The 144,179-nt window shown below is 42.3% G+C and overlaps 4 protein-coding genes across 4 annotated transcripts; 1 reads left to right on the top strand and 3 right to left on the bottom strand.

The window, feature by feature from the left end:
• Window positions 1-24,589: 24,589 nt before the first annotated feature.
• Window positions 24,590-50,953, bottom strand: CIP2A (cellular inhibitor of PP2A). Its single transcript, XM_054384500.1, is given in 21 exon segments — window positions 24,590-24,760; window positions 26,395-26,534; window positions 27,066-27,148; window positions 28,856-28,969; window positions 31,074-31,270; window positions 32,184-32,294; window positions 32,378-32,452; window positions 34,270-34,462; window positions 34,555-34,673; window positions 36,707-36,806; window positions 37,543-37,684; window positions 38,540-38,699; window positions 39,182-39,409; window positions 41,209-41,284; window positions 41,970-42,115; window positions 42,247-42,369; window positions 43,237-43,333; window positions 44,059-44,153; window positions 45,942-46,054; window positions 47,337-47,509; window positions 50,886-50,953. Coding segments are annotated over 21 exon segments (2,724 nt in total).
• Window positions 50,954-52,203: 1,250 nt separating this feature from the next.
• SH2D1B (SH2 domain containing 1B) lies at window positions 52,204-63,913 on the bottom strand. Its single transcript, XM_054389884.1, has 4 exons — window positions 63,780-63,913; window positions 56,407-56,470; window positions 53,621-53,789; window positions 52,204-52,241 (listed from the first exon to the last, which is right to left on the bottom strand). The coding sequence occupies exons 1-4, from the start codon at window positions 63,911-63,913 to the stop codon at window positions 52,204-52,206; spliced, it is 405 nt and encodes a 134-aa protein (XP_054245859.1).
• Window positions 63,914-90,028: 26,115 nt separating this feature from the next.
• LOC128973779 (T-cell receptor-associated transmembrane adapter 1) lies at window positions 90,029-100,744 on the top strand. The gene is made up of 5 exons (XM_054390211.1): window positions 90,029-90,131; window positions 94,058-94,094; window positions 95,539-95,600; window positions 98,459-98,517; window positions 100,478-100,744. Exons 1-5 carry the CDS (start codon window positions 90,029-90,031, stop codon window positions 100,742-100,744), a joined length of 528 nt encoding a protein of 175 aa, XP_054246186.1.
• An 8,674-nt stretch (window positions 100,745-109,418) lies between these two features.
• On the bottom strand, window positions 109,419-127,514 carry LOC128970147 (uncharacterized). The gene is given in 10 exon segments (XM_054385255.1): window positions 109,419-109,475; window positions 109,477-110,594; window positions 111,720-111,780; window positions 113,737-113,829; window positions 116,515-116,576; window positions 118,089-118,118; window positions 119,600-119,639; window positions 123,395-123,459; window positions 126,260-126,326; window positions 127,443-127,514. Coding segments are annotated over 10 exon segments (1,665 nt in total).
• Between the last annotated feature and the right edge of the window lie 16,665 nt (window positions 127,515-144,179).

Below are 144,179 nucleotides of genomic sequence, written 5' to 3'. Positions count from 1 at the left end.
ATGCAATCGCTGTGCTCAAGCAACCTGAAAATCACATTTCCATTTCAATAGGCAGCACTGCCCTAAAAACCTCCCAGGCCTTCAGACACAACAGATTCCAGCTCCCAGTGCCAACCTCCTGCAAACAAATGTGCCTTTCTTTGCCTTTTTGTACGTTTCAGCCTTAAGGATGCAGAGATTGCCCCTCAGGTATGGCCAGAGTTGGGTGCAGCCCTTACTGAGCATCTGGTTTTGCTGCCATGGAGGTTTATCTTTCAGAGGAGGTGAGAAGGAAAAAAAAGGAAATATTTTTAGACACAAGGGATTCTTCAGCTTTTTGCTTCTGTAACTCATAATTCAACTTTCTATCAAGGATTCTTTTCTATCTTGTGTTTATCTTACGCCAACTGCAAACTAGACTACAAGAGGGAATGGCCACAGGCTGCACCAGGGGAGGTTTAGGCTGCACATTAGGAAGCTTTTTTTCACTGAAAGGGTTGTCAGGCATTGGAACAGGCTGCCTGGGAGGGTGGTGGAGTCACCATTCCTGGAGGGGTTCAAAACCTGTATAGATGTGGTGTTTGGGGATACGGCTTAGTGGTGGACTTCATAGAGTAGGGTCAATGGTTGGACTGAATGATCTTGAAGGTCTTTTCCAAACCAAATGATTCTGTGATTTAATGATTGTAAAAAATGCAGTAACAGTTTAACTGGGAAAATAATTGCCATGGAATGGGGGGAATCTATTAATATTGCAAATATTAACAGGGTCAAAGAAACAGAATCGTTTGGATTGGAAGGGACTTTAAAGATCATCTAGTTCCAACCCCCCTGACATGAGCAGGGACACCTCCCACTAGACCAGGTTCCTCAGGGCCTCATCCAACCTGGCCTTGAACACCTCCAGGAGGAGGCATCCACCACCTCACTGGCCAGCCTGTTCCAGGGTCTCAGCACCCTCGATGCAAATAATTTCTTCCTCATTTGTAGTCTAAATCTTCCTTCTTGCAGCTCAGAGCTGTTCTCCCTCATCCTATCACTACAAGACCTTGTAAAAAGTGCCTCCCCAACTTTCCTGTAGGCCCCCTGATAGGATTGTCACTACCCTAAACAGTAAGAAGGCACTGCAAGAACCAGACTGCACCAGCTTTCAGCATTTCCATCACATATTTCTTTCCAAGCTGAGCTTGTCACCTCTGCCAGAAAATTCAGTCAGCAGAGCTCTTTGTAAAAATAAGGCCAGTTTGGGAAGAAAATCTATTTCCAGAGGTATTACTTTGTGCCATGAGCTCAAAAAAGCACGTCTGTGCTTCTCACACAGCCTAATGACTTGGTGCTTCTTATCAGACAAATTTAAACACCTCCAAAAATGGAAATGACATCCTTCTCTCCAGCAGCAACCTTCTGGAGGGACTGGCTGCTGTGTGCTTTTGAAAATCCATCTATATGCACACATACATTTCTGTGTCTCTGTGTGTATCTAAACATATAGATAGAAATATTTATAGATGTGAACACAAGTTTATTTTCTAACCTCTCCCCTCCCAGCTCTGAAGTTTCAAGCTTACAGCTCAATGCTAGATAAAAGGAACATCTCCCTTGGAGACTTGCTGAACTGATCCTGCCAATTGGTGCTGTACTGCAGCCAAATCCTGGTACATTCCACCAGCCCTGAACTCCCCCCCTTTCACTGCACCAGGTTCCTGCTACACAGGCTCATAGAATCACAGAATGCATCAAGTTATAAGGGACCCTCAAAGGTCATTTTGTCCACCCTGCCCTGCAGTCAGCAGGGACATCTTGAATTAGATCACGCTGCTCAGGGCCATATCAAGTTTGACCTTGAATGTCTCCAGCAATGTCTCCATAGAATCATATAATTCTTTTGGTTGGAAAAGACCTTTAAGATCATTGAGTCCAACCTTCAACCTAACACCACCATGACCATTAAACCATGTCCCAGAGTGCCATGTCCACATGGTTTTTGAACACCTCCGGGGATGTTGACTCCACTACCTCCCTTGGCAGCCTGTGCAGTATTTCACCACCCTCACTGTGAAGAATGTTCTCCAGCCAGAGACAGAGGCTGATGATGGAGCTGAAACCCTGCCATCAGCAGAACCCCCCAAGCGCTTTAGGCTCAGTGTCCTCCCTGCACAGGGCATATCTGTTCTGCTGGATGAGCATATCCTGCCTGACCCTAGAGTAGCTGCTGAAAAGGCAGAGCAGGGTGAGATTGGGAAAGGGTGAACTGCAGCACACTGGAGTTATAGGAGAGCAGGTCAGGGAGAAAAGGCCATGCTGGACCACTCAGAGAAACCATGGAACCCTTTGCAGAAGGGATGTGCTACATATCTAAACCAAAATCCACTGAAAAGACCATCACTAAGATTGGCTGGACATTGCCTTTGTGGAGGAGGCACCTCCTTTGCCTCAAAGAGTGAGCAGCAGCTGAAATGTCCAGTGAAGCTACAGGCATTTCAAATCACACTGACTCCTCAGCAGCAGATAAATCTCTTAGAACAGAACTGACTTTCATAAAATCATAGACTCATTAAGGTTGGAAAAGACCTCTAGAACATCATCAAGTCCAACCTTCTACCCAACACCTCCAAGACCACTAGACCATGTTCCAAAGTGCCACTTCTATTCAGTTTTTTAACACCTTCAGAGTTCTATTTTGTAAATGAAATACACATTTTGTCTTTAGAGGGAAAAAAAAGTATGAAGGAGATGAGGAAAAAATAAATAAATCAAGTTCTATGATTGAGGCAATGCCCAATTCTGTACCAAACCCATTTAAAGCCCAATTCTGTCCCATGCCCATGCAACGCAGACAGGTCTCACTGATGTGATCACAATGTACACATAAAGTTCAAAGAATTAAATTACCCAACTACTCCCTTATCCAGAAAGGACACATGTTTTAGTGAGCATTAAAAAACCAGGTAGGAATTAGTGCTTTTCAACAGCTTCCGGAAAGGAGGTAGCAAAAGGACTACTGCATTAGGAAGAAGTTCTTTACTATGAGGGTGGTGGGACTCTAGAACAGGTTACCCAGGGATGTGGTGCAGGCCTTATCCCTGGAGACATTCAAGGTCAGGCTTGATGGGGCTCTGAGCAGCCTGGGGGTGTCCCTGCCCAACCAGCAGGGTTGGACAGGATGACCTCTAGAGGTCCCTTCAAATCCAGTGCAGACTGTGGACGCAAACTTCCACTCTTCCTATTCCCCACACCACAGCCTGTTAGCAGGCACAACGTGTGACATGTCACACGAGGCTCTGCTGAGCTGAGCTCCAGACCTTTGCCACTACATCACTGATAGAGTCATCACATGGAAAACAGGGCTGTCCAAGCCTCTTCACAACAGCCAAGCTCTGGGAGTCAGCAATGCCCACGTTATTCCAGCTACCTCCATTAAGTGTCTCCCAGGCCATTATCAGAACTAGAAGTGCTAAGGTTTTAGCAAAGGAAAGATATTTTGCACAATGCCCTTTTACTGGTCAAGCTTCATGTCTGACTTTTGCTGTCCATCTCAGCAGCAAGCGGCTGGGTGAAGAGAGCAGATGTTGTGCAAGGACATGGCAAAGGACCTCAGCCAGTCATGAAGGCTGCCCATGAGAGTGTGCATTCAAAGACCAATCCAAGTGACAATCACTCAACCATGCCTTAACATATTCACATAATTTAATTTTCCTTAGTGTCACCTCCTTTCTCTACCTACCCTCACCTATGGAAAAGATGGTCCAGGATCTGGCTCATCTGGAGTCACTGCACCTGGAAGTGCTCAAGAAACGTGTGGACATGGCACTTTGAGACATGATTTTATGGCTGTAGAGGTTTTAGGCTATGTCTTTAAAGTTTTTCAGAGATCTTGAACAGAAAGTGGTAAAATGTAAATAAATCACTCTTGGGTGTAAAAAGGGAAATAATGATAGTTCTAAACAATCCCATTGGGAAGATAATGGACTTAAGCTGGTAACGTAAACAGTATTTCTCTTCACTTCCTCGGGCTGTGAGATACTAACTTTATGCTTCTGCTGGCTCCTGCTTGACTTGGCTGAATAGTTTTAGCTAAGTTCTAACGTCTCTCTGCTCTTTCTCTTGCCCCTTTTGTACAGGGGAGTAAGGGGGAGGCAGGGAGGGAGAAGCTGTTGCAGCTCCCCTGGTCTTTGATGAGGGAAGTCCTGTTACCCATAATAACCTGTCCTGGCTTAAGGCTGGACAGACCCTCTATTGCCCTGAGAGGGACAAAAGAATCATGCTCACATAAACTTTGGATTGGAGAGTGATGGAAAGTTTAAATGGAAAAGCAATTGGTGTTTTACAGAAAGCTACAAAGCATAGTGGCAAAGATATCCCAAAGCGTACAGAGTCCCTTACACCACACCCAAAGGCCTCCCAGCACTTCCCCACCTGAGGGAGGTGTTGTCTTAGGTTGGACTCGATAATCTTAGAGGTCTTTTCCAACCCAAACAATTCTGCAATCCCACGCCATTCTCTTTTTGGATTTGGAGGAAGTGCATGGCAGAAGGATAGCATCAGGAGAACTCACCACTTGTAGTTCTGCATTTACAAAACAAAATAAAACCACTTGTGGGCAAATAAGAATAATTAGCTGGTATTGCTTTAAAAGTATTCCTCCTTTATTCATTGTTGTCCTCAAAGAGACCTCCTTCCTCCCTCAAAATAAACCCTGGTTGAAATCACAGGGTGGCCACTTCACCTTGGATGTTTTTACAACCTGACCAAACACTGACCCCTAATTCACTGTTCTCAAGATTCAGCACTTGTCGTGTCTATCAACGTTTCTTTAGAGATCTGAAATAGCAAAATAGGAAGCCTGTACTTACTAAGAAAGTATCTTCCTAGCCATAAAATAATAAAATACAAACACAACATAAGAAAATAAAAGAAAAATAAAAGATAATAAGAGATTCTTAAATAAAAGGTGAAAGCCCCTGATCATGCTGGTAATTCTGCATGAATCGATAGGAAAAGATCATAAAAACCGCAAATACATGCAACAACACAATTTCTGATGACCCTGTCTAAATCCAGTCTAAGTGTTTATTTTCTTCCAAACTTGGAGAAAAACAGATATTAAGGACAGAATTACTGTTAGGAATATTCTACCATTAGCCTCCAACCAAGCATCACTGATCCAGGAAATTAAGAGATGAGATAAAAAGAAACCAAAATAAGTTGAAATAAAAAATGTGCAGTTTGAAAGTCTTGATATTGCTGCATACCAAAGACAGGTTGTGACCAAGGGATATGAAGGTCTGTGTCCCTACAAACTCTTTTAAAGCAGATTCCACCTTTCTGAATCTATGGAAGGAGCAATCACTAGTGGCCATTCATTTTATCAGGCTGCTTTTCTTCACTCCCTTTCAGAAAGTTCCCATTTCCATCTGACTATGTGAGACTGAATGAGGAGCACCAGCTGGGGCTCTTGCAGAAGATCTCTGGCCTTCTGGAGGAGCAGAGTGCCAAGCAGGAGAGCACTATTTTAAAGGCAAAGCTGCTGGAGAAGCACAAGACAACCAGTGGGTACCAGTCCTCTGAAGAGGCTGGCACCTCTTTTGGGTGGCTGGAGCCTCACAAAGCAGTCTGTGTTCCACTCACACCTTTGGCTTTTAAGATTTTTTTTGAAAGGGAGAAGACATACAAAGAAATGGTGCTGGGCCATCCCATTTCAACTACACTATCACCTAGAAAGGTTGGACAGGATGACCCTTGGGGTCCCCTCCAACCTGGCATTCTATGATTCTGTGGTGTGGAGATCCTACTTTCTGGGTCCTACCAGCACCACATTTCTGGTGTTCTCTGTGTTTCTCCCTCATACCCACCAGCAGGTTTCAGTGGTGTGGGGCACATCTCAAGCAGAAACATGCAAGCCACTCAACCATTAAGCCATTTAACCTTTAAAGACTAAAGCTAAGTGACACAGCTAATCCACCAGTGAAGATCTGTGTGTGTGCCATTTCCCCCACCAGTGGCATTCCAGCTGCTGCAGAAGGCTGATAGTAAGTTACATTATCTCTCAAATCACAGTGGCCCTATTTAAGAAGTTTTTAGCCTGGCTATATCACACCACCACAGCACATTAGAGGTTGGAAGGGACCTCCAGAGATCACCGGGTCCAACCCTCCTGCCAAAGCAGGGTCACCTAGGGTAGTGCTGTGTTGCATATGTAACATTAAATACATCCATTTCTAATAACTTGGCTTCATTATTAGCTGATTTCTTCATATACATGCAGGCAGAATATTTCAATTATTTTTAATTATCTAGAAAAGTTCCAAGTGCCTGTTTTATTCCATTAAGATAATTCAGAACTCAGTAAAACCCACAAGTACATAATTCTTTAAGTGACAGTTAATTAACTTGAACCCAGGCTAAATAAAGATTTGCAGCTTGCAACAAGCTAAGCCCATTTTCGAAAGGCAAGCCTTTAAATCTACAGCAAATATATTGTTTTTCCCATCCAGATTAAAGATTCAGCCCCTGCTTTAGGAACAAAAACCTTTTAAGCCTTATCAGTGAGATCACAACTGAGAGCAGGTAGTAGGAGTGCTCCATTTCTTTGGGTTCTGAGATATGAACCATCTCTCAAGAATACCCAAGCCCACTGCTCCTACTTGGCATGAAAGCCTGAGTATTGGAGAGAGGAAGAAGAGCTTCAGCCACAGCCTTTGGTTGGGTTAATCGCCATCATCTGCTGTGATGCGAGAGATGGGACGTGGCCTGATGCAAGCCAAGTGTCGATTTATTGTACAAAGCTTTTTCTTTATATAGGTTAACATAGTATCAGAAGGCAGCTTGTAATTGGTCATTAGTATGTCCATACTACAGTTGTAAATTCATGACTGGCTACAGAGAGAAAGTATCACACAAACGCATGTATTTTTTCCAAGGCTTAAGCATACGTCAGGCAAGAGATAAAGGGATTCCATAATTCTGTCTTAAGTTTTGCTTTGTTCTTGTTATCAGGTCCCTGCATAACTCCCTTAGGTCACAGTGGTCTCTAGGGAGCCGACCTGTCTGTGTTTTCCTTCTAGCTGCGCTCTGTTCCCAGGGTTTGCCACCCATCAAGGTTAAAGCATCTCTTTCTATCAGTAAGACAGTGTCTGGGGTTCTGGTCCCTAAATCAATTCCTTCAATCATCTGCCATACTTATCATATAATGGTTTGGGTTGGAAGGGACCTTGAAGATCATCTAGTTCAAATCCCCATGCCATGGGCAGGGACTATCTCCCATTAGACCAGCTTTCTCAGGTGGCCTTGAACACCTTCAGGGAGGGAGCATCCACAACCTCCCTGGGCAACCTGTTCCAGTGTCAAGAATTTCTTCCTAATATCCAGTCTAAATCTTCCCTCTTCCAGCTTCAATCCATTGCCCCTTGTCCTATCACTACAAGCCCTTGTAAAAAGTCCCTCCCCAGCTTTCTTGTTTGTGCAGCACTGCATCAAGAAGGAAACCAAAGCAGAGCTCTGACAGCCTTTCTGCCACAAAATAAGGGAATTGGGTTTGCTAGGTACTCCACAGAAACACCACCTTCAGTGGACAACTTCAAAAAGGAAAGATGAAAGATTTTATTTTGAATTTGTAACCAAAGAAAATCAGGCTGTGGTTGCCCTACAGATCTCTTCTCACCCATATTTACTTTTGTGCTCACTGATCAAGTCCAGTAATATCTGACAGAGGGGAAGTGGCTCTAGTGACAGTCCTATAAGTCAGTAGATAGCTAGAAGCTGAACTCTGAAGCCAACATGAGCAGAAGTTGTTTTTGTCCTGTTTTGTGCACCAGAGCCTGGGCCAGCCAGCACCTCCATAACTTCCAAGCCAGCACCTTGACATTGTTTCCATCTAGTGGAACAACCTCCCCAGGAACATGGTAGAGCCCCCACCATGGAGAGGTTTAGGATGCAATTTGACAAGGTGATAGACAACCTCATCCGTGCTCCCTTTCCCATGAAGGAAGGTTCTCTTAAAGATGGGCTGTACTATGGTACAAGGAACAGTGGGTAAAAAGCTGGAACACAAAAAGTTCCACCCCAGCATGAGGAGAAACTTCTTTGTTGTGAGGGTGCTGGAGCAGAGGAACAGGCTGCCCAGAGAGGTTGCAGAGATTCCTTCTCTTGAGACTTTCAAGACCAATCTGGATGCATTCCTGTGTGACCTGGCCTAGAAGGAAGGGGGGTTGGACTGGATGATCTCTGGAGATTCCTTCCAACCCCTAGTTTTCTGTGATTGTATGATCACAAGGGGCACAGAGGTGAGGAAGCTGAGGTCACTGGCATAGAGCAATACAAGGACTTGAGGGCAGCAAAGGGCTTGATTTCACAGTGCCTAAGTTTTTCTGCTTCCACTACATGCTGCTTTAAGTGCTTGAAAGACACCAGGTCCTTGAGAGGAATGAAGAAAGTTGCATTTTCAGCCCTGCACCTTCACACAGCTACTAGCAGTGAGCTCCCTTCCCACACAAAGTTAATGTATACAGTGATTGTTGGATTGGTTTCTCCCTCTAGAATGAGCAATGCACATAGCCATAGTAACCAGCTCCTGCCACTCAGCCTTCCTTCTCTTCTGCAGCCAATTCACACCCAGAGCTGTGGAGAGGAGCTTACACTTCTCCTGGTTGGAAGAGCAGGTGAGGGCCATACAGGTCCACAGCTCATCCACACGCTACAGAGATGACATAAGAGTGACCTTGGCTATTGTTTGGTGAGTGGCGACCCAGCATGTCACATGTAGCTGTTACCCACTTATCGACCCACTTGAGGCTATCTAAACAAGCCAATACTCTCTGTGCTCAACAGGGTTATTAAAAATGCAACAGCAATGTGCAGCAACATTTCCCAGCAAACAAGCTTCCCAGTCAAGGTACTCATGTCATTAAGGGGGTAAAAAACGATTTTCATGGTGTTTATACAGCAAAATAGCTTGAGGAGGGTAGATTTAGACTGGGTATAAGGAAAAAATTCTTGACAGTGAGGGTGGTGAGACACTGGAACAGGTTGCCCAGGAAGGTCATGGGTCCCCCCTCTCTGAGGTCACAGAATCATTTAGGTTGGAAAAGATCTTCAAGAGCATTCAGTCCAACCATTAACCTTGCACTGCCAAAACAGAAAGTTTCCCCAAACTGTTACAATTCCTGTCAACTGGAGCTGTTCTTCTCCTTTAATATTTGCTAAGACATTAATGTAGTGCTGGAAAGATTTTTTTTTTTCCTTTTCTCTTATTTGTAGATTCTAAAATGTGTATGGAAAAGCCACATTAAAATTTCTTCTTTGAAAACATAATTGGCTACAAAGCATTTGAGCTAAAAATGACTCATTATGTAATTTTGATCAGGTTGGATGAGGCCTTGAGCAACCTGGTCTAGTGGCAGATATCCCAGCCCATGGCAGGGCAGTTGGAAATAGATGATCTTTAAGGTCCTTTCCAAAACATTCTGTGATTCTACAAAAACAGGTTTGTGGCTAGCACTCACATTAACACTCTGCCTGCCTAAAGGATCTTGGACCCGATGACATCGAGCTTTTCATGTTCTAAAGGCTCTGGCATGCTTGTGTCTTTAACACAAGATAACAAAATCCCATTTCACTTTAGATCAGCCTCTGGAAGTGTTGCAACCCAAGTGCTGATCTCAAGCCCCAGATCTGATCTAAACTTTATCCCTTTTGAAATGGGTAAAAATAAACACATTCTACCTCACCCGTTTTGGAGAGGAAAACATTGCAAAGGAGGAAGGCACAGGCGTGCAGCAAAGAACTGAGCCAAGCAGCAAAGATTACTTCAAATAGGACATGCAGCAAGCATTGCTGTAGTTGTTCAGTTCTTCATAGTAAATAGTGGTGCTTATAAACAAAAGTTAATGATCCAGATCAGAGAATTATGGATATAATCTCCCAGCTGGAAAAGACCTGAAGATCGTTGAGTCCAATCACAACCTAACATCTGCCTGTAACACAACTGTTAGACCAAGTCCTAGAATCACAGAATTGTTTTGGATGGAAGATCATCAAGTCCAACTGTCAACCTAACACCACCATGGCCATTAATCCATGTCCTGAATCACAGAATCATAAAATGGTAGTGTTGGAAGGGTTCTCTGAAGTGCCATATCCACATGGTTTTTTAACACCTCCAGGGATGGTGACTCCACCACTTCCATCCACCTGCTCCTTGTCCTTAAGCACCTCATCCAAGCATCTTTTAAGATGGTACTTTAAGCCACAGACCTGTTCTTGGAAGGAGAAAAATTCTACCTCCTTCCCCAGAAAGGGATTATGGTGACCTTTGCACAGAAGAGCATCTCCAAGCTACTGTGATATCCTTAATTAGCTGTCACCCAGTACCCTAGCGAATAAAAGGGAGGTTGGCCATGTGCAACAACTGCGGAAACCAACTTATTTTAGACACAAGAAACAGAGGTTTGCCCTAAATTGCTGATTTGACCTTAAGTTTACCTTGGGTCATGCACAACTGCAGAAGATACCAAAGCCCAGCTGGCATCAGTAGCCCATGAATTCCTCATCTTATCCCCAGGTTCTGAGGCACAGAATCATAGAAACATTTTGGTTAGAGAAGACCTCCAAGACAATCGAGTCCAACCTTCAACCTAAGACCATCATGGCCATTAAACCATGTCCCAAAGTGTCACAACCACATACTTCTTGAACACCTCCAGGGATGGTGAGTCCTCCATCTCCCTGGGCAGCCTGTTCCAATGCATGAACACTCTTGCAGGAAAGAAATTTCTCTTAATATCCAACCTAAACCTTCCTTGGTGCAATTTCAGGCATCCTTGTAACTATCCAACACAAAAAATTACAGTTTGTGTCAGTGACATGGTTGGTGGTCGTTTAATATTTCAGTTCAGCAGAGCTCTCCTCCAAGCACACATCCTTCCTAGATTGCCTAAGACTGACAATATCTAATGAGTCTGGGAGAAGTCCAGGAAAATGTTATCACCAAACAACAGATAGAGATTAATGCCAGGCTTTAACTATCTGATTTAAAGTTTTTACCATACTTCAGCACTGGAGTGAATAAAAAATACTTCCCAAAGATTAGTGCCATTTCTCCTGTCTCTCTTCTAATCACTTGCTAGCTTAAGTTCTGAGAAACAGAATCACAGAATCAACCAGGTTGGAAATTACCTCAGAGATCATCAAGTCCTATTACCTAATACCTAGCACCTCATGACAACTAAACCATGGCTCCAAGTGCCACATACAATATGGTTTTGAACACCTCCAGGGATGGTGACTCCACCACCTCCCTGGGCAGCACATTCCACTGGCCAATTACTCTTTCTATGAAGAACTTTATCCTCACTCCAACCCGAACTTCCCCTGGCACAGCTTGGGACTGTGTCCTCTTCTTCTGTTGCTGGTTGCCTGGAAGAAGAGACCAACCCCTACCTGGCTACAACCTCCTTTCAGGTAGTTGTAGACAGCAATAAGATCTCCCTTGAGCCTCCTCTTCTCCAGGCTAAACAGTCCCAGCTCCTTCAACCTCTCCTCATAGGGTTTGTGCTCCAGGCTTCTCCCCAGCCTCGTTGTCCTTCTCTGGACACGTTCAAGTATCTCAATATCCTTCTTAAACTGAGGAGCCCAGAACTGGACACAGTACTCGAGGTGTGGTCTAAGAAGTGCTGAGTACAGGGCAGAATGACTTCCCTGCTCCTGCTGGCCACACTATTTCTGATACAGGCCAGGATGCCATTGGCTTTCTTGGCCACCTGGGCACACTGCTGGCTCATGTTCAGTTTACTGTCAACCAGTACCCCCAGGTCCCTTTCCACCTGGCTGCTCTCCAGCCACTCTGACCCCAGCCTGCATGGGGTTGTTGTGGCCAAAGTGCAGAACCTGGCACTTGGATTTGTTGAATGCCATCCTGTTGGACTCTGCCCATCTGTCCAGCCTGTCAAGGTCCCCCTGCAGAGCCCTCCTACCCTCCAACAGATTGACACCTCTTCGCAACCTGGTGTCGTCTGCAAACTTACTAATGGTGGACTCAATCCCCTCATCCAGATCATCAATAAAGATATTGAACAGGATGGGGCCCAGCACTGATCCCTGGGGGACACCACTAGTGACAGGCTGCCAGCTGGATGTGGCACCATTCACCACCACTCTCTGGGCCTGGCCCTCCAGCCAGTTCCTAACCCAGCGCAGAGTGCTGCTGTCCAAGCCACAGGCTGCCAGCTTGGCCAGGAGTTTGCTGTGGGGGACAGTGTCAAAGGCCTTGCTGAAGTCCAGGCAGACTACATCCACAGCCTGCCCCACATCCACCAGGCGGTCACCTGGTCATAAAAGGGGGAGGTGATTCACAGATCACATTGGAAAGAACTCTCAAAAGTCATGTTGTCCACTTCCCCTGCAATCAGCAGGGACATCTCCAACTAGATCAGGCTACCCAGGGCCACATCAAGCCTGACCTTTAATGTCTCCAGGGATGGAACCTCAACCACATCTTTGAGCAACCTGTTCCAGTATTTCACTGCCCTCAATTGTGAAGAGCTTCCTCCTAATGTCTAACCTAAATGTAACCTGCTCCAGTTTCAAACCACTGCCCCTCATCCTATCACTACAAGCCCCTCTAACCAGTTCCTCCTGCCTTCCTGTACATTCCCTACAGGTGTAGATGTAGGGGACACTTCAGTTTCTGTAATGCAAGCCATCTTGTGCTTCTCTGCTTGGGCAAAACCCAGTGCCCTGGCTGTCCATGGCTAGACTGTAAGAGCTTTTGAAATTGCAATTTGGAACAATATGCCCAGGAAGGTGGTAGAGTAACTGTCCCTGAAGGCGTTCAAGAAATGTGTGGCCATGGCACTCTGGGACAGGGTTTACTGGCCTCGGTGGTCTTAGGTTGATGGATGGACTTGATGATCTTTAAGGTCTCTTCTAACCAAAACAATTCTCTGATTCCATGAAAAGGCTTTGCACCCTCTAGCAATCCTCCTTGTGTGAAGGTTTGGTAAGGTAATCAAACTGCATCTGCAGTTGATGTCTAGCTTGAATCTTTTCTTCTCACCCACTTATGAATAAACATGCCAGCTCCTCATCAGGCCTTGAGGAGTTAGATTTATAATGAACAAGGCTTGGGAGCAGGAGGGGAAGGAAAAATGTCATTTTGAGTACTCCAGTCTTCAGAAATAGAACTAAAATTTGGGGCTGTGTGACCTCGCTGCGGCACCTGCCTGCGTAAGCACTCTGCTGCCAGGGCTCTGATGTGATGCTATTTTTCCCTTGGGGGCTCTGCCCCCTTCTGTATGAGATGGGCCTGCGTGGGGAGGAAGGCAAAGTCAGGTGGTGAAGGAGACACTGCTGTCTGCATTTGTTGCAGAAGCTGCCTTCTGTATGAGTCAGAAGTGGAGAAAGATGATTTTAAGATTCATGTGATCCCTTACTGCATTAATAATGCCAGAAGGCTTCACCACAAAATACCTGCGTGATGGCAAGCAAGCCACTGACACCAACTTTTAGACATGCAACCACCACCACAACTGGTTCTGTGCAACTAGGATGAACCCCTCTGAATTCACAGAATCACAGAATGGTAGGGGTTGGAAGGGACCCCTGGAGAGCGAGTCCAACACCTCTGCCAAAGCAGGATCACCTAGAGCAAGTCACAAAAGAACATGTCCAGATGGGTGTTGAAAGTCTCCAGAGACAAACTCTACCACATCTTTGGGCAGCCTGCCCCAGGGTTCCATCACAGAATCATAGGATTGTTAGGGTCAGAAGGGACCTCAAGGATCATCTAGTTCCAACCCCCCTGCCATGGGCAGGGACACCTCACACTAGATCAGGTTGCCCAGACCCCATCCAGCCTGGCCTTAAAAACCTCCAGGGATGGGGCTTCTACCAACTCCCTGGGCAACCTGTTCCGGTGTCTCACCACCCTCATGGTGAAGAACATCACCCTCAAAGTAAAGAAGTTCCTTTAGATGGATCTTCCGATGTTCAAAGGTTTATGCCCATTACCTCTTGTCCCATCACTAGGAACAACCAAGAAGATAAATTTGCATGTGAAAAGGCTGAGTAGAAGCACATCAAAGTATTGCATGCCAAGGCTGCAGCCAAACTCACCAAGAACCATTCCTTGGAGCTACAGAAAGTATATCATATAATCATAGAATGATTTAGGTTGGAAATGACCCTAAGGATCATCAAGATCCAACCCCCCTGTCATGACCAGAGACACCTCCCACTGGACCAGGTGGCTCAAGGGCCCATCCAACCTGGCCTTGAACTCCTCCAGGGAGGGGGGCATCTCCAGCTTCTCTGGGCAATTCTCCATGCACACAGTAAAGAAGTGTTATGTACTAAGGAGTGGAGGCTTTCAACTTTTGATTTCCAACTTTTCACAAATTAGTAGTTTACCCCAGTGGGAATCTCAGTTCTGTTTTTAACATGGAAGTAATTGTAGGCAGATAGAATCACAGAATCATAGAACTGGAAGAGACCTCTAAGATCATTGAGTCCAACCATCATTGTAACACCACCATGGCCATTAAACCATGTCCCAAAGTGCCATGTCCACATGTTTCTTGAACACCTCCAGGGATGGTGACTCCACCACCTCCCTGGGCAGCCTGTTCCAATGCCTGACCACTTTTGCACCAAAGCAATTTTTCCTAATCTCCAACCTAAACCTCCTCTGGCACAATTTCAGGTCATTTCCTCTAATTCTATCACCTGATACCAGGGAGAAGAGACCAGTCCCCACCTGGATCCAACCTCCTTTCAGGGAGTTGCAGAGAGTAATGAGGTCTCCCCTGAGCCTCCTTTTCCCCATGCTGAACAACCCCAGGTCTCTCAGCTGCTCCTCACCAGATCTGTTCTCCAGACCCTTCACCAGCTTTATTGCCCTTCTTTGGACACAATCCAGCACCTCAATGTCCTTGTTGGAGCGAGGGGCCCAAAACAGAACCTAGTATTGGAGATATGGCCAGGCTATACCGATGAACAGAAAATATCTAATGTGTAATAGCTAAATATGGGCAAAAGTTCCTCACAGGTACCCAAGTGCTCAAGCAGAGGCTAGAAGCAGTCCATGTATCAGCAGTTAAAGCTGCAGCCACGTTCTGCTGAGGGATTGAGAGGCAGGAGCAACCTCTACTCTGGCACTCCACAGAGCAGCCAGTTAACCTCTCCAAGGGAGAAATGTCACCTTGGAGGGTAGCATGCATCAGCAGTCAGCTCAAAGGTTGCATTCTCTAAGCACACCATGCCTAAAAATACCCAGCACTTCAGCCACAGACATTAAACAGGTGAAGGGGTGACAGCAGCCTCACATGGATGCTGGTCCTCAGCGTGTTTAACACTCCCTCCCCCAACAAAAACAACTTCTGCTCTTGCCAGTGAAAGGCACAGAGGCACTTACTTAATCACTGAAGAACAAAAGCCAACAGTATAAAACCTTGAAGCACATTCTTGGTGTTGAGGCAAATCATTTTTGAGAGGATTTAATGTACCCTCAGCCGGTTTGCTGCTGATACCAAACTGGGAGGATTGGCTAATACATGAGAGGCTGTGATACCCTTCAGTGAGACTGGAGAGCTGGACAAAGGGGAACCTCATGAAGTTCAATAAGGACAAGTGCAGAGTCTGGCATATGGGGAGGAAGAACAGCAGGCAGCAGTCCAAGCTAGGGGTCATCCTGCTGGAAAGCAGCTCCATGAAGAAATACCTTGGAGTCCTGGTGGCCAGGAAGTTATCCATGGGACAGCAGTGTGCCCTTGTGGCCAAGAGAGACAGGGGATTTACTGAAGAGAGTCCAATGGAGGTCAGAAGGACCATGAAGAGACTTGAGCATCTCTCCTATGAAGAAAGGCTGAGAGACCTGGGGCTGTTGAGTCTTGAGAAGGCTGAGAGGAAATCTCATAATATATCTATACATATCTGAGGAACAGATGACAAGAAGGGGACAGTCTCTTTCCAGTGGTGTCCTGTGATAGGTACAAGCTGGAACAAGTGGAAGTTCCACCTCAACATGAGGAGAAATTTCTTTGCTATGAGAGTACTGGAGCAGTGGAGCAGGCTGCCCAAAGAGGTTGTGGAGTCTCCTTCTCTAGGTAATTTCTAAACCCACCTGGACATGTTCCTTTGTGATCCGCCCTAGGTGATCCTGCTTTGGAAGGGGGCTGGACTTGATCTCCAGAGGTCCCTTCCAACCCCTCCCATTGTTTGATTAAACTGACACTGAAAGGAACACAATAGCTCCTCCAGATTTCCTGCTGCCTTAGAAAGCCATAGAGAAGTTATATTCAGGATGTGGTGAATCAATACAAGTAAGAAAATTACAGGCTTCTTTTCAAACTCAGATTAACTTCTAATTGTTAGGTATGTGATAAAAATAAACCCAAGATTAAAGAGAGAAGCCATTAAGGCACTTGATATGCCACACGAGCAGAAATGGCCCCCACCTTCCAACTAAGATTAAAAACAATACATGGTAACTGAGCACCACTGGATTCCCACCCCCACCCTGAGGCTTGACAGAAGCCTCTGGATTTTTAAATGACAACAGCTTTAGATTTCCTTCAGGGTTTACATGGTTTTCTGGCTGTGTGGTGAAACGACTGAAATGCAAACCTTGGGTATCAAGATAAGCAAATAATACACCCAGAGAGATGATTCTGAAGAAGAATTGAGCCAAGCCAACAGCTGCTTTACTTACAAAATTAGTTTTTAATAACTTAATACAGTGCAAAACCCTAAACTGTATTGTTAGCTCAGTTGCTCTGAAGAAAAAGTAAACTAATACAATATTTGCTCTCATGGAAAGGGTAAATCCAGGGCTGCCATCCCTGCTATGGGGGAGATCCCAGCAGTATGAGGTGCTTGTTCTTCAGGCATGTTTTCCAACCCTTTTAAAGATCCCACTCACCCAGAGGGTAAAGATCCATTTGGGCCAGAAGGTAAAGGTCCCCAGAGCAATAGGATTCTACAGAATTTAGTCAGTTGGTATTAAGCGACAACCCACAGACTGAGCTTAGAACAGAGTCAACTACATGAAAAGAAAACTGCAGTCTGTTACTATACCACAGCAACTTAGCCAAGAAAATCTGTCATTTATCTACTCCTATCAATTTCTTCAAGATCTGATGATGCAGATCTCCCTTTCCTTGCACTCCCCCCTTAGAGCATTTGGGGCCAGAAAAAAAACAATTGCACTAGCTGTCTCCTTAAGCTTCTCACCTTGCAATGAGGAACATGCAAGCCACCTTCATCACACTTCTCAAACACACAAGGGCTCATTAATCAAGAGAATCATTCATGTTGGAAAATACTTCTAAGATCATTGAGTCCAACCATCACCCAAGTACTATGACTAATGATGCAGAGCTTTAGAAGGAAAAGATGTTTTGGAGCACTGCAAGCAAGCAGTGCTTTCCAAGTCCATCTAAGCAACAAGAGTGGCAATGCCCATTCCTGAGTAATCTGTGTTGTTTTGATTTTGTCTCTAAGGGGCCCAGAGGTTTGTATCTCTCACACACACCCTCTGTTTAGGACTAGGGTTGTGTACTGAAAAAGATACTTCAGATCATTCCCAAACATGCTTCAGGATCCTTTGTACCTTCCTCCTTCCTGCTGCCATACACTAGAAATTTTTCATTACCTGCTTTCCTCACAGTTGCACCAACGATCACCTATCAGCCCAACAGCTTTGGGTTCAGTTTTACCACTATGATACAACCATGTGGAACATTTCCTACTGCCACTAAGACTTCTTGCCTAGACTGGGCCAAATTTTGCAAGGCAAATTTTCAAGCTAGGCCAGAGCCTGCATGGGAGTATTAAAGTTCTGTGAGAGGTAACCTCAGATTTCTTACATCCCAGGCAGGTGCCTTACCCTCAACACCATTTTTGTCTGGTTCCTCACTCAACACTGAATACATACAGCTGGTGAAGGGTCTAGAGAACAGGCCCTGTGAGGAGTGGCTGAGGGAACTGGGGTTGTTCAGCGTGGAGAAAGGAAGGCTGAGGGAAGAGCTCGTTGCTCTCTACAATTCCCTGAAATGAGGTCAGAGCCAGGTGGGGATCTCCTCCTGAGGAAGAAGTGGTAGGACAAGAGGAAACAGCCTCAAGTTGTCCTAAGAAAGGTTTAGGCTGGACATGAGGAACAATTTCTTCCCCTAAAGGGCTGTCAAGCTCTGGAGCAGGCTGCCCAGGGCAGTGGTGGGGTCCTCACACCTGGAAGACTTTAAAAGCTGTATAGATGTGGTGCTAAGGGACATGGTTTAATGGTGACCTGGCAGTGCTGAGTTAATGGTTGGACTTGATGATCTTAATGATTTTGTGATTCCTCAGAGGGTTTAACAGACTGCAATAATGAGAATTTCAGGCCCAGCAGAGTGAAACAGAAACTGCACATAAAAATGCCAATGACAGTCTTCTTATTTCTGTTCTAAAATGGATGTTCTGTTTGATAAGCTGCTTCATTTCCCCAGCAGCAACCAGAACAACACTGACTGCCACTCAGGAGGTGGAGAAGCACTTTACCCTGGCTGTCAGGCATGGCCCAGGATACTTGCATCAACTACTACATTACTGCTAGGATATTTACATCAAAGCTACACAGTTGTTTAGTATTTAGTAGTTATCCCTCATTTTTGTGCTCCTAGGAAAGCAGCCCATTGAGATTTCACAGAATCACAGAATTGTTTTGTCTGGAAAAGACCTCTAAGATCATTGACTCCAATTCATTGACCTAACTCCACCATGGTCATTACACCATGTGCCATGTCCACACATTTCTTGAATGCCCTCAGGGAGAGTGACTCCACCACCTCCTTGGGAAGCCTGTTCTAAAGCCTGACCACTCCTGCAGCAAAGGAATTTTTCCTAATCTCTAACCTAAACCTTCTCTGGCACAATTTCAGGTCATTTCTTCCTGTTCTAGCACCTGATACTAGGGAGAAGGGACTTATCCCCACCTCACTCCAACCTCTTTTCAGGGAGTTGTAGAGAGCAATGAGGTCTTTCATGAGGCTGCTCTTCTCTGGACTAAACAACCTCAGTTCCCTCAGCTGCTCCTCACCAGACCTGTTCTCCAGACCCTTCACCAGCTTTGTTGCCCTTCTCTGGATAGGCTCCAGCAATTCAATGTCCTTGTTGGAGTGAGGGGCCCAAAACTGAAGCCAGTATTGGAGGTGTGGCCTCACCAGTGCCCAGTACAGGGGCATGACCATTTCCCTACTCCTGCTGGCCACACCATTCCTGATCCAGGCCAGGATGGGCACGCACACTGGCTCATGTTCAGCTGCTGTCAATCAGCACTCTCATGTCCTTTTCTGCTGGGTACTTTCCAGTCACTCTGCCCCCTAGCCTGGTGTGTGCATGGGGTTGTTGTGGCCCAAGTGTAAGACCCAGCACTTGGCGTTGTTAAACCTCATATGACTGACCTCAGCTCATAGATCCCACCTGGCCAGGATCTAGGCTGGAGAGCTAGAGAGAAATGAATGTGAGGGCTGGAGAGAGAGGAAAATCTCACCAGGGACAGAATGCTAGCAGACTGGTCCCAATGTCATCATGCTGCAGAAGGGAAGCTTTTGAGAGAGTTGGGAAGGAAGTCTGCTTCAGACAGTGAACAAATCTGAAGATCTCAGAAGTAACCAGATGGGAATGGATGGAGGAGTTTAAATATAAACCAGCTTTGCAAGGTTGAAAGCATATTTTTTTTCTGTGTGAAATAAGTAATTGCCTAAAAATATTTGATCTCTGGTGGCTAACAATAAAGAAAAAGGAGTAGAGAACCTCTCCCTTCTATCTTCACAAGAACACTTCAACCAAATCTATAAAGCTGAGTGGCACAACTTCAGTGGATTTTGTCCCATTTTTGACCTAGACTTATTCCAGAAGGGTGTATTGGAAGAGAATTCATGGCCAACTAGACACATACCTCTGAACCAAGAAAGCTGTGAGCATACATAAGACAACTTCCTGACCAACATCGGCACTCCTGTATGTGCAGTATGGTTTTAAGACTTCTTTACTCAGTATTTTCATGTACACCATCATTAAACAAATTTGGGCTCTCTCTTTTCAACTATACTATTATCTAGAATCCCAGAACAGTAGGGGTTGGCAGGGACCTCTGTAGATCATCCAGTCTGACCTGCCAGCCAAGGCAGATTCACCCAGAGAAGATCACAGAGGAGAACATCCATGTGGGTTTGGAAAGTCTCTAGAGATGGAGACTCCACCACACCTCTGGGCAGCCTGTTCCAGGGCTCCAGCACCCTTAAATTATAGAAGTTCATCTTCTTGTTGAGATAGAGCTTCTGTTCAAGTTTGTGCCTGTTACCCCTTGTCCTGTCACTGGGCACCACTAAGAAGAGTCTGGTCCCATCTCCTGACACCCACCCTTTAATGATCAGCATTGATGAGATCTCCCCTTCAGTCTGCTCTTCTCCAGACTAAAGAGCTTCCATACTCTCATTCTTTCCTCATGATAGAGATGTTCCTATTCCATCAGCATCTTTGTAGCCCTTTTCTGTACCCTCTCCAGCAAATCTGTCCTTCTTGAATTGGGGAACCCAGAAATGGACACAACATTCCTGATGTGGTCTTAACAAGGCAGAGTAGAGGGGCAGGAGAACCTCCCTTGAGCTGCTGGACACACTCTTCTTCATGAACCCCAGGATGCTGTTTGCCTTCTTGGCCATAAGGGCACATTGCTGGCTCACCGTCATCCTGTTGTCCACCAGGGACTCCCAGGTCCTTTTTCCCAGAGCTGCTCTCCAAAAGATCTATCCCCAACCTGTACTGATACACAGGGCTGTTACTCCTCAGACAGAATATTGGGGAAAGGTTGGACCAGATGATCCTCAAGGTCCCTTCCAAGCTGGCATTCTACGATTCAATGAAATCTTACTACTCAGAACGAGTGCTAAATACTTGCTGAACACCCTATCCAAGATCAGATCAGCTTTTCACTATATTGATGGTTTTAAACAAGTTTGCTCAGCAACACTTACATTTGAGATGAGTTCCTGAGATGAGCAAGTCACGCTTCCAGTTTGTAAAGCTCAGCAGTCCTACCAATTGTGCAGACCACTCACTTCATCCTTCAGAACATTCCAGCCAAAGTTTCACCAGCCTGGAAGGAAAAAGGCTTTTTTTGCCTACATGAAGTTGCATGTGTTAGCACAAATACCACTTCATGGATATTTTCTCCATGCTATTAAAAAAAAATAAAAATTCTGTCTTATTTGCAACAGGGTTAAGTGTAGGGGGAGGACAGTGACAGTGAGAGGAATTAGTTCAAGAAACGCTTCATGGTCCAAGGATGATCAACTACACATAATGCAAGAGTCAGAGTTCAATCCCACAGCCTGTCGTACCCCAAAGGTAGGAAAGGCTCCATTGCTAGACCCAAAGAGCAGATAAGAAAAGCTCCATAATTTCAATACCAGACTGGGATTCCACCAGGGAAAAGCACATGTTAAGCATTGTCACTTGGAATCAGTGGTGAAGGAGAGATGGAGAAGTAGGGGGAAATGAAAGCCTAAAATAAACCACTAGCAGGGGAGTAGAAAAAGATCTAAGAATGCAGAAGGCAGAGACCAAAGAGAAAGGTAAGATGAACACAACATACAATAGATGATGAATTGAGGAGCACCAATTCCAAACTGTTTACTATCTCCTTAGTCCCAGGAAGAAGACCAAAAATCAAAGAACCACAGGACCCTTTTCACTTGGAAAAGGCCACTGAGATCATCCAAGTCCAACCTTTTAACCTAAACCCACCATGGCCATTAAACCAGGTTAATGAGCAAGAGCACAGAAAACACACTAAAGAAAAACACAATTTTCCCAGCAGGATTGAAATAATGTACAAAGCTCTACAGAACCACATGCTGGATGGAGAACTTCCTCCAGAATACATAGAATAAAAGGCAGCTTCTTCCAGGTACTAAGTGCCTGATAGAGAAGCGAGATTGCTCTGAACCAAGACAGGTCACAAACCTCTGCACTTGTAAATCAGGCAATTGACAACCTGACAGAACACAGATAATTAAAAATCGACTCTGATGCTGAGCTATTTGTTGTGCTGGTACCAGCTCCTCTCTGCATTACATGAGGGAGCCTGTGGGGAAAGAGAGAAGTCCAATAGCATATTGGATATAGCATGTAACAAAAATACAGCTGCACAGGGAACCTTCTTACAGAGCCATTTTGAACGCTGATAATATCAAGAAGTTCAGAAGCAAGCCCCAGAAGACAGTCAGCTATTTCTGTGCTTAACTGTAAAAATCTACAGGTTTTTACTACACTGAGAAGGGTTGTACTTTTGGGAGCAAAATTTTAATAGACATCAATTTGTTTGCTATCTCCACTAGCCATTATTCATTACCAGCTGGAAAAGCACATCCAGGAAAGGCTGACGGTTGGACCAGATGATCTTGAAGGTCTCTTGCAGCCAAAGATATTCTGTGATTCTGTGAAAGATCCCAGCCTCATGTGTTCATGCATTTATTTACAAGCCAGAGTTCAGCAACACTTGGCTTAGGACAGCAGATTGAAGCAGCACATTTTTCCAGGGAAATAAAACCAATCAATATTTGTACACCCTGCTTATTACTGTGGATTCTATCATGTAAACTCCAAAGATACATTTACCATTCTATGGGGACATGAACCTCAGTGCTGCACAACCCTCCTCTGGTGAGCAACTTGACATTTTTGCCCTCCCATGCCACCATTTGAAAGCAAAGTTAGACCAGAATTTATCACTTCAATTAATAGCACACCTAGACATTTTTGACCTGAATTTCTTTACATGAACAGCTTCTGGAAGAAACCACCCTATTTACTTCCCTTTTCTCCATGGCCAAGAGACTTCAACAGAAATTACTAAAACTCTACACCAACAGAAATTTACTTTGACACTCAAATTTCTTAACTCAGAGTGAACTAAAAATTTATAGCTGATGGAACTTTCTTTTGCACAACTAACCCCCCCTCCTACTTCAGCAATTCTGATAATCTTTTTTTCTGATTTTTCTAAGAAAATACAGCATTTTATACCAAAAGGCAACCAAACTGCATGCATAGTTCACAAACGTGGCAGTCACTCCTACCATTTACCTCACTAAGACATAAAACAGAAAACGAAGCAATTATTTCTTAACCTCAATTTTTTTTACTTTTTTTTACCTTTTTTTTTTTTAACTTCACTAATACATAAAACACAGAAAATGGAGCAATTATTTTTTTTTTTTATTATTCCCCAGGTCTTCAGAGACCGAAACAATGTCCCTACAGGTTAAAATAGATACAATTCATCTGATGTGGTAGAATTGCCACAGAATGTACAAGGCTGTACTGAGTTGAACAGATTCAGTAGGACATCTAGTAGTACACAACTGAAAAAAAAAAAAAGAATTTCAGATATTTAAAAATCTAGATGTGAAAAAAAGGCCATAATGCTTAAGAAAAGAAAATATATACTACATCACCCAAAATTCTGGTACTTTTACTAAAATACAGTAAAGAAATAGTTCTGGTTTACCAAAAGACAGCAATGAAATAGTTCTGCCAACTACTAAAAGACATTATTCATGTCATGTGTAAACTAAAAAGAAGTGTTCTGCCATTCAAAAAATCATCAAATTCTGGTATTAGTTTTTCATATGAAAGTGTATTTTTTAAAAATTCAAAATTACCTAAATAGCTGTAGTCTGAACAACATGAAGTCTTGCTGGTGTGGAGCAGAAAACGACAATGCTGACAATAATTAGCATGCACCAGGCATGTGTTGTAGAATTAGGAAATTATTATCTAGTATTAAAAAAAATATTATTTAATATTTAAGAAATATTTGTATACATTTATGTCTTTCATTTTAGCATGATGCTACTTGCTGAAAAGTCATTTAGATCTGGTGTTCTGCATACTCAAATTGGTATCTTCTGTTAATGCCTCCATGTATTTACTGCATGAAGCACTTGCAGCAATACACTGAGAAATACACCTTTCAGTGTAGCATGCTCTAACCAATACAATTAATTTTATTTTTGTTTGTAACTTAGTGACCAGGAAGCCACACTGAAGAAATAATAGTGGTCATCAGAAGAGTCAAAGTTAACAAATTAAATTAGTGATTAAGCTATGAAGCACACTGCTTGACAGACAGACAATAGAAGAATATTAAAAGTTGATAGTGACTCCTATTTTGCTTATTTTTCCCTATATATATTTATACACACTTGGGAAGGCTAGTCACCAGCAACAGTTGCATTCAGCTCCTAATATAGATGATAATAGTTCTACCAAAGCCATCAGAAGACTTATTTGCAATATAGTATCTCATTTTTTCCAGAACAAATCTTCCACAATTACTGCTTTTTCTTCATGGTTGAAAGGCTACTTACATACCAGATTTTTATTTGCTATACAGTAGCTCAGTGTTTTCAGAACAAATCTTCCACAGTTATTACTTTTTCTCAATTGATAGTTAGGCTACTGTAATTTTAGATTTTTTTTCCCAAGTCAGATAGCTTGCTAGCTTCAGGTTTAAAAATTTTTACATATATTCATACATATATGCATAAATGACTGAAGTCTTCACAACACAGCCTTATAAAGTGAGGTTCACTGCTTCTGCACTTAACTTGCCACCACTTAGACTGTGAATCATTGCAATCATATTGGAATGTTTGTTCAGTTCTTCCTTCTGGAGTTTTACAAGTGCTTCTTTCTCTTCCAAGCGCCCTTCCAACTGGGATTTTTGAACTTCCAGAGACGATGCCTGCAGAAACAAACAAAATGTACTAATACCTTCCACTATCAACTGAGAAACATAGACAACATGTTGTGAGCTGAGTGGCCTGGTGGTGAATTTAATTAAAAAGCAGTTTTAAACTTCCAAGTCTGTTTCTCAGCTTTAATAATGGCCATGGTGGTGTAAGGTTGAAGGTTGGACTCAATGATCTTAAGGGTCTCCTCCAATCAAAACAATTCTATGATTCCATGATTCTGTACACTCAGTGTGTCAAATTTCTTTACAGCTACTGCCACACTTGAGAATGTTAGAAACCATGGGAAAGCACCAACCTCCACCTTATTATTCTCTTGAATCAGCAGCAGAAGAGTTCACTGTTAAGTGACCCACATTTCATTTCAAGCCTCACACCAGTAAATATTTACCAAGGACAAAAGGAGTATTTGCTTTATCCTGGATAATGCTGCCTGGTGAGGTTAAGATTTGCTTCCAGGAAATGAAAATACAGCTAATGCATTTGCCAGACTGCACATTTTGCATTTGCTGATCAGTTTAAATGAAATGAAAATGAATTAAAATTAACGTCTGCCTTGTGAATTTTACCTACAGGCAAGAATATATAGGCTGCACTGAAGCTTTACAGACATAGTTTTGGTTTTTAAACATTATCCTGGTAACTTGTCATAGCCAAACTGGTCTCTGTTTCTCAGAAATAAAAAAAAATGTTTTCTTTTCATAGAAATAGAAATGCTTTATTTTCAGAGAAAACCAAAACCAGATGCATTTCGGTGTATGCGTATGCAGCCTAATTCATTGTGTGAGAGGAGAGAAAGTAAACCAATCCACATTTTGAAGTAGTCAAGGCTACTGAAGAGGAACTGGTTACATTCATTAATATTGTACTACAGTTGGTTTGTTTGTGGGTTTTTTGTTTGGTTGTTTTTTTTGTGTGCATGTGTTGTTTTTGTTGTTTATGTCTTTTTTAGTTTTTTGTTTGATTGTCTTTTGTGGGTTTTTGGTTGGCTGGGTTTTTGTTGCCTTCTTTTGGTGTGTGTTTGTTATTTCCCTTCCAAACATTATATACTCACACCATGCCTCGTATAACTTCATTAGAACCTGACTCTGGCCTCTTTTCTCTTAAGTTCACACTCCCCAACTAAACTACTCCCCAAAGCTGAATTTGTTCTTGTACACTCTCCCCTATGAAAGGAGACTGAGAGGGGATCTGATTAATGTGTATAAATATCTGAGGGGTGGGTGTCAAGTGGAGGTGGCCAGGCTCTTTTCAGTGGTTCACAGTGATAAGACAAGGAACAATGGGTTCAAACTAGAACATAGAAGATTTCACCTTGACATGAGGAGAAACTTCTTTACAGTGAGGGTGACAGAGCACTGGAACAGGCTGCCCAGGGGGGTTGTGGAGTCTCCTTCCCTGGGGACTTTCAAAACCCACCTGGATGCATTCCTGTGTGGACTACCCTAAGTGATCCTGCTCTGGCAGGGGGGTTGGACCTGATGATCTCTTGATACACTGTGATACCCAACATGTATAGACAGTTTTTCATCTGCTTTACCACTGAAATATTGATTTCCCAACTCCATCAAGTTACAAAGATCTCTAAAATTCCAGTCTCTAAATGCAGGTGCAAAGAATTCCTTACCTTGATACTCAGTTCCTTCCTTGCTTGCTCTGTTTTACTCAATTCCTTCCTAAGGAGATCTATAGCTTGTTCCATATCTGTTTGTTCCTTCTGATGAGTTCTCAGTTTTTCTTCCAGAGCTTTTATTTTCTGTTGCAGAGCTTAAGAAAGCAAATACATTAAAAGATGGGTTGCCAAACTTAGAAAAGAAATGCTGCATTGCCTAGGAAACCAGTAATTGTTATTTTTAAGCTTTAACATGGCTGCTAATAATTGAATTACTGAGTAGTGCCACCTACTGTTAACTTTTAGTGATTACTTCCAGTCATTTGCAGAACTACTGAAGCATGGTCTTGTAATTTGCAGCTGCTACAGAAAACAGTTCTGCCTTTTTTTTTTTTTTTTACAGAATTATTACATCCTTTTAGAGACATGCTGTAAAAAGATCCTGAAGTGAGATATGATGCCATGCAGAGAGTCAGTGAAGTCCACACAGGCTGGGAAATCAAGTTTTTATGGATCAGTTTTCAAAACCAAAATTCTGCATTTGTTTCATTCAAATGTTAAATCACACCTCCCTGACTAAGCTTAAGATTTACAAGTGACTTAGCAAGCTACAATTGCTTGTTCAGTGCCCAAAACAACATCTAGTTAGTTCTCTAGGTCCAGTGACTCTCAGGCTACTGACTTACTTGTTATTTTGCCATCTCTCTCCTGTAGCTGCTGCTGTAATTCTTTTCTGAGATCTTCCATTTCTACCAACTGTGCAGCAGTCCTAAAATTGCAGAGAAAGAAAAGTGAGATAATGCCACCACTTCTCTGTCTTCAGAAGCTAGCATTATTTTTGTATAATTTCCAATTTCTATCAAGAGCATCATAAAACTTAAGAATTTGCAGGGTGTGAGCACAGATAGAATTTATTTCCTGTTTCCCCCCTACTTTATTTCCTTCCCCCCCCTTTTATTTCTGTTAGGAGGATGGGACCAGTCATTTTTCAGTGGTGCCCAGTAACAGGACAAGGGGTAACAGGTACATAAGAACATAAGAAGTTCCATCTAAACATGAGGAGGAACTTCTTTCATTTAAGGGTGGTGGAGCACTGGAACAAGCTGCCCAGAGAGGTGGTAGAGTCCCTCTGGAGAATTTCCACACCCACCTGGACCTGTTCCTGTGTGATCTTCTCTAGGTGACCCTGTCTTGGCAGGAGGGTTGGACTTGATCTCTGTAGGTCCCCACAAACCTCTACCATTCTATGATTTTGTGAATTGCCTTTATAAAGTGGAGTTTTCACAAGAAATCTCCCCAATTACAGTGAGCTGCACATTGTACCAGTGAAAGCAAGTGTCCAAATTTAATCAACAGCAAAATAATGTTATTAGTATGAAAATTTTTCCAGTTGAACCAGAACTCAAGGCAGTGATTTAGACTGCTCTGATTACTCACAAGGCAAGAGCCTGGAAGGATCATGTAAACTTTGCAAGTAAAACCAAGAATAGCATTATATTTCTAAACAATACAAAGCCTATTTGCTATCTTCTACAAAATTAAGTGTTAAATAAGGTTATTCAAAGAGGAACTCTATTCCTTTAGATTCATTGCTGAAAGACCTCTACATTATGGCATCAAAAAAGGGAAAAAAATATAATTAGTCCACAAGAAGAGCTAAATAATGCTAGCTTTTGGGTTGAGAAATGATGTTTTATACAACACACACAACACTAAACAACACTATTTCTAACATAATTGTTAAATGCTTTAGCTTAGTAGGGTTGAGTAGCTTTTTAAAAAAATATTATTATTATAGTTTTGTTTGTGTGTTTGTTTTGGGGCTTTGGTTTGGTTTTCTTTTTCTTTTCTCCTCCTGACCTGATAATATTACAGAGAAACCTTGTAGGCTAAAAAGGAATATGTGAAAATCTCCAGATGATAACGGCATTTAAAAATTCAACACCAACCAAAAGATACCAAATTCTGTGCTAGTGAGAAGGGAATGCCTGGGCAGAAATATTTTCCAACTTTATGTATTTACCCGAAAACAAAATTCCAAACCCCAATTATTCTCTTATAGATTTACTACAGAGTCCTTTATCTGAAGCATCAAGAACAGAATCTTATTGAAATGACGAGTACCTTAGTTCAGGGTAAATAAACTGTTCAAATCAAAATGCAAAGAACTTAGAGAAGCTTCAAGGCATACAAGTTTACTTCAGAAAACTGGATTATTTTCATTGTGCTTTTTTAATTCCTGTTGTCACCCTCAACCAATACAGGAACAAACAAAACAAACCGAAGTCACTACTACAGATTTTCACCTAACATACATACATAAAGCAACCCTGAAGCATCTTTTACTTCCTTTAACTCCAATTCTCAAATGTTACTTAATATACAATCGAGAAACTGAGACTGAAGTGCTGTTCAGTTTTACTGTTTATCTTTAATTTGTTTTAAAAAGAAAAAAACCCAACTAAATGGAACTCACCTGTCATTCTGCTGCTTGAGTGATTCATTTAGTTTCTTCATTGCTTCCATTTGTTTGCTTAGGGAATTGCATGAAATCTGTAGATCTTTATATTGTTTTTCAGTTGTTTCATACCTACAAATGAATTACGAGGTTATGGTTGAAGAGTGTAAGTGCTTTTGAAGAGCTTTTACTTTAATAGTTTCTCAAATAAGAATACTTATCATCTGTGCAATCATCCCAATCAAGCTAAAAGCAGTGTTTAGGGGTGGGGGGAGTGAGGCTTGGATGAGGATTTTTTGTTGGTAGTTTGTTGTTTGTTTGGGTGTTGCTTCTAAAGTGAACATACTTGGAGGAATTAAAAAAAAAAAAAGCCAAGTTTCACTGCCAGCTTTGGTTAGAGAGCTAAAGCTTTATTTAAGATAAAGGGTATTAAGATGAGCTTAATACTGGGTCTAGTTAGCAATAAAAATGCCTCTCTCAATTTTTCTTTTTTTTACAAAGGCTTGTAGTGATATGATGAGGGGAATGGCTTTAAGCTGGAAGAGGGGAGATTTAGACTGGAGATTAGTAAAATGGGTGGTGAGGCACTGGAACAGGTTGCCCAGGGAGGTTGTGGATGCCCCCTCCCTGGAGGTGTCCGAGGCCAGGCTGGATGAGGCCTTGAGCAACTTGGTCTAGTGGGAGGTGTCCTTGTCCATGGCACAAGGGTTGGAACTATAAAATATTTAAGGTTCCTTCCAGCCCAAACTATTCTATGATATCCTTAATTATCGACGCTCAGAAAGAAACTGTCTTCCAGTAGAGAACTCATAGAAACTGATAAAAATTATAAATGCCTCGAGAAATTTGACACACAACTGTTACAAATTAGCAATCTGCAGTCAGCTTTTAAGGGATCTTTGGAGTCAATCTATGACCTCCAGTTGTCTCATGATACTAAAACCTGTACTGTAAACCATAATGGCCATGGTGGTGTTTGGTTGATGGTTGGACTTGATCTTAGAGGTCTTTTCCACCCAAAACAATTCTATGATTCTGTGATACTGGAGGACAGTGCAGTGTGCATTTCATGCAAGTTTATGGGCAGATCTCATGCTCTAAGCAAACATTTTCCTGCCAAAAGGAGAATTCTCTGCCCTGATGTCAGTTATGTGATTGTTTTTAAGGAACAGCATATTTAAATTGTGTGGATTGTTCAGAAAACAATTTATTTTTTTCTTTGCCTTGTTTTTTCTCCTTATGAACACATTTTAAGGATCAGAAAGCTATTTTATTCTCACTGTGGAGAAATTACAACTGTTACATATCAGACTGAGGCTGTTTTATTTCACCAAAGTTAGTCGATTACATGTTCACAGACTGTATGGCTGCATGCAAGTACAAGGGAATAAGCACTTCCACAATGATCATATGAGATCAAGATGCTTCATAATGGACAAAAGTTTTTAAAATTTTTTTTCTCCCCAACAACTCCCTTAGCAGCAATATGCCTTCAAAATTGTCTAATATGCCTCATCGCATTAAGCAAAAAAGTTGCTCTCAATTTTATCAGCTTCTTTGCCCTGCTGACACCTAGTGATGAGACCAGCTCACCCAAGTTGAAAAGCTAAAGCTCTTTTAACCCTTCATTATTCCAAAGCACACCCTATATTCATAAATGCTTACTACCTTTTTGTACTTTGTGTCCCCTTTAGCTTAAGATCCTAAAAGAAATAATGTTTATAAATAATTCAGCATACAGAAGGTGACTCCTTCCTCTCTACCTCACTTTTACCCAATTTCAGTCAAATTTCACAGTATCACAGTACACAAGTGATCAAAGATGCAAAATCCTACCTTAGGCAGAGATGCTATTATTGGCTGCTTCCCCAGACTATTTATAGCATGTCATCAAGACATCATATAAGATCAAAACAGCTGAGAGTATGATTCAACACTAATAAAAACTAAGTATTGTTAATTCTGTTTCTTAAAGCAAAATGCCTACTTTTATACTAAGTTCATGCTATTTACTGAACTGGACTCTCCAACACCTACAACTTTGTTTCTCACTCCATTTAACATCTTTTTTTAAAAATAACTTACATTAACCTCATTGATAAGCATATAGAAGAAAAAAAAAATCATTGTTTCAAGTGAAAATTCCATTAAGTAGCACAAAATGTTGCCCTTCTAATGTGCTTAAAGGGCTTCAACACTTTGAACAGAAAGCATTGCTTAGAGATTTTACACTTACCTCTGAAGAAGATCAACAGAGGATTTTTTCAGTATTTCATGTTCTTCAGCAACTGTTTGTAATTTCCTGTTGTGTTGAAAGAGCTGTTCAATATCAGTCTGTGCCCTTTCAGATTCCACCTGCTGAGCTTTCAGCAAATCATTAAGTTCTTCATTTTTCCGTTCTGCATCCTTCAGCATTGCAGCAAGAGTTCTTGCCTTTGAGTGGAAAGACACCCCCACAAAAAACAAAACAAAACAAAACCCATTACCATTACAAGCAATTCTGTTTCATCAGTCGCTCAGTAATAGATGTATTAAAAAGCCATCAGCTACATTAAGAAAAGCATTTCTCTTACCTAATATTAGCTACAAATTAATTTGTTCACTAAATTCCTTGATCTCCCTTTATAGGCAGTGAAAGAGGAAGAGAAAAATGTAATTATACATTTTAATACTGATTTAATAATCTGCAGCCTATAACCTTTAAAAACCAGAAACAATTCTGAGTTTTCAATGCACACTTCAAATATATACCTCAAGGAAGCAAGATGTATTTGAAAGTTCATTTTTGACAAGTGATTAAAAGGAACAAACAGGAAATAGTTCTCCATGTATCAGCAAATTTTAGCTACAATTATACTAAGCAGGATTATTAATTTTCAGTATTACTACCACTAAATTAACACTAATGGGTAACAAGCCATAATCAGTACAGTAGCTTAGCTTTGTTGACATAGGTTGTCCAGAGGTGTTCAAGGACAGGTTGCATGAAGCCTTGAGCAACTAAGTCTAGTTGAGAGGTGTCTCTATCCATGGCAGAGGGGGTTGGTGTAGATAGGTAAGGTCCCTTCCAACCTAAGCCATTCTACGATTCTACAACTTCCTCTAAGGGAAAAGATTGAACTAGATGATCTTTAAGGTCCCTTCCAACCCAAACTATTCTATGAATCTATGAAAGAAAACTGTTCCAATGAATAGTTCAGAGGAAAACAAGATGTTTAGGATGGAAAGTGAGACTGCCCTAACTTGCAAGCAGCTGATTGCAAGATAAGCAGTGTAGTTTCCACTGACCATCTCAGATAAGCTACCCAGACAAACAGAGTTTCAGAAGGAAGCTCCTGCTACTTACCTCAGACTCAGCTTGGGCTCTCTGACACCGATACTGAGCCATCAACCTATCAGCCTGAGCCAGAGCCAAAGCCTTTGCTTCCAAAAGGTCTTGCAGCTTGGTTTCTTTAGACTGTGCATAAGAACAACATTATTCATCAACACTTTCTGAATGCACAGACTGCAATGTACCCATACACACCAGGTTGTACTTACTGCTAATGCTGACAGCTTCTGCTCGTAGACATCCATTATGTCAGATATCCTCATGCCAGGGACAGGCTCCTTCATCTGTGGAAAGGTTTTCCATTTACTGCTACTGTAATTTGTATTTACTAGACAGATAAAGTGCTCAAAGAACTCAGTAGTGTTGTGGACTCCACCTGTCCTCCAGCTTTTTGAGTTCTTATTTCTGAATCTGAGACTGCTCAAATCCATCTACCTGACTCTTGTGGAAAGTCTATGAATAATGGAAGTATGTAGGCTGAAGAGGATTCATCTGCAGAAGACTATCAGTCAATCAGCACTCTAAAATGGTTCACCTTTTGGTCTAATCTCTCAGTTCCCTCATAGGAAACCTAAGACAATTTGCCTTAATATCAACAAGACAGAATACAAATAGTTAAACGTCCGTGTCCATACTCCAACCTCAATCTACCCTACTACAAACAACACAGCTATCAGAAAAGGCCTAGGAAACATCTTCTGGAATGATACTATCCAGAACAGAACTTCTTACCTTAACTATTGACTTACTAGAGGAAATTTACCATGTATGGCACAACAAGTCCTATGTGTTTACTAAAATATATGCCTGAGTCAAGTGAGAATGCAGCTTTGTGATTTCAGGACATTTTTTTCTTAGGCAACACCAGTTTGAAGCAGCTGTTCCTGTATCCATCATATTCCTGAAGCATATTCCTGATGCAAGCTATCCCAGCTGTTTACACAATGAACATCTACTCAAAAGCTACCACCTCTGCACCATTTGGAATGATTCTGTAAGGTTTTTTTCCCATATTAACAATAGTCCCCACATAGCTCCAGTTCTCAGCTCATTTTTCTGTCCCTAAAGTAGGGAACAAGTAATTTTTTCCTGCTTGCAAATGGGTCACCTCTGTCCTTTTATTACTACTGTAAAAGAATGCTTCCATAAGTTCCCTTCACTGCTTACACAGTGATACTGTTAAAGTGTGGTCTCGGTTATGCTTTTACACACATTTGAGCTTCTCACAACTTACAGAACACACAGAGAGATGAAGTATTGAATATTTTAAATGAATGGGTATATTGATCTTTTAAATGGAAGTTCTACTAATTGAAAGGTCTAAGAAAAGATTCACTCAATTTCTCTCCTCAAAACATCAAAGCAGCTTTACAATATGTCATGTTACTGAAAGCTGGTGCACTGGTGCTACTAGGCACCTGCTGCTGCTAGATTAATTAACTACATTAATTCCTACAGCAATGCACCTACAGACCTGACAAGGATGGTCAATGGGAGCATCTTGTGGCAGAGGATGAAGCAAGCCAGTGCAGACTCTCTTGACATTTTTCAGTATTAATCTAGGAGCTGACTGGAACTGGTAGCTAGCCCAGTTTCACCATTTACAAGAGAAAGGAGGGTTGCAAAGCTAGAGCTGAAGGCAATGCCACTGATCACAGAATCACAAGATGCCAGGTTGGAACAGACCCCAGGGACCATCTGGTCCAACCTTTCTAAGTGATAGCGTAGTTGAAATGAGATGGCCCAGCACCCTATCAAGATGAGGCTTCAAACTGATCTAACAGATACCAAGCTCTGATCAGGCAGAGGTGCAGGAGAACCTCCCTTGACCTGCTGGGCAACTTCTTCTTAATATACTACAGGATACCATTGGCCTTCCTGGCCACAAGGTCACACTGCTATCCCATGGATAACTTGTTGTCCACCAGGGCTCCAAGGTCCTTCTCCACTGACCTGCTCTCCAGCCAGCCTACCTCTAATCTGTATTGCTGCACAGTGCATGTTGGTACATGTGCTGTAGCCTGATGCTTGCATTTTAATTTCTGCTTCACAGTAAAAAAGAGTGTCAAGTATTTAACAAAGGTATATAAATTCTACTAACCTCTAGTCCAGAACGAAGTTTTTGTATTAATTCCTGAATATTTGAACTTGTGGATTCATCACCTGAAGGACAGGACGAAAAACATCTCACTGAGGTCATGTTGGTCACTGGTGACTGCAATTGGATTCTTTTGGATGTGTGCTCTGTCTCCTGCTGCCTGTAAGCATTGCTTGCTGCAATACTTTCTCCAAGCCTATAGAAACCAAAAGGTTACTGATGAAACAACCTTCTACAAACACCACCAAAATGTCAAATGCTACCAGACTCTCACAAAAATAAACTCACACTATGGCAGGAAAATCTGGTAAGGGTGCAGCCTCAAACAGTATTCTAAGTCCCACTTGGACTTGCTCTCTATGGTCTGATGTTAAAGCAAATGTCAAAGATGTAATCAAGCGTTGATCCTGAAAGAAAAGTTGACGTGGTCAAACTGAAATAAAAAAAGTGAAAAAAACCCCACCCCAAAACCATACAGACATCATAGTGTCAAGGCCCATGAGCACAGAAACTCACAGACTGCATCTGGTTGGAAGGGACCCTCAAAGGTCATCTTGACCAACCCCCCTATAGTCACCAGGGACACTTCCAACTAGATCAGGATACCCAGGGCCACACCAGATTGGACCTTGAATATCTCCAGAGATGGGGCCTCAACCACATCCTGGGCAACCTGTTCCAGTACTTCACCACTCTCACTGTGAAGAACTTTCTCCTACTGTCCAACCTAAATCTACCCTGCTCCAGTTTCAAACCACTTTTCCTCATCCTATCACTACATGCCCTTTGAAATAGTCCCTCCCCAGTCTTCCTGTAGGGTCCTCTTCAGATACTGAAATGTAGCTCTTGGGTCTCCCCACAGCTTTCTCTTCTCCAGGCTGGAAAGTCCCAACTCCCTCAGCCTGTCCCCACAGTAGAGGTGCTGCAGCCCTCTGATTATCTTTGTGGCCTCATCTGGACCTGGACCAGGACCAGCACATCCATGTCTCTCTTGTCAAAGGTCCCATAGCAGGACACAGCACTCCAGGTGAGGTCTCACCAGAACAGAACAGAGGAGCAGAATCACCTCTTGTGATCTGCTGGCCACACTGCTTTTGATGCAGCCCAGGATGCCATTGGCCTTCTGGGCTGCATGTGCACATTGCTGGCTCACGTCCAGCTTCTCACCCACCAGTACCCTAAGTCAAAGCTTTTCTGCAGGGCTGCTCTCAATCTCATCACGCCTCAGCCCGAATTGTATCAAGGATTGCCCTGACCAAGGTGCAAGACCTTGCACTTTGACTTACTGAACCTCATGAGGTGCTTCTCAGCCTACCCCCTCCAGTCTGTCCAGGTCCCATCCCATCCTTCAGTCTTATCAACTGCCTGCACGCAGCTTGGTATCATCAGCAAATTTACTGAGAGTGCACTCAATCTCACTTTCTATAGCTTTGATGAAGATATTTAACAGCACTGGTCCAAATACAGACCCTTCAAGGACACTACTTGTCACCAGTCTCCATCTGGACAGGGCCATTGGCAATAACTCTTTGGATTAGATCATCCAACAAATTCCTTATCCAGTGGACAGTCCACCTATGAAATCCATCTCTCTCTAGTTTAGAGAGAAGGATGCTTTGGGGCATTGTGCCAAAGGCTTTACAAAAGTCCAGACAGATGACATCTGTTGGTCTTCCCCTGTCCACTGATGTTTCACAACACAAGCTACCTTCTTAAAACTGTCCTTTTAATTTCTGGGCCTGAAGTCAGTGAAAGAAAAGCGATTTTAAAAAAAGTTTACATCTTGGAGCATTTAGAAATGTGTTTTTCCACTAAATCCAACACAGCAGGTATAGGGATTACTTAATTCCTTCATGTTTTCGAGTGCTTGATAGCCATCATAAATGGTTACAAGCTTAAGCTTTACAAGGATTTTCTAAGGACTGCAAAACTCTCATTGATCCACATTAAATCACATAATTCTCATTCTTGAAAGAAAACCCTCCAAAAGAGCACAAACTGTTTGACTGTCTGGATTACTTTTCCTACTATAAAGTAAATTAAGGTACCATCTGACCAATAGTTACAAGAAAATGTTTTGACTATGCAAAGTCACAAATGTGATGTATTAATGTATTTATTTAATGTCTCTATTTAATAGTAACCATTCCCACAAATAATTATTTAGTTCTGATAATTTTGTAGTTTGCTAAATTCAAGCTGCAGTTCTAACTCAGTCTTAGAAGGATAATTCTTACCAGGCAACTGAAGTATTGTCCTTATTTGAGGAAGATTTAACAATGAAGCAACCTTTAGGAATGAAGCACCCTTTAACCCAGGAATGAAGTGCCTAGGGGACTCTATTTTACTAGGAGTTTTAACACTCAGAACTGAAGCTGCTGTACTGCAGTGACACTTTTCTTTCACAGATACATTTCATAAGACATTTTAGAAATCATACCTGTAAAATTTTGTAGAAGCTGACCTCCATACCAGGTACATCTTGCTTCAGTCTGCTCATAAGGTCAAGTGTTTTCAAAATAATATCAGCAGCAAGTTTGCTTTTAAGCACACAGGTAGAAAAGCAAAGTGGAAAAAAAAAAAAGAGATAAGAGAAAAAAAGTGTGATAAATAGCAGCACTGATAAATAAAATTTTAAAAATAAATTTACAAAGAAATTAAATGTCTAGCAAGGCAACAATGGCAACACCAAGATCACTCAGTTCCTTGGACATGCTGCTGAGCTTCTCCAACATGCCAAAAATAACAACAGTGAAGATTGCTAAAAAAAAAAAAAAAAAATCATTTTCAAGATGAAAGTAAGGAGGATTTAATTCTAGGTCAAATTATATTTGACTGGTTTTTGGCCATATAACTCAAAGTTATATCAACATTGAGGTTGATGACACTGAGCTGGAATGCAATAATTCCTTCCTACACTAATGTGTGGCATTTTTGAACTTTGTCTGCTTAAAATCAAAATGAAAAGTTAAGTGCCATGAGCAGTTCTGGTAAGCTTCAGTTTGGATGAACTTGAACTACTGAATGAGGTTTAAGGTCACTGTTCCACCTAAGCTGATCTCCAGCTTATGCTGAAAATATTTATGCTTGGTTTTTCTTATGGCCCTAACTAGCAATGTTACTTTGTTGCCACAAAAATACTAAATTTGATTCAAAGCATTGATTTACACACATTTAAATGGTAATTTCAGCTCCAATCCACTTTCCATTGAAGCACTCTCACAACTTTCAGACAAGCCTTACTAAAGTAGATTCTGGAGAAATTTGTATGCTCACCACATTTTAGAGTCAGCTACTTTTGTCCCCAAACCAGTATCGATCCCACTATAGGTAAACTGGTGTTCTATTAGAGATGTGCACTGGCTGGCAGTCAATACCTTTGAGGTATGCATTTTCAGTGTGTCATCACTACAGAGGAGTAGACAGAGTTAAGAATAAATACAACTGTGATTAGGGTTTGGCACCAAAAGTCAACATTTTCTAATAATAAAGGACATAAACAGTGTATCAAAGCACAAGAACCTCCAAAAACGCTTTTAAACCCTAACTGGACAAACCACTTAGTGAAAGGTGCCCCTGTCAATGCCAGGAGAGTTGGAACTAGATGATCTTCAAGGCCCCTTCCAACCCAAACCTTTCTATGAATCTACGTTTAACTCACAAGTCAAGTCAGCTTCGAGTTCAAACACTTACTGGAAACACCAAGGGGACACCACAGTAAGTGGCAAAAGAAAGATGATGAACAAAGGCAGTGAACAATCAGTCCTTAATGCAAAACCTAACAGAACTGAGATTAGATGCAAGACTACATTCTGCAGTCATGCCCTCTTTACTTCATGACACTGAGGACTTCAAGAGGAGTGTAAAATGATCAATTTTCCTTGTTTCACTAATCTAAATTTGTATCATATTTGGCTAGAAGCTGCACTTGAGTTAGCTAGTTGAAAATACTGTTCTGATCAAGATGGCCACCCAAACTCCCCTTGTAATTTCAAAAGAAAGACATTAATCTCCTTTTTTGATCTGCAAAGTGCTTCTATGTTTTTATATAGCTACCACATTTTGTCCTGCACCACTGCAGTTACAAAATAATTTCACAGCAATTACAAAGCTACTTAAGATCTTTTGAGATGGCAGTCTTAAGTAAAATTAGGGCAGTCCTTGTCATTAAAAGCCATTAAAGTGACCCAAGATAGACATTTTTTTTGGATCATAGAGTAGATCATGGTGGAGGAATAATAAACTAGCACCTATAAGCGCATAAAAAGGATATTTGTCAGGACATTAATAGCCTTGACCATTCTTTCACATTTTTTCTTCACTAATAGCTCATCCGCAGTCTGTTCTGGCATCTGAAGATGATCAAGAAGAACAGGCAACAAAAGATCCACTAAGTGTTTGGCTGAGGTGCTGTTCCCACTGTTATTCACATCCTGTAACAAAGATATTTTGTGTCAATATTTAAAACTACAGAAAAAGGAAGTCAAGCCTACGCTACCTCTTCTTTCACTGGCCTGTCTTCCAGCTTCCCTTGCTTCTTTCTATTTCACGTTTAAGACTACTAATCCTAAACAGTATCATATTGGAGAAGGAAGTTTAACAAAGAGCACAGTAGTAGAATAAACTTCCTCACTTCTACAAGTCCTAGAAAGCAGTTCTTTGATAGCTTTTTGTGACTTCAGGAACTGCCGTATCTTCCACTTAACTTTCAGCTCAGACATTTCTAAAATACAACACTTTCTAAAAGAAAAGTTGTTTTACAAAGTCTCGGATTCCAGAATAGGAAGAATTTAATTTCACTTATATTTTTACATGGTGTTTTTTAAGTAAAATGCTAATAATTGTTTTAAAAAAAATTCAATTAAACATATAGCTGCTAAGAAGCTCTTTAAAACTCAACTACCAGCGTTGGTACCTCCAAAATCTCTTTCAACACTTGCAATGCTAGAACTGAACAGTCTGCTGAGCCTTCCAATGGTTGGTTTGACAAGTGCACCAATGCAACAGATGGTTCAAAAGTCTTGGAGCGAGTCACAAATCTGGCATTTCCAGAGACTGGCAAGCCAGCTGGTTCCAGTATTGCCTGCCGCAGGGTATGACGCAGTTCCACCACCGAACAGAAGGCAAGCAGCAGCTCCAGGATCTGTGTGAAGGGAAGGAGAGTTCAAAAGCTTTTAAATCAACTACTTGCACAGAAATTTCAACACTCATAGCAGTATCTAAAGTTCCATGTAACTCCCTTTAGGACTTCAGAAATTTCTGAAGAATAGTTTTCCTTCCTTAAAGCCAAGACAGTAGCAGAAACAACTCCATCAGACTGGCAAATCTTGACAGGATTCAGCGTATTGCTTTCCCTTCTTTTAAATGCACAACTGTTGGCTGGTGATCTAATAAGCAGCAGAAATGCTTATACACTCAGGATGAATAAATCATAGAATTAGTTTGAAAAGAATTCCAAGATCATTGAGTCCACCATCATGGCAATTAACCATGTCCCAAAGTGCCATGACCACACATTTCTTGAACACCTCCAGGGACTCCACCACCTCCCTGGGCACGCTGTTCCAATACCTGACCTCTCTTTCAGTAAAGAAATTTTTTCTAATATCCAACCTAAACTTTCCCTGGCACAATTTTAGGCCATTCCCTTTCGGTCTGATAATAGAGAAAAGAGACTGACTTCCACCTCAGTACAACCTCCTTTCAGGACAGAAAATCTTGACAAATGAAAAGAAATGCACACATGCATACTTAAAGAGAGGAACACATTCTGGAAAGCTTATAGATTTATCTTTCTAAAGAAAATCAATAAACAACAAAAAAACAAATGTACAAAAGGGACATGAATGGGCCCACAAAAAAGCTGGGAAGGGACTTTTTACAAGGGCTTGTAGTGATAGCACAAGGAGCAATGGGTTTGAGCTAGAAGAGAGAAGACTTATTTGATAAAGAAAAAAGTCTTTACAGGGAAGATGGTGAGACACTGGAACAGGTTGCTCAGGGAGGTTGTGGATGCCCCCTCCCTGGAGGTGTTCAAGGCCAGGTTGCATGGAGTATTGAGCAACCTGGTCTAGTGGGAGGTGTCCCTGCCCATGGCAGGGGAGTTGGAACTGAATGATCTTTACAACACAAACCATTTTACAAATCTACGGAAAACACTAGCATTTACTATGGTGTGTAACATATTCATTAAAAAAAAGTTTAAGATATGTTTCACAAATACATGTAGCCTAAATAACTTTCACATTTCATATTTTGGTGTTTAGCAACAGAGAGCCAATATTTCATCTACAGAATCATAGAACAGCTTAGGGTTGGAAGGGACCTTAGACATCATCTACTCCAACCCCCCCACTGTCATAGGCAAGGACAACTTCCACTAGGCCAGATTACTCAAGGTCCCATCCAACCTTGCCTTGAACACCTGCAGCGCAGGGGCATCCATGACCTCCCTGGGCAACCTGTTCCAGTGTCTTACCACATTCGTACTGAAGAAGGTCTTCCCAAGAGGGAAAGATAAATGCAATGGTTAACTGCTTAATCAAACGTGCCATCAATTTGTTCAATGTGGAAGAACTTATTCCTATACCAGTTCGAAGTCTGAGTAGCATTTAATTCAACTTTTAGCCAGAGATTGCATTTTTGGTAAATCCCCAAATTTCTTTTTAGGCAAAGAACAAAAGATGTTTGCTTTGGCTTGTTGCCTGATAGCAGAAACACGATCTGGTAGAAAAAACCCACAACATTACAACTTAAAAAAACCCAACCAAACAAAAATCTATAAAATACAAACTTGGTGAAAACTATAGGTCACTTAAGGGTTCTAAAGTCAATGTATTTCATTACCAACCCTTGGACACAAGGCACCCACTCATGACTACACAAGCAGAACTAGATTAGGATTTGTACACTCTACTTCTACAGCAAAAAAGTAGAAAATACCTTAAATGATGAATCAGGATCCCTTCCATGAAGAAGATCTAATACTTGACCAAGGCATGAGGTAAAGTGCTCATACCTGCAGCACAGACAGGAGAAGAAAATACAAATACATTTAAAGAAAAAAAAAAAGAAAATTTCACACAGACTCTAATAGGAAGTGAAAAATGCAAATGTCCTATTCTTCTTCTTACTCCAAACACTTCAAGTACAGTGACAGTTATGATAATGTAATTTCTATTTTAAAGCAACTAAACATCAAAAAATTCTCAGGATGAAAGCAAATTCCTTAAAATAAGCCTAAAATAAGATTTCGAGCTATTTTTACTGCTAGATTTAGATGGAAATTCACCAACTAAATTTGGCTAGCTGTATGTGCAGAACTACTAGCTAAACAATCCACAGACACTCTCCAGTAAAATTGTACTACTTAACCCATACTATTACACTTTGAGATAAAATAGGCCTGTAAAAGGCAAGGCAGCTACTCATCAAGTTGTCTGACTACCAATACTGCTCAAAGAATTACTGAATACACTATTCAATATTCCATAAGTTACACTAAAGAAGCAGATTCAGACCCACACTTGTGTGAAACACAACTAGCTTCAGGTACAGCAGTTATAATGAACTACCAACATTTAAAAAACACCTAGAGAATTTTTTTCCAGTGTTTGGTTCAGAATACAAAGAGCATACAGCAAAGAAACTGAACAAGAGCTTGTAGAAAAATTATCCTATACTTCTGGAAAGTGAAGTCATACCTGGTAAGGTAATCTGCAACTTTGGGGTTCTTCAGAAGATCCATGAGTAGATCAACAGAGTATTTTCTTGTGAGAGTGCCATCTCCATTTACAACAATATTGAATATTAGCTGAAATGTCTGATGAATATTTCGAGCATGAAAGAGCTGAAAAGAAGAAGAAAATTATATATGGGCACACACTTACCTTTTGCTGACGAAATCTGGCTGAAATTAAAGTTTTATTTGGCCAGCGTGACTGGCCAACACATCCACTGTAACTTCAAAGTATCACTCACTTTTTCTCCTACTTCTTCATTTAAAGTAAGGCTTGATAATACTGAAAGTGCAAACACAACCACAGTCAGGCTACTATGGGCCAGGAAGCTTATTAAGGTACGATATAAGCTCTTCACGTTATTCTAGAGTAAAAAGGAGAAACAGACATCATAAATTTTACTTTGTTCTATAAAACACTGAGACTGTGCATACTTACAAGCCACACAAATAGCAGCACAAAAATATTAGCATGATAACAGTTCTCTAGGAAACCTAGTTTAGTGTTCTGCTGCACAATGTTAATGATGACCTTTGAGGGTCCCTTCCAACCCGATACAATCTGTGAATCTCTGACTAAATTCTCTGTTGAACTTGTATGAGGAAAATTTAAAAACAAAATCCAAAATACACAAGCCAAGGAAAAAGTTATTTTGCTGAAGTATCTAATAGAAAATAACCACTGAAAATTGACTCCTATCCCTTTCTCTGCTCAGTGATCACATCTGACAATAGCTCCTCCTTTCTTCCCCACCCCCTCTTCAAAAGTAAACATCACAACACTCACTGCCGTGTAAACAAATTTCTATTTCTGAATGAAGAAAGAAGTTGTGTTTATACTGATTTACAAAGAGAAAGGAACTGAGTATCTGTTAATGCATCCAGTGTCCACAGATAATGGATTCAAAAGTCCTTCATCTAACAACAATTAGAATGCTTAAATTTTGACTTCACCTTCCACATGCAGAGAACAGTTGCATAAACTGAATGCATAATACAAGCTACTGCAACAACACAGCAATGTAGGGAAGGAAAGACAACGCTCAGCTGCCTGTTCTAGCAGGTGTTTTCTTCAACAGGAGAAAACCAAGCACCAGCTCTGCAGAACAAGCAGGTCAGGGTTGTTATTGTCACAAAGGAAATGCCTATGAAATACTAAGGTAAATCCCCAGAGTCAAAAATCTTTTTTCCCCTCAAGCCAGAGAATCAGACCACAAAACCAAAACTCTTACCAAAGATTTTATTTGAGTTTGGATTGATAAATTGTGACGACAGAGATTTGCCAGGAGTCCTAAGCATGGTATCATTAACTCATCTTCAGTGGTTTGACTTAAAAAGAAAATGTCAGAAGTTTAAACAAAGATATTTTTATTAAAGCACGCAGAAAGGTTAGGGTGAGGAATAGTGTGGTTGGGGGACTTTGTGGTGATTTTATTGTTAGATTTTGTTTTGTGTGTGCTGGGTATTTTTGGGTTTTGGTAGGGGTTTTTTTTTGTTGGTTTGGTTATTTTGTTTTGCTTGGAGGGTGCTGTGGTTTTGTTGTTGTATGTTGGTTTGTGTTTTTTGTTTGTTTTTAATTAGACACTATTCTGCGAAGCAAAGCAAAATTCACATTGCAATACAGACAGTGTGGGCACTTTTTAAGAAAGTATATTTGAGGGGAAAAAAAAAAGTATCAGATATCAGTGGTCATTTATTACAGGTCATTTTAATAGTCATTAGACCTCTTCCAAGGACACTTAAACAAAATTCAGATTAATCTAACAACTCTGCTCCCAATGACAGATATGAATTTTCTCATGGCTTTTCTCTGTTAGCTGCCTGCTCCAAGGGGTGTGGAGGTGCGCTACAGAGGCAGTTAATATTCAGTCACCCAAAGTCCCACAATCACTGCATTTAATCATCTGTAACAACATGGTTTCCAAAGAAAATTCTGTTAACTTCAGAGCAAAAATGTCACAGCTCAGTCTGGATAAAGGGTTAACGCAATATGTTAATGGCCTTCAGAAAGTTTAGAAACTTAGGTATTTCCCAAAAGAAGAGTACACACTTACACGTGATGCATTAGGAATGAAATTAACTCATCAATGTTGGCACCAGCAGAAAAGACTGGCACATTGTAGGTTAGCTTCTGCAGCAACTGAATGCTCTGAGGAAATAAAACGTTAGTCACATTATGTCTTTCCTATAGCATCTCACTGAAGAATGCTACAAGTTACGAAAGCTGAAAGGACAAATAAGACACCACAACTGAATTAATTTTCAGACTATAACAACATAATTATACAAGCTGCTGCAAACACATTGAGTATTGTCCTACCACACCAATACGCCTATTAAAAGCCCAGGCAGATGGATTTTATTTTGATAGAAAAGTTACCTCTTTAGCTCATCCAATTCTTTGCTTCCTCAGCAAGTTCTCATTTCTATCAGAGAAAGGGGCTTTGTCCTACTGAAAGACCTAGAAGTTTCACCAAAATCCAAAAAGTGCATTGCAGCCTCCAGCAGAAATTTTGGTTATAGGAAAACAGATTTGCTGTGAATACTGCAAACAAATCTAGTGATAGCAAGTCCTTTCATTGTTTCAGCACATGACATAACTGAGTTGATGTGAAGTTAATATACTTTAACATGAAAGAAAAAATCACAGTTCAGGATATCAGCTGAACCAAAATCTCACCATGTAAATATCTCATATAAAATCTTAAAGTTCTTACAATCAGATTTATCTGGTGACTACAAAAATTTCTCCCATTGATTGTCATCTTCTGGTACTCCAGCTGCTTTAAGAAATATGCAGACCATAAGAGAAGTGGTCTTCACTGGATGTTTGACTACTTTTCCATAGATCAAGAGCAAAAGAACTACTAGGAAATCCATTTTCTGGTTTCCCTTTCCAGAAAGGAGACATTACCACAAGTAGCCAGAAAGTACTTGGCTGAAAGCTTAAAGCACTCATGAGAAAAATCTGTGCATGTTTAAAAAACAAAGAAAACTTCACTCTTAAATGCCCAGAAAGGCCAGGTTAAAATGGGTGGTCACACTGGGAGAAGCTATGTGGCCACTTAAAAAAGTAAAGAGTTTTTCTTAAATCATTAATCTGCACTTGGCTCCTGAAAATAAGCTTCCATCAGCACAGCCCTCTTGCATTCACTGGCAGATAGCACCAACCAGAGGGAAGGAGCCATACATGTCCTGCAGGCCTTCCATGAAAACTGGCAGCCACAGCTTTCCTTTCACTCCTCCACAATTAGTTGTCAAAGTACTGATTAGAAGAAAAATCTCCAGCCTTTTGTTAAGAACATTAAGAGAAATAACTAAAGTTATAAATAACAAAGTACTCCAAGTTTAAAATAACCTCCTAAGCTCTCAAGTAGTGATTTCCTGAAATTATTTTAAACCCATGTTTTCTGTTTGATTGTTGGCTTTGTTTATTGTTTTATGGTTTTAATTAATTTGACTTAATTAATTGTGGGTTTGTTTTAATTACAGCAGGTGAGAAGCACAAGGAAGAATAAAGAGAAACTACAAAACTCTCTGTAGTAAAAAAATCTTGTCACATCAGGCTTATAAACAAAAAAAATACACAGCTAAGATCAACTCACCTCAACACATTATTTCAAATAGAGCTTTTAAATTTATTACTTGCACACAGTCTAATGAACGCTATGTAACAGTAGCCAAATATTATTAAGCATTAATACTAGATATTAGAAAGAAATAACTCCTTTACAGTAAGGGTGGTGAGACACTGGAAAAGGTTGCCCAGGGAGGTCAGGGATGCCTTCTCCCTGAAGGTGTTCAAGACCAGGTTGGATGAGGCCTTGAACACCCTGGTCCAGTGGAAGGTGTCCCTGCCCATGGCAGAGGGGTTGGAACTAGATGATCTTGAAAGTCCCTTCCAACCCAAACCATTCTATGAATCAGTTTTTGTTACCTGCAATAAGACTGGGTCACTAAGATTAGTAGAACTTCGATGAACCACTCCTGCCAACACACTGGTCAGATTGTAGGTATCCTGAAGAGCTTCTCTAGTCTCACTGTCTAAAGCTTGAAATTAAGAATTATTAATTTAGAAAAAAAGTATCTAATAGCAGTCTAAGCAGAAGCCAAAGTTTTTCCTTTATATTTCAAACATAACTACAAATAAGTTGCATCTCTACCTTACTTCTCAACTTATAGTTAATTCAAACACAAATATATTTCCTTAACATACTTGGACTCTGAAGGACTACTTCCTACCTACAAAGTTGTAATTCTTTTTGAGATCTTGACACCTGCATTTAAAAGGTTTTAAAGTTTAAATTCCATGATCTCAGTTTCCTGCTTCATGCTATGGTGGCCAAGTAAACTAGAACTGATAACTTGATAGAGTTACTTAGTAGTAATTAAATCTAAAAAGCCAGTTCTGCTCAGGTAGGCCAGGAAAAGATAGAGCAAACAAGGATGACAGCTGAAGCAACAGAACAGTTGGAGAAAGTATAATTCTTAATTTTCTCCAGAATCAGTAGCCTGGAAAAAATAGTTTAAAAAATCTGCAACAAATACAATTTTACAGTGAAAAACGTAAGAAAGCTTAGAAAGATGTAAGACTCCAAGAATCAGAGAAGATTAAAAAGGAATCAGAGAAGATTAAAAAGGAATCATCATAAAGGATTCAAATCTTGAGTAACTTCTCGTACATGATAAAAAATTAAGCAGTGAAGGGAGAATTTATTTGCTACACATGTAGGTTATGGTGAGCACAGAGACAATGAATCCCACTTCTGTGAAATGGAAAAAAAAACAAACAAAAACCACCAACACCATCTCAAGAAACAAGTAAGAGGCAGTAGATTCTCTTTCATAATCGGAGAGCTTTATGTGCATAGCCCAGGCCATTGGAGAGCCCAAATTGCCAGCCAGCAAACACTCCAGTGGGAAGGTTGCAGACTGTTGATGTAACGTGGTTTCTCCCTGTCTTTGCATCTTTGCATCCTCTAGGTGTGTTTCTTCACTTCAAATAAGTCTTTTCAAGCTCAAAAAAAAAATATCAAAGACAAGAGGGTAACTCTTTACCCTGTCCAGTCAGGAAACAAATTTTGACAAGCATGGACATTGCCATTTCACAGTGATGACTTAAAATGTTAGATTGCCATGAGAAACAGGTTTGATCTGGCCTTGTACCTACAGACAGATGGCTTGGCTGACAGCAGTACTACAATGAAAATCACTTTGTCTTTCACAATATTATGCCATTTCCAAGAAGTTCATCATTCATGCCACAGAATCAGCACCTGTCATGTCTTCCCTTTCCCAGACCAAAGAGAAAAAGTTCAGATGCAAACCTTACCTAGCTGTGACAGTAAAGTAATGACAGACAGGGTCAGAGATGGGTTTATATTAGCATCTTCAAGGAGTTCCACTAGGCAGCTGAGACATTCACTTGGTAGAATCTGGTTTGAAGCAAATAGTCGTGTAAGCTTCAGTCCAGAGATAACCTGGAGATGAAGGGAGAAAGCCAACCTTAATTACTCAACTGCAATGAACTATTTTACACAAGAAGTCAAAGCACAGAGTAATATTAAATAGATTTTGCTCTATTTGACCAACTGTGAACATAAGCGACACTCTGTACCAGGACGTTTCTATTCAAAATAGATTAAAAAAAGAAATAAAAATTTTGAGAAAACCTGGCTTTCATTTCTGTGGATGTGTTCCCTTTATTCTTGGAAAGTAGCAAGTTTACATTGTAATAAATTATAGAATTGTTTGGGTTGGAAAAGGCCTCTAACATCACCGAGTCCATCTATAGACCTAACACCACCATAGCTATTAAACCATGTCCTGAAGTGCCAAGCCCACATGCTGCTTCTAACATGCTGAATTTTCTTCTCTTTGCTTTCTGACAGCATTCATACTAACAGCATTCTTTTTAATCTCATACCTGTAGAAGAGCAATACTTTGTATTCCTTCACACATTGAACAGTATGAATAAAAGGTTACTCTTCCTCCATATGTTTCAGCATAGATAAAATAGAAGGTTTACTTATTTTGAAGGAATAATCAGATTATTCCAAACATTCAGTAATCAGCCTACTTTCTGAAGGTGTGGACTAGAAGTTGATGCAGCCCTGGGCAGCCTGCTCTAGTTGGAGATGTCCATGCTGACTGCAGTGGGGTTAGACAAGATGACTTTTCAGGGTCCCTTCCAACCTGATGAAATTTATGAATCTGTGAACCTAAAGGTTTCACTCTGCAGAAAGCATAAGCAGTAACAGGTAGTGCTCCTCTGGAAGTACCCTGTGGTTTAAACAAAAACATGAAACCCTAATTCAGGGAAGTTTAGGTAAGATGTTGAAAATTATAAACCTGCACATCACTACAGGTAGACAGGAGTTACACTCACATAAAAAAAAAATAAGATAATATTGGGTTTAAATATTCCCTGCATACCTTACAGTGGATGCAGAGAAAAAAGCTGAGCTGAATGCTATTACATTAACGGTTTAGCAATTAATAAAACTGTATTTGAAAAAGCTACTTACAGATGAAGCAATTCAGTCAATCTCCCAACATACCAAGCATGCCCACCACAAGGTGTACACAGGGTTTTATCTGGAGGTCAGGGAAATGAACAGACCTGCTCCTTAGCTTTAAAGACCTTTGAAATACTGAAACAGGGAGGTGGTGGAGGCTCCATCCCTGGAGACAATCAGCGTCAAGCTTGATGAGTCTCTGACCAACTTCATCTAGCTGCAGATATCCCTACTGACTGCATGGGTGTTGGACAAGATCATAGAATCGAGGTTGGAAGAGACCTCGAAGATCATCGAGCCCAACCTGTCACCCTTAACCTCATGACTATCTAAACCATGGCACCAAGTGCCACGTCCAATCCCCTCTTGAACACCTCCAGGGATGGTGACTCCACCACCTCCCTGGGCAGCACATTCCAATGGCCAACCACTTTCTCTGTGAAGAACTTTCTCCTCACCTCCAGCCTAAACCTCCCCTGGCGCAGCTTGAGACTATAATGAGAATAATCTCAAAGATGATCTTTGAGGATCCCTTTCACCCAAACCATTCTATGATTCCATCTTGCAGAAACTGACAGACTGCAAATACAAGTTCAGACACACTCCAGATAGCAGTTCATCATTCAAAATTTATTTTAAGCTATGAAAATAAATTATCCTTGTGGGCCAGAATTTAGGGGATATGGAATTAAAAACAAACAAGCAGAAAAACCCAGAACACCTAAAAAGTCCCTTATAAGGCACATTACATGTTTAGCCTGTGTATGTATGCTACATGATGTCATGTGTTGTTGCGGGACTACCACAGTGGCTTTTTGTATAATAACTAGGGAGGCGTGCGCTAGGCGAGTAGTAAAGTTTCCGATTAAAGAGGGGAACAGCAAATAGCCCTGGGAGAGATATTGCTTAGGAACAGAACCCCTGATGTGCCGGGGTGTTGGAGTTTTATTCTGGGAGGCCGAGTAACCGCGGGACCCTCACCCTTTGAGGCCCTTAACCCAGGTATCCCTCCTGAACGATCCGTCATCGGACCGGACGAAGTAGTTTCCCCCCCCACGTCTTCCGTCCCCCCCCACCCCGCTGAAGAAGTGGGGCGGAAAAGGGTAGAGGCGCCCGCCGGGGGCCCCCACCTGGTCCCGGTCCACCTCCCCCAGGGGCCCCAGGCCGGGGCCGCCGCCAAAAGGCCAGCAAACGGGGGGGGGAAGGCGCGGCGCCTAGGGTCCTCCCGGCGGCCCTCCCCCGGAAAAAAAAAACATAATTAGGGTGCCCGTCGCGCCCCCACTGAGAGAACCCGGTTTTATAGAGTTCCCGTTAAGACATAGGACTGTGGTGCCTGAATGAAAGAAGGTTGCCATTCCGGTGATGCCTCATAAGGCCCGTAAAAACGGTCCCATCAACAGAACACCTTTCCCCATTCCCTCTAGCCCCCCCGGGCCCGCACCGCCCCCCCGCCCTATTCCCAACCCCCCAACGACCCCCCCGGGGGGTGGGGTGTTCCCACCCCCCTAAGGAATTGAAACGCGGCGGGCCACCGGCTTCTCCACACCCTCCAGGCCGTTGCCCCCGCCGCAGGAGCGGCCCGCAATTGGTAGGTGTCTTGGGCTGCCCGGATACTGCTGCCGTGGCCTTTGCCAGGGAAGCAGAGACTTCATGCACCCCAAGGCATCCATAGCGGCTCAGCTGTCTCTTAGATGCACGAACGAGAAACTCCATTCGTATTTCCCGCTGCCGCCGCCATTTTGACGACAGTTTCCAGTGCCGGGCAGCGCCGCGAGGCACGACGGGAGGCGCGGCCGCCACCATCTTCCTTTCAGGGGGTGGGAGCGGGGAGGAGTCGTGGCGGGTGGGTGCCGGCCGGCGGCAGCGGCGACAGAGGGGAAGGTATTCTGCTGCTGTACCACTGGAGGGAGACGTTCACGTGGGGGCTGACCGGCAGAGGTCACGGTGCGTGTAGAAAGTTACGGAACGAGACGGAGTTGGGCTGTGCTGAGTCTTCCAGACCCCCACATTACAAAATCCCAGAATGCCAAGTTGGAAAGGGCCCCAAGGATCAGCTGGTCCAACCTTTCTAGGTGATTGTGTAGTTGAAGTGAGATGGTCCAGCACCCTGTCAAGCTGAGTCTTCAAACGGACCCAATGTAGGGGAATGCACTGCTTGCCTTGGGAGATGATTCCAACGTTGAGCTATTCTCATGGAGAAACATTTTCTTCTGGAGTCCAATCAGAATCCCCCCAGCAGTAACTTGTTCATATTGCCCCTTGTCTTTTCCATGGGACTCCTAAAAAGGCAGTCACTATCCCCCTAGTAGCACCCCTTGATGTAATAAGGTCTCCCTTAAGCCCTCTCTTCTCCAGGCTAAACCAAGTTCTCTCAGCCTTTTCTCATGTGGCTGCCAGGAGCAGGGACTTCATGCACCCTGAGGCATTCATGGTGCCTCAGCTACCCTCTCAGATGGGCACATGGGAGGCAGTATCAAGACTGGAGCTGCCACAGGTTCCCACCTGAGCCCACTCCCTGACTTTGCCTTGCTGCAGCCCTTTTTGTCCACAGCAACCTTGCCTGTCTTTCTGGGCAGGGGCAGAGCCCAGCCTTTAGCTAGATGCCCCTTCTGCCTTGGATCCCTGCCCTCTCCAAGTTGTCTCTCCACTTACACTGTTTTTCAGGGACAATTACTTTCTTTTTAATTCATGATATTTGGACAGATCTAGCTGGATATGTCCCTGCTCACTGCAAAGGGGTTGGATAAGATAACCTTCAAGGGTCACTTCCAGTCCAATGCAGTCAGGGAATCTGTGATTCTGTGATGTATTGATGGCAATACCAGAGCTAATAAATAATCTTACTTTTTGTCTCCTTCATGCTAGAAGTACCAGTTGAGCCTGGCACCAAAACCTATTAGCACTGTTAAATTCATCATGAAGTCCAAAGTGTTGAAAAATCCAAAAGCCTATTAACAAATAGTGGTTGAAAGAATTGTAACAGACAGACGCATAGCTAGTATTACCCATTAAAATACATAATTTGAGAAACATCTTAAACTCAGCCATCAAAACTGTCTTCCTCAAGATCACAAATGGGGTTGTAGTTGGTAATAGCAACCAGAAAAATCAGAACATAGCTTCCAGTTTTGACTTTGGCTGCTAGTTGCAGGCCACCTTCATAACAAAGTTGTATGTTGAATATTAAAATTTCAGAATAAAGTGTATTCTTATATTAAAAAAGAAAACAAATAAGCCTCATACATGTTATAATACAGAGCTAATGTAGCAAATGAAATCTAGGAAGCGTTCTCATATGGATGTGTTCATACACATGTGCATGTAGAACTTGCACTCCTCTTGCAATCTACCAGAACCATTCATCAATATTTAAATTATTCCAAACCATTTTCATGTTGTCAGTTAGTTAATTATGGCATGGATTTAACACAGCCTTTTTGGTTTAGGTTCTACAGGATAACACTGATATTCCATGACACAGCTGAAATACTATCCACTTATCTAACAAGGTGTCAAGGACTGTGCACAAAATAACAAGAGTTTAGAGGTTTAACAGAACTTAGATATTTTTAAGCAGTCTGTAAAAGGAGGAGACTAATGACAGAGGTACAGATCCACAGTGGAGAATGCCCAGCTGGCAGCTCTTCCCAGCTGATCTGTTGTAGCAGGTTGCAGATCCTTCAGGGTAGGACAGAGACATAGTCACTGTCATCAATTTCTGTAAAGAAATCAATAAAAAAAAAAGAGAGGTCATTAGAAATGGCTCCCCTGGAAGCCCGCAGTAAGCAGGAGGGCCTGTGACTGTTTTGCTGGACAGGTAACTCAGTGAGGTTTCTCACTATTCTCTCTGTATGGTGCTGTTAGGTTGGTGGTTGGACTCAATGATCTTAGAGGTCTTTTCCAACTGAAACGATTCTATGATTCTATGCTGATTGTACCCTCATATCTGGGTCTTGTGAGCATAAATTAGCAAAAGGTCAACCAGAGACTGAACTTTCTGGTTCCAAAACTGTGATCCTGAGCACAAATCTATATGCTTCTTATTTTCAAAATACTAACTTAAGAAATTAGTCACGTTTGGGGATTTTGCTTGATTTTTGGTTGGTTGGGGGTTTTGTTTGTTTGTTTTGTTTGGATGGCTTTTGGTTGTTTTGTTTGTTCTTTTTTCTTTGTTTTTGTTTTTGATTTTTTTTTTTCTCTAGCATAGAATCATAGAATTACAGAATGGTTTGGGTGGGAAGGAACCTTGAAGATCTTTTAGTTCCATCTGCCATGGAGAGGGACACCTTTCACTAGACCAGCTTGCTCAAGGCCCCATCCATTCTGGCCTTTAGCACCTCCAGAAAGGGGTCATCCACGACCTCACTGGGCAACCTGTTCTAGTGTCTTACAACCCTCGCTGTAAAGAATTTCTTCCTAAAGAAAAACAGTTGCATTTTGGTATAAAAATAGCTTTCAATCTGGACAAAGAAGATAAAGGACAGCCTCAACTCCTTGTACACTGGAGGGTTCTGCAAGCTTGGAAGAAGAATCATACTGGGTAAAACTGCTCTTCAGGCTTCCCTAGCCTAAAAGCATCAACATCCATGAAGGAGTGAGCTGTGGACAACATTCTTTGCCTTCTGAATCTCTCAAAATTTTAATTTGTTAATATGTGGTGGATGAGAGTATGCAACCTGTGGGCTGGGGATAACTATTTTTCAATAAACATGAGAGAGAAGGAAGTTGAACTTCTATCTGTGCAAGCAGGTCTCAGAGGGCACATAGCAGATTGCATTGGGTTGGAAGAGATCCTCAGAGGTCATCTTGTCCAACTCCCTGCAGTCAGAAGGGACACCCTCCAACTAGATCAGACTACCCAGGGCCACATCAAGTCTGACCTTGAATGTCTCCAGGGATGGGACCTCAACCATGTCCCTGGGCAACCTATAACAGTATTTCACCACCTTCATGGTGAAGAATCTCCTCCACAAACCCATCAATGAAGTTACTAAAAAAAAAAACCACCAAAACAAACAAACAAAAAAACCCCAACCAAACAAAAACTAACAAAAAAACTCCCAAACCAAAACAAACTTAATGAGGTAGATTTCTCACCATCATAAATGGTGTCCTTTCCTGACTTGAGCCTCTGGCTTCTTTGTGAGTCCTTTGGTTTCTTTACTGGGTAGCGGAGGTTTATCACTAGTCCTTGACCTGGCTTTTCAAAACTGTATATGAGGTCCTTTAATGTTTTGAAGATCTTCTGTGGAACACCTTCAGAAGTCTGCAAGGAAAGGAAAATAAAGTTTATTTGCAACTGCCCTTTGCATACAGTTCCCTTAAAGAAAGTAATCATAGAACCATAGTATTGTCTTGGTTGGAAAAGATCTCTAAGATAATTGAATCCAACCTTCAGCCTAACACCACCATGGCCATTAAACCATCTGCCCAGGTGCCATGTCCACACGTTCCTTGAACAGAATATTGTACTATCCTTAAAACACTAGGGAATCCTCTTGGGTGGCATGGCTATGGCAGTAAGTGGCACCTCCCACACCCTCTTTTTGTTTTGAAAACCAAACATCAAGTTTAAAACTCTGGCTCAGCTGTGTGCTGCAGCAACCCACTAGAGCAGTGTCAAAGAGGGATAGCATCACAGGCTCCCTCTTGACCTTAGAGCACAAGTTTAGGAGTAACACGTTGACTTCTCCCTTAGAGTGTTGCATTTAAACAATTATGTGATGACCAGAAGCCAAACATCTTATAAATTATCAGCATTGCCAAGTACAGGACGTGCAGAGGCAGCGGACTCTCTGAGGAGCCCTCCGAAACTCTCAGTCTCCCACACCAGCTTCCACTTTTAGGCAGGAATTTGTTGTGTCCAGCTTTGTGACTAGCAGTGGAGACTCCTGAGGCCCAAAAGGGAGGATGGTACTCCTCAGACGGGAAGCAGCATTCACAGATTCACAGATTGAATCAAGTTGGAAGGAACCCTCAAAGGTCATCTTGTCCAACCCCCTTGCAGTCAGCAGGGACACCTCCAACTACATCAGGCTGCCCTGGGCCAGCCACATCGAGTCTGATCTTGAATGTCTCCCAGGATGGGGCCTCAGCCACATCCCTGGGCAACCTGTTCCAGTGTTTTGCCACTCTCATTGTAAAGAACTTCCTCCTTTATGTCCAACCTAAATCTACCCTGTTCCAGATTCAAACCATTGTCCCTCGTCCTGTTGCTACAAGCCCTTCTAAGCAGTCCCTCCCCAGCCTTCCTGTAGGTCCTCTTCAGATATTGAAATGCTGCTCTAATGTCTCCCTGGAGCCTTATCTTCTTCAGTCCCAGTTCTTTCAGCCTGTCTTCACAGGGGGGGTGCTCCAGCCCTCTGGTCATCTTTGTGACCTCCTCTGGACTCGCTTCAACAGGTCCATGTCTCTCTTTTGTTGGAGGATCCCATAGGTGGACACAGTACTCCAGGTGAGGTTTCACCAGAGCAGGGTGGCAGAATCACCTCTCTTGGTCTAAGGACACTGTGCTCAGCAATAAAAGCTTAGTGGGACATCTGTGGTTATGGCATTTGTCTTCCCAAGTAACCACTACATGTGCTAAGACTCTTCTTTCCAGGAGGTGAAGAAACATCTGCTGCCTGATGGAAAGTAGTATCTGAACTTCTTTGCTTTGTGTGCACGTATGACTTTGCTTCATACATTAAATTGTCTTTTAACTTGTTCCAGGAGTTTCTTTACTCTTCATGTTCTCTTGCCCCCACCCTGTCCTGCTAAGCTTAAGAGGGAGCAAGCAGCTGTGTGGGTGCTTGGCTGAACGTTGAGGTCGACTTACTCCACAATCTGTCTTAAAAACGTGATGAAAAAAATATGAAGAACAGAACTTTTCCTGCACATTCTTGGCAAAATCTTGTAAGGAAAAGAGGGTTTGAAAAAACTGTTTGAGTTATTATCTGCTGGTAGACATGACAGCAAACCCTAGTACAGTGCCTGTAATCCAAAATAGATTATTTTTTGTCAACGCACAATTCTTCTTCATGGGAAATTGTCTGTTCTGTACTCAGTCCAAACCACTAATAAGCAAGAAATGATGAGCAATGAGAGCTTGGTGTGTCCTTTATGGAGTGAGTTCCTCATTCCACCCAAATGCTGCTTAGTTGTTCTCAGTCCTGTTGGCTGTCCTACCACAAACAGAGGAGTGAGACAGCTTTTTAAGTGTCTTCTTACCTTGCTTAGGATTTCAGAGAAGCACAGAATTGTTTTGGTTGGAAAAGACCTCTAAGATCCTCGAGTCCAGCTATTGACCCAACTCCACCAAGGCCATTAAACCATGTCCCCAGGTGCCATATTCACACGTTTCTTGAACACCTCTGGGGATGGTGACTCACCATCTCCCTGGGTACCCTATTCCAATTCAGTTGTTACACCCTGCTCTGGGTCATCACTTTCAGGTGCCTTAGAATATTTTAGGATTATAGGCAGGTCTCATTAAATTAAGAAGATCATTGCAGTATTCCAAATCCCTATGAAATGCTGGGTGCAACAGCAGAGCTTTCAAATACAAAAAGGTAATTAGGAACAGGAGCAAGTAATGCAATTAATAAATTTTTCCTCAGTGCTATCAAAAAGAAATTGACAAATCAGCAAGCAGCTGGTCAACAAATGCAGATCCACTTGGGTGGCAGAAATTCTACAAACATAGTAACTATTTTAGAGCTTGTGAAAATAAGTGTAACAATAAAAAGTAAATATTAAAAATAAGTAAACTTTTTGAAAATGAACTGAAATTGAAAACAAACTTGGAAATATTTTCTAACGTGGTGTATTTATGTATATTAGTTTTTCAAAACAAGGCAGTGATTTTTAGTGCAATTCCTACAGATGAAATGGGAGTTACTCACCTGTATCCTAAAATGTCCCTGGTATTCCCTGAAGATACGGTAAGTGTAGACAACCTCTTCGAATCTGTGGAAAACATTCTCGCATAAGTTATGCTTTTTATCAACTCTCACACTACTGCAACTCGCTTTGACAGCTAGAGCTGATCTTGACAGCCAGCTTTTGGTTTTGGTTTGTTTTGCTGGGGTTTTTTTTGTTTGGTTTTTTTTTTTGTTTGTTTGTTTGTATCTTACAGTAAACTGCAATACGATGAAAGACTATAAACAAAGAAATCAATCTAAAGGAATGCCTGATGCTAAATAGCAGAAGTCATTCTGCCCCTGTACTCAGCTCTGGTTAGACCACACCTTGACTACTGTGTCCAGTTCTGGTCTCCTCAGTTTAAGAAGGATATTGAGACACTTGAACGTGTCTAGAGAAGGACAATGAGGCTGGTGAGAGGTCTCAAGCACAAGCCCTGTGAGGAGAGGTTGAGGGAGCTGGGGTTGTTTAGCCTGGGGAAGAGGAAGCTCAGGGGTGACCTTATTGCTTTCTACAACTACCTGAAAGGAGGTTGTAGATAGATGGGGGTTGGTCACTTCTCCCAAACAACCAGCACCAGAACAAGAGGACACAGTCTCAAGCTGCGCCAGGGAAAGTTTAGGCTCGAGGTGAGGAGAAAGTTTTTCACAGGAGTGATCTGCCATTGGAATGTGCTGCCCAGGGAGGTGGTGGAGTCACCGTCGCTGGAGGTGTTCAAAAAAGGATTGGACGTGACACTTGAAGCCATGGGTTAATTAGTCCTGAGGTCCTGGGTGATAGGTTGGACTTGATGATCTCTGAGATCTTTTCCAACCTTGTTGATTCTACGATTCTATATATATACATATGCATATAGATAGATATACATATATAGATATATAAAATTTGCCTTCCCCTTTGATTCATACATCAGAGCTTTCAAAGTATTTGAGATTCTCCAAGTCATATGTTTAATTGTCTGTCAGTCAAAATTAGTCATGCCTCTTCTTTTCTTAAGCCTCAGAAACCCAACAATATTTTTATGATCATGCCTTGTCAATTCAGATCTAACCCCCTGCACATCACTCTGCAGATCTGTTTGATTTTGGACCAAGTTTATGGCACTTTTTTTTACCCTGCAGAGTCAGGCCATATAGGGTAAATGTAGCTAAGAATGCTGGGTCCACTCTGCAGTCACTGCGCTTGGGTTAGCATAAATCTTGATAAAGAGTGTCCAGCTTGCTCACCTCCAAACTGAACTTCCTTCCACCTTCTCATCTGTATTTCCTGCACTGAGTTTTGTACTACTACATCTGCAATACAATAGATCTGGTGTGTCAAAACAGTGAAAATGCTCTGAGTTTTCACATCCAGAAGGGACTGGATGTCACCGAGAATTTGCATTACTTGTTCTGAGGCAGCAGAACACAAAATAGACCCTGGAATTCTACTGCTTCCATAGGGCTCCCAAGACCTTGCTCACCACCAGCAGAATTGCTTCAGGGTACTAAAAACCACTTTGTGGTTTTCAGCTGGGAATAAACTGCACTATTTCCATTTGCTGTCTGAAGACAACCTCTGCTTTGACTTCTGTATACCATCAGTCATCCTCACAGTTTAACTATTACATTTTTTAATGCACAAGTCAAGCACACTAACACTAAAGCATTTAACAGTTTTTTACCACAAAACCCCACAGAGGCTAGCTGGAAGTCATGTGCTTTTTCATGTGCTTGCCCCAAACAGCCAACAGCCAAAAGCTGTCTGTAAGCTATCACAAGATTTGGTCTTAAAAAAATCGAAGAATGAGAAAGCAACTGTTAGTGTGGCACCAAGCTTAACTTCTGTGTCAGCTTGCATCTGCCCACGACACCCTCTGTAGGCATGCCCTCTGTTACATCAGTAGTTCAAACTCATCACACACACCTGAGTAGCCCTTCACTTTCTCATCTTTGTAAAAGGAGGTTGGAGTGAGGTGGGAACTGGTATCTTCTGCCTAATATCTGTTGATAGAATAAGAGGAAATGGCCTGAAATTGTGCCAGGGGAGGATCAGGTTGGAGATCAGCAAAAATTTCTTTGCTGCAAGAGTGGTCAGGCATTGGAACAGGCTGTCCAGAGAGGTGGTAGAGTCACCATCCCTGGAGGTGTTCAAGAAATGCATAGACATGGCACTTAGGGACATGATTTAATGGCCATGGTGGTGTTAGGTCGATGGTTGGACTTGATCTTAGAGGTCTTTTCCAAATGAAACAATTCTATGATTCTACCTGAAGTGCATGTGAGCTGAGCAGCTATCCGCTGTCAGGGACTAATACTGTTACTCTTCCACTGTAGTGGGATCTCCCATGCTCCCTGACCTCCCTGCTTCTTCTATGCTGTCTCCTTCCACACCACACTGAAAGCAGGTTCCCACAGCTCCCTCCAGTGAGGGTTCTATTTGTCCTCCACCTGCCATTTGTTTTCTCCTACCTCTTTCAATTCGCAGGCCTCCTTTCTTCTCCTCACCAAGCCCATAGTACTCTCTTTCTCTCTCCATTTTTCTCCCTTTCTCTTCAAAAGAAATGTGGGTTTGATTATTGATAAAAGAAATTTTCTGATCTCTTTTTTTAATTAAGTGGATGTGTTAAGAAATTTTTCATGTCACACTCAAAGACATCCTCAAGGAGAACATAAAACTTCATCAAGTCAAACCAAGAAACTTCAAATACATTAGGAACAGTTCAATTATAGAGGAAAATGTGAAGTGTGTATTAAAAGCATATATGATAAACAGGCTTCTTGAAAGTAAAATAAAATTGCTATTCCCCATAGGAAAAGAAAATGGTAGAATCATAGAATGGTTTGGTTTGGAAGGGACCTTAAAGATCTTTAGTTCCAGCCCCCCGCCATTGGCAGGTACACCATCCACTGCTCAAGGCCATGAACACCTCCATGGAGGGGGCATCTGCAATAAAAATTTAATTTTAGTATTTAAGCTTAGGGACTGGAAGTAACAATCTTCTATGCCCATCTTGTTCATGGACTTGTCATATGAATCAGACAGGACAGCCACAGACAACCTCCTTCCTTGCACATCTCACTCCCACCCAGGTGCCACTGAAAAACAGGTATGAGGTTCTGGTTGGGAAAGACCAGCCAAATGAAGGTGTGGATAATAGGCAACATACATCAGAGGCATGTCCACGCTCAGGAAAGTCTACCATCCCTGTCACATCATCCACAAAAAAAAAAAAAAAAGAAAAAAAAAGGAAGAAGAAGGATTATAATCATAGGTGACTTCCTTCTGAGGGGAACAGAGGGCCAGTATGTCAGGCACAACCATCTCATGGACAGGCTTGCTGTCTCTCTGGTGCCCAGGCTAGGGATGTCACTAGGAAACTTCCTAGCCTGGTGTGGTACACAGACTACTGCCCGTTACTGATCTTCCACATAGGTGGGGAGGAAGTAATTACTGTTAGGCCAAGAGCAATTAAAAGAGACTTCAGGGATTTGGGATGAGCAGGGAAAGATTCTGGGGCACACGTCATCTTTTCTTCTGTTCTTCCATTCACAGGCAGTGATGCTGGAAAGAGCAATTGAATCCAGTCCGTTAAAACATGGCTCTGGGGCTGGTGTCACTGCACACATTCGGGTTCTTGGACTATGCTACAGCCTACACAGCACCAGGGTTGTTGATATCCAACAGGAGACACCTTTCTTGAAGCAGGAAGAGAGTCCTCACTCAGGGCTTATCAACAGGGATTTAAACTAGGTGTGAAGGGGGCAGTGGATAATATCATAAATCTTTTATGTGACAAGGTATGGGACAACACACTAGGGTTGGTGGGATGGGAGGGTATAGTAAGGGCCTTCAGCCTTATGCCCTGAATCATACTGGGGGCACAGCAGCACACTCAAAGCCATAGAATCATAGAATTGTTAGGTTTGGAAGGGACCTCAAGGATCATCTAGTTCAAACCCCCGTGCCATGGACCAGGACAATTCACACTAGATCAGGTTGCCCAGAGCCACATCCAGCCTGGCCTTAAAAACCTCCAGGGATGGGACTTCTATGAGCTCCCTGGGCAACCTGTTCCAGTGTCTCCCCACTCTCATGGTGTAAAACTTCTTCCTAACATTGAATCTGAATCTACCCACTTCTAGTTCTGCTCCATTCCCCCTAGTCCTATCACTACCTGACATCCTAAAAAGTTCCTCCCCAGCTTTCTTGTAGGCCCCCTTCAGATACTGGAAGGTCACAATAAGGTCTCCTCAGTGCCTTCTCTTCTCCAGATTGAACAGTCCCAACTCTTTCACTCTGTCCTCATAGGAGAGGTGCTCCAGCCCTCTGATCATCCTGGTGGCCCTTCTCTGGACACGTTCCAGCACCTCCAGATCCTTCTTGCAATAGGGGCTCCAGAACTGGACACAGTGCTCCAGGTAGGGTCTCACCAGAGCAGAGTAGAGGGGGAGAATCACCTCCCTTGACCTGCTGGCCACACTTCTCTTGATGCAGCCCAGGATCTGGTTGGCTTTCTAGGCTGCAAGTGCACACTGGTGGTTCATGTTGAGCTTCTCATCCACCAGCACCCCCAAGTCCTTTTCTTCAGATCTGCTCTCCAGCCAGTCACTGCCCAGCCTGTATTTGTGCTTGGGATTGCCTCGACCCACATGCAGGACTTTGCACTTGGTCTTGTTGAACCTCATGAGGTTGGCTTGTGCCCACCTCTCCAGCCTGTCAAGGTCTCTCTGGATGCCATCCCTTCCCTCCAGCATGTCTGCTGCACCACACAGCTTGGTGTCATCAGCAAACTTGCTGAGGGTACTCAATGCCTCTGTCCATGCCACTGACAAAGATGTTGAACAAGACTGGTCCCAGCACTGGTCCCTGAGGGACTCAACTTGTCACTGGCCTCCACCTGGATGTGGAGCCATTGACAGCCATTCTTTGGGTGCATCCATCAAGCCAGTCCATCAAGTCTCATGGAGATGATCCAGGGGATCCTGAAGTAATAGCAGCCAACAGGGAAACATCAGGGAAATAGCTTAAGGGAATTAAGGGGTGTTTCTCTTGAAAGGGGACGTGGCCTACAGCCCAGCTGAAGTGCCTCTGCACAAACGGATGCAGCATGGGCAACAAACTGGAGGAGCTGGAAGCTACCTTGCTGCTGGAAGGCTATGATGTAGTGGACGTTACTAAAACCTGGCACTTAAGGGCTCTTGTTCTGCTGGGGGACTTCAACCACTCCAGTATGTGCTGGAAAAATAACACAGTGAGCTGCAGGCAACCCAGGAGGCTCCTGGAGCGCCTTGACAATAACTTCTTGAGACAAAATATAGACAGCCCTACCTGAGGGGGTGCAATACTGAATCTACTGGTCAAGAAGGCAGCCTGGGCTGCAGTGATTGTGCACTTGTGGAATCCGCAGTACTAAAGGAACGAGTCAGTCCATTAGTGTAGTCAGGACCCCAAAGTTCAGAAAAGCAAAATTCCAGTCTTCATAGTCAATAGTACACCCTGGGAAGTGGTCCTGAGGGACAAGGGAGCAGAGCAAAGCTGGCAGGTCTATAAGGACATATTCCATAGAATGAAAGAGTCTTGATTCCCAGGTGTAAGAAATCTAGCAAGGAAGTGAAGAGACCAGCGTGGCTGAGCAGAGACCTGCTGGTCAAGCTAAAAGGCAAGAAGGAGCTGTGCAGGCAGTGGAAGCAAGGGCAGGTATCCTGGGAAGAGCAGAGATGCCTCCCGATCGTGTAGAGATGAGTTTAGGAAGGCCAAGGCATGGCTGGGGCTGAACTTGGCAAAGGATGCTAAGAATAACAGGAAGGGCTTCTACAGGTATGTCAGTGGAAAAAGGAAGTTTAAAGAAAACAGACCCACTCTGAAGAGCAAGAATGGTGAGCTAGTAACAACAGATAAGGAGAAGGGTGAGGTTCTCAAAAACTTTTTTTCGTCAGTCTTCACTAGCAACTTCTCTCCCAACACCTCCCAAGTTAAAGAAACCACAAAGTGATGATAAGAGCAGCAAAGACCCTCACACTCTATGTGAAGATCAGGTTCATTACATGGGACAACCTATCATCTGTCTGGACTTTTGCAAGGCCTTTCACATGGTCTCCCACAATATTCTGCTTGCCAAGTTGGAGAGATATGGATTTGATGGGTGGACTGTTCAGTGGATAAGGAATTATCTGGATGGTTGCATCCAGAGGGTAGTGTTCAATGGCTTAAAGTCCAGTTGGAGAGCAGTGACTAGAGAAGAGCAGATTTAGCTTGGGTGTTAGGAACAGGTTCTTTACTATGAGGGTGGTGGAACACTGGAACAGGTTGCCCAGAGAGGTAGTTGAAGCCCCATCCCTGGAGATATTCAAGGTCAGGCTTGACAAGGCTCTGAGCAAGCTGATCTAGTGGTGGATGTCCCTGCTCACTGCAGGGGATTTGGACCAGACAGCCTCAGGTGGCACCTTCCAACCCAAACCATTCTGTGATTCTATGATTCTCGATATCTGTCTCATCTTATGTTCTTACATCAGATAAAATTGCAGAATGGAATCATGGCATGGTGGGGGTTGGAAGTGACCTCTGGAGATCATCTCCTGATAATGCAGGTTCACCTAGAACAGGTGGCCCTGGATCACAATGTTCAGGTGGATTTTGGAAGTTTCCAGGAAGGATGTTTAACATAAGGATAAGCTTTCATCAGATAGAAAGCCTACAATGGAGGAACCATTCTGTAACCCACTCTGAGACTTCACTGTTGAGACCATGAAAAGTCTCTTTGTAGGCTGCAAAACAGTTCCTTCTACATTTCTGTAAAATGTCATTTACTCATCCTCACAGAGGCAGCAACTCTGAGTAAGGTTCTTACCATGTTTTGCCAGGCTAATCTGTGTTTCAAAGATTCATAGATTCACAGAATGTTTTGGTTGGGAAGGGACCTCAAAAATCATCTCATTCCAAACTCCCCTGCTATGGACAAGGGCACCTCCCTCTAGACCAGGTTTTTCAATGCCTCATGCAACCTGGCCTTGAACACCTCCAGGGAGGGGGCATCCATGACCTTGCCGGGCAGCCTGTTCCAGTGGCTCACCACCCTTGCTATAAAGACTTTCTTTCTAACATACAGTCTAAATGTACCCTCTGGCACCTCTGGGGTCCCCTTATCATCTGCAGAGGGAGACCAGCAGATTACACCTTCTCTGTCCCCTGTGGTATAAAATGTCTTCTGCTTTTACCACTCGCTATAAAGGAAGCCCGAGGCAACCAGCGTTACGCGAGTTACACACTCCCTTGGAGACTGTTAGTATTAGGGAAGAGCTACAAATGTTAGAGAAGATGAATGCTTGTCTTTTGATCTGCAAACCCATGAAAAATTGAGTACCAGAGTACTTACAAAACACAGAGGCACAAGGCTCCTTCCACACTCTCACTCTCTCGTATTAAGTAGCTCCCATTCTTTCCATTCTTGTTCAGCCGTTCTTCACAGGTTCTTCTCGTTATCTTACCATGAAAAAATGGGAACTCCATGGATAAAACAAGGTCTCTCACCTTTCAAAACAATTCCAGAGGAAGTCAGAGGCCTGGCTTTAAAATAAAACTTACTCTAAAAGCAGTTGCCTGCAGACAGCTGAAATCAAAGGTTTATCTGTGCTGTGATCACGGACCTGTCCATGTTGAAGGTGGTGCTTAGACCTTGTGGTTGCATTGAAGACAGGAAATGGTAAATGGTTTGTCCGCTGGCCACAGTCTACATGAGAGGGGAAGAGTGTTTAGCCATGTTGTTTCAGCAGACATTTGAGTTGTGTAACACACTTCTAAGCTGCACAATAGCCAAGCTGACACCCAAGTTAAACGAACTTTAAAGTGGCTCAAAGCCCTGAAAACAGGTTCTTGTTTAGAGCTTTGAAAAATGCTGCTTTGTTTGATTCCTTTCTTTGCTAGACTTGCCTTCTAGCACAGTTGTTCTTTAAATTAAGGGTGATGGAGCACTGGAATTGCCACTTTTGTGCCTAAGGAAGCTAACCTCTTTAACCTGCTTCTTAAAGTATCGATCTCTGTTCTGGATGCAGAAGAATGAAAGTGAAACCCCCAATACCATTTCAAAAGAAAACACAATGGCCTCAGTAACTTTCTTTGCTGAGGAAGGTTTTTCTGAGCTGAGGAAGATTTGCTTTCCCCACTATATTTGTGCACTTGTTCACCAGTTCTCTGCTACAAAATCAGGCATTGTCTCCATTCCTCTCTAGAAACATTTCTGCTGTGCTTTCCAGAAGAAAAATAAACTCCATCTCCTTCTGCTTCTATCCTATCAATCACAGCACTAAGTCAGAAACTCAGACCATGGATTTTCTTAGTGGTGTGCATAGCTAGCTTGTAAAACTCATGTTTTCATCACAAACTGCATAGAACTTGGTGTAGTTCTCAGACCATTTTTCCTGTGAAATTAAAAACCTTTATTGTCACAAACTGTCTACAGTATGAATTAGAGTGGCTTCAAACTATCATTGCTACAAGCATAGCCAGGATGAGAAGGAGCTATAGGTGAGAAATGGTTACTGTGGTTTACACCAGGCAAGGTCACAGCAGCTTGCAGGAAAGGGCCTCTTCTTACTGATCAGAAACCCCAGCTCCACTCTGGATGCACAAGAATTCTGCTATGCAGTGTCCTGAATTCACTGAGAAAGGCTGCTGCTGTCATGAGTGATAGAATCATAGAATGGTTTGTGTTGGAAGGGATTTTGAATATCATTTGATTCCAACCCCCCAATACTGTGCAGGGACACGTCCTATGACCAGGTTGCTCAAGACCTCATCCAATCTGGCCTTGAACACCTCCAGGGAGGGGGCATCCACAGCCTCCCTGGTCAGCCTGTTCCAGTGTCTCACCATCATCACTGTAACAAAATTTCTTCCTTATATCCAGTTTAAGTCTCCCTTCTTCCAGCTCAATGCTGTTGCCCCTTGTCCTCTCGCTACAAGCCCTTGTAAAAGGTCACTCCCCAGCTCTCCTGTAGCCCCCTTCAGATACTGGAAAGCAGCTCTAAGGTATCCCCAGAGTCTTCTCCAGGCTGAACAGCCCCAGCTCTCTCAGCCTGTCCCTATAGGGAAGTTGCTTCAGCCCTCTGATCATATTTGTGGCCTCCTCTGTACCTTCTCCAACTTTTCCATGTCCTTCTTGTGTTGGGGGACTCAGAACTGAATGCAGGTGGGGGTCTCATGAGAGCAGAGTAGAGAGGGAGAATCACCTCAGTTGTCCTGCTGGTCACAGAACAAGTTTATTCTTTACTAACTTGCAGTATTTCCTTCTGTTAGTGTAAAACTTTTGTAGTGACACCTCCAATTATCAAGCACCTTTGAGGCTCTGGTTCTATTACTTCTCCTGGCTGCAGCTCTAACATAGCAAAGCTCTTAATAGCACCACTTGTGAGAATATGAAATCTGAGGATGAGCTGGGTTGCTTGTCAACATTGAGAGTTAAGTGTTCAGTGAAAATCTGGGGAGGGTGTGGAACATTAGGGTTAGATTGAAAGCTGTGGTCAGAAGCAGCTGAAAGCTCTATGTGTGTGAGAACTGTTAAAGAAAGCAGGAAGCTGGAGGGTCATTTCTTGTTTGACCATATCATGAATGGTAAGAAACCAGAAAGAAAACTGAGTTCTAGCTAAGTCTCCTGAAAATTTCAGTTCTCACTGAGCTAGGCAGTCACAATTACTGTGCAACTTAAACCCAGACATGGACTGCACTACAGTATGGTTTTCCTGCACTGTTTCAGCTTCTCTGATCAAATTCACATGGCTAGTTTTCATCTTTACAGATTTGCAGATTGCACTGGGTTGAAAGGGACCCTCAAAGGGCATCTTTTCCAAACACCTCACAGTGAGCAGGGACACATCAAGTCCCATCTTGAATGTCTCTCTTGAATCTTCTACATCTTGGCTGTATTTGAACAGGAGAGCTTTTCTCTTTCTCAAGGACAGTTTCTCCAAGTGACCTGAATGGAGGTCATATGAGGATTCCCAGCTGTTCTGTGGATTTCAGAGCTGTGTTGGCCACTGTTTACTATTCCTCTATGGGGACAGGCTAAGGCAGCTGAAGCTGTTCTGCCTAGAGAAGAGAAGAGTCCAGGGAGACCTTCAAGTCCCTGAAGAGGGCTACAGGAGAGCTGGGGAGGAACTTTTTACAAGGGCTTGTTGTGATAGGACAAAGAAGAATGGATTGAAGCTGGAAGAGGGTAGATTGAGACTGGATATTAGGAAGAAATTCTTTACAGTGAGGGTGGTGAGACACTGGAACAGGTTGCCCAGGGAGGTTGTGGATGCCCCCTGCCTGAAGGTGTTTAAGGCCAGACTGGATGGGACCTTGAGCAACCTGGTCTAGTAGAAGATGTCCCTGCCCATGGCAGGGGTCTTGGAACTAGATTATCTTTAAGGTCCCTTCCAACCCAAATCATTCTATGATTCTATTCACCTGCAAAGGCACCTCCCTGTCTCAGTAAGAAACATTCTTCCTAATCCCTAGGTGGTCTTCTACTTTTTTTTTTTTTTTTGGTGTGTGTGTGTTGTTTGTTTGTTTGTTTGCAAACAATTATTTTAAGATTAAAATTTAGGAGGTTTAGGTTGGATATTATGAAAAATTTCTTTCCTGCAAGAGTAGTCAGACATTGGAACAGGCTGCCCAGGGAGGTGGTGGAGTCTATGATTCTGTGATTTAGGAAACTAGATTATTGTTTAGCTCTTCAGACCAAATTAGCTCTTCTAGATCCCCAGGCTAGTCAGCAACCCTCTGTTCTTTTTGACACCGATAAGTAGAGGCAAATATTTACATTTTTAGAACATGGATTGTACTTACAACTTGGATTTGGCCTGCTGAGCCAGGCAGGAACACTTCTGTTTCTTTATTAAGAAGGGAGAAAGAAAGGGCTTGATCTATGGCAGCACAGCTGTAACTGACTAAGCCTTGCTGGTGGAGTTCTCAATTCTGCTTCATTTTGACTCCCTCTGGCAGATCAAGTTTCCTGCTGCTGCTGTTGCTGCTATCAAATTCATAATCAAGCCCAAATGCTCTATTTCACAGCATGCAGGCTGTGTGAAATGATTCCTTCACTTGTTGCCTCTGAAAAGAGCTCCACTGCACTGCTTAAATTAATTGTGGAGAAGGAAGCAAGAATGAAAATTAGCAGGATGAATCTTTAATATTTTTCCTTGGAAACCTGGGAGTTCGTCAACAAAGCTCACTTAACTCCTGTAAGGAGAGAAGGATGAGACTGTGTGATCACCAATTCTTGTGTGTACACCCACCTCAGTATGGGGGGCTACCATGGTTTCTTGAGAGACATCACAGTGATGGTGCAGGAGGAGCAGGACTGCCTCTTGGAGTTCCACAGCAAGTACATAAACAAAAAGCTGTATTGTGCCCTTTATCAAGGACTTCCTTTAGCTCCAAAATCCTAGATGCCTCCAATACAGACACTTATCATGTGTTTCACAAAGTGTTGAAACTTTGCATAGTGAGCAGCTGGCAGACCTTGGATGCTCTTCCTGCAGAAGGATAATTCTGGGTTGGCTGTGATGGTCATGAAGCTCCTCACACTCTGCTGCCTTTAGTTCCAGAAAAAGGAAAAACCTTTCACAAGATAAGAAGAACACAATGAGATCGGGATATGACAGTGTGGTGGGTTGAAATTACTCCCCCAAAATAAAATTGCCAGACTAGCTCAGTGGAAGCAAACAGAGCTGTATTTTTAAGCAAAACTACAATCTAAAATATGAAATGCAATGAATATGTGCAAAATGTACAATACTTACATATATTTACAATTTATAAACAACACAAGAACCCCCCTGGACAAAACCAGAGGGTTACCAACAGCTTCTTCCCCTTCTTCCTCTTCCCTCTGTACAGAGGACAAGAGAAAAAAGAAGAAAAACAGAGAGTAGCTTATTTTTACTTAGCCACAACACATAACGCAGCCAAGGTCAGCGACAGCAAAGCAAAAGCTACCAGCTAGTACCTGTTAGAGTAAAGAAACCAAAAAAAGGGAGTTAGTTTACACAACTAACTTTATGTTAGTAATCAGACCAATGGGATTATTGAGACATTATCATTGTGGTGGTAGAGCCATACAGGCCAAATACAAACCCAGAACAAGTCCTGGTATGTCCAGACATGATTCCCCTCTCCCCCTCCCTCCTGCAGGAGTCTAGGGAAACGTGGGAAAAGGACAAAAGAAGCAGGCACCAGAAAATCTGGTAAACAGAGGGATATCTTCTCCCTTATGGTAAAAGAGCATGTGCACTAGCCATGCTTCTCTTAGACTAGTCTATGTCTCTGCCCTTTATGGTCGTGGCCTGGTAAAACACCATTTTTATTGGTTAACTGTCCTACTTGCTTCAGTTGCCCTATTGGCCCCGATTGAATCTCAGGCAAGTGATAAATACAGGCCAAATTGTATTTGTATTGCCCTGCCTTGCCTTGTCGAAGATCTGGGAGAGAAGCCACGAGCCTTATTTTGCAAGCCTGTGAAGCCAAGCTTGGCTTTACCTTGCAACTTAGAATCTGTGCCGTGCCTGGGTGTACCCAGAAAGACGCAAGTGCCCTTTGTAGTAACATGTCGTAAAATCCCAGGAGCAGACAGACATGTCTTGATGGGCAGAGGGACAAATCCTGGGGACCGTTCCCCTTGCCACGATAAGTCGCTTCCAGCATATGGACCTGCTTTGCATAACCCAAACCTCACTGTGAAGATGTTAAGCGTGATAGACTATTTGTCTAAGAGCCTGAAACTGAAGGACAACCTGTGGATCCTGGGAAGCTTCAAGAGCCACCCACTGTCATGCTGAGGCCAGCCTAGTCTTTGAGTCAGCGTGGCATCTGTACCAGGGAAGAGTTATTTGGAGTTTGATTAGAGGTACCCAGCTGCCAAAGGCTGCCTGGGAATAATTGGTGTTTGTACCCAGCTGCATGGTGGTGCCTGGGAATGCTTGGTGATTGACCAGAAGCTCCCAGGTGCACAATAAGAGTAACAGACAACACGTATCTGTACGCTCCTCTGTTTATAAAACTACGTGGGGATGGGAATCTATTGAATATGTTGACATCCTGAGCTAACTGCAAAACCCTTCCAGCCCTCGTTGGAAGATGAAGAAGGCTATTGCTGGGCGGGGGGCATACGAATCCCTGAGCGGGCTGTGCACATGGGCAGTAGGGTGAGAAGTTACATAACACGATTGTGAAATATGGGAGGGGCTTTGGGTCCAGGACCCAACCTCCTGTGATGTCCTGGCCTGACATCACAGAACATGGGACCCATAAATTGAAGACCACTACTGGCAGGGTTCTGCTGTTTTCTTCGATCCAACAAGACAAGGTCTGGTCTCGTGGGGACGCTCGTGGGGACGCTTGCCTGGGTGGGAGATGGTCAGCTCCGCCATTTTGCGATCTTTGGTACTGCTGTTTCTTATAGGGTGTTTAGGGTAAGTCAGCTGCGCTTTGCTTGGGATCGGGCTCTGCTTTTGGATTGTGGGTAACTTGCAGGGTTGTGCTTTGCTTTCGGTTTTCCTGCCTTACAGCGCTCCGGTGCAGCCTCATCTGCCTTTATAATAAATAAAGACGTACCTATCGGCACCTGTGTCATTAATTAATTCCTCATTGAAAAGAACTCACTAAAACAGGCATCCCTAAGATCCATAAGAACGCACTAAAACAGGGCAACCAGCACCAGTCTCCTGCCGTGCAAGGTGCATGAGAGCACCTCAAAAGCCTTACCGGCTAACACACAGCAGCAGCACCCCTCTGCTTGGATGGAACTCATTGTGAGTAATTAGTTTCTTGCCTCCTTTGTTTAATGGTTCCTGCTGAGTCTCCCCCAGTGGTTGAGTGCCTTATTGCGCCGGGGATTCTCTTTCTCAGTTATTTTTCCAGTTTGCTTAAAAGTTGTTTAAATTGTTATATTGCCTCAATATTGTACATTCCCATTGTAAATATATATTCCAGCCGTACACTGAACCTGTTAGTGAATTTTGGGCAATTTCCCATATTAATAAAAATTATTACTATTTTCATTAATAATAAAATAATTAATACTAATTAATATTAATTTTTATTAACAACAGTTATTACTAATTCTATTAATACCATATTTTCCTTATTACTTTTTAAAATAATCATAACTATAACAATCATTATTTTTACATCCAATACCCTTTTACTTCCAATGGTAATTTGTTTACATTCTACCACTTTTACTCAAGATCTGTGGAAAATTTTCTTAGGCATGTTACGGGGTGCTCCAAACCCCCCTTCCCCCACCTCAATCAGCAGAAGTTTGAATGGGGGAAGACAGAGGCACAAAATTGCCTTCCAAGGCACAAAATTTCCTTCCCCTCCCCTTGGGGGACAGGTAAAAAAGTGCCCATTCTTCCTGCCAGAAGCTGAAGTCCCTCACATGTATTCACCTGTGGGAGAAGCCTGCCCTAGGATTTGGAACTGTGATTGACTGGGTTCTTCGTGCCCAGTGTATGTTGGTACTGGACACATTGTGGAGGAAAATCTTAAACAGAGTGACCAGAAAGCAGTCTGCACTCTCATTTTGGTTCTCATTTTTGGGTCAGTTTTGGCGCTCATTTTGGACTTGCTCTGCTCTCCGTCTGGATTCATGGCGAAATTGAAGAAATCAGCACTTGGATCTGGCTTCTCCCCAGACCTGGCTTCTCCCCAGACCTGCCTGCCCTGGGGTCCTGCTCCCTGCCTCGTGCTGGAGTGACCCTGCCTGCTGTAAAAAACTGCGGCTGTTTGCTGGAACATGCCAGCAGCACGGCTTCTCTTGCACTGCTCAGTCAGTGCTGCTTCACGAGTTTTCCCTCTTGGCAGCTGTGTCTAAGGACACTTTGATTTTGGTGGGTCCATTTTCCTTTGGATTTGTGCCATGTTATCCACAAATAGGATTACAAACTTGCAGTTCTGGAGCCTGACACCGAAGAGAGACCTAGGGACCCTCTCCAAATTCCTGCTCCATCCTAGTGAGTAAAACTGGCCTTCTCAGCTTTCCCTAAGGTCCTGGTTTGCCTCTGATTTTAAGTGGGGTAAAGCTATTTTGTGGCTTAGCCTTTTCCATTTTCTGAATTCTGAGGCTCTGGCCAGCCTGATCTAGTGTGAGGTATCCCTGCCCATAGCAGGGGGGTGAGAACTAGATGATCCTTGTAGTCCCTTCCAACCCTGACTGATTCTATAATTCTATTAAAGTTGCCCATAAGCATCCTTGTAGAATTCATGACCAAATAGAACCTGTAAATAAATTTAATTGGTTTTGTACATAATTTTGGGGCGGGGTTTTTGGGAAAATCGAAATATCTATATTGTTATAATTCCCACTTTATTAACTTAATCTCAATCAAAACAAGGCACCACAGCCTAAAACTACCACAGACAGCTAAATCACAGAATGATGGTGTGACAGTTTTAAGGCTATGCCTTTAATTTCTTTTCACAGAGTTGAAGCAGAAAAGTGAAAGAATGTAAATAAATCACAGTTGGGTGTAAGAAAGCAAAATAATGCTTATTCCACTGGGGAGATAGAAATGTTTAAGAGTCAGTACTCAAAGTACAGTCAGACTGTCTGGTGTTTCTCTGCTGGGCAGTCTGTGTTTCTCTTCTGGCTTTGCTTTTGAAGATAACATACTGGCATACTGACCTTGAAAAGCTAAGTTTTAATAACCTCTCTGGTTCTTGTTTTTCTTCCTTCTGCCAGGGGGGGTCTGGGGAAGGCAGGGAAGGGGGAGGCAGGGGGGCAGCTTTCCTGGCTTTGTCCAGGAGGGTTTTGTGCTGTTAATTGTACATATTTGTAAATATTGTAAATACTGTATATTTGTACATATTCACTGTACATTGTAGACTGTAGTTTTTGCCTGTAAATACAGCTTCATTTGCATCTGAACTGAGCTAGTCTGGTGAGAAGGAGAATCCACAAACTCGGCAGCCTGTTTTCCTTGTGTTGAGGTGGAATTTCCTGAGATCCAGTTTGTGTCCGTTGCTGCTCTTCCTATCACAGGATACCACTGAAAAGAGACTGTTCCCTTCTTCTTGACACCCACCCTTCAGCTACTTATAAACATTAACAAGCTCTCCTCTCAGCCTTCTCCAGGCTAAACAGCCCCAGGTCTCTCAGGCTTTCCTCATTAGACAAATATTCCAGTCCCTTGACCACCCTCATAGCCTCTGTCGGACTCTCTCCAGTATATTCCTGTTCATCTTGAGCTGAGGAGCCCAAAGTGGACACAATACTCACCAGGACAGATTAGAGAGGGAGGAGAAACTCCTTTGATGTGCTGGCCACACTCTTCTTAGTGCATCCCAGGATACCATTAGCTCTCTTGGCAAATTTACTGTCCACCAATTTTTCTCCGGGAGTAATGCATTAAACCTAAGGTATGACAACCAAAACTTCTCTGTTCCTCCAAATCAATTCTGAAAGCCGTTCAAAATCTGCCTGTCGCCTTTAGGTGTCACTGTAACCCCATGCAAGGACTAATCGACAATGAACAACCCATTAAAAGGTGTTTGTGGTCTCCAGGTGTCACTGTGACTCCATAGAAGGACTAATCTGTAATGAACAACCCATTAACAAGGTGTTTACACTGCCAATTGGGTAGAATCCACAGCTGCCAAGTGGTTAGCTTCTTTATCATCTGTGTAACAGTATCTGTGTTTATGGTGCTGATTTACTTCTGGGGTTACAACACAAGCTTGAGCTTCACAAGATGTCCTCATTTTGCTCACAGTTCCTACTGCAAACATAGCCATATGGCTCCTCTTTTACCTAGAGGTTCTTTCCTAAGTGAAGTGAATTAGCTAATTAGGGATCCACTTACAGATTCATAGAATGGTTTGGCTTGGAAGGGACCTTAAAGATCATTTGCTTCCAGCCTCCCTGCCATGGGCAGAGACACCCCCCACTAGATCAAGTTGTTCAGTGCCCCATCCATCCTGGCCTTGAACACCTCCAGGGAGGGGGCACTTGACTATTCTTCAGTCCCTGTTCTCTGAGGATGTAATTCTACAGCCAGGTTGTTATGTTTGATTAGAAACACCCAACTGAGGGGTTAATGGGCTCTGACAACTGGGGATCTCTGTGATCAATCAATGTTGGTGACAGGATGAGAGGGAATGGATTGTATTTTGTTGGTTGGTGATCGTGTTCTTCCCTGCCCCTCCCCCCCCCCCCCCCCCCCCCTCTTATATTAAGAATAAAACACACAGTGATTTAACCATGAGAATCCAGAAGCTGGGGAGGATTCTTGAGCTGGATTTGCAGCCCCTATACTTCAAGCCATTCCCAGGCAGCAAGGCAATTTCTAGGGCATCAATTTGGTTCTGGCATACAGCTAAAATTATAGTTCCAAGCTACTTTCCAAATTTCATGTGTATGAGTTTTTAATTTATGCTGAGCGCTTGATTCCATCTCACCAGCTTGGATTTCAGAAAAAGGAACAGAGGCAGAACCTTCTGCAGCACTCCCCCTCACTCATCCACAAAGTCATTTGTAGACATCCATAATAAGAGGGAGCATGGAAACCAAAATAAATTAATTGAGGAATAATTGAAAAGCCATTAAAGTGATCTGCAGAACCTTATAAATTAAAGCAAATTAAAAATGGAAGCATGGCATTTGTAATTAAGTATTGTGTGATAAAAGTTCACATTCATTATTCCATAAAGCTTTCAGATTCATTATCATGCCCAGCTTTTGGAGAAGTGTACTGATTAAAAAGGGAAGGAGAAATAAATCTTGTTTTCTTCTTAGGAAATATGCCCATCTTGATTTCAGAAGTAAGAGTTCACTCTTAAACCTTAGTTCTAGTGAGTTAGCTGAAATGCTTCATCTTTTCTCTGCCAACTACTTCTTCAATGGCTCTTGCACAAGTGTGATGATTGTTCTGGCTATGAACATCAAACAGGTACATTGATTTCTACTGTAGAGGTATTAATATGCTCTGAGGTCTGTTCCACATGCAGCCAGCTGCTTTCCATGCTCCTAACTTAAAACTCACCTTTTACTCATTGCAGTCTTTATTATTACAGATAAACTTTGCAAAAATATTTATTTTCATCCCTTTGCTTGGTTGTATGTTCTCCAAGATAGACGGTTCGGTCTCCTCTCAGTTCTATAATCTCTCAGCTCTTGATGGAGAAATCTTTAGCTGCTTTTCACTGAAAAATGTGCATGCTTTTCTTGAATTAAGGAAGAACTGCAGCTAGGACACTTTTCTGGCTATAACATTTGAGAAGCTGAATCTGAATTTAACATTTTAAAATTGCTCCAGAGCCTTAGGAGCACAAGCTGGGAAGGGGGAGATTTAGATGGGATATTGGGAAGAAATTCTTTACAGTGAGGGTGGTGAGAAACTGAAACACATTGCCCAGGGAGGTTGTGGATGTCCCCTCTTTGGAGGTGTTCAAGGCCAGGTTGGATGAAGCTTTGAGCAACCTGATGTAGTGGGAGGTGTCGCTTCCAATGGCAGCAGGGCTGGAACTAGATGATCTTTAAGGTTCCTTCCAACCCAAAACATTCTGTTTTCTCTATATGCTATAATTATATATGCTGACTCTTGGTAATATTTTGTTTCTGTAAAGTACTTCAGCATTCCTTTGGCACAAGGGTAAGAAGGAAGAACCAGGGAACTACAGGCCAGTTAGTCTCACCTCTGTGCCTGGTGAGATCATGGAGCAGATTCTCCTGGAGGCACTACTGAGACAGAACAATAGTGAAGAGGTGATTGGGTACAGTCAACATGGGTTTACCAAGGGCAAATCCTGCCTGACAAACCTGTTGGCCCTCTATGAACAGGTCACAACATTAATAGATGAGGGGTGAGCAATTGATGGCCGCATCCAAAGAGTGGCTGTCAATGGCTCCATGTCCCAGTGGAGGCCAGTGACAAGTGGAGTCCCTCAGGGCTCAGTCCTGGGACCAGTCTTGTTCAACATCTTTGTCGGTGACATGGACAGTGGCATTGAGTGCACCCTCAGCAAGTTTGCTGGTGACACCAAGCTGTGTGGTGCAGCAGACATGCTGGAGGGAAGGGATGGCATCCAGAGGGACCTTGACAGGCTGGAGAGGTGGGCACAAGCCAACCTCATGAGGTTCAACAAGACCAAGTGCAAGGTCCTACATCTGGGTCGAGGCAATCCCAAGCACCGATATAGGCTGGGCAGTGAGTGGCTAGAAAGCAGCCCTGATGAGAAGGACTTGGAGGTGCTGGTGGACAAGAAGCTCAACATGAACCACCAGTGTGCACTTGCAGCCTAGAAAGCCAACCAGATCCTGGGCTGCATCAAGAGAAGTGTGGCCAGCAGGTCAAGGGAGGTGATTCTCCCCTTCTACTCTGCTCTGGTGAGACCCCACCTGGAGTACTGTGTCCAGTTCTGGAGCCCCTATTACAAGAGGGATATGGACATGCTGGAACGTGTCAAGAGAAGGGCCACCAGGATGATCAGAGGGCTGGAGCACCTCTCCTATGAGGACAGACTGAAAGAGTTGGGGCTGTTCAGTCTGGAGAAGAGAAGGCTCCGAGGTGACCTTCTTGTGGCCTTCCAGTATCTGAAGGGGGCCTACAAGAAAGCTGGGGAGGGACTTTTTAGGCTATCAGGTAGTGACAGGACTAGGGGGAATGGAATAAAGCTGGAAGTGGGGAGATTCAGGCTGGACGTGAGGAAGAAGTTCTTCACCATGAGAGTGGTGAGAGCCTGGAATGGGTTGTCCAGGGAGGTGGTTGAGGCCCCATCCCTGGAGGTGTTTAAGGCCAGGCTGGATGAGGCTCTGGCCAGCCTGATGTAGTGTGAGGTGTCCCTGCCCATGGCAGGGGGATTGGAACTAGATGATCCTTGTGGTCCCTTCCAACCCAGACTGACTCCATGATTCTAAGTACTCTTTACTATGTAGAAGTATCCTTTGCAACTCTGTGTTACACTAAGCACTGTTAATTAACATTGAAACAATTAATTATGGAATCTCCAAGCCCTTGGATAGTTTGGGAAAATGTAATACCCCCCTCATGCTCTGAAGAAACCAAGAACTCAAAGGACTTTCTCTCAAAGATGCCCACTTGGAGTTTCTCCAGTGTTTTGTTATTGATCTTTCTATAGCTACCTGAAAGGAGGTTGTAGCAAGGCTGGTGTTGGTGTCTTCTCCTAAGTAAGTAATGGCAGGACAAGGGGAAATGGCCTCAAGCTGTGCCAGGATTAGGTTGGATATTAGGAAAAATTTCTTTCCTGGAAGAGTGGTCAGGTATTGGAACAGGCTGCCCAGGGAGGTGGTGGATTCAGCATCCCTGGAGGTGTCCAAGAAACGTGTGGCCAGGGCACCCCAGGACATGGTTTAATGGCCATGGTAGTGTTGGCTAGAAGGTTGGACTTGGTAATCTTAGAGGTCTTTTCCAACATTAATGATTCTGTAATCATTACAGAGTCTGTGATTCTGTAATCCAGATTAAGATGTGGTTCATAATTGGATCTGTTATCTCAGTGTGAGCTGTACATGCATAACAGCCCTCTGAAGTGTGAGCACAAAATGGACATCCACTGATTTGCCTGCAATGGCCAGTGCTGGTGGCAGGGCTCCAAATGACAAGGAACACAACTGCGCTCATCACTATGAAAAGGCAGAGTAAGCTAACTTTCTTCAGGGGATGAAATATGGAAAAGGACTTTGGGTATTCATAGAATCATAGAATTATTTTGGTTGACAAAGACTTTTAAGATGACTGAGTCAAATCATTCTTTTATTCTACCAAGGCAGGTGATAAACCGTGTCCCTCAGCAGCACATCTCTGACTCTTTAAAACTCCTTAGGGATGGGGGTTCAGCCACCTCCCTGGAGACCCTGTTCCAGTCTTTGATAACCCTTTCAGGGAACAATTTTCTTCCAATGTCCAACCTAAACCTCTCCTGGGGCAACTTGAGGCCATTTCTTCTTATCCTATCACTTGTTCCCAGAGAGAAGAGACCAACTCCCACCTGGCTCCAACCTCCTTTCAGGGAACTGCAGATGGTGAGGGGAGCATCAGCCTCCTTTTCTCCAGGCTAACCTGAATGCTAATGTCAGACAGATTTTAGATGTGAGAGGATTCATTTATATAGTCTCACCTCAGAAGCTCTCTTTTTACAAAATAAATAATATGTGTGACTTACAAATTGAACAGGATTCTCTCACCTACCTCCACAAAAACTGGTGACTTGTTGTTGTAGGCCATCTGGGCAGCTATTTAGCCTCTCCTCACTCCAAGGCTGTGTAGCATACAAGTGCTGCACAAAATATGGTGCTGCTTCCACAGTCCTAACAGATATGTTTGATTTATTCAATTCAATAAATCTAAAATTAAAAACACAATTTAAGAAAGTAAACAAGCAAAGGTGAGCCTTGCATCTTCTGTGAACACCTGCAAAATAACAGGGATTGTTTTGCAATCATTGTAGAGTAATGCTAGTAAGTGATTACATCAGGATGTGAATGATTCTTTAATATACCACAGAAACCTAGGGCTGGTGCTGGGACATTCACTGAGGAGCCAGACAAGGAGCAGAACAAACCTTAACCTTTTAAGTAATTTGTGTGCTTTGTATTTCTACAGACTATGTGACAGTAAAGATATTTTTTCAGCATGACCAGTGTTAAACATGCTGCATCAGGACCACTTGCTTGTGCATCTGATCTGCAGTCTCTGCTTGATGCTGAGTTTAAGGCCTAGTGGAACATGAAGCTCCTAAACAATACCCAGAAAAAACCTGACCTTGTCATCTCAGCTGGAAATAAAGACATTGTAGATTCATAGATTTATAGAATGGTTTCGCGTGAAAGGGACTGTAAAAATCATCTAGTTCCAACCCCCCTGAGTTGGGCAGGGACACCTCTCACATGGCCTCATCCAACGTGGACTTGAACACCTCTAGGGAGGGGGCATCCACCATGCCCCTGGGCAACTTGTTCCATTGTCTCCCGATCCTCACTGTAAAGAATTTCTTCCTAACATCCAGTCTAAATCTATCCTCTTCCAGCTTAAATCCATTCTTCCTTGTCCTATCACAACAAGCTCTTGTTAAAACTCCCTTCATGTCTTTCCTGTAGGCCTCCTTCAGGCATTATCTCTGAAGATGGTGGGATAGAAAAGTTTGAAGGTGGTCTTCTGTGTGGTGTAGTCTTGTTGGAAGTGAAGAATCTCCAGTAGAGGGATAGGGCACTCTACACCTGCCAGGAAGCAATTTGCTATCAGTAGGAGGACATTCAGCGTTATTCTGCAGTAGTCATTCCCATCCATCCTCCTCTCCTAATCTTTGGGAGGATTTGTCTTGAAAGAGCCTTTTCATCCTGAACCATCTGGCTGAGCCTCTCTGTGATGCCAATTCATTAACGTCTGTGATGTGACTGAAGCACTCAGGGTTTCATTCTCCAGAACCCAGCTGCAGACATGGCTGATGAATGAAGATCCACCTTCTACAGGAAGCATTATGATATAATCCATCAGCTTTATGTCAGAGCTACTGATGCTTTTATGGCCTCTCTGCTCATAGTAATGGACCTGCACTCGCAGGGGCTTCATAATTCGAACAGCAAGCATCTCTGAGATTGGAAAAGACATTTGTACAAACCTTTATCAGGAGCCAGGGCTGGTTCTGTAAAGTGGAGGAGAATTAAGTCAGGCTTTGTATACAGATGGTTTCTTTTCTCCTGTATCAATAGATGGCGCTCTGTGTATTGTAGCCCAGGTTACTTCTGAGAAGTAGCCCTTTCATGCCTGGGGTTGAAGTCTCTAAGTGCTTTCCCACATGCTCCTTTTCATCTCCTTCAATTGCCAGACCTTCTTCCCTCTAAAGTGGCTGGACAATAATCATATTAGTGCTCAATGGGTTCAGCTAGGAACTGCAGACTAATCTGTTGTGGTAAATAACCAAAGGAGTCAGAGAGCAAAAAGGATTTCTGTGCTTTTCTGGAGACTGCCACTCAGTAAATACCAGTGGGATCCTTCTTTTGTAAGTGCTGCTGAAGGCATCTCACCATGGCTCTGTCCACCACTGTCCTGGCAGGAATGTGCTGAGCAGCAAAATGACACCACCTGTGACAAAGCCCAAACCCAATGCTAGTGTCGGCACAGTGTTTAGAGCCAGAGTGTAAATTTGACACACAGGAGACTCATCAAAGTCACCCTGCAGGCTTCTGTGACATGACTTAGTCCTTAGGCTACCTAAAGGCAACAAAAACAGGGAACAAAGGGCAAAAAAGCTGGCAAAGCATCTAGAGAATAAGACTTACAAGGAGAGGCTGAGGAAACTGGGGTTGTTCAGTCTGGAAGAGGAGATTGAAAGGAGACCTCATTGCTCTCTACAACTCCCTGAAAGGAGGTTGAAGCAAGGTGGGAGTTCATCTCTTCTCCCTAGAATCAGGTGATAGAATGAGAGGAAATGGCCTGAAATTGTGCCAGGGGAGGTTTAAGTCAGATATAAGGAAAAGTAGTTAGGCATTGGAACAGGCTGCCCAGGGAGGTGGTAGAGTCACCATCCCTGGAGGTTTTCAAGAAATGTGTGGACATGGCACTTTGGGACATGGTTTAATGGCCATGGTGGTGTTAGGTTAATGGTTGGACTCAGTGATCTTAGAGGTCTTTTCCAACCAAAACCAATCTATGATTCTATGAATCCCAAACACCCCAAAGTGTCACATATAGATAAAATTTCCAGGAGTATATCCTGGGAAATCCTCACACATACCAGCCCCATTTCTAATCCCCAGAACAGAGGTATCCATGGCCCAGTCAGCAAGAACACCAGCTGTTTTCATCTCCACAGGCAGGTAGGAATGTCCTTGTGCTCTGAAAATGGAGCATCTGGGCTTTTGTTCCAGTGTAGTCACTGGAACTGAGGCAGCTGATGGAACATTGCACAGGCTTTAAATAGCCTCAGAGGCAGGACAAAACAGAATCAATTTCTGAGATAACAAGAGGAGAAGTCCAAATATACACACACATAAATCAAGGAGTTTGGCATGCTTCAATGAGTACTGTAAATGATGTGTTCTACAGGACTCCTTGTCCTTCCCTACTTGACTTTGAAGTCCATAGCCTTCCACAACTGGCATTCATCTTCCCATGGCTTCCTGATGAATCTAGCACTAGAAATGTGTTGTGTGAAGTGACTTGGATTTATTAAGAAGGAATTAACTTAGCTTACACAATGCATCCAGCCCACAACAATACTGGTGTGACCAAAAACCACAAAGACTGGCACCCACACCACTGAGCTGGCACTGCTGCTTGTCCACCAGCTGTCACACCAGAGGGACAACAAACAAACAAAAAACAGCCCCCCAGATCCCCTCCCAACCCAAGGAATCATCTGTTACATTAAGGCAATGAAGCTGGTGAAGGGTCTGGAGAACAGGTTTGGTGAGGAGCAGCTAAAGGAACTGTCGTTGTTCAGCCTGGAGGCAAAGAGGCTGAAGAGAGACCTCACTCTCTACAACTCCCTGAAAGGAAGTTATAGGAAGGTGGGTGTTGGTCTCTCTAGTAAGAAGTGATAGGATGAGAGGAAATGGCCTCGAGTTGCACTAGGAGAGGTTTAGGTTGGATATTAGAAGAAACTTCTTCCCTGAAATGGTTCTCAACACTGGAATAGGCTCCCCAGGGAGGTGGTTGAATCTCCGTCCCTGGAGGTGTTTAAAAGACACAGAAATGTGATGCTAAGGGACATGGTTTAGTACCAGTCTTGGTAGCATTAGGCAATGTTTGAACTGAATGATTTTGCAGGTCTTTTCCAACCAAAGAAATTCTGTGGTCCTGCGGTTCTATTCTGTGCTTCTTTAATAACAAACCTGGTTGGGGAGTTCAGAGGCCTGAGTCTGAGTCTTTTAATCTCTTACAGTGAAGGTAACCCACCATGAACTATGTGGAGAGAACTGGGATGTCCTCAAGAATTAGCTCCTCCACAGCTGCTCCTTTTTAAATCCAGAAAACCTGCTCAGTTTTTTTGGTGACTGTCAGTCTCTTGCCCTTGTGAACAGTCTGCACTGTGCCCTTTAAAGTGTCTTTAAAAGAACCTTTAGGCACTGCAGTGGAAGAGAGACATTGAAGTGCTGGAGCATGTCCAGAGAAGGGCAACGAAGCTGGTGAGGGGTTTGGAGAACAGGTCTGGTGAGGAGCAGCTGAGGGAGCTGGGCTTGTTTAGTCTGGAGAAGAGGAGGCTGAGGAGAGACCTCATTGCTCTCTACAACTCCCTGAAAGAAGGCTGAAGTGAGGCTGGTTTTGGCCTCTTCTCCCAAATAACTAATGACAGGACAGGAGGAAATGGTCTCAAGCTGCACCAGTAGAGGTTTAGGCTGGATATTAAGAAAAATTTCATTATGGAAAGGTTGGTCAGGCATTGGAACAGGCTGCTGAGGGAGGTGATGGAGTCATCATCCCTGGAGGTGTTCGGAACATGAATAGATGTAGCACTTTGGGACATGGTCTAATGGTCATGAAGGTGTTGGGTAGAAGGTTAGACTTGATGATCTTAGAGGTCTTTTCCAATCTTAATGAATCTATCATTCCTTAGCCTCTAGCTGTGGAGAAAGAAACTCTGTGTTGTGCGTGTCAAGACCGCACGTCTGCTCAACAGTTATCAGTGCACACTTTTAATGTCCACTGGAAGTCACTAGCGGCCAGAAGAAAAGCACTCTTAGACACATATGAAGAAAATCCCAGCTTTTCTTTACACTTCAGTTTTATTCCTGGCACTAAGCTGTGGAACACCTCATTCAAAGCACATCAGAACCTGCCACCTCTGTGTGATTAAATGACCCTCTATGAACTGTCCCACCACGATGTGTACATTTCAAACACAGAATAAAAACATTCAGCAGGAGAAAGCCACAAACCAGAATGGTCAGCCACAATTATTTTTTTTTCTCACCAAGAAGCTGCAGTACCCTGATTGTGACTCTTCAAACAGACTACTTTCTCCAGGAATGACAGAAAAGAATTTACACTTTTCTTTCCAATTTAGCATGATTCTGGAATTCCTAAAATAAAATTTAACTTCAAGTACAGGGTAGGGTGAAGTATAAAACTGGTGATTTGTAGGATGCTTCGCTCACAGTAAAAATGAAAAGTTTTGAGCATTTATTTAGTTGAGTACTGAGAAGAAAATAGACTGAGTGTACAAAGGTTCATAGATTCATATAATGGTTTGGGTTGGAAGGGACCTGAAAAATCAACTAGTTCCAACTGCCTACCATGGGCAGGGACACCTCCCACTAGACCAAGTTGCTCAAGGCCTCATCCAACCTGGCCTTGAACACCTCCAGGGAAGGGGTGCCCCCAACCTCCCTGGGCAACCTGTTCCAGTGTCTCACCCCCTCACTGTCAAGAATTTCTTCCTAATACCCAGTCTGAATCTACTCTCTTCCAGCTTAAAGTCATTGCCCCTCACCCTATCACTACAAGCCCTTGTAAGAAGTTCCTGCCCAGCTTTCTTGTAGGCCCCTTTCAGGTACTGAAAGGCTGGTCTAAGGTCTCGTCAGAGCCTCCTACTTTCAGGGCTGAACAGCCCCAGCTCTACCAGCCTGTCCCCATAGGGAAGATGTTCCAGCCCTCTGATCATCTTCATGGCTTTCTCTGGGACCTCTCCAGCAGTTCATCTGCTGTCATTCAACTTCTGTTGAACTCAACAAATTGAATTCAACAGTTGGTGCCATTGAACTCCCATCCCAGCCACAATGTCTCTAGTCCTGGTGGTCATATCTGACATAGACACCTGAACCTACATGTGCATATACAACAGTGGTGATGTAGAAGGAACGTTCAAGAAACGTGTGGACATGACACTTCAGGATATGGTTTATTGGCCATGGTGGTCTTAGGTTGATGGCTGGACTCAATGATATGGAGGAGGTCTTTTCCAAGTGAAAGAGTTCTATGATTCTGAGGGTGTCTGGTTTGTATTTCAGTTAAATCAGCATCTGAACATAAGTTTCTAAACAGAAACCAAATCACACAATTGCATTAAAGACTATCCAATTTTGTTGATTTTATTAAAAAAGGAGAAAAGTCACTCGTGCAAATCATAGAATTATTTCAGTTGGAAAAGACTGTCTAGTCCAACCATCAGGCCAACACCACCATGGCCATTAAACCATGTCCCAAAGTAACATGTCCACATGTTTCTTGAACACCTTAATAGATGGTGACTCCACCACCTCCCTGGGCAACCTGTGCCAATGCCTGATGACTCTTTCAGGAAAGAATCTTTTCCTAATAGTCAACTTAAACAGAACCACAGAATTACAGAATGTTAGGAGTTAGAAGGGGCCTCCTAGAGATCACCGAGTTCCAACCCACCTGCCAAAGCAGGATCAGCTAGGACTGGCTGCACAGGAATGCATCCACGCATGTTTTGAACTTCTTCACAGAAGGAGATTCCAAAACCTTCCCTGGCCATAGAAAACTTGTTAAATATCTATATAATACTGAAGTGTGACCTCTGAGGAATGCCAAAATGTAAATGTTAATGTAGAGCAAATCACTTTATAGCCTTACAACATTTTGTGGGACAAGACATTTTCCATGCACCTGTGCTTGCTCTTTCTGCAAATGCCACCAAGTCACTTGACAGTTTATTCTACAAGGGAACTAGCACCCCCCTTTACTGTGCCCAAATGTGCTGCAGCACAGGAAGCAGGAAGAAAACAATGTTTAACAGCCCTGAATGTGGCCAGACAAGCACTTTTATCTGCTTACCAGAGAGTTCTTTAAATAAAGATGCAACCACAACATTGTGAAGCTGAAAGGATCAGTAGTTGAGCAATTCAGTTCAAGCTCGATAATCCAGGGCATCACTTAGCACTTATCAAGAGTTGCCTTCACAGTTGTTATTTAAAATTTTTAGCTCAACCTAAATTCACACCAATTAGATCTAAACAGTCATTAATAGAATCATAGAATGTTAGTATCACAGCATTGTTATGGTTGGAAAAGACTTCTAGGATCACTGAGACCAACCTTCAATCTAACCATGGCTATTAAACCATGTCCCAAAGTGCCATGGCCAGACGTTTCTTGAAAACCTCCAGGGATGGTGACTCCACCACCTCCCTGGGCAGCCTGTTCCAATGCATGTCCACGTGCATCAAAGAAATTTTTCCTAGTATCCAACTGGCAGAATTTTAGGCTATTTCCTCCCATTCTGTTACCCAATACATTTTTTTCAGGATACAGCATCTGTCTGAATGGAAAACGAAATTCCTGGAATGGCCACACTTTACTTCTGCAGGGTCTGGATGAAGTGGGGTCAGTTGTTTTCTCTCTCTGCTACCCATGCAGAGAGCTGCTCAGCTGTCTCCCAGCACCCAACACAAAAAAACTCCACCCAAAGCTTCACAAGTCTGCAGGGTTAGCTTTCAGTGGAAATTTTGACAGTGCAGAATTACCAAGATAAGAAGTTTTCTTTCTGCACTCCTTGATAATAGGGGTTTGTAACATTCAGAAAAAAAACCCAAAAACTGTGGTTTCCCCACAGGAAACCCATTTGCTGCTTGTAATAGGAGCCATCATTTCAGGGGCACTTGAAGAGACAACGTTGTGCTTGGCACTGGTTTAAGTAAGATGTTGACATTCGGCACCAAATTATGCCAAATGACTATGAATGGTTTTATTTTATTTTCATTTTCTTACTAAGTGCAATATTTATTGTAAGAGTCAGAAGAGCTGTCTGCAGTGTTAAACTTTGGCTTGAAAGGCCTCACTCTTTCTGGCAGCTTTTTTATGCCAGCCTCTTTTCTGTGCCATTCTTACTCACTGATGTTCACCACACACAAGGAGCACCAGGTCTGCACCTGCATCATCTAAGCAGAGCCATGTGCAAAGATAAGAACTGTTCTGCTTCTCTGATGTCTTGGTGAGATTGGAACCAGAGCACACTCCAGTCTAAGCTGCCCTCAAAGCATTTAACAGAATCATGTGAGTGTTGAGGTTGGAAGAGACCTTTGAGATCATCAAGTCCAACTGCTCACCTAGAGCTCAGAATCCCACTGCTACTGCCAAGCCACTGCCGCTAAACAACCACTTCAGTCACTTGGAAGGCTTTATCTAATCAAATCATCTATTTCTGCTGTAGTTCCTTTCCCCAGCAAATCCTGGAAGATCCATTATTGAAAGATGTTCCCTCTTCCAACAGAAATGTCCTTCACCCCTTGCAGGAACACCTACGCTTTGCAAGACTTTTGCTGTAAACCATTTCTCTTTCATTCTCTGCAAGGGAGTTTCCACTGCACCACTAAGCGTTGAAAATGACATCATTTTTCAAAGAAAGTTTGGAACTTGAGAGGTGCTAGAGAAATTAGCTGTTTGAGGCGATTCCATTTTCAGATGTGTAATTTATTTCAGCTTCAGGAAGATAGAATAAACAGAAAATAACTTGTTGGCAATATGCATGCATGCAAAAATGTAATCAATGATTTCTTAAGTAAATGAGAGGGGTAGATGCATTGGTGCCTTGTGGCAGCAGCCTATTAAATTTGCATTTTTTCCAAATTACACATGGACAATGTAATATTTTGCTGTAATATTCATAGAATCATAGAATGGTTTGGGAAGAAAGGGACCCTAAAGATCATCTAGTTCCAAACCCCCTGCCATGGCAGGGACACTTCCCACTAGACAAGGTTGCTCAAGGCCTCATCCAGCCTGGCCTTGAACATCCAGGTAGGGGGTATGTACAGCCTCCCTGGGCAACTTTTTCCAGTGTCTCACTACCCTCAGTGTCAAGAGTTTATTCCTAATATCCAGTGTAAATCTCCCCTCTTCCAGCTTCAGTCCATTCTCTGTCATCCTATCACAACAAACCCTTGTAAAAAGTCACTTCTGGGCTTTCCCATCGGCCCCCTTCAGTTCTGTTATTATTTCCAGAGGTATCTAAAGACTTGTTGAATTCAACATAATGTCAAAATCAGGAAGACTTAGTGTATGGGACATATGAATATTATGAGAGAAGGTTTGAATCACATAAAATGGAACTAACAGGCCTGTAACTGTAACTGTACATACTCTGCTGTAGCAAGACAGGTGGATAATAAATGCAGATGAACAAATATCTTATTCCTCTTTTGGAGGCAAAACATTGAGGGAGGCCATCAGTTTGCTTGTGAGGTTGTAAAAGCCTAAACCACATATTTCCTGTTTGTAAAAAAGGAGGTGAAAAGAAGACTGGAGACCTCTGAGTTTGACGGTAACTCTAAAGATAGACTCACACTGCCAGGTCCAAAACGAAAGAGCATCCAAGGTTGGCCAACATCACTTGATTTGTTGCTTGATAAAGAGCCAGGGAGGATTCCCAGCAGCAACAGCAGCAGGTAAGCCTTTTCTTTGCAGTCTTCTAACCTTGGAAACAAAGCGGCAGCAAAACTTTCTTTACAGTGAGGGTGGCAAGACACTGGGACAGGTAGCCCAGGGAAGTCGTAGATGCACCCTCCCTGGTGCTGTTCATGGCCAGGTTGGATGAGGCCTTGAGCAGCCTGGTCTAGTGGAAGGTGTCCTTGCCCGTGGCAGGGGGATTGGAACTAGATGATGATCTTGAAGGTCCTTTCCAACCCAAACCATTATACAATTCGATGAAAATCACATTATGGCAGGCTACCAGACTTTCAAGAAGGTTGCTCAAGGTTCTGAAGCTAAATTTTAGTAATAATGATGATTATGTGTTATCATGAACAACTTTAACCTCCATTAATTAATGCTTGTTAATGAAGAGACGTATTGGTGTTAATTTTGTGCTTAAAATATTAACTGTGTGGAGGGCTTTTTATTTTACAACGTGCTGCTTCCTTTCTGAAGTATCAAGTTGATGCCTTACCAAGTGATTAGTTGAGCACTAATTACAGTTTAAGGAATGCTTTCTGAAGAATTAATCTTGTCTAAAAAACTCACACAGGTAGAAGCATCTTTACTGCTAATTTAGCATTGATCAGTTTCTTAATGGGTTTCTCTTTCTAAGAGTCATTAGTAGAGAATATTATTTATCTCACCATTTAATCAGTGGGGGAATGCTAGTTTTATCCCATCTTTGATGGATTTGTAGGCAGAAACAACAGGAAACAAAATATTTTGTGCTTCTGTTAGTGAGCAAAGTAATTAATTAATCTGCTTCTATGAATGATGAGTTGATACTGTAGATGGCATCTATACTCCCTACCTCATGTTTTCAGTAGGAAAAGCTGGTAGAAGTTTGAAATCTTGCCATTACCCTTTGTGATGGATTCTGTAAAAATACACTAGAACAAGAAGGAAAAAAGAAATGTAGCACTTCTGCTACCTATTCTTATGCTATTAGGGGGATAAAAATCCATTTTTAGCCCTCAAATGTTGAGTCCAGCCCCTTTCCCCGAAAGGGTTGGACTTGATGGTCTTAGAGGTCTTTTCCAACCAAAACAATTCTATGATTCTATGTCCACTCCTTTGAGTTATAAAAACAATGAATTGAAGAAATTAATCCAGAGAAGATTAGAATGTTTTGGAGGCTTTTCTTCAGGGTTTTTTGTTTTGTCTTTTTTTTTTTTGGGTGTGTGTTTATTGTTGTTATTGTGGGGTTTTTTGTTTTTGTTGTTTTGTTTGCCTTTTTTTCCCCCGATCCCCCTCTAGTTACAGTATAATGAACCCTGCAAAGAAATGACAAAAGAGCAAGTGACCAAAACTCTATTTTTTCCCATGTCTTACTACTGTTGGTGGAGAAAGATATAATTAGATTTTCATAGATTTAAAAAGGAAAAAAAAAAGCAAACCACAATTAATTGTATCTTTGGAAAGTCTTTTGGATTTTATTTTGTGTGTGTGTGTGTGTGAATATGGCATCTTTTGTTTGTAGCAGTGTAAAATATGCTGAGGGAGGAGAGTAACCTCATCTCTAAAGTCAGAAAAGTAACGACGTCATCTAGATGGGAACTAAATGGCCTTTAAGGTCCCTTCCAAACCATTTTATGATTCTACTTGGATGCACCTCCAAGTTTGGCCAGCAGAATAGGAATGTGTCATTAAATATAACATTACAGAATACTTTGGTTTGGAAGGAACCTTTAAAGATCATGTAGTTCAACCTCCCTGCAGTTAGCAGGAACATCTGCTAGAGCAGGTTGCTCAGAGCTGTTCCCCTCTTGACCTTGGAGTATTTTCAGGGATGGGGTATCTACCACCTCTCTGGGCAACCTGTGCCAGTATTTCACCACCATCACTGTGAAAAAAAAAAAAAAATCTTCCTTGTTTCTAGTCTAAATCTACCCTCTGATAGTTTAAAACCATTATGCCTTGTCCTGTCACAACAGGTCCTGCTAAAATGATTATCCTCACCTTTCTTATCGATATTACATTAACACTAGAAAGGTTCTAGCATTAACCAACAGCAGCAACCAGCAGCAGAATGAGGGGACACAGTCTCAAGTTGTGCCAGGGGAGGTATAGGCTGGATATTAGGAGGAAGTTCTTCACAGAGAGGGTGATTGCCCATTGGAATGTGCTGCCTGGGGAGGTGGTGGAGTTGCCGTCCATGGAGATGTTCAAGAAAAGACTGGATGAGGCAGTTAGTGCCATGGTGTAGTTGATTGGATAGGGGTGGGCGATAGGTTGGACTGGATGACCTTGGAGGTCTCTTCCAACCTGGCTGATTCTATGGTTAAGCATTCAAAACACTGTCATCTTAAATATAGTACTTCCCCCAGTTAACACGTCCCAGTTTCTAACAATAAGCCAAGAATTGTTGTCCTTCTCATCAAACCTTTGGCTATCCCAGTTTCTAACAATAAGCCAAGAGTTGTTGTCCTTCTTATCAAACCTTTGGCTCTACGATGAACTCTTTCCATTCACAGAGGAGCACATTATTTTAGACATTAGCCTGAGCCTTAGAAGTTCTTGCCTTTGACACAGACTCTTGTAGTGTTGGATAGATAGCACAGGATGCAAATGTTGGGTGACTAGTTGTAGAGTAACCAGGTTACAAATTATGTACTAAAATGATTTTTTCCCTTTAGCAGTTTATGATTTTTGCTGCATTGTACAGGCACACCAACAGCCCAGCCTTTGGCAGAATTACCACGAGGCAGTGGTTCTGCTAATAGTTTGTTGATGTTGCTTTCCTATTAGTTAGCATCTGGGCTTGATATTAATTATTTAGCTTGTAAAGCAATGGCTGTCACAGAGTAAACAACAAAACAGCATCTGCAACTACAGAGAGCAAAAATCAACCAACCACCAAGAACACAGTAAAGCTGTTACACAACATAATCCCAACTGCAGCTCCCTGAAAGGAGGTTGGAGTAAGGTGGGGGTTGGTGTCTTTTCCATAGTATCAGGTGACAGAATGAGAGGAAATATCCTGAAACTGTGCCAGGGGAGGTTTAGGTTGGAGATTAGGAAAAATTTCTTTCCTGCAAGAGTGGTAAGGCATTGGAACAGGCTGCCCAGGGAGGTGGTGGAGTCACTATCCCTGGAGGTGTTCAAGTACGTGGTCATGACACTTTGGGACATGGTTTAATGGCCATGGTGGCACTGGGTTGAAGGTTGGACTCAGTGATCTTAGAAGTCTTTTCCAATTGAAACAATTCCTTGATTCTATTAAAAAAGTGCTTTACTTTCAGTTACAGGGATGGACTGCCACTTTGCTGTCTGGGTAGTTCTGGCCTTTCTGAGCTTGGCTCTGGTTGTGTCATTGATGCTGAACATTTCCCACTGTATGGAAAAGAAGCAAGGTAAGGAAGTTTTATGCCTCTGTGAGAAAAAGAGCTTGAGTAGTTAAAGTGTCTGTAGAGAAAGCCATCACTGCTGGGAGCTTTCAAGCCAACAAATTGATTCTTTTGAATTTTAAAGTTATATTTTGGCAACAGTGGTTCTAGTAGAGAGGATGTAAATTAAATTATAGGTAAGTTAAATGTGATTACAGAATGATTGCTAGCTGCCCAGTGTGCTGCTAGAAACAGCTACCCAAATCCATTCTCTGAAGAGAAAACAACAGAATATGTACAAAGTGAAGAATTAGCTCTGTCTAAATTTTAAAGTACATTTTTAATATTTGTAATTGTATTTTTTAAAATGTCCTTTTTATGTAACTGGTTATTATTTACACTTTAGTTAAAAAATATTCTAAGTAGCTGGAAGGTGTTCAAGGCCTGGTTGGATGAGGGTTTGGGCAACCTGTTCTAATGGAAGATGTCCCTGCCCATGGATCTAGATGATCTTTAGGGGTCCTTCCAACCCAAACCATTCTATGATTCTATGAGTCTATGAAAATACATTTGAGAAAATGTTCTCCTCCCCAAATTCCTGAATGCTTATTTGGATTGTGGATTTCATACACATTTGCTGCTTAGTAATTTCATTTTGAAAAAAAAAAACCTCTAATTGGTTTGGTTCAAATTAACTACGACTGTTTGAAACAGATTTGATTATTGCACTGAAACCTCTGTTATGTATGCAGTTCTATAATTCATAGAATCATAGAATTCTTTTGGTTAGAAAAGATGTCTAAGGTCATCAAACACAACCATCAACCCAACACCACCATGGCTGTTAAACCATGTCCCAAAGTGCCATTTCTTGAACACCTCCAGGGATGGTGACTCCACCACCTCCCTGGGCAGCCTGTTCCAATGCCTGACCATTCTTGTAATAAAGAAATTTTTCCTGATGTCCAACCTAAACCTCTCCTGGCACAATTTCAGGCCATTTCCTCTCATTCTGTCACCTGATACTAGGGAAAAGAGACGGATCTCAACCTCCCTCTAACCCCCTTTCAGGAAGTTGTAGACAGCAAGGAGGTTTTCCCTAAGCCTCCTCTTCTTCAAACTAAACAACCCTATTCCCTCAGCTGCTCCTCACCAGACCTGTTCTCCAGACCCTTCACCACCTTTTTTGGCTTTACCTGGACACTCTCCAGCACCTCAAAGCCTTTCTTGGAGTGAAGGACCCAAAGCTGAACCCAGTATTCAAGTTGTGGCCTCAACAGCACCCAGTACATGGGCACGATCACTTCCCTATTCCTGCTGGCCACACTATTCCTGATCCAGACCAGGATGTTGGTGGACTTCTTGGCCACCTGAGCACACTGCTGGAGCATGTTCAGCCAGCTGTCAAACAGAACCCTCAGGTCCTTTTCTGCTGGGCTGTTTCCAGCCACTCTGCCCCAAGCCTGGAGTGTTCATGGGGTTATTGTGACCCAAAGTGCAGGACCCAGCATCTGGCTTTGTTAAACCTCATACCATTGACCTCAGCCTGTGCATACAGCCTGGCCAGGTCCCTTAGAAGAGCCTTCCTACCTTACAGCATATCGACACTCCCACCCAGATTCTTGCCATCTGCAAGATTGAGGGTGCCTAAATCCCATCATCCAGATCATTGATGAAGATATTAAAGAGAACTGTCTCCAGTCCTGAGCCCTGGGGAACACCACTAAGTGACCAGCCACTAACTGGAATTAACTCCACGCCCCACCACTCTTTGGACCAGGCCATCAGCCAGTTCTTAACCCAGTGAAGCATCCACCCATCCGAGCAATGAGCAGCCAGTTTATGCAGGGAGATGCTGTGGGAAATGGTGCCAAAGGTGTTACTAATTATTAAGTTGAACAATCACCACCGTTCCCATCCAGGAAAAATGCCGTTGCACAGGGGTGCTTCGTAGGTGTGAGTGGGCACGCAAACACTGGTGGATTCAACCACCTGAAAACATGCATACATAAAAAAACTACATAAAAAGAAGACCTATATTTATAAAATGAACTCATCAAGTGTAAGGAAATTAGATTGTGAGAAGATATTAAAAGAGCTGCTGGAGTGTTGTGGAGGGTGTGTGGGGGGTGCCTTTTTGGTTTATTTTGCCTTTACTGCGGATTTTTTTAATGATCAAAAATCACAGTGATTTACCCACCTAACCTTGAGTGAGGTTGATGCTGCATGGAATCAGAGCTTCCTAGGATAAAATCTGGAGTCCTAGAGCAGAATATACAAAGTTCCTGAGTTGTTAATCAAACTTAATTTGAATAATTATAATAAATAATAGATAATCACAGAATGTATCTGTTTGGAAGAGACTTCAGAGATCAGCAGGTCCAACCCCTGACTCAGCACTTGCCAACACCAAACCATGACCCTAAGCTCCAGGTCCTTATGGCACTTGAACACCTCCAGGGATGGTGACTCCAGCACTGCCCTGGGCAGGCCATTCCAACGTTTGATAACACTCTCTGTGAAGAAATATTTCCTAATACCGAGCCAGAACCTTCCCTGGAACAGCTTGTAACCATTTCCTCTAGTCCTGTCACTTGCCATCAAGGAGAAGAGGCTGGCCCCCTCCTCACTCCTCCCTCTCTTCAGGTAGTTGTAGAGAGAGATGAGGTTTCCCCTCAGCCTCCTTTTCCCTAGACTGAACAACCCCAGCTCCCTTAGATGTTCCTTGTAAGTCATGTGTAATAATATTAATAAATAAATATTTTTGTAGTCATTGCCTCTCTGCTTCAGTTTCTTCACATGGATCATAGGATATCTTTTTTTTAAGAGATAAAAGCAGCAAAACTAGTAAATTAAATCATCTTGTGATAGAAACACATGATGCATCTCTCTAGGCAGAGAAAAAGATGATGTAGAAGCTGTGAGTTTAGTTCTGGATAATGCACAATGCAGAATATCTTTATCAGATAGTCCAGCCACAACTATGCAGGATTTAGCTTCACATATACTTTGCAGAAAAAACCTTTCCATGTCTTCTGATTGTGAGAAGAATGAGACATACTGAAATTCATTTGTGGCTGGACTGTTTTGTGTGTGCAGAGAATTAAAAGTTTGAAATGGAAAAAAAAAAAGTCACCAACATAGAGCCATTTGGTCAATACTTTTCCCAGGGCTGGACTTTCTTTTGCTGCAGAACTTGTTTATTTTCTCAGCAAAATTCTGACTGGGCTCAACTGTATCCTTTCTATAATCACAGTTCTTCCCCAAACTCATGAGGTTCATAAAACTTGGAAACATCATAAATCAGAAAGATTCAAAATACATTATATAAGGTCCCAGCACTTCAGAAGTCTGTGCTCATTACTACATACCTGCATAGTCCAAAACTGGGAAAATTTCCACTCTTTTGGGAACCTTTTAAAATAAAATTGTCCCCTCCCTGGAGGTGGTCAAGGTGGGGTTGGATGAGGCCTTGAGTGGCCTGGTCTGGTGAGAGGTGTCCCTGTCCCTGGCGGGAGGGTTGGAACTAAATGATCTTTAATGTCCCTTCCCAAACCATTCTATGATCCTATGATTATGTGTTTAAAGGTCATTTGGATGTGGTGCTTGGGGATATGGTTTAGGGGTGAACCGTAATCGGTTGGACTTGGTGACCCCAAGGGTCTTTTCCACCTGAATGTTTCTGTGATTAATCATATTAAAATACAGTTCTGGGGTCTTGTAAACTAACACAGACTTTGCAGCCACAGCACAGGGTCATGACACAAACATCTCTTGCATTAGTCAAAAGTATTTGAGAAAAGTGTGTGTGTGTGGGCTGGGAAACAACTGAAGGTGCTGAAAGCTTTCAATGTTACTTTCTGCAGAGTCAGTTGAAGACAATTATCTGAAGTGTTCTAAAAATAACACATTTCATTTTCTCTTCACTTTTTTCCTTTTAACAAAATTTCCAGCTAAAATGTACAAAGACTATGAAGACAACAGTCCAAGGTAAGCTGGATTAAAACAGTTTCTTTTTGGCAAGGGTGAAGTAAGCAGTAAATAAAGACAGATGGCTTTGTAGGGATAGCACAGAGGAAAATCCAATATCTCATGCAGCCTGCCTGGAGATGTCAAAGAACAGGATGGTTACGGGGAAAAGTTTTCCAAAGAAAACTAGAAAATTAACTCATGTGGGAGAGATTTACTTCAATCATTTTATCAACAACAAAATTTGATCATTTTATATAGTAAAGAAGGTGCAAGATATTGAGCTAAACCACTATTTACTATCACTCAAATTCAGTAAATCTGTAACAATTTAAAAGAACTCTCAGAAAACAAGGATAAATTATGGTCTGATATTTAATACTTGTGGAGCAATAATTGAGCAATAATTTATGTGTTTTTATGTCCCATACCTTCTTTTACTCATAGAATCATAGAATTGTTTTGCTTGGAAGAGATCTTTAAGATCATCAAGTCCAACCTTCAACCTAACACTATCACAGCCATTAAACCATGTCCCAAAGTGCCACGTCCACATGTCTTGAACACACCCAGGGTCGGTGGCTCCATCACTTACCTGGGCAGCCTGTTCCTAATTTCCAACCTAAATCTCTCATGGCACAATTCCAGCCCATTTCCTCTCATTCTATCATCTGGTACTGGGGAAAAAAGGCCAACCCCTACCTGACTGTAACCTCCTTTAGAAGAGACTTTTAAGATCATTGAGTCCAACCTTCAACCTAAGACCACCACAGCCAATAAACCATGTCCCAAAGTGCCATGTCCACACATTTCTTGAATGTGTTTCCAAAAGCAATATAACAGAGTCTCTTCACATCTGCTGGATACCTTATCATCTGTTCTGTCTTATTCCATGTAAAAAAGCCTCCACACTTCAGAAAAGTGATAGAGTCTCATCTCAACCCAAATATGAAAGGCTCTTAGAACAAAAATACAAAGCAGCCTTTACGTGTTGTCCAAAATCAATCATCAATTAAAAATTAGCTTGAAGAGGGATCAGCTAGTTCCAGCTGCCTACCATGGGCAGGGACACCTCCAACTAGACCAGGTGTCTCAAGGCCTCATTCAACCTGGCCTTCAGCACCTCCAGGGAAGGGGTGCCCCCAACCTCCCTGGGCAACTTGTTTCACTGTCTCACCACCCTCACTGTAAATGATTTCTTCCTAAGAGTGATTATTGATCTTTCTAGAACTCTATTTAACTAATTTACAGGAAAGAAGAGTTCATTTCTTGGCTAGATAACACATCTCTCTTCAGAATACAGACATTGCCATTTCTGCCCCCATCCTGATATTTTTGGTCTTGTTTTTCAGACCACATACAATCTGCTACTGCTATGTGTGTGTGAAATGATTACAGTGGAATAACTGGGTGCAAAATAAAGCATATTCTGTGAACTACAAGTATTTCTCAATTCCCCTTCTAGCTATGATGCCTATTACACTGAAGATAGCCCCGTTTATGGCAATCTCAATCAAGGTATTTCAGGTAAGCTTCATTTCAAGAAGATATGTCTGTTCAGAAGCCCTAATAAGTATATGGTTAAAAGTTGACTGACCAACACTTTGTGATTTTCAAAAGGCAGACTTCAGAATCTATCCCTTTTTAATTGCTGTGTTGATACCTACTTGGATAGAACTGCAAACCATCCTATTGCACTATTGTTTCTAAGACTGGATCTCACACTGAACTGGAGTTTTTACAGCCCCAATGATCCTGTTCAGCCAAATTTCTCAAAAGCAAGAGCTTTTCTGCATGTATCAGAATCATAGAACTAGTTTGGGTCGGAAGGGACCTGGAAGATCATCTAGTTCCAACTGGCCTAGCATTGGCAGGGACACCTCTCCCTAGACCAGGTTGCTCAAGGCCTCATCCAGCCTAGCCTTGAACTCCTCCAGGGAGGGGGCATCCATGACCTTCCTGGACCACCTGTTCCAATGTCTCATGACCCTCACTGTAAAGAATTTCTTCCTAATATCAGATCTAAACTTCCCCTCTTCCAGATTAAAGCCATTGCCCCTCATCCTATCACGACAAGCCTTTGTAAACAGTTCCTCCCCAGCTCTCCTGTAGCTCCCTTCAGGTACTGGAAGGCTGCTATAAGGTTTCCCCAGAGCCTACTTTTTTGGCTGAACAGCCCCAACTCTCTCAGCTGGTCCCCGTAGGAAAGGTGCTGCAGCCCTCTGATCATCCTTGTGGCCTCCTCTGCTCCTGCTCCAGCAGTTCCATGTCCTTCCTGTGCTGGGGGCACCAGAAGTAGATGCAGTACTCCAGGTGGGATTTCACAAGAGCAGAATAGAGGGGGAGAATCACATCTCTTAGTGAGAGATCCTTGGGAGAGAGATGTCACATAGAAGGCAGTAGCATCATATAACTGCAGCTACAGCTAGATTAGATATCATAGAATCAAAGAATCATGGACTGGTAGGAGTTGGAAGGCACCTCTGAAGGTCATTGAGTCCAACCCCCCTGCCAAAGCAGGATCACCTAGGGCAGGTCACACAAGAACACACCCACGTGGCTCTTGAAAAGGAGGAGATTCCCAACCTCTCTGAGCAGCCTGCTCCAGTGCTCCACTACCCTCCTCACAGAAACAAAGTTTTTCCTCATGTTGAAGTGGAACTTCCTGTGTTCCAGTTTGTGTCCAAGTCCTTAATGGTGTTAAAGCAGTTTATAAGTAACATGAGCATAATTTGTTTGTCTTATCTGGGCTTAAGCAAAGCTTAAGTTCTTGAACTGCAGGAAAAAAAGCCCTAAGAATAAAACCCAAACCAAGTTTTTTATGTGGGGTTTGCACAAATTTAATGAAGCTAACACTCAAGGCCAGGTTGGATGAGGCCTTGAGCAACCTGGTCCTAGTGGAAAGCATCCCTGCCCGTGGCAGAGGGATTTGAAGTAGATGATCTTTAAGTTCCCTTCAAGCCCAAACCATTCTATGATTCTATGACTGACAACTACAAAAGTCTGAAAACTGGAAGGGAGGAATCTGTTTTTCTGATGGCTGAAATGAGCAGTGGCATGAGTAAAATCTCTTACACCAAATTTGCAGAAAGCTGAAAGTAGAGTCAGGAACAGAACTGAATCACCATCTGCTGCAACTCACAGCCTCTTTCTTTCTCAGCCAGAGAAAAGCTTGCCTGTGTTGAAAAATGCAGTAGTATGTGGTTACTCCTAATTGCAAGAACTCCTCCTAGCAGCCTAAAATGATTTTCTACTCAGTCAATAATGAGAATCTTCCTCTGCATTTGAAGAAATAAATTATTTTAATTTTCACAGTGTGTCTGAATTTCTTAGCTCTTTGTCTCTCCAAAAATGGAGGAGGAGATTCACAGATTTTATCAGGCTGGAAGGAACCCTGGAAGGTCATCCCTACCATCAGCAGAAACTTCTCTAACTAGATCAGGCTGCCCAGGACCACACCAAGTCTGGTCTTGAATGTCACCAGGGATGGGGCCTCAACCACATCCGTGGGCAAGCTGTCCCAGTCTTTCACCACTCTCATTGGAAAGAACTTCCTCCTAATGTCCAACTTAAATCTACCCTGCTTTAGTTTCAAACCATTGCCCCTTGTCCTATCACATCAAGCCCTTCTAAACAGTCCCTACCCTGCCGTCCAGTAGGTCCCCCTCAGATATTGAGATGCTGTTCTAAGGTTTCCCCAGAGCCTTCTCTTCTCCAGGCTGAAACAGCCCAATTCTTTCAGCCTGTCTTCACAGCAGAGGTGCTCCAGTCCTCTGATCATCTTTGTGGCCTCCTCTGAACCTGCACCAGCAGGTCCATGTCCTTCCTGTGTTGGGGACACAGGACTCCAGGTGATGTGTGACCAGAGCAGAAGGGCAGAATCATTGTTTTGACTTGCTGATCATGCTTCTTTTGATGCAGCCCAAGACACCATTGGCCTTCTGGGCTGCATGTGCACATTGCTGGCTCATGTCCAGCTTCTCACACACCAGTACCCCTAAATCCTTTTCTGCAGGGCTGTTCTCAATCTCATCATACTCCAGCCTGGACTGGTATCAAGGATTGCCTTGACCTAGGTACAGGACCTTGCACTTGTCCTTACTAAACCTCATGAGATTCTCCTCAGGCCACCTTTCCAGGTCCCTCTGGATGGCATCCTTCTTTCACTCTAATCCACCACACCACTCAGCTTGGTATCATGTGCCAACTTGCTGAGGATACACTCAGTGGAGGAAGAAATCTGTGTCTGTTTTCAAAGCAAAACACACCTCTAACACAGCACACTGGGGGTAGTTAGTTCTGTAACAGTGAGGATCTGTTGATCTTTGCAGTCTCAGTAGTGTGTCCTAATAACTGAAATATTTTTCTACTTTGATAAATTCTAGAGGAATGTTGTTACGAGCAGATGAAGTCCCAGCCTCAAAGGCCAGTTAACCAACTACAGGTATTTTTAATTTCAATTCTGTGGGCTGTCTCAGAGTTCTTATATTTCTCCAATGAAAACATATAAGAAAAATCTTCACCCTGTTCATCAGAAAAATTAACCATGTGTTGGTGTCTCAGTTCATCATAGGATTTAAGTACAGAATTGATCCTTTGCTCAATTCGGGTCATTAATGAGGGAGCAGAACAGTTACAGACAGATTGTTTCCATCCACATGGCTTGCTAAAGCTCAGTCATGGGCTGCCATGGCTTATGTAAAGAATTAATTTCGTTTATTTTGGAGATTCATAGAATGGTTTGGGTTGGAAAGGACCTGAAAGATCAATTGGTTCCAACCCCCTGCCATGGGCAGGGTTGCCTCTCAACTAGACTTGGTAGCTCACGGCCTCATCCAACTTGGCCTTGAACACCTCCAGGGAGGGCACATCCACGACCTCCTTGGGCAACCTGTTCCAGTGTCTCACCACCCTCACTGTAAAGAACTGCTTTCTAATATCCAGTCTAAATTTCCCCTGCTTGAGCTTTAATCCAATCAATCAATCCATCCAGATCAAACAAGTGAAAACACAGGCTGCATCATATGAGTTTGACTGGTCCTTTCCTGCCCAGCACAAAAATCTATGCCTTAACAAATTAAAGAAGTGTGTATTTCTATTAATTTGTATTTTATTGAGATACCTGGATACCTAAAAGCAAGCAAGCTTCAACCGAAATTTGTCTGTAATTGAAGCATTCCTAGCATCAATTTCCTGAGTTCATAGATTCATAGAAGGGGTTGGGTTGGAAGTTCCAAACCCTGTGGCATTGCCAGGGACACCTTCCACTAGATCTGGTTGCTCAAGTTGATTTCCAAGTAAGGACAATTCCCAGCCTCTCTCTCAGGATACTTCCAGGGGACAAAAACGTAATTTTTTTTTTAATCTAGACATTCATTTTAATTGATTTCACAGAAACAGAATAATCTTTCAAAATTCCAGTGTCAAAAGTGGGACTTTTTAGGATATCAGGGAGTGACAGGACTAGGGGAAATGGAATGAAGCTGGAAGTGGCGAGATTCAGGCTGGACATGAGGAAGAAGTTCTTCACCATGAGAGTGGTGAGAGCCTGGAATGGGTTGTCCAGGGAGGTGGTTGAGGCCCCATCCCTGGAGGTGTTTAAGGCCAGGCTGGATGAGGCTCTGGCCAGCCTGATCTAGTGTGAGGTGTCCCTGCCCACGGCAGGGGGGTTAGAACTAGATGATCCTTGTGGTCCCTTCCAACCCTGACTGATTCTATGATTCTATGAAAAGTGAGGGATAATTTGGCTTGAAAACCACAGAGAGAAGCAAGGGAAAAACACAGAAAGCATATGATTTCCACCAGAAATGGTATTGAGACAGGAATCACCCATCTTTGGTTATTTCCAAGGAGTCTGTGAAAAATGTTGTTGCTAAGAACTGGATTCTAATAAAATAAAATAAAATATAAAATAAAATAAAATAATAAAATAAAATAAAATAAAATAAAATAAAATAAAATAAAACAAAACATGGGAAGAAAACCAGATCAATAAATGTCTTGCCTCCCAAAGAACCTGGAGTGATTATCTAAGTTACTCTTATTCCCATAAAGCATCTTGGATGCTTGGATTCATATTTGGATTAATTTTCCCACACTGTCACTCTCCTAAGAATACCTGACACAGAATCATAGAATTGTTTGGGTTGGAAAAGACCTCTAAGATCATTGAGTCCAACCATCAGCCTAAGACTACCTTCACTAAACCATGACCTGAAGTGCCATCCCCATGAGGTTATGTTAGTCTGCTTTCTGTGCTGCTACAGCTGCTTTTTGTGCTTCCAATAAGTTCATTTACTGCTTTGGGTCGACTTCAGCTACCGTTTGAATGGCAGTATGGACACACTCAAAGCCTTAGATATAATTTTAAAGCACATCAAACACTAAAGCAAATTTCCTTCCAGGTGGAGCCTGCCAATCAGATGTGTTATGCCTCACTTGATCACAGTGTCAAGGGAAAACGCAGAAAACCAAGAAGGCGGCAAGACCCTTCATTACAGGAGGATGAGGAAGAAATATCATCCAACCACACCATGATGACTTCCAAAGTTTGCATTTACCTCAATAGTGAGCAGTTGGCTGCTGAAAATACAGGAAACGTAGAAGCCATTCATGATGATCCTATCAGATTAATGACTCTGATTCATTCCACAAAAGGAGAGAACATCTGAAGCGGCTTCATGGACCAGATCTGTAATTATAAAGTGAGATCTGCTTATTCGTTCTGAATGAAGTAGGAATGATTAAAGATAATATCCTGGCAAAGTGACAAAGGTATAAAATGGGTAAGTATTCCAAAGTGCTTTCCAAGTGGATTTACAGACTAAGCAAAAAAAAAAACCAAACAAAAAAACCCACAAACCTAAACAAAAAAAACCAAAAATCCACAACAGAAATCCATGCTGCTTTGAAGGATCCATCCTGAAGACATTTTGAAAGGAAGTTGTAGAATTCAGCTGATATTGATTGCAGCAAAAATGAATCCTTTGTTTAAAACAAAACCAAGTCTAAAACAGTTCCAAATGCCCTACTGTGTTGTCCATAGGCCTCTGACAGAGTATAACTGTTCCTCTGTCTAGGTTCTAATGAGACTTTTGGAAGGAAATTGTTTCATACTTCCACACTTGAGATTTAATTGTTTTCCCAATTCAAAACTGATCTGCTGTTCAACATTGTGTACTTTCTACTGTGGTATTCACAAAATAAATCTAAAGCTAATTGGAAGCTAATTTACTGGTTTGCTTTAACAATATCCTTCTAGATCTTTGCTTTTGTTCTCTGAGCAATATCAGATACATCTCATGCCTTCTACTAATGTTGTATCCACCCATATTTAAGAGTCCACAAAAAAGAGCAAATGATCTCCTAGGGAGGATTTTTCCTTCCAATATTCTATGTGATGTTTAGATTCCTCTTGAGTTTTACACTGCCATTGTTACCAACCATTTCACCTACGTAGGAGCTGTTCATTTCCCCAAGTTCATGGAATGGTTTGGGTTGGAAGGGACCTTAAAGACCATCTAGTTCCAACCCCCCTGGCATTGGCAGGCGCACCTTCCACTAGGACCAGTTTACTCAGGGCCTCATCCAACCTGGCCTTGGGTGCACATTCATCTGAAAAGCAGCTATGAGGCTAAGCCTCATTCAACTTAGCCATAACTGTGTAAGTTTCACCGTTTTTTTTTTTTCCCCTGCTGCTAACACCAAAAAAGCAGCACTGGGATGAGATCATCTTCCAATTGCCTAAGGGTTTTCAAGGACTGCCTCTTAACATTCTTCTAATTTCAATAGAGATAAACTTTTGCTATCTTGTTTAAGTGGACTTACATTCTTGCCTGCATTCAGCTTGCAATGTAGGAGTCTTATCTAGAGTCAGAAACTTATCCAATCCCCCCAATCCAGTTTACCTTTAGAAGAGAAACATCAATAGAGTCGTCATCTCTGATGACTACTGGTGTATGAAGAAATACTGGGAAATAATTATCTCAGCCAATCCAAGGGGAAGGTAGCTTGTGAAGCACATCCCCTAGAACTCATCCATGTCTGAAGCAGGAAGGAAAATGAGCCACAAAAGCATTTCTAAGACAAAATTTAGTTGAAGGAAACATACTAATGATGAGATAGAATCACAGAACTTCAGGGGTTGGAAGGGACCTCAAGAGATCCTCTAGTCCAACCCCCCCGTCACAGCAGGATCACCTAGAGTACATCACACAGGAACATGTCCAGGTGGGCACACAAAAAAACCCCAAAACATAAAAATCCTTTCCAACCCAAACGACCCTGTGAATCTGTGAATCTATGTGTGCCCAGAAATGAAGTAAAGCCAAAGGAAAGTTTTTTGTTTTCTCTGGAGCTCACAACACCTGAGAAGAGGTAATGCTGATGAAACTGACTGTACTTGACACAACAGTTCTCACCAAAACCATCTCCTTACCACCAAAAAACACAGCAATGAACACATGTGGGACTCTGAGAAATTCTCATGGACTTCGTGTATGAATACAGACTCCTGAGAATTCACAGAACTGAAAACAAAACATTGAAAGCCAGCATTTTTTCAAAACACGTTTTTATTTAGAATTCTCTTAGAACAGATAGATTCTTTAGAAGAGATTTTTTTTTTTTTGCAGACAGAATTCATGGAGCCAATCCATTAAAAACCAAAATTTTATTGAACAATCAACTTTAGAGAATTAGTTGGAAAATGTCACATTAAAATGACACAACAGGCATATGACAAAAATACTACGTTTGGATCAGATAGCCCTGAGTTTTTTTTTTATTTTTTTTTTTTAGTAGAACTATATCTATAAAGTGTAAAAAGGCAGGAATTAATCATAAGGGCTTGTTACTTATTACTAAAAGGGTAAGAATAAAAGCTTAGAAAGAGATTAATAGAGAAAACACTTTGTGATTATAAACAGTGTTAAGTACAAAAACTCAGGAAAGAAAACCAAATTGCCTGCAATACCTCACAAAGCAGTGCCCTGTTAGAAGGGATGGTCAGTTCTCTAAAATTTTTATTAGAGACAGCCCAAGAATGCACCTCAGTGAGTTTTGACCAGGAAGTTGTCCAAGGGTTTGCTAGACTTTTGGTCTTCTCCATCCATGTAGATTAGTTTTCTGGATACTCTAAAGAAAAGAATTGTTTAGACAAAGTTAATTACACAAACATATTATGCTTGCTGAAATGCCAACAAACAATGAAACTCAATGACCTTAAAGGTCTTTTCCAACTAAAAGAACTCTGGGAAACTAAAACACCAAGGCAATTTGGTGAAGGACTGTGAACAACAGCAAGACTCCTTGTCTGCATTCCTAGAACAAACTTTCCTAGAGAGTAAACTTTCCATCCTCTGTCATTCTAATGTCTCAGTAATGCTAATAAATTATTTAAACACATCCCTGCAGGATGTGTAGATCTAGTGCTTGGGGATATGGCTTAGTGCTGGACTTGATAGAGTAGGGTAAATCACAGAACTGCTTGGGTAGGAAAAGCCCCCTAAGATCATCGAGCCCAACCATCAACCTAACACCACCATGGCCATTAAACCATGTTCCACAGTGCTTTGTGCGCATGCTTCTCGAGCACCTCCAGGGATGGTGAATCCACCACCTCCCCTGGACAGCCTGTGCCAACACCTCACCACTCTTTCAGGACAAAGTTTTCCTAATATCCAACCTAAACCTCCCCAGCACAGCTTGAGGTAATTTCTTCTCATTGTATCACCGGACTCAATGACCTTGAGGGTTTTTTCCAACCTAAATGTTTCCATGAAATATCCAACTTTGAGATGCAATCTTTGAATGTATTCACAAAGAGCTAAAAGTTAAAAGATACAAGTGAGAATAGAATTATTTCTTTGCATGTTGCTTAAGAAATGGCATAACATTTTAACATCTCCTTTAATCTGTTTTGGTTTAATCTGCCAAGTCTAGCAGAACGGCTGTAGGACAGCATTCAGAGTTTACTAGTTATCAACATTTCCTCTTCTGAAACAGCTCTTTCATAACCGTTCTCTAGATAGAGGCAAACAAGTTCCAGGCAGGAGGACAATATTCCTTCTCTTTCCACAACCATTCATTTACAATGTACAGCATTTTGCCCATGGCTTTTGTAGAAATTTTCTGAGGGCTCCTGAAGCCAGAGAAGGGCTTCATTCCTTCTAGATGGTTTGGAAGAAAGCACTCCATGAAATCCTGATTGTCTTCTCTCTCAAACTTCTCTACATGCAATAAGGAAAACCTTTTCCTTCAGAACAATTCCTGGACTCATAGGGAGGGCTATTTTGTATGGAGTCAGGAAAAAAGTTGGAATGCAAGAACTGAGCAGAAGTTTACTCAGCTAAAGTGGACATACTCAAAATCACAGAAACATCCTTCTATACTCATCAGCTTGTCTCCCACCTTCTGGCCTCCAGTTGCACCAGGGAGGCTGAGGTTGGATGTTAAGAAGAATTTCTTCAGTGAAAGAGTGGTCAGACAATGGAACAGGCTGCCTAGTGAGGTGGTGGAATCACCGTCCCTGGAGGTGTTCAAGAAACTTGTGGACATGGCACTTTGGGATATGGTTTAATTGCTGTGGTAGTGTGGAGTAGAAGGTTGGACTTGATGACCTTGGAAGTCTCTTCCAACCTTAATGACTGTAGTATATCAACAATAATCAAAATGAAATATTTATCAATATTGCTAGATTTGTAATACAAGCCTCTAAGGTTTCATTCCATCTTTGCTTAAACTAAATTTTTTTCTTTAACCATGCAGCCTTTTTTGGGGGGGGTGGGGGTGTTAATTTCTTCAGATAAACAGTTGAAAAATGCAGTCATATTTCCTTTGGAATTTTAATTGAAAGACTGTCATAAAATTGAAATCAGCTGTAAGATCATCTTGACTGAGTTTGGGAAGGCAGAATATCTTGTAGTGCCAAATTAGACTTTTTAGCAAAAAGAAACAGGTAAAAAATAATTTGGAAAATAAAATGAGGAACTGTTTAGATAACTTCTAATGCTTTTTAATTCTGCTATTAAATTGATTTTTAATTAAAAATACAAGAGATGTGAAACTTGAGAATCCCGTAGAAGTCACATATTTTCTAAGAAAAGCAGACATATAGTAGGGCCCATGGACTGTTCTCCTTCAGAGACATTCACTTTGGGACATGGTTTAAAGGCCATGGTAGTGTTAGGTCAATGGTTGGACTTAATGATCTTTGAGGTCTTTTCCAACCCAAACAATTCTATGATTCTATATATATCAATACACTGCAAAAGTGATAACAGCAGGAGGAGAGGTTCTCAGGTATCATCCAAACAGAGTCACAATGCAGGTTACTATGCCAAACTGCAAAGAAGGCAACTTTGGAAAGTGCTTTCCAGTGCCCACATCCTGCACTCTCCACAGGCCAAGGATCTGAGAGAACCTGTTGCCTGAAACGCAGGCAGAATAAAAACAGTTATATTGTTACATCTGAAATAATAAATACCTCTGTAATGAATGCCAGATAAAGATTAGAGGAGCTATTCAGTGAGGTTATCTGGTGCTCACTGGCCAGCCATGCTGGAGTCTGGGTAGTTTTGTCCACAGATACTTGCTTCCTTCCCAGTATTCATAGAATCAGAGAATGGCAGTGGGTGGAAAGGATCTCCCAAGATCAGACTCCAACCCTGCTGCCAAAGCAGGCCTAGGGCAGGCCACACAGTAGTGCATCCAGATGGGTTTTGAAAGTCTCAAGAGAAGGAGACTCCACAGCGTCTCTCCAGCACAGAATTTTTTCCTCATGTTGAGGTGGAACTTCCTGGGTTCCAGTTTGTGTCCACTGCCCCTTGTTGTATCACAGGGCGCCATCGAAAAGATACTGTCCTACTTAACACCCATCCTTAAGGTATTTGTAAACATTGATCAACTCCCCTCTCAGCCTTCCCTTCTCCAGGCTAACCAGCCCCAGGTCTCTCAGCCTTTCCTCATCAGACAGACGTTCCAGTCCTTCCAGCATCCTCACAGAGTCTGTTGGACTCTCTCCAGCAGCTTCCTGTCCCTCTTGAACTGGGGAGCCCAGAACTGGACACGATACTCCAGATGTGGTCTTTACCAGGGCACAGTAGAGGGGCAGGAGAACCTCCCTTGACCTGCTAGTCACACTCTTCAAATCTGAAGGATGGATTAGCTTGGGCTCTCCCAAACCTCCATGCTGATTTTATTCTAGAAGCATGCACGTAAGCAACAACCTCCATACCTTTAATATTTATTTCTTTTGACCTTTCTTTTCTTGACAGGCACTTGCCTTCAGTGAGTCTTCCCTGAAATTTTGGGACAGTTGTTAAGACTTCTTTGCCCTTAGGCCAACTAGAGTGGGCATCTGAAATCCCAGATTCTGGTGATCAAAACAAAACAAGTAATAAAAGGGTAGGAACAATGCTGAGTAGATTGAACACAACACTATACTGTTAACATATTAGCCTCTTAATATTAGCAATATTTCACTAGCATACTTCAATGAGGAAATTTCCTTCTGAAATTCACCTAATTGCTGGCAAAACTTCATTTCAAATACATTTCATACACTGAATATATGGAAGTGTAAGCTAGGTTTCTCCAAAATACTTACTATTTATCAACATTAAAAGGTGGAAGAAACTGTTGATACCAGGGGAAAAAAAAAGGCAATACATAAATTTGAGGAAGGCAAAAATAAGACATATGGGGTAAGTTCACCACAAATAATCAAATTCTTCACAATTAATCAGTAGTGAAAACACAGCAAAACTGTTCAAGTAAGTGCATCCTTCTGTTCTTTTCTTCTCCTGTATAATATTTCAAGTCACCTTCTTCAGTATTTTTATTTACATGTTACTTATTTTCATAAAAAAAACCCAAAAATAAAACTGGTGATGTTGCTTAGAATAAAAAACAAGCAAACAAAACCCAACAATAAGCTGGTCCCTGTAAGTAAGCAATCTACAAAAGAAAAAGTTTCCTGAATTGCATAGAAAACAGCCACCTAAGCTGCCTGTTTTTCTTTAAGGCCAATTAGGACTTTTACTCCAAGACATGCTTTTAAAATCAGATTTTCAAAATGAAATTGAAAGATTAACATCTAAAATCTTAAACTATTTTAGTTTGGTTTGAGGTTTGTTTGTTTTTTAAAGAAAATTTTACTTTCCTGAATTGGCAAAAGCCTTTTTATCCAGGTAATGAATCCAATTCAGCTAAGCAAGTGAGGCTGTTTTTTCCACTATGGGGGTGGTGAGACACTGAAACAGGTTGCCCAGGAAGACTGTGGATGCCCCTTCCCTGGAGGTGTTCAAGGCCAGGTTGGATGAGGCCTTGAGCAACCTGGTCTAGCAGAAGATGTCCCTGCCCATTCATGGGGTTTGGAACTAGATGATCTTTAAGGTCTCCTGCAACCCAAACCATTCTGTGATTCTAAGTGACAGTAGCTATACAACTCAATTGCAAGTTTGTTATATAAAGCTGAAGAATCCAAACAAAAGCTTTTGCTTATTCAAGTGCAGGATTAACAAGCTATGGATTCCGGCTGAACGTTTAGATACAGTAAGAAAAGCAGCTTAAGTAGATGTTTGAATGCAATAAAAACTGAGGAAGAAGATCTGTCACCTAGACAGTGGTCTATTGAGATCTGCAGATTTATCCTTAGAAGTGGTTGTGATTGCTAAAGCAGGAATTCATATAGTCTCTGAAACTAACCTTGCAGTGAAGTACCAGGAAGACAAGGATGAATTTTATCTGTAGAAGCTTGAAATCCAGAGTCCTGAAAAGAAAGCATCAAACGATGACATTTATAGAAAAAGTGATGTATCATTTCACAGCTTGCTTCAGGAGAAATGACTGCCCAGGTTGGATGGGGCCTTGAGCAACATGGAGTTGGGAGGTGTCCCCGCCCATGGCAAGGGGGTTGGAACTAGATGATCTTTAAAGTTCCTTCTAATCCAAACCAGTCTATGATTCTGCAAAATAAGGGCCTGATTTAATATTTAAATCAATAAGTCAAATGATTCAAGTGGAACCCACTAAAGCTTAACTTGTTTGCCTTGTCCATATACAAGATGATTAAAAAGAATTTCAGAAAGACAACACCTTAATTGTAAGGTGCACCACTTGAAATGATTTGGACCAGTGACACAGTATATTAAAACATAACAAAATCATTTACCAAGCATTCTAAAACCACTTTGAAGGTTATTAAAAACAGTGAGCCATGGAATCATTTTGGTTAGAAAAGACCTTTAAGATCATCAAGTACAACCATTCTCTAACTCTACCAAGTCTGGTGCTAAACCACATCCCTCAGCACCACATCACCATGGCTTTTAAACACCTCCATGGATGGGGATTCTACCATCCCCCTGTGCAGCCTGTTCCACTGTTTGAGAACCCTTTCAGTGAAGAAGTTTCTTGTAACGTCCAACCTAAACCTCCCTTGGTGCAGCTTGAGGCCATTTCCTCTTGTCCTGTCACCTGTTTTCTGGTATTCTGTGATACCTACCTCACTCCAACCTCCTTTCAGGGAGTTGCAGAGAGCCAGGTCTCCCCTTAACCTCCTCTTCTCCAGACTAGACAACCCCAGTTCCCTCAGCTGCTCACCAGACCTATTCTTCAGATCCTTCATCAGCTTTGTTGCTTCTCTGGACATGCTCCAGCAATGTCCTTCTTGTAGCGAGGGGCCCAACACTGAGCCAAGAGTATTCAAGGCATGGCCTCTCCAGTGCTGACTGCAGTGGGACAATGACTACCCTATTCCTACTGTCCATACTATTGCTGATCTAGGTCAGGATGCTGGCCACTTCTCAGCCACTTGAGCTCACAAATAGAGTAGCTGGTGGAGACAACAATTCCTCAGCTAAAAGAGCTGGCAAAGCAGAGAGGAGGAACCATCAGGACCCCCAGGTGGAGGGACAGACCCCTATCACCACTGCCTCCATTCCCATGACACAAGAGACCTGATAGAACTGAGATCTTAGCAAACAGAAACACCCAATCCACCAAAGGTGTAAAACCACCCTATTGACCAAACAGCAAGGTCAAGTACCTGGCTCTGACAGGTGTGACTGGCAGAAAAGCTGGGGTTGCTGCTGTTGTGGGTGCTCAAAAAATCCATGCCAACTGTTCTCATATGAATGTTTCTTCCATGAGAAGCCTGTTGACGTTTTGGGGAAGGCCAAGAATATTCTGGTACATTTCTCACTCGCTTTACCGTTGAGCAAAGGTAAGATTGAAAGTTTCCTTGTCTTTTAACTCCAAGGAGCTGAGATGAAGCTTGAACAGGTGAGCTAACAAGAGCATTTATGGTTTCAGATATCTGTACTTCTTCATATCTCCTGTAAGTCAAAACTCTCTGCAGCCCAGGCAGTTTTGGAATAGGATCACTACACAACTGCTCATAGATCCTGTCAAATGCTCTATCAAACTCTGACTCAGACTTCATAGACACACCGAAATTACTCTTCACCAATCTTCCTTTCTCTTCAGGGTTCTGTGAATTTGAATGAGGTCTTGTGAACATCAAAGGTTTTGGGATTTCTTTGGAAGACAGTTCATGGTAAAGCTTTTCAAATGCATCTTCATATTTCTGGGCAGTTTCTGAAGGTCTCTGCTTCATAGACAGTGAAGAAAAGGAGTTTCTGCACTGGAAAGAAATTTTTCCTTCGGAAATTACTTTTTTGGGGCCTACGAGCAAAGTGTTTGATGTTCTTGCAAGATAACAGCTTGTGAAACACTTAGAAGTGTTACGATTGCCATAGGAACTGTAAGGGGATGAACACAGCTCTGAGGTATCCCCACAAGGCAAGTCATGTTGAGTGTTACTCTTGTTCACCAAATGCACCACTGCTGACCCTGAACTGGCAGCAGATGCTATAAAATTGCATTCTGAGGAACATTTGTAAGCTAAGTTTTCACTTTGTTTGCATTTTGAATTCTCTAATGAGGCAGTCTGCAACTTATCTTCAGCTAGAAAGGTCTCTCCCATTCTAACTATATGATCAAGAGGTTGTTGGGAGGCCTTTTGGCTTTTTCTGAATACCAAATGCTGTTCTGAACTTGAGTCACAGTAGTTCACTTTGTTTCCATTTGTACCAGTACAAGATACCAGAGCAGAGAAATCATTAATGGAACAACTGCCATCACAAAGTTCTCTGTTGTCACTTTCAAAAGTTTTATTCTGGATGTTCTCACTTCTACTGCTGCATATGCTAGGCAGGGCTTGCTTCATTTTCAAAGGTCTGAATCGTCTTTTGTTTACAATGACGTTGAGCTTTGATGTTCTAGAGCAGCATCTTTTGTATCTTAAGTGTCCAAACATGTATTTTAACTCTTTTTTCTGAGAGTGCTTTGTCATGCGCTTTCTAAAGATCTCTACTATCACTGGATACAGATCTGTGAGAGTGAGATTGCTCCAGGAGCATTCCTCAGCTCCAGACTGGCCATCTTCTAAGATGCTATCACAGCAGGTTTTATGCAGCTCTGGATGACGTGGATGCCTGAGTGTGGTTATTGTATTTGCTGAAATGAAAGGAAATTTTAACCCTAGTGATCTTGAAGAACATTAATTTGACAACTCTTTCCTTCTGCAAACAGCAGCTGGGTTGCCTAATTAAAAAAAAAAATAATTGGAAAGAAAAAACAACAAACCAACCAACCAAAAAAAAAAAAAAACCCAACCCACAAACCCACCCCAAAACCCAACCATAGAACAGACAAAAGAAGAAAAAAGAAACAAAGCCTGACGTCTTAAGGCACTTCTAGCAATGTGTTACATGACTTAGAAACAATTGAATGTAATACAGATAGTCCTAGTGGAATAGATACTTCATTAAGCCGTTTTTGCAGACTAAATGGATGTTTAACAGAGAATCCAATTAAAAAAAAGGTTTTTTCCTAACCCTATGGAATTAACAGAGTACAGAAGAAAAATTAAATAGATTAAAAATATTTTATATCTATACATTAAGATATTTTAAAATAGGATTTTTTTCATTGTTTGCTGATCTCTGAGCAGGAAGAACAGCCCATTCAGAGGTTTTATTACTCTGTTTCTATGTTATTTGGCTAAAACCTGTGTAGCTTTGCTTGTTGTGAAGCATGATGAAGGTACTGCTTTTTGTAGTTTTTAGGCTGGAAATACTGACAATAAAGTTCTATTTTAGGTTTGCATCAAGGCCGGAAAGCTCCTGAAGAAAAAAGAAAGCTTACTAGAGAAGTGCCACCTTGAGTACGAGTTACTACAAGATGCAAAGCCTCGTTATATCCCTTGAATTTACAATCTGAATTGAATTTTTTTGAATTTAAAAATCAATAGAAGCAAAAAGTGAGTCTTTCATTGAACTGACTTTAAGCTGCTGAATTTTGTAACTATGCCTTTATTATTTTTTTCCCTGGGGCTACTTAAGAACAGGTGATTTTATGTACATCAGTTATTAATTATCTAGTTTTCAAATACGTTTTGCCACTACCAAACTCATGTCTAATTTCTCTTCAAGAACCCAGCCTGCTGAACTTTTCTGTTGGATAAGTACTGCTTCTGTTTTCAGTAAATGAAATATTTAGTTCTATAAAAAAAAAAATAAAAATAAAATCCACATTTTCTGACTAACATATTTGACCAGCACTCAAAAGGTTTAATTGTACCACTCAGTTCTTGTACTGGCAAAGCCAAAGGAAGATCTATTGATGAGGCTTGAGGTGCTACCTGAAAAGCAAAGAGAAAGAAAAGACACACAGTCTAGTATCCTAATTTTTTTGCATGTTAAAGGTAACATCAAAACCTTATTTCACAGATTTGCAGATGGCATTGGGTTGGAAGGGACACTCAAAGGTCATCTTGTCTAACCCCACTGCAGTCAGCAGGGACACCTCCAACTAGATCAGGCTGCACAGGTCCACACTGTCTGATCTTGAATGTCTCCAGGGATGGGGCCTCAACCACATCTCTGGACAATCTGTTCCCGTATTTCACCACTCTCGTTCTAAAGAACTTCCTCTGAATGTCCAAGCTAAACCTACCCTGTTCCAGTTTCAAACCATTGCCCCTCATCCTATCACCAAAACCCTTCTAAACAGTTCCTCCCCAGCCTTCCTGTAGGTCCCCTTCAAATACTGCAATGTAGCTATAAGGTCTCCCCAGATCCTCCTCTACTCCAGGATGAGCAACTCTGACTTTCTCAGTCTGTTTTCATAGGAGAGGTTATCCAGCCCTCTGATCATCTTTGTGGCCTCTTCTGGACCTGCTCCAGCAGGTCCATGCCTCTTTTGTGTTGGGGGTCCCATAACTGGACACAGCTCTCCAGGTGAGGCCTCACCAGAACAGGGGCAGGATCACCTCTCTCGATCTGCTGGCCATGCTTCCTTTGATGTGGCCCAGGATGCCACTTGCCTTCTGGGCTGCAGGTGCCCATTGCTGGCTCACATCCAGCTTCTCTCTCACCAGTACCCACAAGTCCTTTTCTGCAGGGCTGCTCTTGATTCCATCATCCCCCAGCCTGGATTGATATTGAGGCTTGCCCCAACCCAACATACAGGACCTTGCACTTCACCTTATTGAACCTCATGAAGTTCTCCTCAGCCTGTCCATCCTGTCCACATCCCTCTGGATAGGACCTATCCCATCCTTCAGTTTTATCAACTGCACTACTCAGCTTGGTATCATGCGCTGAGGGTGAACTCAGCCTCACCGTTTATAGCACTGATGAAGATTTCCAATGCCTCCTATGGTCTCCTCAGCCATGTACAGAGGTCCTAAGGAACTGAGTAAATTTCAGACAAGGAGGACAAAGCCTAGTCTAAGATTTCTGTAAGGATTGTTAAGAGTTACCAGTTTAATCTTGGAAAGCTATTTATCATCTTTGCAGCTTCTACATGATATATATCATATTTTAAACCCTTTCCCAAATATAAGAATTTATACATGGGCATATACCTGGATAATCTCTACATTTTCCAGTAGGAAATAGAAGGCATACTATGTAACATAACATTTTATCCCCAATACCAAAATGAAGCTAAACCACACTTTCTCTCTACATACCTTGGATTGTTTCTTTGCAGAAAACTTACTGAAGATCAGGAAGAAATTCTTAACAGTGAGGGTGGTGAGACACCAGAAAAGGTTGCCCAGGGAGGTCATGGATGTCTCTTCCCTTGAGGTGTTCGAGGCCAGGCTGGATGAGGCCTAGAGCACCTTACTTCTAATGGAAAGTGTCCCTGCCCATTGCAGAGGCATTTGAACCAGATGATGTTTAATGTCCCTTCCAACCCAAACCATTCTATGAATCAGGATTCAAAGACCAAATTATAAAAGTAAAAAAAAATAAATAAATGAGATATTTGGATGTTATTTGCCCTGTTTGTAGAAAACTTACTGAAGCAAAGATTAACTCACACATCTGGATTCAAAGAACAAAGTATAAAGTTTAAAAAAATAAAAAAATTTGGATATTTTCTGCTTTGTTTCTTACAAATCATTGATGTCAGAGATCTGAGATAATGTGGTATTTAGTAGCCAGCAAGGAGAAAGGAACAATGATGGAACAGCAGTGACCTTTAGGATTCATTGCATCACACAGAGAGTTTGCCTTATTATAATTATTTTAATTAGATTTTATTATTATTAATTAATTAGTGACTTCTAACAGAAGAAATAAGTTACCATCATCCACTTAGGAATTCTTCTAGCATCATCTTGCACTATTGGATCCACTTTTACTGTCTCTGGAATTTTCCCATCATGTCCAAACAGATTCTTAGAAGAAAAACAAAACAAAACACAAAAAAATTAAAACATAAAAGTTACTGACACTGATAAATTCAAACCTATTACTTACATTTGTTTTGAATTAGTATTATTTAGACAAGGATATATCTGCATAAATCAGATATGTCTGCATAAATCTATTTTTAATAGATATACTGAGTAAAAAAAATAATAATCCCAAATCTGTATATGAAACCTGTTTTTCATGGATATACTGAGTAAAAAAAAAAAAAGTCAAATCCCAAGAATTGTACATGAAGACATAAAAAGAGATGCCTAGGTAGTTTATGGATGCAGGGAAAAGCACACACTGCCTCATAAGACTAACTGATTTAAAAATAAATCACTAAAATCTCTATTTTAGGTTACAAAGCAATGATAATTACACCTGCAAATCTTCACTATTAACATCCCAGAATTAATAAATTAAGGTTGTTTCTGTAACACACCTCTGTGTAAAAATCTAAGTGTGATAAACTGCAAATGTTTTTCATTAATGAAGTTCACTTTCTGAAGCAGTTAGTGTTAGCTGCTGTCAGACATGACAATGCCTAGCAATACACTAAACAAATAAGGAAAGCAAATTAAATGTGTCTTAATTGTATCTGAGCAAGCAGAGCATAGGATTAGAATGACTGCATGTACAAAGTGGGTGTTCAGCTTTCCTACATCAACGAGCAGGAGGACTACCAGGACTCCAATTTCTGTTGGGAATCACAGAATTGTTTGGAAAAGACCTTCAAGATCAAGTTCAACCATTAACCCAGCATTGCCAGGTCACCACTAAACAATGTCCCTCAGCACTACATCTCCACCACTTTTCAACCCCTCTAGGGATGAGGGCTCTACAAGTGCCCTGGGCAGCCTGGCCTAGAGCTTGACAACTCTTTTGTGGAAAAAATTGTTTCTCATGTCCAATCTAAACCCCTCCTGGCACAACTTGAGGCTGTTTCCTCTTATCTTATCCCTGTTCCATGGGAGAGGAGCCCGACCATCACCTGGCTCCAACCTCCTTTCAGGGAGTTGTTGAGAGCAAGAAGATATTCCCTCAGCCTCCTTTTCTCAAGGATGAACAATCCCAGTTCCCATAGCTGTTCCTCACCAGACCTGATGTCCGGAACCTTAACCACCTTTATTGCACTTGTCTAGGCGTGCTCCAGAACCTCAATGTCCTTTATGGAGTAAGGGGCTCAAAACTGAACCCAGTATTTGAGGTGTGGCCTCATCAGTGATGAGTACAGTGGGGAAACAACAGCATAAGATTCTAGTTTGCTTTTGCTACGGTAGCCATTATTTCAGATTTATTTTTAAAATTTATTTCTTACCTGCTTATGCCAGAATCTCAGGTGAACTATCATATTTTTGTAAATATTTTCAAGTCATGATTCATCTGTTATTCTTTTCCCATAGCTATAATAGCCTGATCTATGCAGCATATTGTATGGCTTTCTCCAGTGTACTTGTAATACCAAGACATAATTTAACTGCATATTGTCTTCATAGAACCATAAAATGGTAGGGGTTGGAAGGGACTTCTAGGCATCATCAAGTCCAATCCCCCTGTCAAAGCAGGGTCACCTAGGGCAGGTCACACAGGAATGTGTCCAGGTGGGTTTGGAAAGTCTCCACAGGAGACTCCACAACCTCTCTGGGAAGCCTGGTCCAGTGCTCCAGCACCCTCACAGTAAAAAAGTTTCTCCACATATTGAGGTGGAACTTTGTGTTCCAGGTCATACATGTAGTACCTTGTCCTGTCACAGGGCACCACTGAAAAGAGACTGGCACCTTCATCTTGACACCTACCCCTCAGATATTTATAGACTTTGAACAGATCCCCTCTCAGCCTTCTCTTCTCAAGACTAAACAGACCCAGGTCTCTCAGTCTCAGTTCCAGTCCCTTCATCATCCTTGTAGCTCTTTGTGGACAGTTTCCAGTAGATGCTCATCTCTCTTGAACTGAGGAGGCCAGAACTGGACACAGAATTCCAGATGTAGTCTCACCAGGGCAGACTAGAGGGGAAGGAGAACCTCCGTTGACTGGCTGGACAAACTTTTCTTGTTGTACCCCAGGATGCCATTGGCTTTCTTGGCCACCAGACCACACTGCTGTCCCATGGATAACATTGTCCACTAGGACTCCAAGGCCTTTCTGCATGGAGCTGCATTCCAGCAGCTCAACCCCTAACCTGTACTGGCACCTTCTGTCGTTCCTCCCCAGATGCAGGACTTTGTACTTGTCCTTATTGACCTTCACAAGTTTCCCCTTTGACCAGCTCTCCAGCCTGTCCAGATCTTGCTGGACGGCAGAACAGCCTTGGGTGAATCAGCCAGTTCTCCCAGTTTGGTATCATCACAAATCTGGTTGAGGGTTCACTCCGTCTCCTCATTCAGGTTGTTGATGAAGATATTGAACAAAACTGAAGCCAGTACTGATCCCTGGGGAACACCGCAGGCCTCCAACTGGACTCTGTGTGCCACTGATCAGAACCTTCTGAACTCTGTTGTTAATTAAATCTCTCATTTGCTATACTTCCTAAAATATGCATCAAGATGCAGACTATAGTCTTCTTCTGACTGTATCAACTCATCAGGGACATGTTATCTATTAAAATAGTTCAAAGATTTCGATTAAATACAAAATTATTCCATATTAGACACCAAAACCTTTTTTACCTGGGAGTGAGTGTCTTCATATTTCCTGCTTACAAGAGCCACACTGGTATCATTTTCTGCATCTGCAATTTGAAGATAAACATGAAATAAAATTTGGTTGAACCAAACCAGAAACATTTTTAAACACACTCTTTATTTTAGAAAAGCTTTTCTACACTGAAACTGTCTATCTTCATTACATTTTCAGTCCAATTGTTTTATGGTTCATAAATCAGTATGATTTGTAGGTTCCTAAATTACTTGAGGGCAACAAAACAGAATGAAGATTCCTTGTTTGTAAGCAGTTCTTAAAGATTCATGCTAGCTATTTCAGAGAAGTGCTGGAAGCCCCATCCTGGAAACATCTGAGGTCAAACGCGATGGGGTCCTGAGCAACGTGATCAAGTTGGAGATGTCTCTGCTCACTGCAGGAGGCTTGAACTTTTGAGGGTCCCTTCCAACTTGATGCCTCCTATGATTCTATGTTATTTTCAAAGCACTGCTCTGCAAGACTGATTCATTCCCACTTTATTTCCCACTACACTTTTAAATATCCAATGAAGATTGTAAGGACCTTATCCCGTGTTTGCTTTTCTTAGCTTCTTATTATCAAAACTACCTTTGAATTGCCAAGGTGGACAGATAGACATAAGAATATTGAAAAGCAAATTTAAGTCTTCCAAGTCAATATTTAGGTATTCTGTGGATATTTTTGTAGTAAAACACCATAAAACATTATTTTAATAATTAATTAATAATGATTACTAAAGCTTGAGGAGGGCAGATTTAGACTGGATACTAGGAAGAAATTCTTTACAGTGAGGGTGGTGAGACAATGAAAACAGGTTGCCCAGGGAGGTTGTGGATGCCCCCTCCCTGGAGGTGTTCAAGGTCAGGCTAGATGAGGCCTTGAGCAACCTGGTCTAGTGGGAGGTGTCCCTGCTGATGGCAGGGGGATGGAACTAGATGATCTTTAAGGTCCCCTCCAACCCAAACCATTCTGTGTGTCTACGAATACTGAAAACCAAATCCAAATCTTCCAACTCAGTTTTTATGAATAAAACACCATAAAACGTTCTTTTGCTAGATGTGGTTCATCACATCTTTCATGATCATAAAACAAATGACTGCATGGTAAACCCTCATTTCAGTTCCCCTGACTGTTATGTCTTTGTCCCATGATGGTGCCCACCACAGAAAATGGACAGAATAACTATAAAAAGGAAAACAATGAGTGAAAAAAACTCCTACAAATAAACCCCCCCAAACTTGATTATGATACCTACCATATCACTGCCTTTTCTTACTATTGTTAAATTACTAAAACCAGAATGAAAATATTTGCCAGCTAATGTATCTTCCTTGGTTCTTCCCCCCCCCCCTCCCTCCCCCATTTCCAGTCAGTGCAACCATCACAAAGTTCTGTAGACAGTTGCTACCATACAACTATGACAGAAACACATATGAAAGAAAAGCTAACTTTGTGTGAGCCAACACAACTTCACATCTGCTGGCAAAAATGTTGAGCAATCAGAGTTGGCTTTAACAGTCTACTGACCCCAACAGAATTATTTTGTTAGAGCTGCAACCCATACCTGTCAGATTATCAGTTTCTTCCCACATCACTAATGGAAAACAAAGTTATGGTCACTTTATCCCCAGAAAATCAGTTACTAAATGTCAATAATATGGCACTTTGGTACACGGTTTAATGGCCATGGTGGTGTTGGGTTGATGGTTGGACTTGATGATCTTCGAGGTCTTTTCCAAAGAAACCTAATCCTATGATTCTATGAATAGTGGAGGAAGCAGTAAAAATGTTAATGTCTTAAACAAAAAAATGTTTCATCTTCTAGTTTCTCTTGTAACAGATGTTGTTCCAACAGACCAGCTGTTGCTCCTCCAGTAGAATCGGGCACAAACTGGCAAACTGCTCCCTATGTGGTCATGGAGGTGACCAGACTAAACTGCTACCAAAAAATGAGTCAACAGCAACAACTCCAGTGTTCAGGAATCATCAACTACATCATGTCAATTCCAAATTGTTAGAAAATAGCTTGTAGTGGTCACGGTAGTTGGGTTATGGTTGGACTCGATTATCTTGAAGGTTTTTTCCAATCTTAATGATTACATGATTCTATGATGTGTAGAAATTGAACACCTTCTAGGTGTGAAATCTCACAGAAGTGTCATTTTCATATGTTTTCAAGGTATTGTCAATCATACTTCAAATCACTGGAACATTAATTATTAACAGAGGACCACAGCACAAAAAACCATCAAGTATCTTCTCCTGGGAACCTTAAAATGTTTGTAAGGGCCAAAAGGAAAATTCAGGGAACAACTTTGTTCCTCAAGTGCAGAAGACAGAGGAAAAATGAAGCCTCCCATCTTTCTCTCTGGAAAATCTGACCTAAAATACAAGAAGTTATTTCCCTGGAAATGCACTCAATACATGAGTATTACCTAAAAGATGAATCTTATTTAAAAGATGGATGTGTTAGTTAAGAGATTACAGTAAATTTTAATTACTGTAAATTACACTGATGTGATCCTCCAAACTTAAATTCTTTAGGAATAGGTCAAAAAAGGAAAAAAAAAAATCAAATAATTCTTTGAGAATACAAGGACAAAATGACCCCAAAGTTCTCAGAGAAGCCAAAGACTGATGCTGAAGCTGTTACAAGCACTATTGAAGACTTGCTGCTGCAGCGGGATGCAGCATCCCTGTTTGCTAGACCACTATAAAATGATGCAGTTTTTGTAACTATTAATAAAAATTGTGTCACTTAAACTTTTGATTTCACTGCTCCTTTCTTTACTAAAAGTGAACATATATGTTGCGAAGGCAATGTCGAATAAGGGATCCCACTGAGATTTATTTCATAGTACCAGTACCTCAGTTTCTTGTTAAGCCCTTTCAGAAAGTAGAGAACAGGAATAGAACGCACATTAAATTTATTTTGACTGAAAGAAAATTAGGAATAGAAGAAACATTAAATGTAATATTAGGAAACTATAAACAAGTTATTTGCACTTTATTTTCAAAAAGTTGAGAAAACAAAAAAAAAAAAAAAGGTAGACAAAAAACACATTAAAAACTCACCTATGTCAGATGTTTCCATAGCAGAGATCTCAGGAGATTCCTTAAAAGCGCATGAAAGAAACGTTAAGATCTGATAGCAGAAACCATACTAACTACTTGTAGAATTGTTTGGTTTCATTACTTGCTCATTTTTTTTTTGAGATGGTGGTGGTGAAATGAACCCAGTCATCCTCCATAAACAATAACCAAATGACACCATCGTTATTAACAAATCTGTACACAAATTTGGTTTGATGGACATCTCGCAACTCCCTGGAGAAGACAGTTTACTTGCCAGCCCTTCTATATTCAGACTAATAATGCAAGGAGAAGCTATTATACAAGAGCAAAAAAGCAGTTGACAGATGAATTCTAATCAGCAAATCTTTATCAGGATGTACTGGAGATTTTCTGTGTCTTCCAGTGTATAAGGAAAGATTCTTAACTGCCTGCTTTAGTCAATCCTTAATTTCCTACTTCAAACTGTCTGTATATAATCTTTCCAATTTTTTTTTTCTTTATTTTATAAAAGTCTTGATAGTGGCATAAAAAGCTAATTTCTATGGATAATGAGCATTTTCTAACCTGGCATCTGACATCACACTTTCAGAATGGTATTTTACAGGTATCCATACCTCATGTACTGTTGAATGTCCATCTTCAAAATCACTGGTCACTTGTTTTGACATTTCTTAGCATGCATGGGAAGAAAAAAAAATAAAAAACAGCTTGATAGGTCACAGATCAACATTGTACTTGAAGTCATTAATTCCTCATTTGCATAGACTTATTTTGAAATAAAATTTAACACAAACAAATGGAGAACATGCATAGGGCTAAAACAAAGAATTGACTACAATATGGGTTCTGGCACTTGTCTAACAAAGCAGATGAATTCTGATCAGATATCTGCATCTACAATGTTGCAGGTGGTCTTCTTAACCCATAAAGCACCACAGAAAACTTACCCATTTATGAGGTGTCATCACTTGTAGAAAAGGAAGAGAACTGCAAACCTTCTGTACATTTTACTTGGCAAATGTTGAAAAGGATATGAGAAAGACTACTCCTGAAGCCTGAGGGTAAAGCCCTGAAACTCTGTTGCAGCTTTTCAAAAACTTTTGGCAATCCTTGTGGGTTGTTTCTCTCATTTATCTCACAAGAACCAGTAGAAATTCTTCACTGAAAGCATTCTCAAACACTAGGACAGGCTCCCCAGAGACATGCTTGAGGGCCCATCCCTGGAAGTACTTACAAGCTGCAGAGATGTGGTGCTGAGGGACATGGTTTAGTGCTACTTGACAGAGTTGGAGAATGTTTGGACTCAATGATCTAAAAGGTCTTTTCCAACCAAAACAATTTTGTGATTCTGTGAAAGAGTGTAAGAGCTGTCTAATTTATATTTTGTTCTTCATTAGCAATCACAACTCAAACAGATTTAAAGAAAACCCAAACCAGAGAAGAAGCTATCTTCAAGTAAATGTTACTTCCACGTTGGATTATTTCACAATTAAGCTGTAAGCCAGATGTTTTTGCTATTAAAAATCGTCAGACTTTCACCTAGAAAGGTTGGACCAGATAATCCTTGGGGTTCCTTCCAACCCAGCATTCTGTGAAAGTTCTCAGGAGGAAAATGGTAAACTAGGCCTTTCAGGGATGGGAAGAAGCATAAGGAGCAGGAAGAGCATGAATCCAAGCAGGAAGCCCCTCTGTCCTCAGCAAAATTCCCCCTTTCTCCTGAGGGTGACATTTATGGTCTGGGATACACCTGTAGCCAACTCAGGTTGGCTGAGTTGTCAAGGATTGGAAGATGCTGCCCAGGGAGTTGGTGGAGTCACTGTCCCTGTAGGTGTTGAAGAAACACGTGGAGACGGCACTTTGGAACATGGTTTAATGGCCATTGGACTTGATCTTTGAAGTCTTTTCCAGCTCAAACAATTCTAAGATTCTGTGATTCTATGACTGGAAATTGCTGAAGGCCTGCAGCCCATGGCTGGCCTGGGATTCTGTCAGTGTAAACAGGACAGAATCTTTTAACAGACATTTTTACATGTGTTTAACTAGTTGTTTCCAAAAAGCCAGCAAATGCCAAACTTATCCAATTGTACAGTCAGTGTTGAATTTTTAGATTCCATGAACATCTGACAAAAACCAACAAATACAGCAAAATGCTGTTTAATGGATAAGGGTAGATTAAAGTTGCTATCATCACACCCAGATTAAAATAATGTATTTACTCATCTTGAAGATGAGTAGAAGATTTTAAACTGCATTTCAGTATCCTTGTGAAAATAATACATTATATATTCATTATTATTATTGTTGCTCTTATAGTCATGGGGTTTTTTGAGTGGTTCCCCCTAAAAATAAAACACAAAAAAGTAAGTATCCTGAAGAGTTTGGCATAAACCTAGGATGCAATCAAGACTTTTTCAACAAGATAATTTACAGCACTTACTGCTTTTAAACACTTTACCTGCGTTCCTGTGAATTCTTCTTTTAGGCTGCCATTGGAAATAAGAAAATAAAAATATCAGAAGAATTTTAGAATAGTAAAGTTACTCTTAGAATAGTAAAGTTACTTTCACAAATGCCTTTATTTACTTTGGTGTGTCATAGTTTGGCACTTCCTAAATAATTATTCAGTTTTATTCAGGTTTCCTGTGACCTGCTCAGAAAAGCCACAAATAAATGGTAAAAAATATTCTATTGCTGTTAAAAATCACTGCAAGAACATACCTTACAGCTGCTCTGACCCACATGAGAGGCTAAGGCAGAATTCCAGTCCTTAATGGATTTAGTCTCTAAAGTTATGATCTTTAAGGGCCCTTCCAACTCAAACCATTCTATGAATGAATGTATGACGAGAAGCAGAACAAGAAATTCAGCCGTTTTCTGTCTCTCTTAAATCCATTCTTGTTTCCCAAAAGCGATATTCACTCCTCGCTCTCTCACTCAGTGGGGTTCAGAGCAGCTTGTCCTAACCACCAAGGCAAAACTTAGCTTTTCAGACAGATATTAGGAGTGTAGGAGCAAGGTAACTTCTAAAGAGTCATGTGAGAAACCCTGAGATTTTGATGAAATTCACTGCTGAGTATTTCATGTGGGAGTTTAGGAAATAGAAAAGTGACTGCTTGTCTAACAAATATTTAGACTAAAAACTTACAAGCTTATGTGGCCACAACATCAACAGATTTTTGCCTGACACAACAAGTGCTAAGATTGCTAAGATACTTTTATCATTCTAGCATTATTTTACACACACACACACAAAATCTAAAGATGAAAACAGTAAGCCCCTTGAATAGAACAGCTGATTGTCTGAACCAAGATAAATTGATTCAAGATATGTATGGGGAAACGTTTTTAATTTAAGGGTGCTGGAGCACTGGAACAGGCTGCTCAGAGAGCTGGTGGAGTCTTCATCTCTGGAGATGTTCCAAATCCACTGGGATGTGTTCCTGTGTGGCCTTCTTTAGGTGAACCTGCCTTGGCAAGGGTGTTGGACTCAATGTCCAGAGGACACTTCCAACCCATGCCATGCTGTGATTCTGTGACAATATTCCAAGGTAATCCAAAAGTAAATATCCCCATCAGACAGCATTTTAAAACAAAATGAATGATTTTTCCAGGTTTGCCAAGGGTGCTAACCAATGGTTATCTATTTCATTCTATCGCTTCTGATGGTCTGAGCCAATCTGTCCCCAATTTTTTATAGAAGACAGCAAGATGACAATGTATTCCTATATATATAATAGATTAAACCATAACTATTGCCACATTTTGACTGTATAGTAGGACTACATTATCAGGTACCTTAAATATTTCCCGCTTCCATTTTTTAAGCTGCTTGGTTGACACTTCCACCCATGGCTTGGGTCCTAAAACAACAATTTTATGTATTTTATGTTTATATCAATATAAACATAGATTTTTTATAATACTATCTATACCAAGTATCAGTCTAACAAATACAAATATGCAGGAAGAATTTCTTACATAGTTAAAAAACCATCAAATCTGAACAGCCTCCAACATGATTGCTGAAACAAAAACTTAGGAAAACAAGCCAAGAGAATATTGCAATGTTAGGTTAAACAGAAAGTCAAGCAAACAAGAGAGGAGAATTAAAAAAATAAATAAATCCCATGCTGAATCTAACAACACTCAGCTAAAATCTAAAGAGCTTCACAGCAAGCTTCCCAGTCTGTAAAAGCCTTTAAAATAAATCGTATTTGGATACTAGGAAGAATCTCTTGCCTGCAAGAGTGGTCATGCATTGGAATAGGCTGCCCAGGAAGGTGGTGGGGTTACTGTCCCTGGAGGCATTCAAAAAATGAAAAGATGTGGCACTTTCAGGACATGGTCATGGAGCTGTTGGGTAGAAGGTTGGACTTGATGACCTTAGAAGGTCTTTTGCAGCCTTAATGATTCTATGATATTTGGTGGGATGATTACATTGGGCTGGACACTGTGGTAGTGCTTCATGTGTATCTTCACAAAGTTCCACTTTACAGTAATTGATACGGAAATTGACATAAAATTATGTATGTACATTACCATATCAAATAGAGGGGAGATTTAGATTGGATATCAGGTTGAAATTCTTTACAGCGAGAGTGGTGAGAAACTGGAACAGGTTGCCCAGGGAAGCTGTGGATGCCTCCTCCCTGGAGGTGCTCAAGGCCAGGCTGGATGAGGCCTTGAGCGACCTGGTCTAGTGGAATGTATCTCTGTCCATGATGAAGGGGTTGGAACTAGATTTAAGGTTCCTTCCAACCAAAACCACTCTATGAATCCTCCCAAGAAGTGATATAACATTTAATTTCCCAGTGGAGCTACCAAGAAAACAAGTCACAAGTCCCACTACAACCATGGAAATCATATTTTATCAATAACCTCTCCATAAGCATTGTCAACTCCATAAAGGATCAACAAAATATGAGCTGACAATTACAGAATTATTTGAGTTGGAAAGTATCTCCAAGAGCAACGAATCCAATCATCAACCAAAGACCACCGTGGCTACCAAACCAAAGTTAGAGACTGTCAACCCTGTCCACCCCGACATTTGACATAACAGAAATTTATCTGAGCAACCTTAGGAAGACTAAGCAGAAAGGAAACTACACAATCCATTCATGCGTATCACTTTCTTGCTAATACCTCCATTCCTCTGTTTTTGCTAAGTCTTCTCCGTTTTTATTCTTCTTCTTATAGGTCATACACCCAAGAGTGCTGAGGGAACCCACAAGTGCTCACTAAGCCACTTTCCATCATACACCAGCAGTCCTGGCTAAGTGGGGAGGTCCCAGCTGATCAAAGGTTAGCAAATCTGATGCCCATCTACATGAAGGGCCAGGAGAATCTGGGGATCTACAGACCTGTCAGTCTGACCTCAGTTCCACGGAGCGGGTAATGTTGAGTGCCATTATGCAGCATGTGCAGGGTAACCAGGTCATCAGGCCCCTGTCAGCATGAGTCCATGAAAAGCAGGTCCTGCTTGACTAACCTGATCTCCTACAACAAGGTGACCTGTGGATGTTGATCACCTGGACTTTAGTAAAGCTTTTGGCACTGTCTTCCACAGCATCTTCCTGGAGAAACTGGTGGCACATGACTTGGATGAGTGGGCTGTTTGCTGAGCTAAGAACTGGCTGGATGGCCAGGCTTAAAGAGTGGTGGGGAACTCCAGTTCATGGCCAGTCACAAGTGGTGCTCCCCACGACTCAGTACTCTTTAACCTCTTTATCAGTGATCAGGATAAGGGGACTGAAGTACCCTCAGTAACTTTGCAGATGACACCAAGGTGGGTGGGAATGTTGATCTGCTGGAGGGTCTGCAAATGTTAACAATTGTTATCCTGAACTTTGCTAATAACTCTTTCCTGTTATCTAAAGCAGAGCACAAAATGGATTAAAATCCCACAGATAAACTCTCCAGGGATTACTAACTCATAGCTATTCCAAGTAGGGTCTTGCTGGTGCTCCTGCAGCAGCTGGGACTGTGTTGAACTGTTTCTCTGTGGCTGCAGCAGATAATGTCACATCTCCCTGACCAACAGCTGTCACAGCTCCAGCTATTCAGAGAGCAGAACTGGAAGAGCTGCTAAAAAAGGAGGTCTATGCAAAACCCAGCCTCATTCCAGCATATTCAGCACACTGGGCTCTGCCTTCCTCCTCCTCCCCCTCTTCTCCTCCTCCAGTGCTTTTGTTTCCTTGCTGGCATCTTCTGCAGCTGCAGCTACCTTTTGCCCCTTCACATTACTGAACCAGCTTCATCTAGTTACAGCCTTTCTCTCTCTCTTCATAGCATCACAAAATTGTTTGGTTGGAAAAGAGCTCCAAGATCATCAAGTCCAACCATCAACCTAACACCACCATGGCCTTTAAACCATGTCCCAAAGCGCCATGGCCACACATTACTTGAACTCCTCCAGGGACGGTGACTCCACCACCTCCCTGGGCAGCCTGTTCCAAGGCCTGACCACTCTTGCAGCAAAGAAATCGTTCGTAACATTTAACTTAAACTTGCATGTGTGTATCAAAGTTTATATGCAAAAAGCCATACCTAAAATTCAGTATCTGTTGCAATTAGATGCTATATATCTTCCAACGTCTGCCTGCTTTACAAAGTCTAAACATCCAGCATATAGATATTAAAGCTTTAAGATGTTCTTACCATCAACTGTATCGTAAGTGAGGGTTTCCATGGAAATAAGCAAGTCATCCTCAAAAGGTTGGTTATACTAAATAAAAAGGACCATTAGGAATAGAATAAACTATTAGAGCAATGTTTTATACATGCATTTTATGTATTGCTTTGTTCACATCTTGGTCAAAACAAAATTGTAATTATCTGTGTGTGGTTTGATTGTCTGAAGGTAGAAGTCAGCAATTTGGAAACCTTTATTCCTGAGGACGATATTTGTATTTTAAGCATCTACAGAAGTCATTCCATTTCAAAGTATAAACTTGTCACTGGCAAAAACAGGGCTTTGGAGGGGTTTAAAATTTTCTGGGAGTTTCTTCTAAATTTCCTGTGAAGCTGGAATTAGCACGGACTGCTCATGACTTAAAAACATCCAGTCTCTTGATGACAAACACCTTCTAGACTCAGACTTTGCACCTAGATATTAGCACAAAAGATTTCCCTGGACAGCAGGGGTGACATCCCTGAAGAAATGCTTACATCTCGGGATGGAAATGTGTGGTTCCCACATCTTTAACATGAAATAGCTCCGAAGTAAGGATTTGTGGAGGGAGTCTCTCACTTACTCTGTGGTTTCAGTGAAAACACTTGGTCTAGTGCTAGCTAATCGGGGTTAAGGGCACTATAAAGACAACTTGGAATTATACATAAGTCAGTATTGATAATCACAGATCTGAGTTTTATGGACGTTACTGGAGGAGCTGGCTCTTTACCAGCTTGCTCATGCCAAGGCACCAACACGCCGTGCCTGTGTCACTGCTCTGCACAAGCTGCAAAGCTGGAAGGCCTCGAGTGACAGCTAGGAGAAACAGGACCTTGTGACACCACAAGTAAATAACTGGCAACGATAATTCAGCGCCAGTTACTGAGAATTAGTGCACAGAAAGCAAATGGCACCTGTCTGTACGGACACATCAGGACTTAGGGGTGGTCGAAGAGGGGCAGAGAGCAGTGCCTAAGGCAGGTGGGCAGAGGGACACGAAGAGGCGGCCAGACCCGAACAAGCCATGCCAGACGGCAGAGCCGCAGGCGGCCCGCGTTCCTGAGGCAGACAGGAGGCATGGCGGCGGAGACCCGCAGGCACCGCAGGTAAGAGAGCTTCCCCGCAGCCCCTGCCAACAGTCTTCACCCAACGGCCCAGCGCGGCACTCACCCGCTCCAAAATGCTGCTGACGGACAGTAGAAAGCGGTTATTATTCTGCCGCAGCCGCTCCTCGAAGTCCATGGCTCACAGGCTACTTCCCACCGGGGGACAGCCGACACCGACACATATAGGCCTCTACTCCAACCGCTGCAAGACATCTCAATACCATCCCACCCCAAAGCCGATTCAAACAGCGCGCGTGTCACTCCCCTCCCCATCTCTGATTGTACTCCACTCATGTCAGTTCTGCGTCACAGCCTATCCAAGTAAGCAATGGGAGACGTTCTCACTCTAATTGGCTGCTATCTGCTAAGAGCCCACCCCCTCCTCGCAGTCACCCCGCCTCAAGGTCCTCCCATTGGTTATAAGGCTCACAGAAGGTTGGAGATTGGACGCCGCCGCCGCCGCCGCTGCTGCTCGGGGCGGGCGGGCGAGCGAGCGAGCGAGCCAGCCAGCCAGCCAGCCAGCCAGCGAGCCAGCCAGCGAGCCAGCCAGCGAGCCAGCCAGCCAGCCAGCGAGCCAGCCAGCGAGCCAGCCAGCCGTCCCTGTTGCTTCTAGTCTGTGGCGCTTTGGGCTCTCAGGGCGGAGGTCTTTCGAGCGGGTCGCTGCTGGAGTGGACGTGGCAGTCCAGGGACCCCGAGGGCAGCCGCTGTGAAGGTAGCCACGGGTGCTACCAGCGGGGAAGCTCCGTTTGCCCTGCGGGGTGCTGCCTTGTCCTCGGCAAAAAGCCAGTGTTAAATAAATGGTATGAAATAGACGCCGGCTTGGGACAGCATACCCAGCGGCCAGGGCTACTTAGGGCCGCAGGCCCAGCTGCTCCGCTCAGGGGAGCAGTGTGCTGGCAGGGTGGCAGCGCAGGCCAGGAATCAGTGCAGGCCAGGTATCAAGGCAGGCTGGGCAGCATTGTTACTCCCATGGAAAAAAATGCATCATGAAGTCACTAGTGAAAAAAGGAATGCATTGTAAAGTCTTGTTTTTTTCATTCTAGGGCTTAGGGTCATCATGGCCTTCGATGTGGGTTTTCTGTTACCACCTTGCAGTGCTTTGATAATTCAAGATTGAAATACAGTGCACACATGAGATGATTAATTACTTTCTTCCAATTCCCTAGCGTAAAGAGTCACAGTATCTCAGTTGGAAGGGACTGCTCAAAAGTTACCTTGTCCAGCTCCCCTGTAGCGAGCAGGGACAGTACAAGTTGGGAGGTGATCTGCTGGAGAGCAGCCCCATGGGGAAGGACCTAGGAGTCCTGGTGAACAAGAAGTTAGTTATCCATGGAACAGCAATGTGCCCTTGTGAGTGTATCCAGTAGCTTGAGGGAGGTTCTCCTCCCACTCTGCCCTAGTGAGACCTCACCTGGAAAAGTGTGTTGAGTTCTGGGCTCCCCAGTTCAAGAGGAATAGGGATCTACTTGAGAGAGTCCAATGGAGGGCTACAAGGATGATGATTATGGGACTGGAGCACTGCCTTATGAGGAGAGACTGAGAGACCTGGGGCTGTTTAGTCTGGAGAAGAGAAGACAGTGAGAGGGGATGTAATAAGTGTTTATAAATATATGAGGGCTGGGTGTCAAGAAGGAAGGCACAGCCTCATCTAATTTATGCCCTGTGATAGGACAAGGGGCAGTGGATGTAAACTACAGCACAGGAAGTTCCACCTCAATGGGAGGAAGAGCTTTACTGTAAGGGTCACAGAGCACTGGAACAGGCTTTCCAGAGAGGTTGCAGAGTCTCCTTCTCTGGAGACTTTCAAGACCCAGCTGGATGTGTTCCTGTGTGACCTGTGCTAGATAGGTCCTGTTCTGGCAGGGAGGTTGGACTTGATGATCTCCAACTCCTAACATCTTGAGATCCTGTGATCAACTAGATCAGGCTGCTTAGGGCCACATCAAGTCTGATCTTGAATGCCTCCAGAAATAGGGCCTCAGCTACATCCCTGGGCAACTCTATAGTCTTAATGTCTTCTACCTTCTGGCTATGAAATTCTGTACTAGAAACAACAGAAATAGCCCAGACTTCTTTTGTATTTGAGGTAATCACTAACCCAGGAAAACAAGGGTGTATTTACTGCTTTCAACCAATCTATCCAGTAGTTACTTCTGGCTGGTTTGAATTCATGCTATACTTCATCAGAGTGACAGGAGCATTCAAACTGAAAATTATTTCTCCTGCCACCCCATGTGAAAATGAGAGTGGCATTCATCAACTGTACATAAAAACTATCCTGTACAAGTAGTAGCTGGGATATTTTGATAAGGTATAACCAAAAATTTCTAACTTCATAACCTTAGAAATGAAAAAGTCAGCAAATGTTTGTGAATGCTTTTAACCCAGAGGATGCATTTATGCAGATGGCAAAGCCAGGTTGTGTGTCAAACTATAAGCAAGCAAAAGAAAGGAAGCAAGGAAAAACCATACAGTTAAGACTTGTAACAAAGTATTTGTCTTAGGTTTGGTTCCAATAAAGATACTTAATAAATCATGAGAAATATTTATCCAGTCATGAATCAGCTGGAGACCGGGAGGAGTCATTTGCAGTGCTCATTTGGGTGAGGGTGACTGGGTTGTAATGCTGTGGTCCATGAGGAAAAGTGGTTCTTGGATACAGCCAAACTTCTGAGGCTTTGCTTTTAGGTAGGGTCGCACACTTCCTCTGCTGCTGGGAAAGGGCATACAGCTATCAGGAGGAAATTTCCTGTGGTATGAAGACTGCCAACACCTTTTTAATCGTTGAGGTTGGAATGGACCTTTAAGATCATGGAGTCCAACTGCTAACCTAGGACTGTCAAACCCACCCCTAAGCACCCTAAGCTTATTGTCCCTAAGCACCACATCTACACAGCTTTTAAATACCTCCAGAGGTACCTCAGCCATTTGCCTGGGCAGGGTATTGTAATAATTGACAACCTTCTTGGTTAAGAAGTTTCTCCTGACATCCAATCCAAATGTAATCTCCAACAAATGAGGCCATTTCCTCTTGTCCTGTAGGCAGTTAACTGGGAGAAGTGACCAACACCCACCTGGCTCCAACCTCCTTTTAGGAGTTGTAGACAGCAATAAGGTCTCCCCTCAGCCTCCAGACTGAACAACCCCGTTCTCTCAGCTGCTGCTTACAAGATATGCTCTAGACCCTTCACCAGCTTCTTTGCATGTGCTCCAGCACCTCAATGTCTTTCTTGTAGTGAGGGGCCCGAAACTGAATCCAGTACTCAAGGTGCAGCTTCACCAGTACAGGGGAACAATCACTTCGCTACTATTGCTGGGGCACACTACTGCTAATCCAGGCCAGGATGCTGTTTCCCTCCTTGACAACCTGAGCACAGTGCTGGCTCCTGTTCAGTGAGCTGTTGATCCAACACCTCCAGGTCCTTTTCCGCTGGGCAGCTTTCCAGCCGCTCTGCCCCAAGCCTGGAGCTTTACATATGGTTGTTAACAATGAACACTGTGCTATTTTTGGCCAGCAGAAACACAAACAATTCTTTGGTGCCTGCATATTACTTGAAGCTCATCCTGGAATCTTCTCTTCTCCAGGCTTAACAGACTCAACTCCCTCAGCTTGTCTTCACAGGGGACCTGCTCCAGTCCTCTGAACAATGTCAAATCTTAGTGTTCCTTCTGTGGAGTTGCTCAGTTATGGAAAATAAGAGTAAACAAAAAAAGAAATAGGAAGTATTTATGAATGCTGTATTTTTTTTTTTAATTCAGCCTTCTATTTGTTGTATGAGTTTGTGTTTGTGTAGAAAAAATTATTTTCATGAAGTGTCTGATGTTCCTTGGAGCATGAGAAAATATAACAACTAATAGTGTCTTCTGATTTTAAATTCAGATAGTGAAAAGTATTAGAAACATTTACATCACCTCCTTTACAGAACTGTTTTTCGGTTAGTTGTCAGTTAAGGTTGCTAGTGTGTGTTTGACTCCTACCTAATGATCATCTTTGTGGCTTTCTCTGGACCTGCTCCAGCAGGTCCATGTCTCTCTTGTTTTGGGGACCCCAGAGCTGGATACAGCCATCTTCTGCAATTCTCTCAAGCAGGTCTGTGCAGAATCATTTGACTGAAGATGTAATCTCAATTTCTCTCTGGTTTAGTTAGGTTTATAGAAGAATAACTCATGGAACTGAGCTGCGTGTGCCATTGCTTACCCCGCTGCACGCTCCCATGTGTATTTGGTTTATTCATGGTGTATATTCCTATTTGGAGCAAGCTGTGTCCTCTCCAGCTCACCACTGAGCACACCCTCAAGCTGGATTTCATCCCTTTAAGCTGTTTATCACTTTTTTTTTTTTTGTTTTTGTAAATCAAAACATCTGCACTAAGTGATCATTTTTACTGTTATGCTCTGAACCCTCTCCAGTCAGTCAATATTTTTGTGTATGGAGGCATCTGGAACAGTAAATCATTTTCTGCAAGCAGCCTCTGAAGGAACCATATAAAAAGTAATTTACACATCTATTCTCTGTAAATGTTGATCTTCAGACACAGCCAAAACATGACACTGACTATCGAAATGCCAAACTCATCTCTTTCTTGTGTATTTCCTCATCTCTTTCTTGTGTATTTCCTCTGAATGCTGTTCTGCTCTCACTCTTTCTAGAAGGAAGTATGAAAGCATAAAATAACTGCTGTCTTCCAGAAACCCTTGCAGAGCTCAGCTTGTGTCAAGTCACTGGAGATTCAGAGGCTGTGAAAAAAACCTTTGAAGTGTGTAAGGAGGAGTAGCTGTAGCTATAAGAGTAGCTCCAAAGAGCTATGGACCCTGCTGGAGAGAGTCCAGAGGAGGCCATTAAGATGATCAGAGGGCTGGAGCACCTCTGCTATGAGGACAGGCCAGGAGAGTTGAGGATGGTCAGCCTGGAGAAGACAAGGGTCCAGGGAGACCTTAGAGCTGTATTTCATTATCTGAAGGGGACCTACAGGAAGGCTGGGGAGGGACTTTCTAGAGATAGGATAAGGGGCGATGGTTTGAATCTGCAGCAGGGCAGACTTAGGTTGGACATTAGAAAGAAGTTCTTTCCAATGAGAGTGGTGAAATACTGGAACAGGTTGCCTGGGGATGTGATTGAAGCCGTGTTCCTGGAGACATTCAAGATTAGACTTGATAAGGCCCTGAGCAGCCCAACTGAGTTGGAGATGGCCCTGCTGACGGGAGGGGAGTTGGACAAGATGACCTTTAAGGGTCTCTTCCAACCCAATGCAAGCTGTGAATATTCCTCTCTAACAGGGGCCACTAGAAGATGTGCTGCAATCAGCACCTACCCCTGTCCTGCGTGAACAGATGAAGTTGTTTGCAAAGGTTTGAACACAGAGCTCATTGTGATCAATGTCATTTTGTTACCAGATCCTCAGGAGTGAAAAATAAAACCACATTTACTCAAACAACAAATATTGGCAGCACTTCTGAAACAGGCCAAGGGCTTATTGAGAAGAATATTGATTGAGCCAAGAAAACATCAAGCAGTTATAAAAGTTTAATCATGTTCTCATTCAAGCCTGCCTTCGGTGCCAGGAATTCAAATTCTCCCATCTCCTGGGGACAGAAGATACATTTCCATAATGTTCTGCAACTTCCAACACTTTGCATCTGTCCAGAATGGTGGAATTATTCATTGCAAATGATTTAGCTGTGATTTAGAACTCTTTCTGCTATGAGCATACAAATGGTGCAGCAACAAGCTGTGATTTTTGGAACATTTCTCATTTGCAATTATTTAACAAAGAGCTGGGCAAACCAGATTCAGCCTATGAGGTGTTTTTTGAAGTGGTCAAAATAAATATTTGGTCTGCATAATTCAACAACATATGCCTGGTCACTCAAACGAGATGAAGTAATAATGATTGTGCAGCTGGAAAAAAAGCTGAATTTGGTTAAGAAGGATGTGTCTGTTTCCTTACTGGAAAACTGCTCATCATATTTGGAGTTGCCTGAGAGAGATTCTCTAAGCAGAGAATCATAGAATCATGGAATCACAGAATGGTATTGGGTTGGAAGTGACCTTAAAGATCACCTAGTTCCATCCCTGCTACCAATGGCAAGGACAGCTTCCATTGTCACTCAGGTGACTCAAGTGACCAGGTCTAGGCTAGGTCATTCAAGACTTCATCCAACCTGGCCTTGAACACCTCCAGGGAGGGGGCGTCCACAACCTTTCTGGGCACCCTGTCCCAGTATCTCACCACCATCACTAAAGAATTTCTTCCTGATATCCAGTCTAAATCTACGACCTTCAATACATTCCCTCTTGTCCTATCACCACCAACCTTTGTAAAAAGTCCCTCTCCATCTCTCCTGTAGCCCCCTTCAGGTACTGGAAGGCTGCTATAAGATTTCCCCAGAGCTTTCTCTTCTCAGAGAGGCTTTTTTGGCACACGTTCTGGGTCTGGTCACAATATGTGGGTATAGAAGCTGGATATAGTTTAAGAGCACAGAAGCTAGTGCTTGCCAGGAGAAATGAGGAAATGGTTTCTTTGGGCTACAATTGTGAAAATTCACAGCTTTCTAAATTAATCTCACTGCTGTGGAGAAGAAAAAGACAACAGCTATGCCTGAGCTCTGATTTCCCCTCCTCTTTCATCCTTCTGCTTCTCTTATGTCTGTGGCAAGCTCCATGGAAACTGAGTGTTGCTGAGTCTGTCCTGCAAAGAGAGATGCAAATATAGGTTCAAATATCAGGTTGGATGAGGCCTGAGCAATGTGGCCTAGTAAGATGTCCCTGCCCAAGGCAAGGGGGTTGGAGCTAGATGATCTTTCATGTCCTTTCCAACCCAAACCATTCTGTGATAGCCAGGGACAGCAGTATCTCAGCTGACTTCCAAATAACTGGAGATGTAACATTAGCAAGGTCAGTAAGGTTGCACAAGATGTGGACACCTAGAAGCCCTCACGCTACTGCGTTCTCAAGGTTTTTTGAGTAGCAAGTACCTGGCTACATCACAGTTATGTGGCTTATACTCCTAGGTGTATTAAAAGTGACTTATATTCTACCCAGAACAAAGTGTTATGGCCATTCTTCCCCCATTGCAAAGCTCATAAGGATTCAACACTACAAACAGGGTCAGTGGGTGGCAGAGCTTTATGAACATGCCTTGCTTGTCTTAGACCTGTGGCTTCTGACCACTGTGGACCATAAAGTGTGGAGTTAAACCCATCTGGACACAGAGACGTCAATTTTCTTTGGATGGCTTATTAATTCTGAGGTGCAAAGGGCAGTTGAATTGGTGTGCAGAGTTCTGAGTTTCATAATCCATAGAATGGCTTCAATAGGAAGGGATCTTGAAGATCATCTAATTACAACTACTCTGCCATGGGCAGGGACACCTTCCACTAGACCAGGTTGCTCAAGGTCCCATCCAACCTGGCCTTGAACACCTCCAGGGAGGGGGCATCCACAACCTCCCTGGGCAACCTGTTCCAGTGTCTTATCACACTCACTGTAAAGAATTTCTTCCTGATATCCAGTCTAAATCTACCCTCCTTGGGCTTCAGTTTCTGACCTTCCTCTTTCTTACCCCCCATCCTTCAGTTGCCACCTTCTGTAGGATCTTTGAAAGGGAATGGGAAGAAACTTCATACAGAAAGCTTATAAAATTAAGATAGGGTCTGTATGAAGTTGTCTGAATGATTGGGTTACAGGAGAAAAAATAGAGATGGATAAAGACCTGGTAGTCTAGGGCAGAAAATAAAACAATGTGATGCATTGGTGGGGATCGCTTGGGTATAGGTGGATACAAATATGATTGGGACCAAGAGGAACAAGGAGAGCCTCCAAACAAGTTGAAGTTTGTGCTCTCCATCACTTCATCAAGTATTTAGTGTTCCACATCACTGTATTCCATTAAACTGAAAGATTCAGGTCACTTTCTGGCCCAATACACGCAAATACTTTAGGGAGAAAAAGAAAATACTGCTTTGCACTTGCTTTCTGCCTCACACTTACAATGTGCGAGGGTTAAGATTTATTTGCTTACACGTTTCTCTGTCTTTAGAAAAGATCTGATAAGGTGCACTCAGATCTATACTGGGAGGTGAGGGATAAAGCCGTCTCAGCGAGGAGATGGGTGCTGGGAGGGAGGAACATTGCTGCTAGTCAGCGGATTGTGTCTATCACTTCATACGGTTTAAAGGTGATACCACAGACAGCAGCACATGGGAAAATAAAAGCTGATCAGGAATCATTTACAGACAGAGATTAGGATAACTTTGAGGAAGGAAATTAGAGCTAGAGTTCTAGATCGCACTGTAGAGTTCTCTCTGGCTCCACAACAGAGTTCAGAGGGTCTTCATCAATGGCACAGAGTCAGCTTGGAGGCCTGTGGCAAGTGGTGTCCCCCAGGGATCGGTACTGGGTCCAGTTTTGTTCAATATCTTTATCAGTGACCTGGATGAGGGCATTGAGAGTACCCTCAGCAAGTTCCTGATGATACAAAACTGGGGGGTTGGCTGACACCTGACAGGCTGTGCAGACATCCAACGTGACCTGGACAGGCTGGAGAGCTGGGTGCAGGCAAACCTCATGAAGTTTAATAAGGACAAGTGCAGGGTCCTACATCTGGGGAGGAATAACAACAGGTTAGGGGCTGCCCTGATGGAAAGCAGCTCCACAGAGAAAGACCTTGGGGTGCTTCTGGACAGCAAGTTCTCTATGGAACAATAATGTGTCCTTGTGGCCAAGAGAGGCAATGGGGTCGTGGGATGTATCAAGAAAGGTGTGTCCAGCAGGTCTAGGGAAGTTCTTCTACCTCTCTACTCTGCCCTGGTGAGACCACACCTGGAATACTGTGTCCAGTTTTTGGTTCCCCAGTTCAAGAGAGACAGAGACCTGCTGGAGAGAATCCAATGGAGAGCCACAAGGATGATTAGGGGACTTGAGCATCTCCCCTCTGAAGAGAGACTGAGATCCCTGGGGCTGTTTAGTCTTGAGAAGAGAAGACTTGAGAGGGGATCTGATCAATGTCTATAAATATGTGAGGGGTGGGTGTCAGGAGGAGGGGGCCAGGCTCTTTTTGGTGGTACACAGTGATAGGACAAGGAACAATGGGTTCAAACTAGAACATAGAAGATTTCACCTCAACATGAGGAGAAACTTCTTTACAGTGAGGGTGACAGAGCACTGGAACAGGCTGCCCAGGGGGGTTGTGGAGTCTCCTTCTCTGGAGACTTTCAAAACCCACCTGGATGCATTCCTGTGCAGACTATCCTAGGTGATCCTGCTTTGGCAGGGGGGGTTGGACCTGATGATCTCTTGAGGTCCCTTCCAACATCTGATATACTGTGATACTGTCATCTGGTCACTGTACTGCTACTGAGGTTATAGTGAAATTGATTCTCAACAAAATCTTCTTGGCTGACAAAACCTGAATAAGAAAACAAACCTGAAAGATAAACTTGAATAAGCTTGCATTTATCTAAAAATCTGAAAAATGAACTTATGTGTATCCACATTTTTCTGTCTCTGCACTCTTTTTGGTGTCACAGAAACATGTGGAGATGAATCTGTATCCAAACACTGTAATCTCCTAAACTCCACAAACACCAACACCATCTGTGGCAGTTCTTACTGCAAATCATCACGTGAAACGCTTCTTCAGTCTAATGAGCAGAGCCTTTTCATGGGAATAGTGTCACAAGGCCTCCATGCACCATATTTCTCATTTCCAGATGTCTCTGCTTTGGATATATACAAAAAGATGCTTTATTGTCTCTCTACAGTAAACAGGAAAGTTATCTTCCCAGTGCTCATTGTATGCCAATGGAAAGCAGAAATGAAAGAAGTTAAAATAAGCAGCAGGAGTAGCACATCTGTGAGCAAACAGTTTTCTGCAGCACGAAGCTACTCTCCAGATGCCAGAAAGCCATTTTTCTCTCTCAGGGTCTGGTTCCCTCTCCCTCAAGCTTCCAGAAATACTTTGAACAAGTAGAAGAAAGCAGAAAGTTGATTACTATCTGACCCTGCCAGTAGAGCCTAGCTGGTGAACAGGGTAGCAAAGGGAAGATGGAGCTAATTAAAAAAAAAAATAAATAAGGGTGAGGAAATAAAGATCCTCTTATAAGCACCTTTAATAAAGGAAAAATGAAAGAACAATAAAACCTGATTTGATTTCAAATCTTCATCATTTTCCTCCAGCTTTTTAAAATTGAGCTGTATTTTAACCTGAGATCTGCCATCATACCTGAGGTATTTTCTGCCTCAGCTTTCTAACAAGGAAAGATCAAAAAGTGCAGTGCAAAGCTACAAACATTTTCTATTTTTATCAATATTTTTCCTCACTGATGATGATGCTATTTTCAAGATGGTGCTTCAAAGTCACTCCCTTGTATCTTCAGCAATTTCTGTAATCACACAAGACTTTTAGAAATCTTTCCATATGGATTTGGAGGGGGAAAAAAACCCGAAACTTTCAGCCACAAGCAGACCAAAACAATGGGGAAAGTTTGAAAAGACCTGGACAAACAAGCCATCATGCTCTGTTCATATCTGATTTGCTTGCTGATGGCAAAAAATATTCCCTTCTGGTTGCAGCAGACTGGCTTGCCACAAGCATGGTTTGCCATCACCACTTTCAGCAGAAACTGGGGAAGGGGGAAGAGTATCTAGTAGGGTTTTGCCTTGAGGATTTCTTTTCCATCTAAAACACCACCATCATTTATTTGTCAAAGCATTTCCTCCTAACTTTTGTACCTGCAGGGCAGTAATTTCTGACACCACCCTCATAAACTAGGGTTGTTTGGTCTAGAGTAGAGGAGGCTGAGGGGAGACCTCAATACTCATTCTATAACTCCCTGAAAGGAGGTTGCAGTGAGGTGGGCATCAGTCTCTTCTCCCTGGTATCAGGTGATAGAAAGAGAGGAAATGGCCTGAAATTGTGCCAGGGGAGGTTTAGGTTCAATATTGGGAAACATTTCTTTTCTGCAAGAGTGGTCAGGCATTGGAAGAGGCTGTCCAGGGAAGTGTTAGAGTCCCTGGAGGGTGTTCAAGAAATGTGTGGCCATGGCACTTTGGGGCATGGCTTAATGGCCATGGTGGTGTTAGGTTGCTGGTTGGACTCAATGATCTTAGAGGGCTTTTCCAACTGAAACAATTCAATGATTCTGCAATTTTGGTCTGTCTTAAGGTCACAGGGCAGCACATCCCTTTACTTCCTGGAATAGCTTCTTGTCTATGGTGCACATTCAGCTTCTCTTCAGATACCAGGCTGCATTAGGTGCTTTTATGGACAGGGTGCACAGAAGGTGACAGCAGAACATCTCCTGTATCTGAATGGGCACAAATGTGCTTTCTGAAAAAGTCAAACCCACCAGAAAGATTCAAGATCACAGGATCATGGAATATCTTTGGTTGTACGAGACCTTCAAGATAATCCAGTCTAACCTTTGACCCAGCACTGCAAGGTTACCATTAAAGCATATCCCTAAGCATCAGGTCCACATGCTGTTTAAATGTCTTCAGGGATGGTGACTCTACCACTTGCCCTGAGCAAACTATTCCAATGTATGATAACTCTTTCAGTGAAGAAATATTTCCTTCATTGTGTTCTCCAGAGGAATTTATTACAGCATCTGGGAAGTTTCCCTTTTAGGGAAGCAGCACTCTGCCTTTATTTGCTTGATTATTGATATCAGCATCTTTAGATGGTAGATCTCACCTATGCCTACAATAGCTTCCTCTTTCCATGGACCAAGGAAAGTCAGCTCCTAAGTTAGGACATGGAAATCTCATCATCTTAGCTACTTAAAAAAAAACCCTGATCATTAAAAACCTTGGGTGTTTTGTGTGCTTGTTTTCCCTGTGCACTTTGAAGTTCTGGAGAAGAGCCCAAGCTTTCATGGAAATTTAAAAAAGTATTGTGCTTGGAGGTAGTTCTGGTCATAAGTTTGTGTTTTGTCATCTGTTTGATGTTCGCTGTTTATGGAATGTTATTGGAAGTCACTGCATTACTTAGAAGATGACTAAATTATCATGATCCTCACCAGAAGTTGATTGCTACCTGACACTGCCATTAGAGCATCAGCTGGTGAACAGGGTAGCAAGGGGAAGATAGAGCTAGTTAAAAATAAATGAGGGCAAGGGAATAAATGTCCTCTTTTAAACACCTTTAATAAAGGAATGGTAAAGGAACAGTAAAAACCTGTTTAATTTCAAATGTTAAGCTTTTTTCTCTGGATCTTCACAATTGATTGTTTAAAGGTTAATAAAAAATGTATAGATTCATAGAATGGTTTGGGTTGAAAGGGACCTTAAAGATCATCTAGTTCCAAACTCCCCGCCATGGGAGGGACACCTCCTGCTAGACCAAGTTGCTGAAGGTCTTGTCCAGCCTGGCCTTGGACACCTCCAGGAAGGGAGCATCCATGATCTCCCTGGGCAACCTGTTCCAATGTCTTACCCCCCTCACTGTAAAGGATTTCTTCCTTATATCCTGTCTAAATCTGCTCTCTTCAAAGTTGATTCTGTTCCCTCTTGTCCTTTAACCTTTAATAAATTTTAATCTTTATTAAAAGTTAATTGTAAATTGTTAAATTTTCATAAGAATTGTATTTTCACCTGAGATTTGCCATCTCAAAATCATATACTTGGGCTATTTTCTGCCTCAGCTTTCTAATAAAGACAGGTCCAAAACTACACTGTAAAGCTACATAGATTTTCTGGTTTTCCCCTCTTACAATATGTAGGAATTTTTAAAACAATGCTTAAAAATCCCTCCCTTATATCTTCATTGATTTCTGTAATGATGCAAGACTTCTAGAAATCTTTCCATATGGAAAAACCTTGATTCAGTATCAAGGAAATCGATGTACCCCTACTGTTTTATAATTCTATACAGCCTTGCACATAGAGAACAGGCATTTAAAGTAGCTACAATGTTCTGTCCCAACAAAGAGTTCTGTGCTGGAAGTTTAAGCACTGGTGCCTGATGAGGCAGATTAACTAGAAATAGGTGAGGTTAATAGGCCCTCTTCCTGGAGACATTCAAGATCAGAGTTGGTGTGGCTCTGGGCAGCCTGATCTAGTTGGAGGTGTCCCTGCTGACTGCAGAGGTGTTGGACAAGATGACCTTTGAGGGCCCCTTCCAAGCTGATGCGATCTGTGATCTGTGAACTCGAGCTTTGACTATTGATTTGAGTTAGTTGCTGTCTGATCTGTATGGTGCAGCTAATCTTATGCAAGGTCAGCATTTAAATGCCAGTTTAAAGTCAACAATGAATGCCAGGTTGGATAAGACCTTGGGCAACCTAGTCTAGTGGAAGGTGTCCCTGCCCATGGCAGGGGCATTGAAACTAGATGGTCTTTAAGGTCCCTTCCAACCCAAGCTATTCTATGAATCCGTAAGATCTTTTCCATACCACAGCAACCTATCCTTCCATTTTTTCAGAGATGCAGAACTGTGGCATACTTTAATCATGCCTGTTAATGCTTAAGCAACTTCATATCTACAAAATAAGACTGTTTGCTTGTGGCTTTGAATTACTCTAGATTCTCAGAATGAAAAAGAAAAAAAAGGAAAGAAAAAAAGGTACTTCTTTGTTTTCTTAGCCTATTGAGCTACCAGAGAAGGAGATAATTTTAGGACAATTAAGAATTGTTCAAAACTGGAGACTGTCACAATAAATTACTGTTAGCTGTTTAGATGCAATTTAAAAAATGCATAAAGTCGTAGAGTCATAGAATGCCAGGTTGGAAGGGACCCCAAGGATCATCTGGTCCAAACTTACATAAGAAGGCATTAAAACAGGCTGCCCAGGGGAGGTGGCAGAGTCACTGTCCCTGGAAGCGTTCAAGAAATGTGTGGACATGGCACTTTGGGACATAGTTTAATGGCCATGGTAGTGTTGGGCTGATGGTTGGACTTGATAATCTTAGAGGTCTTTTCCAACCAAAGCAATTCTATGATTCTGTGATTTCTTAACAGTAGAAGAGTTTCCATTAGAAGAGAAACTTTAATTACCCTGACAATTAGCAGACCTCACCCAGCTGCACAGAGCAAATTTGAAGTCCGTGAGTCTTTCCAAGGTGAATATGGTGACAAAATGTTTAACCATTCTCAGTGCACATCCATCTTGATTAAAACCTACCTCCCTGTGATGATGATTCAGGCAGCCCAGCTTCTTGAGACAGTCCCAGCTGGCATCTGCATCAATCTTTTCAGAAATGACACTTCTTGAGAGCACGTTTTTTCTCCTCCATGCAGGGCTTAGAAGCAGAAGCATTCCAGTGGTAGCCCCCAGGATCATCCCTCAGCACTGCCTCTTAACCACTCAATTATTTTCTAGGGTGGGTCCATAACATCAACTATCACTGACCTTCGTTTTTTTCCCTTTCCTGGTCTCTATTAAACTAACAATAAGCATTCCAGTTCAACTTACAAGGTACCTTCATGACTACAACACATTTCCACCATGGGTTGCAGTTTCATATTGTTTCAGAAGAAGACTCTGTAGGAGGGTCACAGCTGGCAGGTTTCCCTTGTGCCACCTGATTTCACTTGATGAGCAGCTGTCAAATTCAGAAGAATGAGCCATGAGGACTTCATCTCAAGCAGCTGGATAGCAAATTGGGCTTAAATAGGCCAAGAAAATTTAAGTTAATTATCTTACTAAAAGACTTAGAATCTTATGAATAGTCCCAAACACAGGTGGAGTCAGGGTGTGTAAATAGTTTTGGAAATGATGTGCCAGAGTGTTTACATTCACAGCAAAGATACTTGTTAATTACACAGATTTCTGCAAAATTACTTTAGATCTTAATTACATAGATTTGTGCTAAATGATTTTGTGTGTGGAAAATGAGCATGTTGGCTACACCTTTACAATATCCAGGGTATCATGGCAGTGTCTAGGAATTTCCTTACATGTCTGGTTTTTTTTTCATACAAGACAACATTTATCCTGAATTTGTAATTCAATTCATATAATTACTGTTACACAGAAAAAAGAAATAGACAAATTTAACTGGAAGCACTCTCTTTAAAATCCCTTCTTATATATATCTATATCTCTATATCTATATCTAACAAAAAAAGTTGGTGTGCATAGTTAGCAGTAATTTTTCAAAGTCTGTAACTTTATTAGATAACAAGCAAAAATCCAAACCACAGCTGTTCCCATATAGCCAAGTTGCTTAGTTTGGAACATTTTAAGTGTCATAAAGCAAATTCTGAAGGACACTGCCCTCACTGGATCTAAATACAAAAGAAGATTAAGAAAAAGTGACTTTTTGAAGTCTGAGTATGAGAAAACTGATATTGACAAAGACGTATTCATGTGTCAGTGATGAATAACTACAAGAACTTCAAATTCCAACCACCAGCAGTCTCATACATCACTTTTTTTTTTCTTTTTGAGATGTAAAAGATTCAAATGTCAGAACTAGAATGTCAGAGCTGTTTATAATGTCAAGTGATGCACGCTGCATACTCATAGGATATACCATGGATCAAACCAGAACCCAGGATAATAACTACAGGTGATGGAGCACATTTCATGTACAAAGGACATGGACTTGAAATTAGTTTGGAAGAAAACACATTTTCATATTGAAGTGTTAATAACTGTTTTGTTCAACCTGCACCGATACATGTACAAGTTATTTTGCATAAAGCTGATGCTTCTAACAATAACTAATATTAGTGTGGTGCCTGTCAGGGCACTGCCGGACAAGAACTTCTTGAATCTTGCAGAGGGTAGGTTTAGATTGGATATTAGGAAGAAATTCTTGATAGTGAGAATGGTGAGACACTGGAATAGGTTGCGTAGAGAGCTTGTGGATGCCTCTTCCCTGGAGGTGTTCAGTGCCAGGTTGGATGAGGTCTTGAGCAACCTGGTCTAGTGGGAGGCATCCCTGCCTATGGCAGGTGGTTGGAACTAAATGATCATTAAGGTCCTTCCCAACCCAAACCATTCAATGAATCTATGCTAGTATGTAGGAAATTGTTAAAATGTGTTGCAGACTTGAAAATCAGTCCAAACAGACCCAGAGAGAACTCTGATTTTCCCTTTGCAGACACTTCATGTAGTTCCATTCAGCTCACAAAATTAATCTTTATAAAGTAAGGTTGAGTTGGTTTTAGCCTAGTTTCCTAAGAAAATGAGACATAGGAGTTCATGCCATCTGCAGATGCCTCTGCACTCCTAACAGCTACCAGATTCAGAGCAATCGCAACCAAGGTTGTAAGAAGGTCAGAGTCTCAAAGAGACTGAGTTGCTAACAGCTCAGCTTTTGCCCAGGTATCAGTGCAGGGCAAAGATTCCTAAATGAGAACTCCTTGTCAGGGAAAGGCAGGAAGATTTAGCTGTTATACAGTCTGTTTAGCAGGTGCCAGCAATCCCATCAGCAGGAACCAGTCATCACACCTCTTACCTTTTTTCTCATGCAGCTATGGCAAGGAACTCAGTGAAAACACACATTTGTGAACAGGAGGACATACAGGACAAAGGGCACACATCTCTGGGAAAAAAAAGGGTCCTTACAAAATTATTTGGTTTTAGCAGTTCTTTGAACATCTAATTTTACTCTACAAAGATAAAGTTTCATTTCAGCCCTTCTGTAAAAAGGTTGACTTGAACGTACAGCAGCTGAACCCTGCCCCAAACCATCAAAACATCACAGTATTTTAATTTACAGATGTAATACAATCAAGGAAAACACCACAGCATTTCATTTTACAAATGTCATAAAATCAAGAATGGTAGACAGCTTGCTTATTCAGGAGCATGCATCTTGGGAATATGAGACTGAGGTGTTTCCCAAAGA

The sequence above is a fragment of the Indicator indicator genome, chromosome 1 (assembly GCF_027791375.1).
Source record: "Indicator indicator isolate 239-I01 chromosome 1, UM_Iind_1.1, whole genome shotgun sequence".
In the NCBI taxonomy this organism is placed as follows: domain Eukaryota; kingdom Metazoa; phylum Chordata; class Aves; order Piciformes; family Indicatoridae; genus Indicator; species Indicator indicator.
This window is presented reverse-complemented; position numbering and strand designations above follow the sequence as displayed.

Excerpts from the sequence above, each read along its gene's own strand:
- SH2D1B (XM_054389884.1), bottom strand. The coding sequence starts at position 63,913 with ATGGAGTTCCCATTTTTTCATGGTAAGATAACGAGAAGAACCTGTGAA. Across the intron at positions 53,790-56,406 it reads AGGGACATTTTAGGATACAG|ACTTCTGAAGGTGTTCCACA; the intron begins GTGAGTAACTCC and ends CTTTCCTTGCAG. Across the intron at positions 52,242-53,620 it reads AAAGGACACCATTTATGATG|AAATTGATGACAGTGACTAT; the intron begins GTGAGAAATCTA and ends ATTTCTTTACAG.
- LOC128973779 (XM_054390211.1), top strand. The coding sequence starts at position 90,029 with ATGGACTGCCACTTTGCTGTCTGGGTAGTTCTGGCCTTTCTGAGCTTG. Across the intron at positions 94,095-95,538 it reads TATGAAGACAACAGTCCAAG|CTATGATGCCTATTACACTG; the intron begins GTAAGCTGGATT and ends TTCCCCTTCTAG. Across the intron at positions 98,518-100,477 it reads GGCCAGTTAACCAACTACAG|GTGGAGCCTGCCAATCAGAT; the intron begins GTATTTTTAATT and ends ATTTCCTTCCAG.